At 39.6% G+C, this 124,201-nt stretch overlaps 2 protein-coding genes and 1 long non-coding RNA gene across 10 annotated transcripts in view; all 3 read left to right on the forward strand.

The window, feature by feature from the left end:
- Nucleotides 1-4,901, forward strand: part of LOC136791452 (uncharacterized) — a 10,049-nt gene extending 5,148 nt beyond the window's left edge. The window contains exon 3 of the long non-coding RNA XR_010833565.1: nt 3,635-4,901. This is a non-coding gene — a long non-coding RNA (uncharacterized lncRNA). The remainder of the gene's footprint in view (nt 1-3,634) is intronic.
- A 16,762-nt stretch (nt 4,902-21,663) lies between these two features.
- PLSCR5 (phospholipid scramblase family member 5) lies at nt 21,664-86,184 on the forward strand. 2 transcript variants are annotated; one of them, XM_067002398.1, is made up of 10 exons: nt 21,664-22,911; nt 73,933-74,159; nt 74,903-74,970; nt 77,507-77,658; nt 81,582-81,624; nt 82,440-82,660; nt 83,742-83,903; nt 84,746-84,907; nt 85,881-85,959; nt 86,046-86,184. In XM_067002398.1, exons 3-9 carry the CDS (start codon nt 74,958-74,960, stop codon nt 85,917-85,919), a joined length of 792 nt encoding a protein of 263 aa, XP_066858499.1. In that variant the 5' UTR covers nt 21,664-22,911; nt 73,933-74,159; nt 74,903-74,957; the 3' UTR covers nt 85,920-85,959; nt 86,046-86,184. The 2 variants fall into 2 exon arrangements, with proteins under 2 accessions (XP_066858499.1, XP_013037020.1); XM_013181566.3 differs by lacking the exons at nt 21,664-22,911; nt 73,933-74,159 and having other exon boundaries at nt 74,675-74,970.
- Nucleotides 86,185-105,601: 19,417 nt separating this feature from the next.
- LOC106036243 (phospholipid scramblase 1) lies at nt 105,602-118,714 on the forward strand. 7 transcript variants are annotated; one of them, XM_013181560.3, is made up of 9 exons: nt 105,602-105,685; nt 110,192-110,223; nt 111,018-111,119; nt 112,975-113,144; nt 114,179-114,221; nt 115,321-115,541; nt 115,999-116,160; nt 117,180-117,341; nt 118,282-118,714. In XM_013181560.3, exons 2-9 carry the CDS (start codon nt 110,217-110,219, stop codon nt 118,339-118,341), a joined length of 927 nt encoding a protein of 308 aa, XP_013037014.1. In that variant the 5' UTR covers nt 105,602-105,685; nt 110,192-110,216; the 3' UTR covers nt 118,342-118,714. The 7 variants fall into 7 exon arrangements, with proteins under 7 accessions (XP_013037014.1, XP_013037012.1, XP_013037011.1 ...); XM_013181558.3 differs by lacking the exon at nt 105,602-105,685 and adding an exon at nt 105,736-105,962; XM_013181557.2 differs by lacking the exon at nt 105,602-105,685 and adding an exon at nt 105,747-105,885.
- Nucleotides 118,715-124,201: the final 5,487 nt, after the last annotated feature.

Genomic DNA, 124,201 nt, shown 5'->3' on the forward strand with positions numbered 1-124,201 from the left:
ACTGCAAACAAAAGATACCCTCTTTCTCCTAAAAAACTGAAGTGGGCTGCTTCTGTCTTCTCTGTAGTCTCTACATTCCCATCAGGCGGGTCACGGTGGCTCAGAAATACTGGTGTAAAGCAATAGAAGTGCCTCCCATTTGTATGCCTATGAAAAACATGACAACCTATTCTACCTATCCAAGGAGCAGAAAATTCCATCTTTTGGACTGAAGGATGTCAGCAGTAAGCATATTAACACTTACTCACACATACAGTGTTATTCTTATGGTGTTTTGATATTAACTACCCTGGGAAAAATTCCTGCGGTATTCCTAGTGAAATGGCACTAAATAAACCTAATTTTAATGAAAGCTTAGATCTCACCCGAGCCCTTTTTTCATCATGAGGTTTTAGCCATGCAGGATGGAGCCCATTAAACAGAAGAGCATTGAAACAATACTGCAGAACTGCGCAGTTTTACTCATTACTGAGAAGTTCTGGTATAAAGCTGGACATTTCTTGCAGGGTGGAATCTTTTCATTCTTGGTTTTGAAGTGGGGAAGAAGACAGCAGAAAGGGAGGAGGGGGAATCCTTTAATTGTTAGTGCAGGTTTTAAACTGACAAGCCTCAAAGGCAGAATACCAACTCTTTGATCTTAAAAGGGTTGTAAAAGGATGGTCTCACTTGTGTTTATTCAAATATTTGCAGGTAAACGCTGATAATCTAAACTGAGTCAAAGCTGCAGAATTTAGCATAAGTGATTTGCATATCAAGAGCCTCAAAATAAATACAAATTCAGAGATCGTAAATGTTGTCAAAAACTAATCATGACTTGAAATTAAGTTGGGACTTGCTTATGTATGGAAGTCTGTGCTCAGGAAATGAAAAAATTCATTGGCAGCCAATGGTCTAATTGACACGCGTAATCACCTTGAAGAGGGCTGTGTGGTAGCTGCAGGTATCTGCAGTCACATACCTGGTGCTTTGGGACACACCAAAAGCAAAAGGGCATCCTTGCAGGGCAGAGAAGAGCTGAGCAGATACATGGTGCACCCGTGCTGCCAGACACTATCCACTACTGGAGACATCCTTTGGAGAGAGTCTGTAGCTGATTCTTGTTAATTACAAAAAGAACTGCTTCTAGGGAGTGCTCTTGTAGATGACTTGCATTTCTTTGTTTCTGCGCAGAATTGTTAATTCTTGAAATATAGATTATTGACAAGTTGATTTTACTATTTTGGTAATTATTTGTGTTTCAAGTAAGGGTATCACAGTTTCTGAATTACTTGATTGTCTTCACAATCTATTTTTAGAACCTGATTCCTGCTACTTATTTTATAGCTAATGACTTCTTGGCATAATTTTGTGTCTGTTATTTGACTGAAGGAATGTACATCCTGCATTAGCACTGAGACCCATTTGGAAGTACAGATCCTTCACACTTCCTCTCCAAACATGAGCAAAACTTGTCTGTGTTTTGGAAGTCTTCTGTGTATGCAAATGCTTAAACTGATGAAAGGAGACACTAATAATTAGCATTTATCAAGTCAGATCACCCATACTGCCCAACTTAATGACCTAACATAAAAGTTTCAGCCTCTTGATTCCCTTGGGGGGAGCGTTTATGGCATCAAAAAGTACAGAAGAGACTAGGAAATAATCTCAATTTCTTCAAAAAATTGCAGACTGCTTCTTTTGGTCTGAGCTGATATTGCAGTACTTGGAAGAGAAGATGATTAGAATCTTACAGAATTAAATCAACACATCAGTTCTATTCCTTCTGGGATTCTGTACTGGATTTTGCACAGACAGCAAAGCTCTGTAAGACTAAGACCAGTTTTGGGCATTAAAAATATATTAATGACATGCTCCTGCACAAGGAAAACTTCAATTTGACTTTTTCAGCTAGTCATTGCTTACTCAGATCCCTTTTCAAGTGTTGGTCAATATAAGTTTTTTCTATTGTGATTGACACAAGGTGGTGTGCCCAAAATTTGAGCTGGTATTCTTCAGGGAATAAAAGTGATATATTACCAGTCAATGCAGTGACTTACTAAATCATAGAAGGTGAGTGTATGTTTCAGTTCTCTAGAACCCAGTCTCCATGAAAAGTGAATTAATATCTACTGAATCCAATGTGTCTTGGGCTGAGATTTTCATAGGAAATTGCACATTGCCACACTGAGCAGAGTGTAAATTAGATACCTATTTTAAAGATATAAGTCTGAAGGAGCGAAATGAGAGTTTCTCTTTTTAGCAGTAATGTCCTGAGTTAGTTTGTTGTTAGTACAGTTACATCAAGACATAATTGTATTTCAGATTCTTTAGAATAAGAAGAGTTTTGAGAGATAAGTAGCTCTTTTAAAATTCAACAATTAAAATTATAATTGCTGGACAACATTTTTTGAGAGTTTGTGGAAATTGTGTTTAATTTTTTTGTTTGGAAGGGAAGACTAAAATCCTTTGGCTCCCTGGTAGGAAGCTCTGCCAGCACAGGGGAAAAGTAGGAGTGCTAACAGAAGCACTCAGCACCTACCTTACGCCAGCCCTGCACTTTGATGATGGTACTAAATTCTGACATTCAGAAAAACTTCTCTGCTGGTGTTGCCATAGTTCCCTGAGCTCAGCACCTGCAATCCAGCTGCCTCCCCACTGCGATGACTCATTGACATTTCAACACTAGACTTCGTCCACCTTATTGACTCTCTAACTTCCTGCCGTACTGCTTTATTCTTTGGCTCTCTGCACACTTTTCCCAGTCCGCTTCCACCAATTTTTTATTAGTCAGATGTCCACAACTCATCCAACTCTGAAATTTTCATTTTCCTTTAGGATATCTTACTAGTGGTTTTACACCACTCTCCCCACACCTTCCCATCCCTTGTCCACAGAGCACACTTAGTGTGGTTTGAATATCTGGATGCCAAGAAATTTGATTTGGAGAACAAAATAATCAACCAACAAGCAGTTACGCTTCCTAGTCATTAGTATTAGTCAGTATAACCCTGTTGCTGTCTGTGCATTGTTCTATTTACTGAGGTACCCAAGTCTTTATTTTTAATGTACATTTTTAATTTTAAAAGTGTATATGCTACAGTATTTTATTAAAAGTGTGCAGTTCTTAGGTTCAGCTACTCTGTGTGCAGCTGGCCATTGTACACAAAAAAAGACCGTAGAAGTTGTTTTCACTTCATTTGAGCTAAATAATTTTAGCACACTGTGCGTCATTTCATTGTATTTCTTCAAGTTTTTTGACAATGTAAATTTAGTATTTTCTTCTTGCAAAGCTAAAGCACACTTCCAAAGTGTAGGCTGAAGATGACTGAAACTTTCACACTGTCACACACCCCTTCCTTTTTTTTTTTTTTTTTTTTTTTAATAAGATAGCAAGTTAGGATTTGAAAAGTAGAATGGGATTGGAGAATGCTTTAAGTAAGATCAGATACTGGATAGACATGTCTGCACGGCAGTTGAAAGGCCATTAGTCATTACATGGACTTCATTTATATTACTGAGGGTGATTAGCTATGATGCAGTAGCTTGTCAATTTTCTTGCTAGTAAGGAAATGCAGGCTCAACACAAGCCTCTAGAAGAATATGATCTTTTGACAGGTTTATTTTACATAAAATAGCACTGTGAATTTTATTTCAGATGCAGTCTGATCTTGTATGGCACCAAACCCCTTCTGTGAAATGACAAGAATCTCAAATTCTGATGCATGAAGAATTCTGAACACCACAAGAAATTCTCCTCATGGGCCTTAATGATGCTTTTTGGACTAAAATCAAATGTGGGAAGAATATGAACAACTAATTGCTGGCTGTTCAATCTCACTGAATATAAGCAAATTTATAGTGTTCTGGACCTCTGGAGATTTAGTCCCATGTACTTGGGGGATTTCAACAACAAAATCTTGATAGTACACGCTTATCTTAAATATATGAGTAATTCAACTGACTTATGAGGGACTGCTCAAACCCCTAAAATTGATAGTACATTTCAGGATCATGGCCTTAATGTGTGTGTGTGTGGAAATATTTTTGTGGGGATTTCTTATTTCAGTTCTGGGGCATTGTACTTAAAAGTCCTTGTGGGTGAAACTGACTGTATTACCAAGTTTATAGCACTGCTTCGCTTTACTGTCACTGTCATAAAAACCAACCAAACAAACAAAAAAACAAACAGTTTAATATTGTTCCATTGTGTACGTTTTACAAATTATTTTATAAGAAAGAGTTAGTGATAAGCCATTTTCTCTCTTTTTCCCATAACGGTTGTTGTGACATGACTTCCAAATTTTAATGCCTAATATGATCTCTGAAAAGCTATAAACTTTTAACAGACTTTAAACATAAAGTGAGTGAATAAATTGCCAGGGAGTCTGTGGTTTGATCCCAGGAAATCCTGATTAATAGCCTTTAGTTTTAGTTAGACCACCCTGAATACATTGTGAAAAACAGTTGACTCATTTTATGGCCATTTAGATTGCAATTCAACATACTAAATCTATAAAAAAAATTTAAAAACACTAAATGAAGACATAAGAATTTATATTTCTTCATATAAGACCATATGCTGAACACATTTCTTGGTCTATTTAATTCAATCTTATAAATGTATAATTCTGTATATTTGCTAACCACATAAAATCTATTTTTAATATGAAAAGGGCTTAATCCGAAACCAGTGCAGTTAATGTAAAAGTAATTGTATTCAGAATATTTCTAGTGATTTTCATTGATTAGGACTCCCGCATTTAAAAGTGAAACTATGTTGCACATGTGTATTTGAAACCCTCCTAATAATATTTTTGGTAGGCGTTTTAAAAAGTAAAATAATTTTGTAAGATAATTTGATAGATAATCTTTTTTTTTTTCCCTTTATTTAATGTGTAGTTTATATAACGAGTATCTTAAGAACATGGTAATCATATTTTATTATTTGTTAGTATTAATTAAAAAAAATACCTTGCACTTACTGTTGGTCTAAATCTTGACTTTGCTAGTCAAGGTCAAGGCATAGTGATAAATATGCTCATTTTGTTTAAATGTCATGGTTATCTTCAGTGTGCATCACCTTACAGAAACTTAATTCCTTCATAGGCTAGGTTTCCAGAAACTTGACTGGGTATTGACCCCAGAATGAGCATGAGCAAAGGTGGCAAAATATGACTCATGGTATGCAATTGCTGCATAAAAAGGCTCTCTCCATACAAAGAACATGTTTCATGTTCTTCTGCCGTTTTCATGTGTACATACAGAAAGAACTTGATTTTTTCTTATTGAAAATGGGATTCTTTTGGGGAGGTCACAGTATTAGCAATAATAACATAAGATGCAAAAGAAAAGAAGTAATATTCTACAATGCTACTGCAGCAGGCTGATTACTGAAAAAATAATTTGCATATTGTACACAATTTAACAAATCACATTGAGTAAAAAAGTAAACAAAACATCTATATAAAAACCTCTGATAGTTAAGTAGCAATAAATAGAGGGTATTTGCATTGTGTCTTTTCAATATGCTTGGATTTTCTTTTTCTTTTCAAGAAAAAAATAAAGGATTTTCCACATAATAGAAAATTGAGTTTACTATTTCTAAAATGCTCTTAACATAGAAAAAGGAAACATTTTAATATTAGTGCTTATCACAGCATTTAAAGCATCACCATCCCCCTCTCAAGCTTTCTACTCTTAAATTAAAAAGGAAAAATCCTATTGTTTTTCCTAGCTTCACTTTGCTTGTAGTGATTGATGTAGAATTTTACTGCCATCCAATGGCAAGGACCTATTATAACCTAAGTAAATGTCTAATGCTTTTCGATCAAATTGCAGTCTAGGGAATTTAACTTATGTAGTACACTTAGAACTTACATCAATACATCTCTGTTCGTTACACAGTGAGAAAGAAATATGACTACAGTTTCAATTTATTCTGTGTTTCCTAATTCAATTTAACTCCAAATTACTAATATTGTGGTACATAATTACCTAAATGAATAAATCAACCTAAACTACTTACTAAAAATAACAGTAGCTAATAATATTTTTTCATGTACCTTATCATGTTAGTTTAAAAGATTCCTTTCTCTACAATTAAGAGTGTTTTCTTAGTCAGCAAAATATGCTTGTACTAATATACTCTTCTCCATTTTACTTATTTTGTCTAGAGACTTTACAGTTGTTATTGTACACTAAATAATTGCTTTATGACTCTCAAAAGTGTCCAATTTTTTTTAGTGTTTTTTTTTTTCTTTTTGGTGTTTACTCACACACACACACAAACCTCTTAGAAGGACAATTGCTGAAAACTATAATCTGCAATGTCTGGATTTTGGTATACTTTTTTTCCTTTATGCTTTTCAGATTCAGCTTCAACTGGCAGTCCAACCTAATGTTTACTTTATACAGTTCTAAAAAGCAATTTAGTATTCTAACAATGCAGATACATCTGAGTGAAATAACTTCAGTTTGAGGCAAGAATATAAAATAAAGCCTCAATCTATTAGTGCTAAGAAATATTTAAATTAAGTAGTGACTCTTACAGGGAAAAAACAAACAAACAATCAAACAAAAAAAAAAAACACAAAAAAAAACCCTACCAGAATGGGGAAAAATATAAGTATAGAGTAAAAAACAAAAAGCTAAATAATGCAGAAAAAGGATAGATTCCTTTATTTCTGTTTAATTCTAGTTGGAAGACTCCTCATGTACCGTCACTCCATTGGCATTCTCTCCATTGCCTGCTAAAGCCAATAGACACATTTCAAGTGACATAAAGGAGAACTGAAACATATCCCTCTGAACTATTCCTATCTCCTGGTATGGATGACTACCTGTTGTCCCACAAGTATATTTCAATTCAGACATTTGTAAGAACCTTTTTGGTTTCTCATGAAGATGTAACCAGTGGATAACTAGTTAAACATCACACCATTTAGGAACACTTTGTCAGACGTTCTGTTGATGTCTTGCTGCTATTTTAACTCTAATAATTCTTTGGCCACAGTCTTTGACTACTACCACAGCTGTACAGAAAGAATAATCTTAGATTAAATTACATCATTAAGCTGGAGCACGCTACAGAGTGTAAGGTTATTGGAGGTGAAGCAAGAAATAGAATATAGAAGAAAGTCCCAGAAGCCTCAGAAATATGCCTTGTTTGTCCATGCCTTAGTCAAATACTACACTGTAGAAAACAATTACAAAATTAGAACTTTCCTGCTATAACTGAAATACATTGGTTTTAACCTGCACAAACTCTCTGGAGTGTGTGTTCATGGAAAAGAGTGCCTTGGTTAAAAAATAAATATTAAAATAGGCATGCATCTGCTGTCTGACACTTTAGTGCTTTAAGAGGATGAATATAATAGAAAAGTATGAAGAGAAAATGAGGATCATTAGAAATATATGATTTGTATTATTGTACTTATTTTGCAATTAATATCAGGGCACCACAACTGTACTTGGAAAACAAAGCTTGCTTTTCTCAGTATTGTCGTATGAACAATTAATTGCAAAACAAATTAAAATTTTCTCTCCAGTTTTTAGTTTAAATTTTTTTGAAAATTAAATGTTTCGTGTAATGTTAATGTTCATGAGCTTAGAACTGGTTGAAACAAGTGGATTGCTATGATATCATGACATACAGATGTAGCTTCTTTTTCCCTTCATAATTTAGATTAATTTCAAAGAGGACTAATCTCAGAAAAGCAATGTATGTGAGTCCAGCACATATGTTCTTCCTAGGAAATAGCCATTTATTGCTAGGTAAGTTCCTAATTTATTTTCTAATATGTTCTTATTGCCATAGTTCTCAATGTTTTTGCAACATATGCTTATGCAAATTTATCCAGTGAATTCAGTTTTAGTTTGTTCAAGACAAAACACTGCTACACTTTAGGTATTAATGCTCCAAGTCAATACACTTTTCACAGAGCAGGTATATTCCCACATTCCTCAAAATCCACTTGATCAATTTCTAGAAATGGATGGGAGGAAAAATTAATTTCAACCACTTCCTTCATGTTTTGAATAACAGTTTCCCTCCCACCCTGGTCTTTGAAGGAAAGGTCTGTGTGACAGCTAACAAAGCTGCCCTGCCTTTGTAGCCCTCATTTTATGAGACGTGAGATAAGATGCTCTCTGCATGGGTCTTGGCGAGTTCAGCTGGTTGCAGCACATGGGCATCCTTCGGGAAACGAAACCTTCACCCCTGTTTCTGCACACAGATGTGTGACGGGAGTCTCTGTGTTGGTGTGAGGCACAAAAAGGAGCCTGGGAGCCAGGCAAGGTGTTCTTGGGCAGGTTTGGGGCTTTACCATTGCTCCAGTGCCCCTGAAGCACAGAGCTGGTAGAATGAAGACTATGGAGAATACAGAGTGTAGCATTTGTAAAGGGCTACAGTTGCCTCTGCTCAGATCCTTCCCTCACTGCAGGAAATATCAGTGGTTTAACCTCTGAGGAGCAGAGGCTGTGTGGTGACGTGAGGCAGCACACATGGCTTGGCCACCAGCCTTGCCTGGGAGATCTTTCTGTGTGTTACAGCCCTCCTTTCACTCTCTCCACCCATTTGTGCATATTCAGATAATGCATCAAAATAACTGGAAGGCAAACATCCCCAGAATCACCATCTCCAATTCCTGAATAAGAAACTCACAGTTGATTGCCTTTTTTCCAGTTTAATTTTCCTTGAGCGCATTGCAACGCTCTGTATGTTCAACGATGATCACTTTTGTGAAGCTGCATTTCATTTCCTCTGACCACTAAAACTGGCTTTTCTCACCTGAAACACATATCATGCACAGATTTTAATTATTTAGTCATGATTTAGCATGCATGATGTATGGGTATCATTATCAATGGCTGCAAACCCTCTTCTTCTCTTTTGGCTACTTAACATGAGGAAGATGCTCTTTGCTATTAACATCTGTTCATTGAGGACGCAGGCCTTCTCAGCATTGCTAGTACCTTCTGTTTTTGTCAGGAAAAGAGAAAGTGATCAAGAGCTTCATCAGAGCCTAATTTGGCACTGATGTGTTTTCTTTTCTCTTAGCATAGCCTAGATCTAAATTGTTCCTTAAAATTGCAGTAGCTTTTAAAATACTACTCAATAATTAGATCTGACTAGGCAGAGATGAAGATGGTTCAGATACAAATGTAACATTATTTAAATGTTATGGTTATATACGGGCTACAAGATGAAAAATGAGTTAACAAAAGATGTGGCAGAATTAGAAAATAAGATTAGTGAATTGCTTTAGCCGTGAAACCATCTTCTTAGTTATGAAAAAATGGCTAATCTTATTTTTCCCCACTAAGCTCATTCTAGTTTTTCTACAGCTCAGCAAAGGCCTTACAGCAGAAATGTCCCCTGTAAATAACATTTACCTTGTTATTTCAGCAGGCTTTTTATTAAGCCTTTCAAGGCTAGATCTTTGGCTCACAGTAAAACAAGGCTTTGGTTCTTCTCTGGTGACATTGCTGCGTAGGCACCGAGTCACTTGCAGACAGGTTCCTCCATGCTGCCGCTTTCCAGCCCGACTGATCCAGAGGGGACAGTTGTGCCCAGAGGGGAGACAGAGCCTGAACTTTTTTGCAGATCCCTCTCACAGAAAAGGTAAACAGAAATGGGATTTCTACTCAAGCACTCAATTCTGTGAGCTTTGCCAATACATACGAAATGTTAACAATGTTTGTGCTCCAGACCAGGATCTTATTTCTTCCTAAAAGAAAGCATCAAAATCTGATCATGTAGATAAAAGAGAAAACTTCTCATGAATATACTCTACATGATTAAAACTCAAGCTCCCTATGGTTTAGACCTGGAAGACATTTTAATTATCTATCTAACATCTTGCTATTTTTGAAATTTTGACTGCGAATGTTTCTGACATAGTGTTTCATGGAGTATCCTTTCCTCATACTGTGCTTTTTTTATACTCCAGATGTACAGTAAACAACAAAAGCTTGTTTTACCTTTTACTCTCCATCAGATGAAAGTGAAAGATAACTAAAAGGAAAAAAAAAACAACTTGTAAAGAATATATTTTAATCATAGATATCCTGCTTATAATCTAAAAGTCCTATAACAATCTCAGTTATACTTTACCAAATAGACAACTACTACACATAACTACAAATAATTGAAACATTAACTTTGCTGTAAATAAAATTAAAAAAATCAGCAAACAAAAGCCTTTACATCTTTCTCATTTTGCCATGCAAAACAATTCAGATTTTTGAATATAATTATTATTTGAATTAATTTTAGCAAATTCCAGTACCATTCTGTCAGCCAAAAACTAGCAGCACAGAAAAAATAATAATCTCACCATAATAACCATAAAAATGTTTTGTTTCTGAAAAATAACTAAGTGCAACTCAACCACCAGCCAGCCTATTAGATAATACTCCTAATAATTATCTTTGTGAGAATCTGAATACAGCATCTGAAATATAGAATTTAACTTTACAGTGGAACGCTTTTAAAGTTAATATTAGAGTGATCATATAACAGTGTTTTTAGAGTATGGTGAATGTTTTAGAGCATGTATGTATTCTGAATGAGAAAGATGAAGAAACTTGGACAGATCCAACCTGTGCCTAGTGCTTGAGTGGTTTCTAAAATTGTCTTATTACTTTTTAAAGTAGAGCGACAGACTAATGGTTTACTGAATCTAAAAAGTTGTCAAAAGTTTTCCAAAGTTTCCATTTCCTAGATTAGTCCCCAAGCTGAATTTATATCAAGAAAATGATTAGTACCTGTCAGGCCAGGTTTTGACCTGTAGGAATGCCTACGCTGTAAAAGTGCATGTAGTGGCTAGATTTGTGATTTGGCGATGGTCTTATCTCGTGAGGCAGTCCTGTGCTATGTAGCTTGCCAAACAGAGTTTAAGTTCATTACCTGAGCAGTATTCACTGCTGCACTTGGCAGCCTCTCACAGGATGTATTAGCTGAAGCACAGCAGCCTGTAAGCACGGCTGGCGCCTGAACCAGGGTCTTCATGGCAACTGGCACCTCAACCTGTGCCAGATGGGGCTGCACTTGGATGTGGGCGTACCACTGGTGTCACGGTGTCTGTTGTCTTCAGCAACATCAACAATTCAGAAGTTGCAAAGAAGTTTGTAAATGAAGTCTCTAAACTAGGGACATGGTTTCATGAGACAGGTCTACAAAAATTATCTTTCCTCATGAAGAGAAGAAAAACAAAGAAAAATGAAATAGTGAATTCTTACATATTTTGTAAGACAAGACTAAACACTTTGATGATAATCTAGTTTTTTTTAGTGCGTAAGGTGTACTTTTATAGTTTCATCTAGTGATTCCTACGTCCCTAACTTCACATTGAGAAGGAGAATATCTTTAAAAAGCCTGCTTTTTTAAAAGCAGTCATGTCAAACTAATTTTATATGGTGACCTGATCTGATATCCTGGTGCTTGGCATCAAACGCTTTCACAGAAATTATTAAATAAAACAGTATTAATGAAAGAAATAAGCTATACAGTTATTCTTTTTTTTTTTTTTTTTCATTATCAACCAATATATGCGTGTTAATAACTATGTGGGAAATTATTGCTACATCTATTGGCTGTTGCCTCTTTTCTGTTCACCTGAGTAGAAATGGTGTTTTGAAGGCTGATGTGGCCAGCTTTTAGTGAGCTGGATTGTGAATTACTTGGGCCATGGATGCAGTGACTGCTCAGGAACACTCCATGTATTAACTCAAGTGCAACAAGACAGAAGCTGCTCTCAGGAGTCAGCAAGTGCACACAAGTACCACACAGGGCCTGAGAAAATATACCTGCTCTACCCATGACAGTGGAATATATGTTCAGCCCCAGTGCTGCCTGGCAGGAGGTGGAGGAGTAGTATGCTGTCTCCAAGGCAGTCAGATCCATCAGGCATCTGCGAAGTCCACTCAGGTTATGCCCATCGAACTGCCCATATGGAAACACTCTTTTGGTAGCTACCAGATTTTAGAAGGGCTATTTCAGGCAGGTATTCAGCTGTAACAATGTATGGACATATTCAGGGCTAACACTGGCCTTTGTATAATAAAATCTTGGTACCGAGGTGCTTAGAGCATAATGTAGGCATACCAAATAGCTCTGCAGGAAACAGCTTTGATACAACCAAATTCATAATGTTTTGGAGTTAGTTAGTTAGTCTAACTAAACCAAGCCTGATTTCTTATGGAGAAGCTGTGAGATACATATGTAGTACTCTGGGTTTGAATTTTGTAACACTTTTCTTCTTTGGGCATTTGCATTAGCTATGGCCAAGTCTCTCATTCTCAGAGAATGAAGAGTTGACTGGAGAGTTGATGACACACACACACATTGCATTCAGCCTACCAGGAGCTGCTGCAGAACTACTCCAACCTACATTAACTGCTAAAGCAATGCCTCTAAGATGAGTAAATATGGAGTATCTGGAGTGACTTTTGAAAGCGCCATGTCCCACTTAAAAATACTGATTTACTGCTTCCTCCCAAAACAACATCCAAGCCTTGTTCTCCTTGGAGTATAGGAGTGTTTGAAACACATATCTGGGACAAAGTCAACTTGTAAAAATGTCTTGTACAATCAACTTGAATTTTGACCCATACTTGACAGTTCAGAAATTACCTGCAGTTACGCAAGTTTGGATATTTTGGGCAACATCAGAGTATATTCTGAGTGACCATTTCTGCTCAGTATCTCTGCACATCAGGTTGTGTATAAAAGTCATCCATGTAATGGATGACCATTAGTTCTCTGATATGATAACAAGCCATTGAGCTATCAAAACTCATTGCTCTCTCTTAGCAAGACAGCCTTAGGTCAGCAAAAGTAAATGCAGGGAGGTGAATTTGTGAAAGGTTTTCTTTCCAGTTGTAGATAAAGAGTTATGTTAATAGACAGCCAGCTATAGTAGTACCTGAAAAATTTTGAGATAACCCACAGCACACTTTATACTCTGAAACGTATTAACTTCTGAACACGGCTCAAGGAGGTTCTCAGCTCTCAATATCCCCATACTGCCCATGAAAAGTAAATGGCAGCACTCACCCAGAAAGCTGAACACCTGTGGGGCACAGCCCCACTTATGCATGGGGGCTATAACAGGCTGCATCTGGGCTTGCTTGACTGGTTACTGGAGGGGGAGGCATAGGGTAGCTCTGAGCCTTGACCAGAAAACAGCTGATTTGGAGGCTTTGCTTGTGCTGCTTTGGCTTGGAAATAGGAGGGGTTTACTGGAAGTGGTAGGTGATTTATATGGATGTCATGGTCATGAACCCATGGTGGGTAATGGGAAAATGATGCTATTTTAGAGAGGGGTGCTAATGACTGAGATCCCTTTGTGAAGGGGAAAACTTGCAATATTGGCTTAGCCTGTTGAAGCAATGATTTTGGTGTTTCTGTGTTTTGCAGAGTGAAGGAAGTGCATTCATCATGAATGTCAACAGGCAAGTGTGAATCATCAAAAGCCGGATGGTTCATTCCCCAGAACAGGAATATCCAGAAGTGAATGCTATTACATTATCTAATGGCAGCCAGCCAGTCAAGAAAAACTATTGTAAAATGTTCTGTGATGACAGTAAGTGTAGCAGTGGTATGGAAGCGTAGGCTTAGTTTTTGGTAAGAGATTGTCTTGGCTAGGGTAGGAATAGCGAGTATGACATCAGTTCCTGCTTTTTGGTGCCACTATGTATAACTGTTACACGGTGTTTCAGATTAGGTGGACTGATTGAATTCCTGTGATGGAAGGCTTATTTTCTGGTGTTGGTAAATGGATCTTGGTTGACATTTTTGTTATTTAATTTTAGTTGTGAAGAATGCCAGAGTAACAGTGAGGGGGGAAAAAATGTTTGTAAGTGCAGGCAGTGGTAGGCAAAATGTCTAGATATTGTCTTTTGTGTTTTATCTCTCTGCTCTAGAAGCTGCTTTAGAGCTTGAAAGATAGTGCAGTCTCCATAATCATTGCTAATCCAAGAATACAATATGCAGAAAAATGTTATTTATGCCATGAAATTTTTCCAAAGATTAAAATGTCTTATGTGCCAGTGTGGCAATTTTCCCTCGAGGTTCAGTCAGGACTGAATTTAAATGGCTTTGAGTCCAGCTAATTGCAGGCCAGTTAGCTTCAACCACACTGAACCTGGAAAATTGCCTCTTTCAGGAAGTGGCCAGATTCATGCCTAGAAAACCCTACTTGTATTCTGATCCAGGGGGTGGGTATAAATCTTTAGTATTCTCATTAATCTTTTAAGCTGGTGAACATAAACATCTGGAAGCTTGCACTTTCAGAGTTCTGTAACAACATCTCCAACTGGTTATTTCACTTCTTTTGTTTATAATATTGCCCTTTTCACTCCCTATGTATTATTCATATATACCTTAAATTTAATCACCAACCCACTAAAGTTAAAATCACACTACACCTGAAATATAAACACCATCACACTGGAGCTGAGAACACGTTATGCGTTATACATAATTACCATTATGCTGAGGTAAGATTCCCACCTTTTTTGGTGAAGCCATAAAAGCTTTTTCTGGTTATCGGTGCCTTTTCATACCTGTGTAACAAATGCAACCTTTTGCAGTTCTTTTTCTTGTGCCCTTTCATCTCCACACAGGGAGAGTTTTCACATTTCCTGCTCAGTCTTCATGGCATAAGCCAGCTAGAGCTGTGCTGCCTCCAACTGCTAAAATCACTCTGGGTGTCCTTCACATTCCCCAGCAGAAGCACTGCTCTGCATTCTTATGTTAGGCAGGGAACATCTCCAGCAATGAACCAATACAGTGTCCTCTTTTTCTTGAGCCAGCTCATCCTGGCTGGCAGCTCTTTTCTGCCTTTGCTCCCCAGGCAATTTGGTGATTTCAGTGGTGAACAAAGACTCTACTATAGGTTGTTGGCTGAGTATTTCTACAGAGAGCTCTTCTGTATTGTTGGGGTGCATGTTATAACAGAGTTCCCAAGTGATGGAACAGTGTACAGTGGCAGAGTGGCAGTGTTTGCATGAAAAAGGATTGAAGCATCCTTGTTAGAGGGGCAATGTGTCAATAAAGCTGGTCTAGTAGTTTGGGCTTTTTGTTTAATTGCTTGATCTTACCTGAAAGTCTGTAGACCAATTGAACTCTTACTTATTCTAAGTTTCAGATTTCCGCAGATATTTGCTGTTGGTTACCCATCTTTTCTGTATGTTTTCTGAGCAGCATCATTCTTTTTTTGCTCTTGGTTCTCAGGTCTGCTCAAGCCACTAGCTGAGCATCACCTTTGCTTCAGGATGTCTGTGAATGGTGTAATTTATTACTGACATATGTTACCCGACTATCTTGAGTTCTGATGTTGCCTCCCTACATTTCTTTCAAAGCAATGAATTTTGGGAGGACAAAGATTGCAGGATCATGCTTCTTGTATATTTTGTCACACCACATAACAAAACCCTGGTTCTGAGGGGAAAAATGACTTAAAACTTCAGACACATAGTAATCACATTTAAGGGTCCTAAAAGGTACTTATTTGCAATATTTACTCAGTGTATATCTAATCAGTATCAAACGTCTTCAAATGAAAAGTAACGGAATTTTGTACTTTGAATATTTTTTAATTTAAACTTTTTCATGGAAAGCAGAAATAAGTTACACAATGCAAAAATTAAAGTGAACTTGTGTCTGTTAAACATTAAAATGTTTATGCTTTGTTCAGCTTCCCAGTATTTTCTCATGCTTTATATGAAGGTAATATGTACACTTAGTGCTTTTTACAGAAAGCTGAACTCTTCTCTGAACTTTGCAGTACCTGGGGTCAACAGTGCATAAATGGAGTGAGAAAAATTTATTTGATTTTGTTGTCTGGCTATAAGTAAAACCACTAATGTTGTTCTAATGCTGCCTTTGTTACAGGAATCACAGCAGTGAGTGTTACATCTCACCTTATGTTATCTTCAAGAAGCCTTTCATGCTTATGTATTTAATTATCTAGCTTTCTTTTAATGTATTTGTCAAGCAATCTTAAATATATTATTGCAATACCATATCTGCAATAGTATCTTCACATAAACAAATGTGCTTTTTAACTACAGCATTGAGAACTCCCTCTGGTAGGATTCCCAAACTGCTCTGCAGGTTGCTGGCTACAGCAGACTACCAAAACAAATTTCTTACCATGATCAAGGTCAGAACCAGGTCAGTCATTCGCAGAATATTACATCTCTGTTTGGAAGCAGGAAGCATTTGATATTTGATTTCCCTATGCACCATTCTTTGATGGATTTTCCTTTTCTTTCCTGCAGAGGGAAGGATCTGTTATGTTAAAACTGTTATGTGTATTTACATATAATGACTGATATATATTTAATACTGATAGTGTCCTGGAAAACCATTAAGGAAATGCATCTTCTGGATCTGCAAAAGCATGTAGTAGGCATTCTGCTGGAGTCTAAGGTAATTCTTTATTGAAAAGTGTGTTCACATGAGGACAATGGTCGTAGTGATTTACTTTGACATCAGGTATTTCAGTAAAGTCTGAATCCCTAAATAGACCTCTGCAATGATTTATGAGTGATCAAGGAGAGGAACACTGCTATCACTATAGCTGGCCAAGTTACTTGTCTAATTTTGCTAGGATCATTTGTCAGGGTAAGTCAAAGCTTTCCATTGTCTGTATATGTATGTATTTACAGCTATGGAAAGTGAGCTGCCTAATACTGGGGATTAAAACTGAGTAATGTGTATGCAACTCTCAGTCCTTGGGTTCTAGAGTTTTGATAGCACAAATAACAAAGTTTACTGAGCCTCTAGGATTTGTATTTTTCATTTCACAGTCTTCTCACTTTGTTTTTTATTTTTTATTTTTTATTTTATAGTTGATAAAATGTTTATTTTGTATAGTTCTGTGATTTGGGATTTGTTTTGCATGGGTTCTACTATTTGCTTCAATTCCTCCATCCCCGGCTCTTTAATACTAGGGTGGTCAGGGACTTCTGATGTAAGGAAAGACTGAAAATCTGAATAGGTTGCATATATACTGCATTTTCAGTATGAAAGGGGGTACTTGTTGGTATTCTGAGAGTGGTGTTGTGCTGAAATGAAGAAAAACTTTTGGTTTTAGGAGCTCAGAATAGAGTAAAAACCCACTTAACTGAAATTGAATAACTTCCCTCATCTTGTCACATATAGCAATGTGCTGTAGAAAACCAAAGATGATGTGATTGGTAGCAAAACATTTCACTGAACTTAGCAATGATAAACACAAACCTGTGATAGGTCACATTCCTACTGTAGTGCAAGAGCCCTCCCTCATGCGGTCATGGAGGGACCTCCACACATGACCAATGATCAAAGGAGACTAAGACCAAAGCACATGGAATTTTATCATGTGTATAAATGCTTAATTTTACTTGCAGACCTGTATGTTGCTCAGACATACCTGATGCACTAAGTGCCTGAATACATAGGAAGGATTCAATTTGAGGTACTTAGGACCCATCCTCAGCAGCTCTTCAAGCTCTGTAACTGTAGCAATGGAGTATATTCACTTGAAAACAACTGTTGAAAATTTTCTGTATGATAAAGATGCATCCCCAAAGTAGACTAAAAGTGTCAGTTTTTTCAGTGTAAAGCTAAGGAAGTTTAGGTATCTTATCTGGTTTGCAAGCACCACAGAGTAGTACAAAGTTTGCAAGGATGGATAACTGTTTACAGTTACTCTATGTGTAAGTAGAAGTTAAAGTATAATGAGAAGTTTCCATAACCACACACATTTTCACCTCACACGAGGGTAGGCACTGCTCAATTCTGTATTAGTATGCCCTATATGTAATGTAATACCTGTTCATGTGTACTCAATAAGAAAAAAATAGTTTTCTTGTCATTCCTGATCCAGACATTTAAAATGAAATAAAATAATATAGATACCCCTGATAATGAGCATATCATTGCACTGTTTTTAAACTTCTTTGCCTTCAAGTGTGTAAAACTTTAGATTTCTTCTCAGGATTCAGTTTAAGAATTTGCAGTCACTTAAAGCAGCAAAACCAAAACCAAAAGAAAACACAGAGAAGGTTGCAGAAATGTGTATTTGAATCAAAGTTTCCTATTCTGTACTAATTTGATCTGTTACTTCTGATGAAAGATGGTGCATAGCAGTGTCTGGATAAGTGGAAAGTAGGGGAACTTATATTTTCCAAGCTATCTTGCTAAAGTGTTATTGCTAGTGGGGTGAGGAAATGCATACAGATTCCATGCAGGAAAGGGGAGTGTGTAGGCAGGACATGGCAGGGAAATAGTGGCTGGGTAATTCTGTGACTACGTCTGTAAGGGCCTCAGAGGGAAGGCAACCTCACCTCCATAAGTTACTCTGCAAGTGTTTTTATGTGCATGTTCACAAGGACATCTTAAATCCAAAAGCTTCCAAAATAACAAGATTTCTTGACAATTTTTGGTTTAGACCTGGCTCAAAGCAAAGGGTAGTCAGGGTAGTCTGCAAGTTGCATATACTCAAGAGAAGCTGTAGCACACTGGTGCTTCAGACTTAGTTTCATGTTTCCCTGGACTGTACTAGGAATGAACCAGATGGTACCCAAGCTACTGTAAGTCATGTCATACTTGATGTATTAGAGAGTAGCCAAATATGTCCCTGTTGCTTGTTCTTTCTGATCTGGCTTTGTTGTTCTCAGTTATGTGAGTAGAAATACCAAAAATTCTTCTACTAGCTTGATGAACTATGTAATCCAATGGTAAATTGTACTTATTTTGGTATTTGTCTTGTTATTCAAGAGAGATGAAAACTAAAATGTGAAGTAAATCCTAATATAAAGTGCCTGTGATGGACGGTTGGCTTTCTTTTATCGTTGCTTATAGTCCTTTAACTGCTTGTCATTAAGGACTAAGATGGTAGAAGAGTGAAAATGCCTTGGAAGTTTTTAGGGCTCATTACCTTCATACTTTCTTAGCTTCCAGTGTCTGGGAAGATGCTAAAAATCTTTGTTCTTGGAAAAGTTAAAAACCTAATTTTAAGTAATTTCTTTGCAATCAGTTTTGCAGTTTACTAAGTGACCAAGAAGCTGAGGTTGAATTCAGGGGTGCCAGACAGTGTCCATGGTTATTTCTGGACAGTGAGTCTAACATTCACTTCTGCAAGTCTTTCTCTAGAATGGTGACTGTCATTCTCACAGTTATGGCTGTGATTAGCATCACTTGCATTAAATCGAAGTCTGAGAAGGTAGAGACTTAGTTCTATCGAGGAAACCTGTAGGTGCTGGATTAGTGCAATAAATACAGTGGTCTTTCATCCAAACAGCCTCACTTACTGAAAAAAGAAACACATAGATGCACATAATGCACCTTTTTGGTTTCTTCTCTCCAATTATGCTAACAAGCTTCTTGCTGAGAGAGGATTAGGGCTGGTGGACAATTGAAGACAATGCTTTCTTCTTGGTAAAAAGGTGTGAAAAGATATAGGCACTAGAGCTGGAGTTATTAGTCGTACCTGCAGGAGGCCATATGACTAAGTTAGGCCACGAGAGACTGAACTACAGAAAATGCTTAGTCACTAGTCTAAGCTCTTCAATGACATCTTTAACACCTTTTGATTTGAAAGGAAAAGCCACAATGCAAATATTCCCCTGGCAGGTTCTGCTTAGTGTTTGTGGCTCAGCGGGGCTGTGTGACACCTGGCTGAGTAAAATTCCCAGCGGGAGACCTGCACTTGCCCTGCCAGCGGGGCACGGGCACCTGCAGGAGCTCAGAAGGCAAAGCTGAAGATTAAAGAGGCAGGAAGGTCCTATGGAATAAGCCCGCTACCAATTTTATTCTGTATTCCATAGTGTAAGAGGAGTGAATTAAAAGGAAAAATCAAAAGAAATGTGTAAGCCCCTCTAATACTTCTATTAACAGTACTGTTGCTTCTTTGGAGCATTTCAAATAGCCAAAGAAAGATGGTCAGAAAAGACAAAATTTCTTGTTCAATTGCATTACCAATCAATTATGAATTTTTAAAAGGAAATGTATATATGCTCTGGCTGCCATGGTCTTTTATTTGGCCTTTCCTGAAAATATTTTGCTCTAATTTCAATAAGTGAAATTTAAAAATTGGATCATTTTTATTTCTGCTTTGTAGCTGGCTGTTTATTATCCCTTTTAAATGTATTCCTAACTTATGTGTGCAGTTCTTCTGGAAAACCTGAATTATATCTCGACTGCTCTGTGACTATATGCAGTATTGATGCTAGCCTGTGAAACCCACTGGTCGCCAATTGAACTAATCATAAAATACTAAGTCAACATCTCCCTGCATCACAGATATGTATTAAGTTACTTTCCACACAGACAACATGAAATGCAAATAATGTAACTTAGAAATGGGTATCTAACACAAATGTTATTAATGTACCTCCCAAAGACTGCTCAGAGGCAAAGGTGACCACAGGGGCGGAGGTAGCTGGTTACAGGCTGCCTTCTCTAACATCTGTGTAAATAGTGGAGTGGTGGCCCCTTGAAGTTACAAGGGCTGCAGTTTCAAATATTAAACTACAAAAAAAAAAAGTCTGCTTGTGACTGTACCAAAGAAATTGCCTCTAGTATCTTTTCTTTTTTTCTTTTTGGCTGCTGCTATTAAGAAAAATATCAGAAGACCACCAAGGAAGAAAGGGGCAGGAAAAGGACAAGCATAACGAATGCCAAGATTTAATTGATAGAGTAGCAGCTCGTACTGCCTGTTCTCTTTGTGGAGATGTTATCCTTCACATGTTGATAACACTAATCTAAAGAACGGTATTGAACTGACTCATACCCCTCCCCCCAGTATTCCAGAAATAAAATTTTTCTTTAAAAAAAAAAAAAACACTTTTCCCTAAAGTCGAATATCCTGAATCTTCAAACACCTAAGCAGAGTGTTTAGAATAAATTTTGATCTCTAGGGGGGAGAGTTGTCATTTAAGGCTATTTAAGTTATTCCTAACTTTTTAGGTATGTACACTTAAGTAGTCTACAGAAGGATAGATAGGTGCTTTAAAATGAAAAACTAAGACACTGAAATCCTATGTTTCATTTGATCTCTTCTGATTTTCTTCTAAGGCTTTCCTGAAAGATTTTTTTTACTTCAACTGTGCCTGATCTTTTTCAACCCCCTACTTCAGCTTCTGTTTGAAAACAGGTACCAAGGTACCCATGTGAGAATGCAAGTATGAGGCTGTGTTAAAATTTCTCTTGTTCTAGTGCTTGAAGGATGAATGCAAAGAAAATATGATTGTGTATAGATGCAGTCTGCCATGTATATACAAAGATAAGGTAATAGGTTGGAAATCACCAGTTCTAAGTTTCAATATTTCCATTTTATTTTCGGTAGATAGAAATGCCTGCAAAGTATGTGGTCTTATGACCAGTCCAAATCCACAAATATCAGTAGTAACAAAATTAGAAAGCTTAAGAATTGTTTTCCACTGCAGTCGGTCACATCAGCTTAATATCAATGCCAACTTCTGGTTATAATTAATCTAGGAGAAAACTGCATTTTACAGCACAAATGTTAATGAATTTGGATAATGTGATATAAGAAAACATTTGATTGTATTGGAACTTGTTTGCTGCTCATCAGAAGTATTGCAGCATTATTTTAGAAGCTCCCTTAAGTGAGGAGGCTCCATGGTACACTGGAAATTTCTGTAAGGCAATTGTTCTTTCTAATAATGTTCTAGAGTTTTTTCCTGGACTCTTTATCATTGTGATGAAAGTCCTCTGCAAGTAGTTTAAGTTCACAGAGAGTATTTTGAACATTTACCCCTTTCATTCCTAGAGTTTTCACTTTTTTCCTAAAATCTTATATTTCAGGGCAAGCTGTGTTTAAGTTCCAGTCTCATCTGAAGCCTAGATTTTCCCATCGGAGGTGGGGAGTGGGAGGGAAGGAACACAGGGACAGGAGAGGAGGTAGGGTACAGAATTGCTAATACCTCAGGGGTATGGTAATTTACCTGGTTAGTGAAGAAGTTGTGTTGAGTTTTAACAATGGGAGCTAGAAAGGCAAAAAATAAGAAAGGTCAAAACCAAGCAGATACAGGTATTTTATGCTCAGCATACAGTTCTTCTCTATAGAGTTCCTGTAAGTCTTATAGGTGATGGTCTTCCCTGTGACAATGTCAATGTTACAATTTGTGTAAACAAACAAAACCCTAAAACCCAAAAGGTCTATTTTTTGATCTTTAATCTTGTCTTTCGGCAAATGAGGTTCAATGAGGCTAACTACTTAATCTCAAGAATGTAGTTTCCAAAATAAATCCAATGCTTTTCTTTAAGAAATATCTATATTCCATATATTCTTTAATGTGGCCTCTCAGAGGAGGCCCATGTGGTGCAGTACAGTGAAGATGTGTGTGAGGAAGCTCTGAGCAGACATGTGGGATGACTTAAGTATGTCTTCTGTATGGCAATATTGCCTCTGGATCCTGAACCAGATCATTTAACACCTGCACCAAGAGGACATGCTGTCCTCTTTCTATTTCCTCGGGAAAAACATTTGAATCAAACCTCACTGTAACTGGAAGAGTTGAGAGGTACATATGCAACTGGAAGAATGTCAGCAACAATGTATGCATATGTCCTGGTTTCAGTTAGGACAGAGTTAATTTTCCTCCTAGTAGCTGGTAGGGTGCTATGTTTTGGATTAGGATGAGAAGAGCGCTGATAACATGCTGATGTTTTAATTGTTGCAGAGCAGTGCTTACACCAAGCCAAGGACTTTTCAGCTTCTCGCTCTGTCCTGCCAGCGAGCAGGCTGGGGGTGCAGCAGGAGCTGGGAGGGGACAGACCCAGGACAGCTGACCCAAACTGGCCAAAGGGGTATTCCATACCATCTGACGTCATGCTAAACAATATATAGGGGTGGCTGGCCGGGGTGGGGGGGCCGGCTGCTCGGGGATAGGCTGGGCATCGGTCAGCGGGTGGTGAGCAATTGCGTTGTGCATCACTTGTTTCGTATATATTGTTATTATTAATACTATTATTATTATTGTTGTTGTTGTTATTATTATTATTTTCCTGTCTTAATAAACTGTCTTTATCTCAACTCACAGGCTTCACTTTCCCGTTTCTCTCCCCCATCCAAGAGAGGGAGGGGGGAGGGTGAGCGAACGGCTGTGTGGTGTTTAGCTGCCAGCCGGGTTAAACCACAACAGCACACTTGAAGATTTTGATTGACAAGCTGGCAGAAGATTGGTCAGAAAAATATAACTGAATTTTACTGGCATATGTTTAAGACAGTGTAGGTGTGGACTTAATGTTGGAAATGACTTATTGCTTAGCATTAGCAGGACAGCTCTGCTTTTTGTTTGGTTGTTTGGTAGCTCTGATTTCAGTGAAGCAGCTCCTGATTAGGTGATGTTTATCAGATGAAGGTTTTCAGGCCAAACTCAGAATGCTTCAAGTACACAGCTCAGATGTAGACATTCAAGGGAAGCAGTGTAAGATGTGAAATGAAATCCCTTTGTACTCAGGAGGGAGTTAGTCTAACCACTGGACTATTAAATAAAAACTGGATGACTTTTTTTTTGGAGGATACTGCTACTAGAAATGTAATAGTGATTGCTGTGGTATGTGCTGGGCTCAGTGGTCTGCTGATGTGGTTCAGGACACAGGACGAGGAACACCAACCTGGACACCAAATGGGAGTGGAGATGCCTACTGGCCAGTTCTGGGTGCTTTAACACAAAAGTATGTGCAAACCCAGGCAGAAAAGTTGTGTGGGTGTCCCAAAATACCAGAGTAGGCTGTGGAATAGGCTGCTGGCTGAACTGCTGGCTTGAGCTGAGCCAGTACAGGGACCTGGCAGCTGGTTTGTGCTCCCATCTCAGAGGACTGGGGACACAGCACGGAAGTGCTGTGCCACTATTGTATGCCTCTTCCCAATGGCTTCCCGACATGTAAGAGGATTTCTTCCTCCTCACTCATGGAGCAGCTGCAGAAAGCTTGTACTAGATGAACTGCCTGCTTTCAGCTGAAGTTAGCGCAATATTTTCACAGTGGTACACTACTTTATTGGCAAGAACATATGTATATTTTTTATTGTATCAGCATTTACAATTTCCCAACTTTATTTTAATTGGAAGTTAATGGTGTATGGCTCTTCTAGTAACTAAATGAATATTTGAACTACTGCAAGTTGCTTTAATAATTGTTCAGCTAATCATTTAAATTATCAAAAATCTTAACTTGTGCAATGTCATATAAATGGTAAGAATTAAAAATTAATCAACTTGATTTACGTAACTAAAAGCTGCAATCTAATGGATATTTTTCAATAAGAAGACAGCAGTAATTATGCCAAAAAAAAAATATTCATTCCTGTAGTTTGAACGATTGTAGCAATTTCCACCAGGGGATTTTGCAGTCAGGTTCCAGTTCTGGGCAACAGTGATTAATATAATGGTTATTAATGAGAATCCATTTTTGTACATGGAAGGGTGTTTGGGTGTCAGTGTTTCAAAAGCAATGTGGTTAGCGTATTAATTATAAAAGATAGCATTGGACTGGTGACTAAGTAACTATATTGATTTTTTTCCTCATTTTCTGTGATGTGAAAGGTCAATTAGGCTTATAGAAACAATGGAGCCTTTTCACAGCAGGAACCATCGTTTCTCTGTGCTGACATCTTTTTAACCATGTACAAAGTTCATTAAATGTGCAAAGGTAGTAATGTTAAAAGGAAGAAAGTGATTGGGTCAGAGGTCACAAACAGTGGCAAGCTGACAGCCTCTTGTGGATTACGCCACGGGAGCTAAGTAATAGTGAGAATTGCTTTTCAGGTTGCCCACTGGGACCGAGGGGAATGAAGTCATAAGCAGCTAATACTATTGGGTTAATTAAAAGGAATATTGACAGCAGCTTTTTTTGTCTTGCGCTGAATGGGATGCTGTTAACCAAGTATTTTATTGGGTTACATAACATTAGTGAATTTGTCTTGAATAACAGATTACCAAATCTTAAAATCTACCGTGTCCCAGTAAGCAAGTATTGAACAGAGCATGTCTGACACTTGTACAGCCTTCTATTTCACTGTCTCCCTCTATATGATATGTTGTCAGATGTAACCCATTCAAGTCATTTTCCTTTCCATTGAAGCTGGCTCTCCCAGGTGTTAATGTCCAGATGTTTTCACAGGAGGGTTACAAGCAGCTAAAGCTCTGCTTCCTGAGATATCGTGGCTTGCTAAATATAACTGGAGTGCCCACTGTCCTCCTGTTCATTTACTCAAGCATTTATAACACTTTTAAATTGTAGCCACTGTCTCATTTAAAACCATAAGAATCAAAGCATGGAAGGTAAAACAAATTCCAGTGTTGAGGACAACAGGTATTTAAATTTAGAACTTGATTTGTTATTGTTCTAATGCTGACAGAAGAGCTGAGCAAAGCATTCTTGATCATCTTGGTGAAATTAATAACTTTAACAGCACATCTGCTGAGATTTCAAAATTGTCACTGCTGCATGAAAATGACAGGCTTTCATACTTATACATTCAAGAAAATAATCCTCTATTTTTAGAAGTTTTTAAAGTGTTTTTCTACACTGAAATGCTGAAAACATTAATTATATCCTAGATGTAACTAATTTGCTTGTAGTCTCCATCTCAACACATCAGGGTTTTTACTTTTCCATGCTAAAAAGAAAAGTTGATGTGAAGTCTCCATGTAGCAATGCGTCTGATTGCTTCGAATTTTTTATGATCATTCTTTGATTTCAAAATGAGCTCAGAGCTGGCAGTGCAGTGAAGATGTACAGGTAGACTTCAAAGCTGACTTTCTTCTTCCGTTTTCTGTTCTGACACTACCGTCCCTTTGGTTTGTTTTGCAGAAGCCTACAGTAACACAGCCTGAATTATCTGACAATGCTAGCAAAAAATGGAAGCAGAAATATAATTACTCACTTCTCCTTTCATATCTTGGTTGATAAACAGTGAAGATGAAATCATTCCTTGCATGTACAAGAGAAGCACTTATCAACTGTATTTACATCAGAAAATTGTAAAAGCATGTACTATTGTGATATAACCAGATTGCTATGAAATAGGGATTTCTACCTTTTAAAAATTGCTATGACTGCAAGAGAGCTGGGAGTGTAGGAGACTCTTGAAGGAATTGTACATCCACAGATTATTAGAACATCCTGTTTATGCTTTTTAAGGGTTGGATGGCTTAAGTTCAAGAAGGAACAAATTTGACACCTGACAGAAGCTAGCCTTCTAATAAAGAAAATGATCTTGCCTTTCTGTGCTTCTTCAATTAAATAGCTATGCAGTTGTAGACATCTGTTTTGGTACATTTATACTGTAGGGAGGGTGCACATTCTGCACATAAAGCTCAATTCATTAATGAGAGTCATCTTACTTCTTGCAGTTACTCTTCTCCAATACCTTTTTGTAGCAGTGTATAGATTAAATTCTTCACTGCACTGCAGATCAGATCATGCATCAGATAACCATTGTCTTGCATGCTTTGAATGGATGGAATCTTACAGGAATGCCCTGCAATAACTGTTTTGTGCTGTTTGTATTTGTAGGAAGTTAAACCCCTCATCTCGGAGGAAGTGTCCAAGCTTTTCAGAGTTAAGGCTTACTGCACAGCACCCTGTCAGGTACAGAAGTTCTACCATTCAGTCTCTCATGCAGGGATTTGGGCAGAGTCTTGCCCAATGTTTCACAGTGGTATCGTACAATAGATAATCTCAGGGCAGGGCCTGCTGTTTAGTATCCTAATTGCTAATTCACCTGTTCTTTTATGAGGTGTGGGTGCTATTTTGGTTGAGGTAGGACCATCAAGCAATAACACTTCCTGCTTCTATAAAAGCTAAATAGTAATAGCTCAGCAGAGAGCTCGGCAGATATAAAGAAGGTGAGATGGAAAAGCAGCTTCTGTTCGCATATACTGTCTCTGAGGTAAAGCAATATACGCAAGTACAGTCGAGGAGCACTGTACACTAGAGAGAGAACTTGACACTTGTATTCACATCTTTCACAGTTCTTTTCTGCAAGTGATAACTTTTGACACCACTACCTGTGTGTGAAGGGTACTGATGGCCAGAGTAATACACAGTTACTGCCTAGTAGTGTAAGGCTGGCACCTGAAGCATGTATAACCCCTCTAATGAAATAGCTCCATGGGTTTGCACTCCAAGCTTACGTGATCTAATTTGAAGGCAAGTAAGTGGATCATATCTAGTACCTAAGCATGAGCCCTCATCATTAGTGTGCCTTTTATCCAGTGTTGTGTAGCATATCTGCAGGGGTGCAATCTTGCCTCCGGGTGTCCCTGATATTTGTGGTTACTGATTAGTTGCTGCCACAGGTTCTTCCTGATAAATTCCACATATAGAGGCTAGAGCCTGCAGTAGTCTGTCGTGATGCACTGGAAGTGTATAACCTGTAGTTTCATCAGCATTACTGATTTGTATGCTTTCCTATGCTACTTTTTAAAGTTATATATCTTATTTGTTGACTGAGATTTATGTACAAAAGCAGCATTGCCCAAACTCTACCTGCAGCACGGGTTATACTTAAAAGCTGCTGCTGTTTACAAAGCATGCTTTTGTCTCTACAGTGGATTTACACCTGAATATCAAGTTGGCTGAAAGAGCAATAGGGTGCAAAAGATTATAAAGCTAATCAGATTAATTCATCTCCTCTTGTACTGATCACAAATGAAGTACATTCTCATACTTTTATTCTGAAATGATCAAAAGGTTTTGCCCTAATGCATGTTAATTTGCTACAAAAAGGGTGGACTTATGAGCTTGGTTGAGCACAGACCTCTTCAAGTTAGCACCACATGTATTCCTGACATATAAGCCAGTTCCAAACCATAAGCTATAGTTGAGCTGCCAGACAGATGTCCCAGTGTGCCTGTGCAGCGCTCTTACTTCCAAAAAAGCTTTGGGCTCACAAGTCATCCTCCTGAGCCATGGGGATCTCTGTGCTCTGTGCTAGCACTTCAGTGGAGATCAGGAGTGAGGATCTGAAGCAACTCTCCCAGTTGTCCAGTTGTGTTGGAGCACATCAGCTGGGTTCCTGGCAGGTGAAATGCTTAAATATAAGTCATGTTTAAGTCTGATAAATGTCTATCTGTCAGGGAGACCACTTTGACATCCCATGGCAGCCTGTCTTTCAAATAGTTTGCAGATTTATAGCCTTCAGTGACTATGTGGATTCTGTGAGGGGATGTAGAGCTCCTATGCCCTGTTTGTTCTTCCCTGCCATATTTTTGAAGTTCCTTGTGAACAGCAGCTTTTACTCCTTTCACCTCTGCAAAGACTTCTTGATCATGTAAGCTGAAGTTATCACCATTTTTCTGGAGGCTGTCTGCTTTATATCTCATATTTTATTCTATTTTTAAGAGTGTTTTTGGAGCAAGTGCCTCTTGAGTAGAAAGCTCTGTTATTGAGAACACGCTTCAATGGTAAGGTGCAAAAATTTAGACAATCTTAATACAATCTTTTGGTATGTCAGATGTTTGCTTCCCTATGCATCTTTCTGTTGTCATTCAGGCTGATGTCACAGTTTCTTCACCCACAACTAACTGCCTTATTTCAATGTTATATGAGAAATGAAGCAATTATGCAAACCTCCTACCCACTCTATTACAATGTCATGTGCTTGAGGACAAATGAACTCATTTATTTGGGAGAGATGATATCCCAACAGATGTGCATGGCTGGTTGTTACCTTTTCAATAAAAGATAATGGTGTAAGAATGAAAGAAAACTTAGTAAGTATTGTTTCTTTAAACTTCTGTTTGAGAGATGCTTTCCTGAGTACAGACCTTAGTGCAGAATGCCATTTCATCATCCAGACTTTCTTATTGGAGGTGGAAGGATTAAAGAATGTGTTTGAAGTTATTCCTGTGCCTGATGGTCACAGGCCTCTCCACTACCTTCAGTAAGCTATTTGGTGCCAACTATTCACAGTGTTCAGTTATACCTGCTGGGTTTTATTACTCTCAGACTTCTCTTGGTTCTTAATTGTTCAATAGAATATGAACTAAAGTGTGTTGTTTCTTTGACAAGCAGACTGTTTATTTTCCTATGCTCCAGAAAAGAAAAAAAAAGTTGTTACATAAGTTATGTCTATTTTTTATTTCATTTCAAAAAGAAATTTGAACCGTCTGCAATGGTGAATCAAAGTCCTGATTTCTAATCAGAGAGAAATTGACCTGCTGAATGTCTATATTCAAGCTTACTCTACTAGTTTGTATGGCTGTGTATTAGAGTCGTAAAAGTTACAAAGTCAAGTAACAAAAGTGCATGCAGTGATAACCCAAAAATGCCAGAAACACCCTTTATCCACCATTATGAAAAACAATACCAAAAACTGGTGATTATGAGCTTCTAGAATGCCAGATTTAATTGTAAATTTTTAGGAATTTTAGCTTCTATCTTTAAATCTGAAAGTTAGAACACTATGAATTACTTCCAGATAATTAGACCTACATACCAAGGCAAACTCCCAGGCCATTCCCCTTGATTCAGTATCCTGACTATGAGCAAGGCTGGTATTTAGAAGAAATGGCTGACTTCTGGACTAAACTGCGCACAGGACAGTTTTTCCCTAACACCCATTATTTAGGGTTGGCTTATATTCCACAGCATGATGTTAAGCAACTAAGATATATCATCAACGGCAGGAACATCCCAGACCTGAAAAGCAAATTATTTAGGTATGTTTTCCAAAACTTATCAATTTGCACTTAAATGAAAAAAAAATAAATTCTGCAACAAGTTCCTTTCAAATGTATATAGTACTGCAGCATAACAATTCTATGGGAATTATCTTACTCTTATTAAAGTCAGGCTTCATCTAATAGCTTTGACATACTTTAGCTAGGAAAAAAGGTTATATACAAATGTCCTCAGTCTTTTGGAAAGGCTGTGACCTGCATGATATTTAAAAGTCCACAGGAGTATATAGGAATGAACACAGCAGTTGTTCCCTCATACTATGTTATTACAAAGAGAACTGGGGGTCAAATTGCATGAATGATAAATGGAAGGTGCTTGAAATGAGTTGGTTCTTTTTTGAACATTATACATTGACCTTGGCAGTTTTGACAATTACATCCATCATTTCTAAGAATCCATTCCAGAACACCCGTCTGCTCTCTAATGTGGCCAAGTAAACAGGATTTGTGAATATACGAATCAAAGACTGATCTCCTGTGCCTATACACTGATTAACAGTTGGTTTCTTGGTGCAACTTTTTCATTCTATGAATTATGCGAAGATCATAATTCAACATGGCACACCTGTAGACAAGCATGTTGGAATGCTTTAATCTTTACTCACAAGATCTCAGTAGGATCGATAGTTGGCTTATGAGTTCGATAAGCAAAATGGAATAAAACCATTAAGAAGCACATTGTACAGAGTAAAAATGATGTTTCAAAGCCTTGGTGTTCCCCGTAGCAACAGAACTTGCTGAAGATAAAAGATGGGACAAACTGGGATGGAAAAACTTAGCTGCCCTTGAACATCAACATTCCCAGACTTGTAAAGTGAAAATAAGCTTTTCTGTTAGGAATTTATAGCTTATCCATCTCAGACTGACTGTGCGAACAGATTCAGTAATCTTAAAACAAGTAACAAGGCATGCTTATAAGAGCACTGTTTAATATTCCTGAGTAATGTTTTTGTTTTTTTCAGATCACTTCTATTCATATGAAAGTCACTAAGCTGAATCAATGAAGCTGGCATGCAGCTTAGCACTACCATAACAGACAAAATCATCTCTTATGCTTGCTGTATGTCTTTCAGTGTATTACTCCATTTCTTTAACAAAAACATGGAAAGTGATGCAAGCCTTCCCTGAAGAGATGAAGGCTGAGATGACAGAACTTGCTCAGAGTAGAAATGGATGCAGATTAAGATTGAAGTCCCCACAGCAGTAACAACCAAGGCTTTGTCTGCTTGGAAAGGAACCAAGTAGGAGCTGTCTACACACAAAACAGTAATAATGTCAAAATCTGCATCCACAGAGTTTATATAAGTGATTCAGTTATGGTGTTAACTGTAAAAGTAGAGCTTTATCTTAACTTTTAATTCTTCTTTTTCAGAGTACATGGCAAATCTGATACTAAGGAGAGCACTAAGAAATAGGTGGATTGTTTGAAAGGGGTCTAAGGTTTAAGCTTTGCTAAAAAGTTTTAACTTCTGTAATCTTTGGGTAATTATGTAAAAATTAATATTTATTCTATACAAAACGATTCAGAATTGGAATGTATTAAGAGAATAGAATCTTCACTCTGTGAAAACTCATTCTTAATTTTACCTGCTGTTCTTTCCCATTTATTTCAGTAGGATTGTCTGTACTTCTGTAAAGCACATTTGTGAGTCTACAAAAGAACCAGGCTTAAAATGTTCTTGTTGGGGATACAAACCATAGAAATTAAGAATGTAAACAGTATGATGCCAATAAAACAACTTTTTACCACTGTTATCTTTGATTTGTGCTCATCCAAGTTATCTGTAGGTGTGTATTACATTTAAAAATAGAAAATTTTGCTTTTTTAAAACAAAACAATTTTCCAAGTTGATTCTTATTTTAGAGGTGGAAGGTGCACTCAAAAGAGTATTTAACTTCCTTCAGGGACACAATCTGACATAAAACTTAGTGACTCAAGTCAAATAAATTAAAGCATTTGGAATTGCCCTAATTAAAGTCAATTCTGAGCTTTCTTCCACACTCATGGTACCAGCACAGAACTCTGTGAGATCTCAGAGCTGAGCATCTGCTGTGAGTGGCTCTTTATGAACCACTCATATCTCAGATTCAGTAAGAGGTGTTTCCAATCTCCATTTTTTCTTTGTATTTCTGTTCTCTTTTCATGTTGCTGTGAGAATGTCTTAGCTCACACAAAGATGTGGTATTTCAAATTGAGTCACTTGTTAGCCCATGTAATCTCTTAATAGCTATGAATAGCAACATAATATTTCCTGGCCTACAGTTTAGGCTGGCTAATACAGATGCTGCCATTGGTACATGTACCTATCTCGGTTTTTGTTTCCCTATCTATCCTTGTGTATTACAATACTCTTTTTTTCCACACTTGTATGATGTGCCCTGAAGAAAAAAAAAAAACAAAAAAAAACGCTACACATAAGCACCCATGGGAGCAAGTTCTGGTATTAATTTCATGTATAAGAAATGACAATCTACTGCAATTAAGGTAAATGTCACAGTGCAGTAAACATTATCTTTAACCAAGTCCCCCAAGCTGCCCACCAGTTTGGTGCTTAATATATCATTATGAGGAAAAAATGGATTTCAGCTACACTTCAACAAAGGCTGCACTGTATTCCTGCTTTTTCAGTTTGTTTTAAATCGGTTCTGTACATTGAACTTCTTATGACTTCAAATATGTCTGGCTCACGTTTCTAGAGAGAAGCATTACAGAGCAAGTTACTTGAAATATTATTTATCAGTTTTCCAGAATCATGTTTCCTTATGGTGGCCAGCCCTCTCGCCCTCCTTCATTTTTCTTTTCCTTTTCTTTTTTCTTCCGTTTTTGTTTCAACAACAAAAAAACACCACCAAAACAACCCACCCCTACCTTGGTCATGTGAAATGCAAGTCCTCACTTAAATCAATAGGATTTGATAATGTCCATATTTTCCTGCATATTTTGTCTTATGATATAAATATATTTGAAACAGTTCTTCTCCAGTGGTTTGTCTGACACTTGGTCTCTTTAACCTCGAGTTACCAGTGACTGCATGAAAGCATTTTTTTTAATTGCACATGTTCTGCTATGGGATGTTGAACTATCATGCACTCTTTCCATTCCTCTCTTGAGAAGTAACTTGTAACATCTTAAATCATGAACAGTTTAACATCGCTGCATATGGAAAAACCAGCTTGCATGGTGTGTCCCTGCAAATCACAGGACAGGTTTGAAGAGTCAGAATTTTCCACGCTACTCTGTATCGTGAACAGAACTTTCCAGTTATATATTGCCTTGGGGCAACTTGAAGGAAGTATGCAAGAAGAGTGACTTTCTACATAAAATTGTCTCCTCTACCTCTTGCGGAAGAGAACTAGAAAAGAAGAAAGGTTATTAAAATGTTTTAAGGGCCTTTTGTTATTTTTTTCCTGTGGGGGGAGGGAAGGGGCAAGAATAAAGATAAGGATTAGTGAACTGCTCTTCTGTTGGAGCAGAAGGCTGCCTCTCATATAATCTAATCAGGTAGAGCTCTTTCATGCTGGGCCGTGACCCAGGAATTTTCTTTTTCACACGTGGTTCCCAATGTCTTTAACTGTTGCAGTTTCAAAACAAAATTGGTAATGTTTATACTCAGAGGGCTAAAGTATATCACTTTGGCTCTTGAGTATATCAACAATTGATACAGCACATATAGTTTACTATAACGTAGAACCAAAGGTGAGTAGGAAGATACACAGACCAAGAAAAAAAAAATCTTCCTGACCTGACTGGTAATCCCATGAGCTGTAAGGGTACCTTCATACCTTGCAGATGGTAGGAAGTAGCAATGGTTTCCCTCCCAACTCCTCCTGTGGCACTAAATGAACTATAAAATGACCCAAGTGGTTATGTGACACAGAATTAGAGATTGCAGCAGGTGGTATCACAGGTGTCTGCTTAATTCCTGTTGACGCAGTCTGTAGCTCAGAGATGGAGGGATGAAGATTCCCTGACTGCTGGTTAGAATAAGGGCAGGAGGAGTCAGATTAGTGGCTCTTGCTCAAGACATGAGCCTATTATAGGGGATTATTATTAGTGGAATTAGGCATCTTGTAAGAGACCATGGATACATCCACTTGAGTATTGTCTGACATGAGGGGGCATCTCCTGATGCGTTAAATGAAGGTCTGTGGTGTTCCCTTTCACCCCTCTCGATAAATGCAAAATGGTCAAATCTGTGTTGTGTCCCTCCCTCTCCCTGGACCAATAGAAGGATTGCTTCAACAATCTGCTTACAGCTGGCTAATGCAAGCGCAAAAATGTTCAAGCTGTGATGAGCTCTGTATTGTTGATGCTGTTGGTCAGAAAGTGAACTCCTCTCCAACCTACTGACAGAGCTGCTGAATTTGGATTGTAAGGCTCCTGATTAGGAGCATCAGATGTTGGTGCATGAAGGACATGCATGGAGTCCTCCTACCAGATGGGGTGCTTTGCTAATCAGTTAAATCTACTTTAGCTGATCTTTTCATAGCATGGACAGAAAACAGATTTTTGAGTTCATTTGAGTGGGATGGGAATATCTAGCAGCCGAATGCAGGCTCCCCTTTAGACTGCAATGCTATAACTGCAAAGAGATATAAATTAATTTCCCATATTAAGGCAAATGTACCTGTTTAATACAAGTGTATGTATCTTTTTTGTAAGGATTGTTCTCACATGTCTGCCTAGGTGAGCAACAACCAGATATAAATTCATTGTAGTTAGGTGTAAATAACTCTCACCTCTGTATGTTAATCTCTTAGTGATGGCTTCCAGGAAAATCTAAGTTTTTGAAGGACTACAATAATGCCCTGGTTTCAGTTGGGGTACTGTTAATTTTCATCCAGGTAGCTGGCATGGTGCTGTGTTTTGGATTTAGGATGAGAGTAGTGCTGATGACACACTGATGGTTTAGTTGTCATAGAATCATAGAATATTCTGAGTTGGAAGGGACCCATAAGGATCATCAAGTCCAACTCCTGGCACTGCAGAGGTCTGCCCAAAAGTTTAGACCATGTGACTAAGTGCACAGAGCACTAAGTCAGAGCAGTAACAACAACCAGTAACTACATTTGCAGAGGATACTAATATCATACAAGACAGGAAAGGTAGCTCTGTTTTGTACAAGTCAACTTTCAGTGGTGTAATGAAAGCAAGAGGAGAATAGCTCCCATGTGAATGACAGAAGTGTCAGAATTATGCCCCAAATAAAGAAGGAGGTACGTAACTGTGGCTGAGGAAGAAGTCAGGTGAGCAAAAGACACATGTGAAGGCCAGCCCCTAAAAGCTCAATTGTGATGAAGTTCAAGTACAAAAGGATGGAGAAACATGAATTTCCTGTATCTATCAAAGGGAAAATCTGCTGTGAAAAAGAAGGGTTTTAAATCTGCAGGCAGTTTTGGATAAGGAATGGTGAAGGTCTGTTTCTCTTCTGTGGTCACCTATAGCTTCTGCACTGCTTCTGTTCAGTGTGCCTGCCTGTGCACAGGGCTGTACGAGGCTCTTGGGGTTGGGGTGAGCTGTGGCACAGCTGAGCTCCTGGAAAGTCCTGCAGTTTAGTGACTGCTGAGGTACTGCACAGGGTACTAGGTACTTAGCTACTTCTTGGCTGGGGCTGGGGATGTCATCCTCACCTCCTCTGTGTGCTTACCCCATACTGCGTGGATGCAAAAAGAATGGAGAAAATGCTTGAAAACATATGTTAAAAATGTTTTAGGATTGAAATTTAAGTAGAGTCTGGCCATTTTAATCTCTAGGTCTGAGTGCTTGTAGCTTTACCTAGAGCCTGATTTATATAGATAAGCAATATGTGCTTATAAGTAGTCTGTTTTAAATGGATTGTGCTTTATTGAATGATGTAGTCTAGATCTATGCAGAAAAGAAACCTAATAATAGGTAGAAACGTTATGCACTTTAATCCAGTCTGCATAAATTGGGTCACATGAATGACTTTCCGTGCATTGAACACAGTGCATCAGAGGGTGTTACAGTAGTCACAACCAACCTCCAGAGGATGAATTTTAAACCCTGAACATCTGCATGAGCTTTATTAACATTAGTACCTCTTCACTGATAATGAAGAATGGTAGTATCTCTTAAAAGTTGGATAATGTATCTTGATTTAAGGGCAACTCTGTACAACGGTGTCCTGGTTCCAGTTAGGACAGAGTTAATTTTCCTCCTAGTAGCTGGTGGGGTGCTATGTTTTGGATTAGGATGAGAAGAGCGCTGATAACATGCTGATGTTGTGATTGTCGCAGAGCAGTGTTTACACCAGGCCAAGGACTTTTCGGCTTCTCGCTCTGTCCTGCCAGCGAGCAGGCTGGGGGTGCAGCAGGAGCTGGGAGGGGACAGACCCAGGACAGCTGACCCAAACTGGCCAAAGGGGTATTCCATACCATCTGACGTCATGCTAAACAATATATAGGGGTGGCTGGCCGGGGTGGGGGGCCGGCTGCTCGGGGATAGGCTGGGCATCGGTCAGCAAGTGGTGAGCAATTGCATTGTGCATCACTTGTTTTCTTACACATTATTATTATTAATACTATTATCATTATCACTATTATTATTATTATTGTTATTATTATATTCCTGTCTTAATAAACTGTCTTTACCTCAACTCACCGGCTTCACTTTCCCGTTTCTCTCCCCCATCCAAGAGAGGGAGGGGGGAGGGTGAGCGAACGGCTGTGTGGTGTTTAGCTGCCAGCCGGGTTAAACCACAACAAATGGGCACGTATGTAAGTGCAGAAGGGCACGATTTTTTTGTTTGTTTCCTGAACTGGATGCAGATCTGTTCCAGCTTGAGGACATCTTGTCATGCTGGTATGGCATAATGCTGAAGCATGCCAACTTAAAAACAGCAATTATTGAGTTTGGTGCAGCCTGGTGATAATGTGGTTACTTGGCCCTGGACAGGTGCAGACTGCGGGCATAGCTTGCAGAAGCTGAGCTCTGCCTCTACGTCATGGTGTTCTGATTTTACATCAACACTTGCAGAGCCTTTTCCCTCTGCTTATAAAGAAGCACTTAATAAAAGTGGTACTTTTATTTTTGCTCTTTTTTTATCTCTTTTCTTCTCAAACTATGTAGTTTTTAAAAGATACAGTTCAGGTCAAAAGTTGGGAAAAGATGTTTCTTGTAATTTGTTTGATTATAGATGATCCACTTGTGATGGTGTATTTTTTAGTGAATAAAATAAAGGGACCTGCAAGTCATAGTCTCTCTTTAAATGGGTTTGAATTTTATTCCTCTTTAGTTACTAAGGTCAAATTACTCTGCTCAGTTGTCCTGATTTGTATAGTGGATGTTGTGAGGAAATGAACTAAAGAGGAAATGTGAATAGTAGTCTATTTTTGTTTGTTTGTTTTTTTGGTAGCACTTTATATCCTTCAAGGGAGTATGTAAGTATTTATTAATGAGTAGCAATTTTTCTAATTAAAAATGATCAATTTGTTGCTTCCTAATCAATGGGAATTGGGTTTGCAGACAAGAACAGGAAGAGTTTTAAATATAGGGGATCTTAAAAAAAAAAAAAAAAAAAAGGGCAGATTCAGTAGAGCTGTCTTGACATTCTTGCTTTTATCTAATGCTGGTAACATAGTTAAAATCATGTCTATGCTGAAGTGTTCATATATACATGACTAAAGTAATATTGGATCAACTCCTGATTGCCACTAGCCAAATATCTTTGGTATTAGGCTCGATATAGATCAACAGTTTTGGTATTTGGTGTCTCAGACTGGGTTTCATATTAGCAGTTACCATCCTGGTACTTTCAGAACTGCATAGGTAAAAACTACCTTATCCCTATGTGAGCTACAGCCACAGTAGTGTCAATGGACCTGAAAAACATCAGCTGATTTTGATGAAACCTTGGGTGAAATTTTGCCTGTGTACACTCCAGCCCCAGGTCAGTCGCTGGGTAGACATCTGAATTAAGCTAACATGTATATAACTCTTGTTTTCTTAAGAAAGAACAAATGTTTTTGTGTAAAAGGGGCAGGCCTGATTTCCCATTCAATTTATGCATATACAGTCTGCTTTTTAATGTCTATTTTGTTTGTGTGCCTATATGATAATGGCTCAATACAACATATGGGTGCTACTTTTTTCTTGAATATATATTACTTGCATATGCATAGGGTTGGATTGTGCTAAAGCCAATGCATAAAAGACCACTTCATAACTTTCACATCCCTTGGTAAGAGGCATAAAAACGAATTTGAAGTGGATTATTATTTTTTTTGGAAATGTCTAGGGGCTTAATGTGTGGAGACGATTTACTGTCATATGTACAGCTACTGCAACATAAAGAAAATTCTTTGCCTAGTAAATGGCACACCTTACATTAACAGAATAGTTTTCATACTTTTATGATGATACCTAACAACACAGAGTGTGAAGGGAGGCATAAACCATTACTTTTTTTCTATTAACTCATTTTAAATGTTAGAGTAGCTGGAGCATTAAAACACACAAGGGACATCTCCCTGCACAAGGATTTTCTAAAATTTGCAGGAAGAGGCAGGTTTTATCTGTGCCAGTCTGGATTTGGTCAATGTTGGACATGGTTTTCCATGTTACCTGAGGCACAGTAGTACTGACAGCAGGAAACCAAATTTTAGACTGCCTGAGCTGGATTTTAGATGTAGCACCTTCTGTAGATGAGTTTAAAAACACATTGGTCCAAGCCCCTGCAGTGCCACTGGTCAGGGATTAGTACTGTGATGTGTTAAGCATTCTCTTGCCAACATAGCCCTGATAATTTGATATTCCTCATCTTTCCCTTTTGAAAAGAACAGCTCTTGGTCACTTTAGACTTTCTGTACCCACTAGGTAGTGCTGTGTTTGTGTTTTTTTTTTTTTTTTACTTGGCCTCTATATATGATTTAACTATTGATTTCCAAATATATAGCATATCTAGAGCGTAAGTATATTTGAACAGTCTGTTTGCATAGTAAGCAATAATTGTATAAGCAATATTTTCCAATGAGCTGCATGCCTAAACTTTAAATGGCAACTTTCAGAAGTGGTCTTGCTATTGCTCATAGTACAAGATATAAGAATCTGTGTAAAGTTACCTTAGATTAATAGCATATTTTACTGCGATACTTAATCCCTTCAGTTTAAAATAGTGATTTGCTTTCAACCTGTGTGCACTAAAGACATTTTTGTCAGGGGTTAGCTACTCAGCTGCTGCAATTTTGCATACCTTTTCTAAGCTAGATGATGACATGAAATTAATAATTTAGTCAGAAACCACTGTTGTAACAGTACATGCATGACTCAAAAACAAATTCCAGGCAGGTTTCCTCTTTCAGTGCAGCAGTCAGTTACCATGGTGATGGGAAGTGTATAAGAACTAGAAGAGAGAGAACAATGCATGACTTCAAAGTACTCCCCTTCCCACCAAAAATGTCACTGCTCCCCGTTCCCTGGCAATTCCTATATATTGAATAGTATGTGCAAGGACACTGAACAAGTCCTGAAAAAGTTTATGCAAAAGCACAGAGACTAGCCCTATTTTCTATTAAGCCAAATTTTGGTGTCGTTTGTGTTTTCTAAAATCTTCCAGTGCCTTGGAAAGTCTTCTGCCAGAAACAACTATCTTTATTCAGAAATCAGAATTACTGTAATCCAGTGCTTGCTGAATTATATTACATTGCTCAGAACAATAGGATAATTAATATACAGACAGAAAAGCACATGCCAAAAAGAAACAATCTAGTTTTTGTTTTGGTACTGTATTGTTCCAACTCTGTGATCCAAGCATTAGCTAAATAGTAGAGTTAATGATAAAACTATGAAGAGTTAATATTTAATCTTAAATTTTATGCTAAAATGTATTATTTGAAGGCCAATTTCTGTCCTGACTTTCATCTGCAATGATGTCAGAGGGGTAGCAACATGATGCAAGTCAAGGTAGAGATTGCCCCCAAGAGAGAGGCTTTCAACAAAAAAGCCAAGGATGCCTGGAGCCCCACAAGAAACAGAGAAATGTCTGTGGACAAACAGTGGTGCCTGTAGGCAATGGTAGGCATGCAATTTCATTCAAATCTAGAAAATAAGCCATGGGCTCTTGGAAAGGTGGTATAAGGATAGAGTACTTATGCTCTCTTCTGCTTTGATTACTACCACTACTGGGAACAGATGGTGCATTACACCTCCTCCCCAAAACAAACTATCATCTGCACTCCCACCCACCAATTTCAGCACTGCAAAAGAGGCAGGGACCTTGGAACAGATCTCTTTCATGCTGATTTTGTGTTGGTTTATTACCACTGAAATGATTTGCATAACGCTAATGGAAGATAGTTGGTGCTAGAAAATAATCATGTTGTCTTAAAGAGAAGGAAGGAGAAGTCTCAAGGGATGTTTGGAAGAGCATATTAAAGATGGATCCAATTCTAGAAAATGAAATAGTCAAGAAGGCTAAGTTCAAAACTGTCTTGAAGTCTTGCTGGAGCAGATATCACTAAGTAACCTACCTAGGGGAAAACACATCTTTATAAATCAAGCAATTTCCCCTGAGGACACTGTTTAAAGACATGCATACAAGAACACCAAAGAAGTCAAAACCATTCACCCACTCCTCCATATAGAGGTATCTCAGACTTTAAAAGAAATACTAAACTGAACAGATATGCACTCCTTTCAAACTCATGAAATTATACTGACCGCAACCACGCTGGCTAGGTTAGAAGTCAACTGAATCAAAGCTCATTAAAATTGATGTGCATATACCAAAATGAACTTATGAAACTTTGGTATGACCCCAAGTGAACACCTAGACTTCAGTGTAAACAAAGATATTATACATACATTGCAGCATCTGGGCAAACAAAAATGTTTTTTAAGAATATCTTTCATGTTCTGTTATGCCTAGAGTTGGAATTTTTTACTTCAGAAGTCTTTATTGCCCAGAACTGTTTAGTTTTAAGGAATTTCTCACGGTTTATGTTCTTTCCATGTATATCAATGTTTTCTGGTCAATTTGTCCTCTATATTTCTGGTTTTGTATGTGTTTGTGTGACACCAGGTGACAAGAAGTGCAATAGTAGATGATTCATAAAGTAATATTACAGGAAATGCCTAGCAAATAATTATCAAGTTAGTGTTTTTTTTTTTTTTTTTTTTTTGACTTTATGCAGCTGCAAAGTTAAAATAAACATCAGAGGAACACTTGTCCTGTGTATGACAATAAGGTGCAGATTAGCAACTGGCTACTTATCAAGAAGAAAGCAAACTAATCATCCTCCTTGTTAATGCTTTCATATTGTTTTGTTTAGTGAAGCTGGTTTAGCTGGATGTAAAAGATACCTGCGTTACGTTGCACAGTTCTGGGTTGTACAACGGGTGTAGAGCACCCTCTACTTTCTTTTGATCAAATAACACTACTGGGCTTGAAGAAGAGGGTGTGTGGGGGGAACATAGATGCTGTTTTTCTGCAGATTTTTGTACTGAAATCAGAAGAAAGAATTTGCCTATAAGGTTCGTTAACTGTTGGCCTCTGCTGGCAGTAACCCATGTTATATAGGCCACCATTGTGACATCCTCAAAAGAACTCCCTGAAGGAGGCAAAATCTAGAAGGAGAATATCTACTCTGAGGTTTCCCACCTTCCCTGAACTATATCCGCAGAGCCACCCCAGGAGGGGAGAATGTGGCTTTGAAAAATAACACCTTTGTTATTCCAAGTGTTAGAGATGAAGCAGAGTTTTCAGATGGCCCCAAGGTTTTTGCACCCTTCACCAAACACAGATGGAAACTGGACTCTTTGAAATGCTTTGAAAATCTGTTACCATGCATTGCTGTGGGGCCTGTGAAGCAGCCATTGCTAACTTCTGTCTGCCTGCAATTTTTATGGCCATGTGATGACAAGGGATTAAATAGCTTCATTTTAGCAGCAGACAGCTTTTAAATGTAAAAATGAAAAATAAAATAAAACAAAAAGCCCAATAATTCTTTGCTCAAGGCAAAACCTAAATAGACATTGAGGTAACATTTCAACGAATGAGGTGAATTCTGAAGTTAAAATGCAAGCAGTTTAGAATTCAGAATTTTATCTTAGGCAATAGTTGCAAAACCTTTATAACATTATGATCTTAGTACATTGGAATCCAGAAAATAAAGATTATCCCTTATTTCTCTATTTAGAAATCTATTGGAATTACAGTATATAGTACCATGACTGTTCCTTGTGATGTTTTATATTTAGTACCTGTAATTTACATGGAATTATTATAAAGGTGCTGAAAAAAAAAAGTCAGTTGTCAATTCATATAATGAAAACTTCTTTGACTCATCTGAATTAATTGTTGTTGATGGTGAATAGCATAGTTTTCTATAAGAAAACATGTTCTCTAAGATTTCTGTTCCATCTTATTCACTATTCAGACCATCAGAAATGTATGTGTTTATTTCAACTGCTCTTGGTTTATTAGAAAAGCTAGAGCTTTTTTTTTTCCCCATCATTATTCAATATATTGAATTTAACTAGCAATAGATTGTCTTGTATTTTCATCTTTTTTATTCCAGCAGTATTTTGTTTGCATGTTAGTGAATAAAAACAATCTATTTTTCATAGATATAAAGCAATTATCTCACTTTTCCAATTTGTATAGCATAACTGATCTCAGATGTATGAATCAGGAGATGCACCATTCTATAAACTTCATCCACTTTTCATGAGCATAACTACTTTGGGCAAATTCAACAGCATGCAGTACAGCTGAATTAACTGACCGTCAGAGAGACACAAACCTGTGCTATAGACAGCTGTATTCTTATCCATTATAGATATAAAACTTATCTGCATCAGCTTTGCTAGTGGAGTAGCTAGGAAAAGGAGACAAAAGTGTGCTGTTTTCTACATGTTCTGCCTTTGTTGCCTGGGCAGAGGTCTTGGGCACTGCAGTGGGCACAGGATCGTCTAGGCTGCACTTCTTCCTCCTTCAGGCTAAGGTCTCTCATCTCTTCATTAAGGCATGAGGATCAGCTTTCCATGAGCCGCGATCCTCTCTGAAAGTTGATTTAATGATCTGATCTTCTGTCTGGAAGGTGAATCTACCCAGAAAGAGAGACTACTGGTTTGCGGATTCTCTGTAAATTCCTCATCCCAGAGATGACCAAGGCTTTCCCATCTCTCCACCAAAGGCTCCCACCTGATGCTCCTTCCCCAGGAACTGGTACTTACTCTGGCCAGTAAGAGAGGCCAGTTTGGGTCTGCTACATTTCTGGGTGGCATTGTTTATTTTGAAATAAAATGGTAGTGATGGCAAGTGCTGGAAGGCACAAAGGAATATAGTGCAGCCTCCAAGAGCTGAGGATGGTGCAGCAGTCCTGTGGCTAATTTCCAACTCATCACTGAAGTGACAGAATAGATCTACCTGTTACCATAGCGAGGCAGTAGAGTTCACTACAAATTTCCTCTGCTCTGTGTAACTAATATATATTATATTATAATATATATATATATCTAACAGAACAAAAGTGTGTTCTGCATATATTGCCATTGCATAAACATCACTCATGAAACGAAATTTTATTCCAACTCAGGGAATTTTAATTACAAGCCTCATTGTCATAGTTGCATCTTACATGGAAAACACCTTACAACAGGCATGTCATGTTTTAGAATTCTCCTATTAGGATTATTTTTTTTCTTCTTTAATTTATGTGATACTATACAAAAAAAAAATTTTGTGATGAGATGAAAAATAATTAACATGCAAGTGTATTCTCTTTCACTTGCTGACAGGAAGAGTTTAAGATGAAGTGGGACAGCTGGTAACATGAGGTGTGGAGACACTGGGTCAGTGTGGGCAATTATAAGCTTGTAGCAAATCTATAGTACTTGCTTACCATTAGTCTTGCTGAAATTTCTTTATCCACTAATTGAAATATTTTTTCTACTTCAGTGAGTTTTGAACATTAGCACAAGTCATTTTAACTCTGAAGAAAACTCAGTATTTCAATGTTTAATCATAAATTTAAGCTAATACTGGAAACATAAGGGATCATACTTCCTTTATTAGAGGTGCTAAAAAACAATATAAATTTTCTGTACATTTTAATAGAGACATATAATCCTCAGCAGAATTCTGATTACTAATTTAAAAAGCTGTATTATCTAAGATGTATTCAAAGAAAATTTTCTGGCTCACTTTTTTTTTTAATCATTTCCTTAAAGAGTAAGGGTCACTAACTGTCACTAAAATCAATAAAGCTATGTTAACAATATTTGGAATGAGAACAAATACACAGGCAATTACATCAACCCTTTCTTTTTTCTGTATTTTTTTTTTGTACGCGTTTTTAAGTCTTATAGGAAATATTCTTAAGAGCTTGTTCATCAAGCGTGAGGTAGATTTTGATCAGAAACTGGATCTCAGTCCTGAGACCTTCCCAGAGAGAGCCTCTCAAAAGCAACAAAAGATTGAATAAATTTTCATTATACTACTTGTATAGTAAAGTATTTGGAGTTCCTCTAGTCTGGCTAGACTCAGATGTTCAAGATCAGTGGAAAGCTGAGTCCAATAGGAGGAAAACAGTGAACAGAGAGGGAATGTTAGCAGGACTGTTGCTGAGTTTGCAACTGGGTGAAATTTTCATAGGCTTCAAATGCAATCCTTGTAGGTGTAGTGGGGAGGGGTGGAGGTTCACAAGGTAGAATCCTGTGCAAGGGAGTGTGCACCGGTGGGCTATCTTATTATGAAGTGTGGCCTTGCCAAGTTTTGGAGATGTATGTCCCCCCCATCACTGGCTGTATTGAGAGAGATCTGAGTCTCAGCGCTCAGTTACCCCTGTACTTCCTACAGCTGACGTAGGCTGTCTGCAAATCCTGCTACAGGTACAGATCCCTCTTATGTTATAAATACAGTCAAATTATCTGCTCAGAGAAAAGAGATATTATACTGGAGATATTCAGTCTTCTTTCTATGGCCAAAGCCCTTTGTAGCAATGAAAGATCAGTTCATAAGCTTTTCCTTCTCTGAACTGCATGCATGCTAGTCCTGCTCGCCTTTGCTGTATAACTACATTGGTCATGTCTAAATGCTAGATCAATTGATCTTTTCTTTCAGCAAACTACGCTCCTATCCTTCAAGCAGGAAAAGAGACCTGACATTTTGCACTTTGGGTCTGTAAACATCACAGCATACTCTGTGACAGGGGCAGACCCATCTTCTTCTTCAGCTCAGCTTGCCAGCCTATTTTTTTCTCTCTCATAGCAAAGAATTATCTATGATACTTTGAAAGAGATTTTTGGGCTAATAAAAGGTCACATTAAGGCAACTTGGCTAGTATTAAGTGCAAGCTGCTGAGCTGGATGGCTTGACTACAAAGGGACAATTGGGGGAGGCTTAGTTTAATAAGCTAGAAGTATCTTATTAATGCACATAACTGCAATCCCTTTTCGCTTGTGAATACCTTATTCAGAGTAAGTTGATCTTGGTTACTGTAGCTTTGTTCTCCTCTTGGGCCCCAACACAGAAATTGGATCATACAAAGTGTAATATCCTTCAGACTCTATGCACTGACCCTTGGTTGACTTGTGAACTTCTGGTGTCTTCCTGTATATGGGCCATGGTGCCTGCCCAAACCAGACTGCTGTGCAGAAGACCATTGCCTTCCACCTCCTCCTTCACCCCAGAGGCAGGGATGGATTCTTCCCTTTGGACTGTCTGCAAAGTGGCCCCAATTCTTAGTTGTAGCAAGAAGTCTGTGATGTGGGATGTCTTGTGGGATGTCTTCATTCATTGTCAGGAGTGGTGCTCATGCATCAGCCTGGCACTGTGTCAACCACTGGGCAAGAGCAGGCTCCACTAATCATTTTTCTTGAGTAGTTTGAAAGTATTTGGTATTTCTGCATTTGTATGTACCAAAAATATTTGGTACCGACTGCTGCTGTTAAAAGCTTACAGCTAAATGCTACTCATGTAACATTTTACTGGTCTGTAGGTATGTAATATGCCTATGCAGGCACATAATGTGACATACACTTCAGATACATCCTAAATATATGCCTGAGGGGAGACAGGAAATAACTGGAGGGCAGCAGGTAGGGTTTTTTGGACTCCTTCAGCTTTAAATGCAATGGAAATGAAATGACACTTTTTCAAAGTGATGAAATACTGTGTTCTATATAGTTATTTTCATGGAGAAACATTTATTTTGCATCGATAGATGATGAATAGTGACACTTGCCTCTTGGAGGTTTTCTGACACATAAGAGACAGTAGAATTGGTGGAAGCAGACTCAAGTCTTTTCTAACACTTTCTAACCAGTGAGCAAAATTTCCTGCAGTAAACAGCCAGCAGTGCAACGTTTTGGGTAAAACTCTTTAGTATGTCGCTGTGCAACATTTGGACATGGTCAAGAAATACGTTTCAGTACATGGATGACAACTCCCCATTTTATGGTTTATCAACTTGTGCTGAACATGGCACAGCTGTTTGCATATAAAACACATTCTGTACTTGCAGATGTCTGTGCTTTGGCCTCTCACCACTGAGTTAATCAGTTATTAACAAGTTAAAAGACCAGAATAAATGTTAGATCCTGATGCCTTATATAATCAGTCATGTAAATATAAATTCTCTGGGATTTTGCCCCGTATAGGGATGGGAAAGACATGAGAGCCTTGGCAACAATGAACTTGCTGGCTCCTTAGTAATCTACAGTGCTGTGTATGTAGAAGGTAATGAAAATTGTATTGATGCAATTTAAGAAAACACAAGCTATATGTAATTTTTAAAGAAGAGGGTTATACCATTCTGAAAAGAAGTGTTTGTGAAACAAGTTTCTAAAAGGAACTCTGGTATTATAAGTAAAACTCCTAAACTACTAAGCAACTTATTTTAGTAATCATAAAGAAAAAAAAAAGAAAAACAAACAAAAAAACTCACCTAATTAAATTTAGTCAGCACACTGATCAACAAAAGTCATCAGGGAAGAGCAATAAGACAATTCTTGTGAGCAGCTGTAATCAATCTGTACAGCCTAACCTGAATGTTTGTGAGGGGAAACAATGCAGAAATTACATATATGAAAGAAATTAAGATTTATTTCACATCTCTTAAAATGAAGGAAATCTCCTCGCTCATAAGGTTTTTCAATGAGGAATGTTGGGTGAATAGAAGCTGAATCTATTGTGTGTCCTTGTGTGGCCTTACAGTCTTTACTTCCTATTTTTTCCATTTTTTTGCATAGTGCAATTGTAGTTCAGCATCTCATTTTTCATAATTTTGATATTGAATACTTTAGTTATTCCTTTGATACACTCTTCTCTTGGAACATGTCGGAGTGCTACATCCTTAGCTGGTTGGTGCTGCTTAGCTCCCTGTTGTTCCATCATATTCAGCTTTATTTATTCACATCAGCATAGGATCAGGGCCTGGAGTCATCTTTTTTTAAATATGAAATTAATATGTAAATGTTCTGGCATATATTAATGCTAAAGGTCACCTGGCTGATTTTGTTATTTCTTTGGATTGCAACAACCCTTTGAAGAGTGTTAATTGATTGTAATTGTTTTAGTTAATAAATTTCAGGGGATCAGGAGCCTATTTTACATGCAGGAGTTGTTTGCTTTCAGGCAGTTCATTGAAAAAGTGAAAACTACCTTAGGTTAATCGTTTCTTTATTGCAAGAGATTAAGTGTTTTGTATGTATGACACTGGCTTTGTATGACTGGAGCTATGGTGTGAGTACGGCTTCCTGATACACAAGTTGGAGAAAAATGTTCTCTAACAACAATTGCCGAAATGGTTTAACATTTTAGAAGGGTTAAAGTTTCCTCCCAGAACAAAAATTCAAAGATATGGAGAGTATGGATGGGACTTTTATGGATTCAACTTTTCTAAAACCTCTTTATTCCTTTTTTTTTTTTTTAATTGAAGAAAAAATTAAATTGGAAAACAGGAACCTTGATTTTTCTAACATTCAAGGCTGCTTCACTTGTGCAACATACTACCCTTCCTATCCATGTAGTAACTTTCAAAATTGGTAGATGTTCAGATGTATTAAACACTGAAATTCTGAGGGGAAACAGAAAAGGCTCCTGATAGAAGTATTGCTGACTCACTAAGGGGCATGCTATTAGTGGAAAATGAGAGGGAAGGTAGTTAATGTGAATCCCAGATTTCTGGTAGAAAGACAAAAACAGAAGTATCAATAAAATGAAATTACCCGGGCAAAAAAAAATCTTCACTTGTGGGTGAAATAGGATAAATACTGTGAGAGGGGGGACTGCAAATTAAAGGCAGCTGAGCATAAATTTGACCAGATAATTGGAAACTCCACAGATGGAAGCAGGGGAATGGGGAGAGAGGAGCAGCATTCACTTCAAAAAATGAGTAGAAATAAAGAGTACACGCTGCCATGGAGGCAAGGAGGTATGGTTACAGGGGGTGCATTTTCTGGGACTCCTGCACCTCCTCATGCACCTGGGACTGCTGCAAAGGGGCAGTGTGGCTGCTAGGCCCACCGGCTGGCAGAAGCTGGGCACAGAGGCCTGTGCCCTCTGCTCCACCTGCATGTTCCCGCTTTGAGGCATGGGGGTTGTTTGGCTTCCAATTCAACACTACTTGTATGTGAGGTTTGTAATGGTTGAGAGGAGTGAAAGCAGCAGTGATTAGGCTGGTGAAGGTCATGTCGAGCCTTCAATGTTGTCCTTCCCTGCATGAGGTTTGGAGAGGGGAATGGCTGTACCTGGGACTCATCCTGGTCCATTTTCTATTTGGCCAAGCACCACTTCAGTCCCTTGGTCCGTAAGGGGACATATGTGGAGCAGGATTTGCAGGGAAAAAAATAAAAATTGTGCTCTGTGGAAAAAAATTAAACTGTTTTCAGTCTGCTAACTTCCAGAAAGAAACAGGAGTTACAGCAAACTATAGCATGTTCCTTCTGAATTTGTCTGCCTCAAAAAGCCTCAGGTGCCTGACTCATTTTATATACCTTTCCGTTGTTAAGACAGGCAAGAAGTTTGAGAACAATATAATTCTCAGTATGATAAATGGGAAGGCAAAATACTGTTGAGCAGTAGAGGACACCGGGTGTTATTAAGGCCTATTGTTGCTATGAATAGAACCACCCAGACACCAATTAACATCTCATTGCTATGATTACTTGCTACAGTATCTATTCCACTAATCAAACTTGTACCTTTTTAGTCCATATTTTGATTTCAAAAAGTTATACTAAGAACAGATTACATTTGTCTCACATGCAAATAAATGTGAAGCTTAAGAAACTAATTAAGTTTATAACCACTGAGAATAACATTAAAAAGAAAATTAAATTGCTTGGTTTGGAGGAAAACCTTTTAGGAAACATTTGTTGAATAAACATAAAAGAAATTCTCTTAATGTACTCTTATGCAAATAGTGTTCTCTTTATATTTTTCCATATGCCAATCACATATAACTCTTATAATTTTTCCTTCACTGAACGTTCTTCTTTATAGGAATATTTACTGTCAAGTATACAATATGTATTAAGTGTAAGAGCTATATGATAGCAATCTGCTATAGCTTCCTAAACTTTCTGAGAACAGTTTCACCTTTATATAAATAATGCCATCAGAAATATTTAGCAAATAATTGCTCCAGGAGAGGAGACAGAAATAAAGTTGAAAGCACATGAGATACTCCTTCCCTCTCTCTCTCTCTCTTTTTTTTTTTTTTTTAGGAAGTTTCTGCTTATGCATAGCACAAGCAGCAATAATGCAGATTTTTATGGGCTGGGCTCCATCTTCCAGTGTGCTGTGTGGCATTGCTAGTGTAATTTTCTAACGCGCCTGCTAAGGCGCATCCATCATCTATCGAAAGTCAATGAGAAATAAAGGTAGTTAAGCAGACTGGTAAGTGTTTTGGTGGGTCATGTTGCTTAGTGCTTTGAAAGGCTGAGCCCATACCGCAGTGCCTCAGCTGCAGGACTTCCTGCGGGAGCAGTCCTGGCTGGTGCAAGTGTCCTCTGTGCAAGTAATTCCAGAGAGGAAGCTGGGGGAAAACCTCCCTTCTTGGTCCCTACATACTGGTTTAAGATTTGTAAGCAACAGAGTTGTTTGCAGGGTGTCATGGCAATACAACTGTAGCTCTGACTTGTCCTGTAGGGTCTGGGTGTCCCAGATGAGCTGCGTGGTGGTACTACACTCCCCGCCCCTCCCCTCTGCTGGCAAGAGCTTAATTCCTATGAGCTGGACACGATGAATATAGGAAGGAGAATGTTGTGATGGAAGTGGTGGATATGATGACATTACCAAGGCCTTGAAATTATTATTTTATTAATCCTTAACGCTTTAGCCTGCTGGTGTTCAGATAGCATCACTTTCACTTCAAGGGTTTCAATTACAACTACAATATTTTGAATTTTGAAATGTGCCCCTGATGATCCATCACATTTTTTTTTAAAGCTTTGGACATGGAAGAGCAGTGCTGAACTTGGAGCTTGGATTTAGATACATTTTTTTTTATAAAGCAGCTGACAGGTTTGCTGGATTAGTGTTTATAATACTTATTGACATCCCATGATACCTTTCCATAGCTGAGCAGAGTTTGGATTGACTCTGGAGTATTAGTACTTGATGAAGGTAATCTGTTTTCTTGGCTGAAGCTCACAAACAAAGCAGTTAAATCCCCATTACAAATGGCTAAACAGGGACCCATTAAACTTCTTATAGGCCTGTCTCATTTCTATAGCCCCTGAAACATTTATAAAGGGCACTGTTAAAAATTCACAGAACCTTGAGATAGTTTCTTAAGCAAAGCTACTCTGTGTATATTACCTGAAATATACAGTCTTCCTTTAAAGAATAAAATAAAAGTCATTATTTTTTTTCTGTACCCTTTGACCTACAGTAGCTGTTTAGACTTTTCATTCTTTATTTTCAAAGTTTCATAGGAAAATAAATATTACAGGTAGGAAAGATCAATTCATACTGAAGCTATCATAAGAAGCATTGGGATTGGGTATTAATAATCAAACTGTCTTTGTTAATGTCTATTTCAATTATTACTTCTCCAATCACCCTTTTTATGTGGAAGTCACTCTGGAAATTGTTGGCACCAAATTTATGATGAATATGGTAATAGTGGATGTATCATGTTAATGAGAATTCTCATATTAAGAAATATAAGACATTATTTTAATGATTCTACTGGCATCAAACCATGGAAGCTACAAAGTTATTTTTTAATGAATCAATCCCCACAGGCCTAAAATAATTGTGTGAAAACTGTTTTTTTATTATTATTATTATTTTATTATTTTTTTATTCCAGTAAAAAACAGCCCCAAACTGAAATTATACTTTTCACTGTTTTAGCTGATGTTTTGCAATGATAATACCAGGTATTTTGCAAACCTCAAAAAAAAGAAAACGTTTAGCACAGTGCTGGATTGGGGAGGGTGAATCAGGCTTCCCAATGCATGGCAATAAAGAGGTGATAATTAGAGAGAAAAAAGAAAGCAAAGCCTTCATTAGGCCACAGATTATCTGAGTTGCATGGGCAAACTGTCAAATTGAGCTCACCAGGGATGACAGTATCTTGTGAGACAGCCTGTACCTTAGTGCATGGGGATAGTGGCATTTGTTAGCATAATGGGAACATGGGACTGGGAAGGGGGAGGGGATGGCCAAGAACTGAAAACCACTGTTGTCTGGTTTGATTCATTATATTCTTACTCTGGTCATCCTTTCTAAGAGATTAATCTTCTGCTCAATATTTAAAAAAAAAATGAGAGAGAGAGATTCTGTCTTCCTAAATATAGGTGATGCAGAAGGGTAGGAAATAATGAAACCACTCTGTGTATATATTTTCTAGTTCCTGTGAATTTTGATAATTTCCAGATGGTGACTTGTAAGCTTATTCATCAAATGTGAAGGATGGTTTTATAGACCACAATATATATTCTAAGACACCTCTAAAATGTCCAGAAAATCGGAATCTTTAGAAACTGTTTTTCTCCTTCACTGACCACTGTTGTTGCAAGGAACAATAATAAAGAAGTTAATATGATAGTGTGCTTTCTATTTACATGGATTCTGAAAATATATGCTAAGCCATCTATACCATCTGCTTCACTAGGGTCAAAGCCCCAGCTGTGCGAGCTTTAGGAGTAAGTGCTGTAGAATTCATATTTTATGTGGGATGAATTTGGTGTTTAAAGTAGTTTCAAGCAAGCCTTTCACAAAATTCAGGGATGCAACTGATACTTGTGAGCATATTCCTTCTTGTGAGTTCTTAGTTGAAAAATAACAGACCTCTTTGTCAGGTGTCTTAAGCAAGTTATTAAAAAGTCCACATCGGATCCCAGATGAGATGTTAAAGTGGCTTGTTCCCTTTTACAGTATGTAAGGGAACTAGTGGTCCAAATATCCAACTAAATATCCATCATCACTTAATAAGGCAATCTTCCATTTGAACAATTTCTACCTGCCCAGCTCCAGAATATAGATCAACTAAAAACACAACCCTGTGCTGGATTCCTTTCTCCTCTTTTTGTGCTGATCTCTGTTAGTTTCTTGTTAGCCAAGTACAAGACATTAAGGAATTATACAAGCCCTTATGGTGCTTGTATGTGTTCCAGGTACTTTTTTCAGCCCTGTGTCCTTTTCAAGTGGGGAAGTCAGACAAATTCATCAAAGGACAAGAAGTGTAGGAAATCAGAAGCAGCAGCAAAAAAGATCCCTTTTGGTTACCCTTGTCCCAGGATAGTTAGGATGTCCCTAGGATGTCCTGAAAGAATCATCCCTGTTGCTAAACAGCTTGTTTTGAATCTTGGCTGTTTTGAATCTTTGTAGATAAAATGTGGCACAAGTTAAAGATTGCAGAACTTCACACAAATGTTTGGTCTTTGTTAATACTGTCTTGGCTGGCTAGTTTCCTAGAAGATTCCATTCTCATGTTGCATTTACTTTCACAACCTTATTGATCCCAAATGCTTTTTTACTAGAAGTAATTTTAACTATGAGTATTTATGATCCTGTGCATCACAGCTGTATGATGCCATATGATCAAAAAAGCACATCTTCAGAATATGACACAGTTACATGTAAAATTACCAGGGATAATCTTCCACTTTCCCACAGACTTTGTAGCCTCTTCACTCCTAGATATCACCAAGTACGTCAGTAGTTACATATGACAGCCTATCCTTGAAGACAATCATGAAAACAGGACTGAAAATACATATAAAATTCAGGAATACTGCTGAAGGAGAACAGGGAAAAAGAAACCTCACATACCACAGTCCTACTGTTCTGTCTGTTTAGCAGTTATGCCAAGTGCCAGTATGACATGCCAGAATGTTTCAATCATCAATTTATTATTGTTATTACCAAATAAAGAATTTTAAATCCATGGCTAGCACCACTTCTTGAAATGCTGTCTTACTAGCATATCTGATGAAGTGCTATTTGTTTGATACTTGCAGATCATGCTTAGACGAACTCTTCTGGGAGCTGAGGTTGCCTGTTGGAGCATTATATTGGTGCTGGTAATAGTTTGGAATAAGCAATTCAAGTCCTCTATGCATTCTTCTGCAAATCAAATTATCTACTACCTAACTGGGAGAGCAATAGCAGGCAAAAAACACTTGTCTGAAGAAAGAAAGTCATAAAGAAGGGTAGTAGTAAGAACTCCAGTTGTGGCATTTCATACATCAGTGGAAGAGAGGAATGCAAATCTGGAGTCTGACCACAAACACTGTTTAGTCCAAATGCAGTTGTAATCACTTGCTACAGGTCTGTCCTACTCTGTTCCTCTTTGCTGAAAGTCTGACTCCAAGAGGTGCTCCAGAGCAATCTTCTTATGAGAAGTTATTTAAGGGCCACAGGAGGCCTGCTGTAAAAACCCTCAGTTACTGGGAGGTGGTATTTTCTCCAAACGCAAGTATGTCTCTGGTCCGGTGCCAATGAAGTAATGAAGATGTGTGAATTTAGGCGTTAAAAGCTGAGGATGTTCTATGGAGTCTGCACTACTGCATTCTTATCTGGATAGACTTTGTGACTGTGAGATCCCAATTTATCTATGTATGTTGATCAAGGAATTATTTTTATACCTTTCCATGCATTTTTACCAATGGAGCTTCATAATATGTGATATTTTGGCCAAATTTGGCTATGCAATTCAGACTGCGTTTCATCTAAGCTTTAACAGTGCATATTCATGTGACATCATAAGGAGGTTGCCGCTTTAGTCTGCTACTCAAATTAATGCTCACATAGCCAGAATAAATGATTTTGATAGAAAGAAACTCCCAGTGAACAATGTCTTCCCCACTATTATTGAGAATGATCATGAGACACTTTTCCAATTTTTGCTTCATGTGCAAGGCAGTTTTGTTTCAGAGTTCAATCCATTTTTTAAATGTCATGTCAAAAATTAGTTTTTAAAAACCAGTTATTTGCAGGAATATGGTACAGTTACACCAACACTTTTCGGAAAACTTTTGTACCTCTACAATGGAATTTCCCAAGAATGGACAATGCTGTCCCAGAAGGTCATTTAGTGGTTTTGCCTTCCTGCTTGGGAGGAGGAGACAGCAGCTCAAATACTTCTTTTCCTATTTAGGTTAGGGGCTAAACTGATAGTTCTTAATGTTTATTGTGTTGCAACCTCTGAGTGGACAAAAATGGGTGTAATTTCTTTCTCTCCCGTAGGATAACAAAATCCTTGGCCTATTTCAGAGTAGGAATATCTCTGGGATGTCATGGCCTTGGATATGCCCATGGAATGGTTGGGATTCCTTCTTTGCCTGTTTGGCAAAGATGTTGCTCTTCAACCTCCTTACAAGGCAAGAAAATTGTTTCCTACTAGTTCTCATTTCATTCACGTTGCTCTTTTTCAATAGGAAAACATTGACAAGCGAGTTTCTACAAAATAGTTCTGATTAATGTGCTCATCTACTTGGGGAAAGGACAGAACAGAGTTACTTAGCGGCCACCTTGCTTAACTTGTTATTGGAAGTTGCTCAAAGGTAGCATTGTGCGAATACTTGTATAAAGTATTGTGCAGGTTATCCTGAATTCCTTGGTCATGCCTGCAGTCTTCCAGAATATATCTCAAGTATCTTAAACTGTTTATTTTCACTTCTGTACCTTGATGATATTGTTAGATACCGTGGGAGTTTTGTGGGGGTTGTGGGTTCATCTTGCTGTGAATTCGGAGAAGCCGCACCAAGCCTGATATGGGTGCTGAGTGAGTTGGGCCGGCTGTCCACCTCTGCCAAGGCCTCCAGGGAACGTGGTGGGCAGGTGCAAGATACCTTGTTTTTTCGTGAGCCAGTGTCAAGGGCTAGTGTGTGCTGAGTGAGGTTTAACACGTGCTTGCCCAACCTCGAGTGTCCTCAGCATTTATTTCCCTGTTTTTTCCTGTAACTCAGAGTATCCCTGCTTACCATTACCCCAGATAATGGACAAGTGTTTCATTTTTGTGGATACGATTGACTATTTCCTTTCCATTCTCTTGAGCTCTCTAAATATTTCAGAAGCTCTCAGAAGTAGGAGCAGGCTTCCCATTTCCAAAATCATGACTGCAGGTTCTGTGAAGAAGTAGTGGCTCTTTTTGGTCATAAGATATCTACTTGTATGAGAAATGTGCGTTTTTGGCAGACTGCTAAATATTACTGCTTAAATCTATTACAAGGAAGCACAATTTTCTGTAACTTAATTTCCTAAGCCTAATGAACCTAGTAAATTTCCTCTGATGTCTTCCCAAGTTAATATGTTAAATCTAATTTATTTGGCAAAAAAATGGACAAATTTCCTCTTAATTGGATTAAACTAGAAGAAAAAAATATATTGTTATGCAAATCTGTGACTAATAATTTCTGGGTTTAGTTCCATTCATTTACTAGCCTACAATTGCTACTTTTGTTTGCTGTAATTTAACTAGAAAGAGTTGACTGTTGCATATATGTATTTGAAAATCATAGATGACACTGAATTACTTTCTTGTAATTCAATGTTGCAGAAGATTTTCTGTCCTACATGATTATTTGCATACTTTCTGGGTATTATATTCACCCATTGATTTTCATGACATGTTACTAGTATTTTGTGAACAACACTAATGAGTGGATGATGCATTTTCATAAGCAATAATATGTTCCTAGTAATTTTGATTGCTAGATCTCAAAGTGGTGCAAAAGGAATTCCCACTGTTTGTCTTAATGTTTGGAAAACTGAAGCACTGAGAAGTTCCATCAAAATCTAAAACAAAACGATGACTGGGAGCAGGTCCTGGAAAAGTTCAGTTGCAAGACCAAAACATGAGTTTGTCTATGTATCCTACTTTTATATTTTGTGAATAGGGTATAAGAGAGGTATATAGATAAGAGGGACCCGATTATGTTTTGTTCTGGAATGCAATTCACATTCTTCATGGAAACATCTATGCTCCTGCTTTCCTGACGCCTGCTTCTTATATGTGGAGAGGTATGATATAAACAGTGGAACCAAACCTCTGAAAACTATATTACAAGGGCCAATAATGAGTGCAAATCCATGTATGACCTTTAGAGCATTCATGCAGCTGTCTCCACCCTCTGATGTGGCTTGCGCTGGAGGAATCCTACTGATACCTAGCATTTCAAAATGACTATGTATATCAAAAGGATAGGGCTGGATTCTTTTGTTTGTACATCTCTACTGATTTCAGAATTGCTCAGGACAGAATTTGATTTTAAAACCATAGGCCAAAGATCTTTCTAACATTCTTACATTTTTAAGTGACTGTTAGTGATATCTGATATTTGTAAACAGTCCAGAGTTTTCCTGCTATATGTTATTTTACCCTGACGTTTATATCTTTTTCAGCACAACAGCAATTGTACGAAAAATAGACAATGAGCTGCAATAGTAAGGTCAACAGTTTTAGTATTAAAATCAGTTTACAGTATGTTTGCTTGAAGTGCACATAAATTCAAAGAGGCAATAAGTATAAACAGAATAGCTGATTTCTTGGATGCACTCCAATATAATTATAGCTATTCACCCTTGTGACTATTTGTGTGTGTAGCTTAAAGCTATTTGCCTGCCCTAAGGTACAGTAGCAGTATTTTTATACATCTTTGTATCTGATTAAAATGCAAAACTCAGTAAACCTGGAAAGGAAGCTAACAAGCTTAAAGAAATGTATGAGTAAAATTAACCAACAGATTGACTGTGCATTTTTGACATTTGTTAGCAGCACCACCCAGTTCTTGGTGCAGGTACCTCTCATTCGCTTCAGTTTTGAAACTGTGAGATATCCCTAAAGGATTTGTCACCAAAATAGTGTATTTCTAATAGGCAATTATGAAAAAAAAATCATCATCAATCACATTTATTGCAAACATCTCATAAAACAGTAAAACATTTATGTGGCTATGGAAGGCAACTATGTTGCCATGTAATATACTAAGATTTGCATATAAAGAACAGCAGGCAGCAAACAAGTATCTTTCCCTTTCTTATTCCATTTATACAAATGTCTTTGCAATGTATATATTTAATTTACATCAAAATGCTATAGCTGCAACACCTGAGTGATGTTAACTGTCATTAGGTCTGGGAAGAAAGCAACATGAAGGTAGCTGATAATGCTGCTGTCTTCAGGTAGGGTCCATCAGGCATGTTGCACCTTGTCACAGCCTGTTTGTCGCCAAGGAGGCAGGGTTTTGTCTCAAGCTGATGTGCACCTGTCAGGATGGTTTTTTTATTATTATTATTTTGCTTGCTCCCTCCCCCAGTGTCTTTTTTTTTTTTTTTCACTAAGCTTCATTCACATCAGGATTTTGTTTTCAAACTAATTCCGGGGATAGTGGGACTCAGTGTTGTTTCCACGTGAGTAAGAATAAAATGTAGTTACTTTGAAAGACACAGCTCTTTTTGGGGAGGTGGGGAGAGGGGAAGTGTATGGCAGCTGACTGTCAATACCGAGATTTGCTAATCTCCCCTGTAATCATATGTCCTCATGCTCAGCAAATGCTCAGAAATCATTTTCTTGAAACTTTTTTAATAGCACAGAGTGTGTCTACTGTGGGGCTGTTTGATACGAAATGACTACTAAAATGTGAGGTTATTTGTGTGTCAGAGTTGGTAACAACCGTCTTTATCTGGGTTTTTCCACAAGCCTGAAGGTAAAATGAAGCAGGCAGCACTGCAGAGAAAAGAGAAATGAATGACATCACATTGTACAAATCTGTGGGATTTTTTGACATTTGACTTTCAACTATCATTTTAAAAAATTCTGCCTTCTATTTACTTGTCAGAACTGGATTTAATTCTTATATCCTGCAAGGAATTCGCCATGTTAAGATATTGATATAACAAATTGCTGAATGTTTTAGAGATTGATTCTTGCTGACCAAAATGGGCTTTCAGATTGGAAGTCTTTTTTTCTAGAAAACACCTGCTGAGATAGAAGTCTGACTGCTACACAAAGGAAATACATGGTTTGTTTAGTCTGCTTCTATCTAGCAATTTGCAGATGCTATCATAAATTGCATTTTTTTAATGAAAATTACCTAAGGATTTGGCAAAGACCTTTGGTTTAAATGGACTGAGTGGCCAGTGTCAGGCCAGTATTAGCATACTGATTGGTTGTTACTTCTGTCAGTCTTGCTGCAAAATTATGACAGGCCACACAGCAGGGAGCAAATGATCATTAATACTTCATCCTCTGGGACACAATAAACTGCCATTCACTTGCATACAAATAAAATACATAAAGCTTGTCAGACAAGGTGACAGAAAAAGGTGCTTTTTCAAAATGATTTTATACTACAGTGGGATGTGATCATTTAAGATTTTTTTGTATTGTGCAGTGTATGATCTTGACAGCAGAATCTTTGAGTTTCTTCCATTTTAAAACAATATTGTTTAGTTCTTTTTCCCAATGTTTATTTTAGTTCATTAGAAGATGATAAGATTTTGAGCACTGTTCTCTGCTGTACAGTGGAAAGTATAAAACTAAATCTTGCAGGCAGCAATGTTTCTGCTATTTAACCCAATCCCCCAAATTATGCGTGTGCTAGTGCATGCTCTGTGTAGGTGAATGCAAAGTCAGATTCCAAAACATACCAATTAGAACAAAGATTTCCAAACCTGAAGGAAAAAAAAAAAAAGCTGTTCTAAACTTGAATATACAGTTTCCACGTTTTCAGTAGCAGAGGAAAAAAAGCGTCATGTTGTGTTATACTTTTGGTAAGGTCAGAAAGAGGCTAGAATTTGAGGTATTTGCTTAGCCAGTGCTTCCAGTAATGCTTTTTCTGTTCTAGGAAGTGCACTGAGAAAGATGATTACTGATTTATGAGGAGATTTTGCATGTTCTGCCTATAGCATTTTCTGTTTTGTTGTTTTTTGACACATCTAGCAATGAATTATTAGGTGGTTACTGCACTGGAAGGTCTGTGTAGGGAAAGGGGCATAGGATTGCTTAACCAGGCAGTGTGGAGCCTGATAATCTCACAATGTTGGCAAGGAATTCCTTCCACATTTACTATAAAAACAAGTTTTCTGACAAACTCTTAGTGTTTTAACCCATTTTACTACTTCAGTCTCCCATGGGAGATTTATGGGATACACTGAATATCACTTCGTGCAAGCATTTGGTTGAAATATTTCAATTTCATTAAAAATACATTTTTTAAGGAAGCAAAAGATGTTTTATCAAATATTTTGACTGAATTCTGCAGGTACAGTGCTTTGTATCATACCAGTGGATCCCATCTACAGAACTTCAAAGTCATACTTCCTTTCTTACTTCAGTTCCAAGGCCTGTTAAGAAATTTGGATTTCTCCTTTGTCAAAATTGATTCTGAATTAATACTTTCAGAGTTTGGCTTGGATTTTTTCTTCTCCTGGCCTTGACGACAAGAAAGAGGATTACTAATGAATGTTCTCTCTTGACAGAGCTAGAAGGAAGAATCACTGGGAGTTTCACAAGAAAGCTTAGCAGATCCATCAATGTTCTCTTCTTGGGTTTCTGCCACTTCTATGTCCCTGTTAGTGTTATAATGTCACCTACTTTAAAGACCCAATATGGCAAAGCATTGATGAATGACAATGAATGTTAGTAACTGAGAAACAAGCATAGGTGCCACTGAAAGTGTTGGTGAGGAATTTGCCAGTATAGTGCAGGAAGAAAAAATATAAATGTTGAATACACAGCACTGGTGTTCTTGCATGTATGGTTGGGCAGAGAAGGAAAAGAAAAACAAAAAAATGCTTCTTAAAAATACTTGTGCAACTTCTCTAAACCTTGCTCTTGGATTAAATTCTGATAACGGAGCAGCAAAACTAAACAACATTCTGGAAATATAGGTGGAGGAGACTGGCTGTGATTGAATTTTTTTTTTTTTGTTTTTTCCCTTTAATGCAGATGCATTAAGCACTTGTGGTTTATTGTATTTCTGTTATTTAGGAAATGCCTACTGATTTCAGGCCCGAATAGGAAAGTAAACCTCTTGTTTTGGCAGAAGATTATCTTTAATAAGGACTTAAAAATATAATTATAGTTTTTTTTGGTTGGTTGGTTTGGTTTTAATATATCCAAGCCTATCTTTACATTAAAGGGAATACTCCACAGGACAAACCATGAGACTGAGAGCAGACTGGATACAGTAACGGCTACCTTAAATTCTGTATGATATATTGTTAAATATTGTGGTTCACATCACTTGGGGATTGTGAAATCCAGTGATGAAATAATTTTTTTTTTTTTTGGCATAGTACTTTCCCTTCACCTTCCTTCTGGTCCTATCCATTCTGGTTTGTGCATGCAGAAGCATGAAAGTTAGGACTGATTAGCTGGCACTGGCATTGCAAAATCACAAGAAAAATACTACTGTTAATGAGAATTGTGCGCATAACCCCCTGCTTACTGCAATGACAATTCACTCCTCTGACTCTGTCAAACATTACAAAAAATAAATAAACCTGATAGCTCAATAATAAATAACTGTTCAAGACATGTTTTAAAAACTTTAAAATGCAATAACCTAAATCCTCAGCTAGATTGAATCCAACTCTCTCCGCTGAGTTCAGGGCAGCTAAACTGATTTACGGTGGCTGGGGAATTAGCCTGTTGTGTCTCAAACTGCAAAGTGTGCAAAGGAAAGAAATTCAGTTAGAACACAGGCGGAAATGAATATGGGGGTTTCAAATGTTAAAACAAAGCATCGGTTAATAAAAAAAAATACAAAATACTTAAACTACTGCTTGAAAATCCTCAACTTACCACTGCATATGTTCCAGTAATTTGTTCAGCCATGCATTGTGCTGTATTCACTGAATGAAGGAAACTTCTCATGAGAATGTTTAAAATGTCACTGAGGTTCAGTGTGGATCAGGGTGCAGGTGGCTCTACAAAGGCTTTGCTGAGGGGATGTGTTTATACAGTTGCTGCTGACGGATGGTATTGATTGGTTAGGCAACTAATAAAACAAGCCACCTCACTTTCATCTTTGTGGTTTCTGTTCCTTCAGTACATAGAAAAGTGGTTTTAATTATTCACATCATCCATTTTGATGTTTTATTTTTTTTTAATTCTCATCCACCCACTGTCTTATAAGCATGTCATATTCATATTTTCTGATTATTGAACAAAACTTGCAAAGGGGCATAGGAGGGAGCAGACAGATAACAAATTTTTGAGAACAGGAAAATTGGTGCTGCATTGCTGGTAAGGTGAGCAGACGTCTCCATGCAATGAGACCATTTGTGTCAGCTTCAGGATGACAACACTTGACAGTGCTGTCATGGCCTCAGCAAGGAGAGCACAACCTGTAAACACCATGGTTTGAAAGGCAGCACATGCCCATGCCTGTGAACCGAGCATTCCAGGGTATCCAAGGATCCATGCTGAAAGCAAGTACCATGCAGAGCGTGCCCTACCCCTGCACAATTGTGCTGTGAATGGAAGCAGATTTGGGATTGCTTGGCATCAGGAAAGTCAGAGCTGCCTTTTGAGCACCTTGGACTTTAAGTCCTATTTTCCCACTAATTACTTTTTGCCTGAAAATTGGAGTGCTAGGATAAGTCTTTTTGTTTACCATGCTCTTGCCAAGCTTCTGTTTACATCAGTGTTGTAAGTTTTTGTAATAATCTACCTCAAAAGGAGGGCATATGGATCACAACAACTACAAGTATTTGTTTTTAGATGTAAAAACCATGATGCTCTAAAAATACAAGTCACAAAGAAGTACAAGCAAAGCATTTGGTGGCAATACCTAAATCTGAGGTGCTGTCAAATGTTGCCACCCTAAAGCTGACCCAAACAGTCAGAAGAAAGTAAGAATATGACTTGGTTATAAGACAGAGGGTGGATGAGATTAAAAATAAAATGAAATAAGATAAAATAAAATAGATTATGTGAATAATTAAAACTACTTTTCTATGTACTTGCACAGCAAGTAAAATGAGAAAGTATAGATGGGAGAGTTCCTCAGCCAACTGTTAGAAGAGATTGTTTGGAGAACGAGCTGTAGTGAAGAGACCTTTTTTTTTTCTTTCTTTTTGAGATGTTCCATTTTCCTTCAAGCTAATTTTAACTTTAAAACATCTGTGATTATTTTCTTTTTAAATCAAGTTGGGCTGTATGGGGAAGGGAGGCAGAGAAACGAGCCCAAAGGCTGTGAGGTGGGATCCCTCCCACTGCACAGGCTGCTGGTGTGCACGGTTCTTGAGGGAATCACTGATGGATGGCAGCAAAAGCTGCCTCACCATCCCTGTGACAAATATGGAAGTAAAAGAATAAGAGTACAGCTTTTCAAAACCTTATTTTATGTTTCCTTCATATTTAGCAGTCCAATCTTGAATGCAAGTACCAGTTTAGTGTATTCCTTTTATGCTTTTGTTTCCTCTAACATCAGCCTGTCTCTCAGAAGCAATAATTTGAGTGTGGAAGAAAAAGTTGAGCTGATTGCAGGGGATGCATATTCCCCATCCACAGTAAAATAAACTAGGAATCCATGTAAATGAGGCATACAGTTTATAATGAATTGGGCTGATCGCGATGATGTGTTTGAGTGTCTCTCTCAAAGTTCATTAACTTAATGTAATATACAGTGGCAAGAATGATACCTATGATTACTCCAATTAAAATGACAGTTTTGTGCTTTTCTGTGCTGCAAGTTAGTGCTGTGAGAACGTGAAACACCTCATAAATGCCACCCAGCTGCAAAAGTGACAGTGAGTCTGCCAGTTTTTCCTTAGCAGCATTGGGAATAACAGGCATGGCGGTGGCTGGATTCTGTCATTGCTGAAAACTCTCAGTTCACCAAGCATGGTAAAACCAAGGGGATACGTCTGTGATAACATTGCTCAACAAGTCATTAAAATATACTAAGGAAAATGTGAAAACATATACTTTTAAATGGAAATAAAAAATAAATAGAATTAAAAGCATGGTGTGTGGATACCACTAAGAGGGGGCTGTAAGCAAGGCTCACCGTCCTGCTCAAAAGAAGTGCAGGATTAAAGCTGTGCTCTGTTTTGAGCTCACTGCTTATTAATAAAGAGTGGATGGTAACTGAAGAGATGAAGAGACTATATTGTGAGACACCACAGAGCTCTGCATGTGTGATGTTCCTTCTGAAGCCATAATAACCATTTGATTTCTGACCCTGAGGTGAATTTTGTATACTCATATGCATGAAGGAGGTGAAAGTATATTCACTGAGATATGCCCTTCTTTCCACACTGTGTTTTTAAAAGTGACATAATTGAGGTATAAATAAAATAACAAAGAAAGCTTTTTCATATATACATTATTATTTCAAACTGCCAACAGTTGTCTTCCCACTTGCTGGTATTTTAGAGTATTTTATAGGTATTTCAGAATTTTAAATGGCAGAGCTCTCCTTTACCATCTCCTGTAAAATACACTCAACAGAGAATGCATCTTAAGGGAAATCAGGTCTATAATCAGGTCCTAGGAACTTTGCTGGTGTTTCCTGCTCATCTCCTATTTGTCCTGTGACATCTCTGACAATAAAGAATACAGAGCCCTAAAATTGGCACTTAGCAATAGACGAGGCTATATCCTTTCCCCAAAATTAAAATGGGGACCTCGTGCATGGTAGTTGCTTAAAGTGTCTGCCATTATGTGGAATGCCAAGATGCCACCCCCTGCTGTTTTCTATTCAGATGAATGGAAAACCTATGGATAAATTACCACCTGCAGTGTGTGATAGCGGACATTGTAAGCAGCTGTCACTGTAGCTCTGTAATTATGCAAGTATTTTTCCAATATTATACAATTAGATGGCCCCATCTCTCTTTTTTTTCTCTTGGTAATGTTTTTGTAGGTGTCAAGAGCACTGAACTCTCTCCTTGTTCTATCAGTTACGTCTCAGTGCAGTAAAGCCAGCACTTTGCTGATGGTCCTGGAGCTGGCACTCTTCTTATACCAGAGGTTGTCTTCTGCTGCATTTGCAGTACTATCTCACTTTTTTCTTTTTTTTTTTCTCATTGTGAGATAGTGAAAATCATCTGTCAGTAAGCAGTCACACCTTACCTTTGTTATGGGTATCAGGCAGTGTTGGTTGTTAGAAAGATGCAGCTGGCTTGGAGCATTTGGTGGCCTAAATGTGGTGTGGGAGATGGACCAGAAAGTGGCAGTACCTCCTGTAAGACTCTGAGGGGGCTTTGTGCTACAAGGATGGGAGAGAAACTGGATGGTATGACACTAAGCCAGCTTTCTCAAAAGTAAAAAATAGAGTTCAGTTTTTAGCTGGGGGTGCTATCTTAGCAAATTGTTAGTTTGTTCCTCGAAGTTGTTCAGGAAGGTATGTTTACTACAGAATGCTTCTACCTCTTTCATTATCATCTCTTGTTCCTTTCCTTAGAATGCCTATAATTAATAGTGAGATTATGAATACTAAAAAAATGCATTTTCCCAAAGATTGTTAGTAAAAATGGCTATTTTATTTTTTTGCCACCTTGATTGTTATTTTACAATTTAGTACTTTTGATTTTGCCCATTTCTCCTGTATGGTGTTTCTGCAACTATATTTGAACAAGAAACTGTGGAGATCTGAGGCCACACAGCGTATCAAATCTCATCCTCAACAGGTGGCCTTCTTTCTGAAGGGGTCTAAATATTTATTGTTAAATCAGCCTACTAAATCTGCAGATTTTATTTTCATTCTATATCTTTTAACCTAAAGAAAGTCTGTTACATCAGAAGGGGATTTGTTCTTTGGGGCAATCAACCTTTTTCTATTAGACTAAAGTTTAATTTTAGATTCAACACCAAGGTTGCTAATTAGTGCCTGTTTTTTTTTGTTTTTGTTTTTGTTTTTTTTTTACCTAAATTTGGGCTAAGTCACAATGAATATTTCATTTGAAAGTCTTCCTTCTTGCTGCCTTAAAGAAAATTCCCATAAACAAAAATTGTGAGCCAATTTTGAAATTGCCTTTAATTCTGCTGTTTACAAGATCCTCAAACCCTGTCTCTGCAGTAAGCATGCAAAGATTATTAAGTCGGGCTCCTGAAGCAGCTGTACCGATTAACACGTTAACCCTCTCCGCACACCAACATGGCACCCGGCTGTGTGCTGTACTAGTCAGCCCGAGTGCAGGCTCACAAGGGTTTTACTGAAACCACCACTTTTACTGACCTGTGCTCATGGTGCCAGTTGCACAGCCATATGAGAAGCAAACAGGGATACTGATGTTCTAAATCACTGCACTTACAGGGACAAATGTGTGCTTCTGCCCAAAGTCTCCCAGGCAGTGGAACCCATGGCATGTCCTGCACCGAGTCTGTGGGACTTCTGCTGGCTGTGGTGGGTATCACAGGAGCCAGGAGGCTGGCTGCAGTGTGGTGGCAAAGCCAAATTAATGTGGCTTGGCATTGCAGACTGCAGGTTCTCCCACTTGGGTTTGATATGCTGTGCGAAGGCACAGGTGGATCAGGGCCATCCTGCCCTCTCCCAGCACTGCTGCAGGTGCATTTCTTCTTAAGTCAACAGCGAGTGAGGGAATGCTGTCATGCTATCTTTCTCATCTCTTTCCATAGGTTAATCCCTTGCTAACTTTGTACATTTACACAACAACTCATTTTTTGGGGGCACATTACAGATTAATCTACATATTTCAGGGTACATAAATGGATCTAAAATAAGTTGCAGGTTATAACACAGGATATGCACCCTTTCTTTTGGATGTCCGGAAACATTTGACAAGGCAGAGTATGTAGAATATCATTTTCTGCCTTTATTTCTTGAGCTTGTGCAAATATAGGACTTTTGAGAGCCTGATGAATCTTGATAACAGAGCATCATTCTAAATTGATAAATTAGAAGTATGAACCATGGTAACATAATGCCCCCTATGGTTTGCAAGGGAGTATGTACAACAGCATTATGAGGAGTACTTCCCTACATACTTTTCTTCAGTTGAATCAGAATTACGTTATGCTCCTCAGCTACAGAGGGAAAAATAGCTGGCTGGATTTTCTTAATAAAGAGGTCAGATGCTGCTAATTTAGATGCTCTGAATCTCCTCCTCCTTTTTGGAGATTCAAAGCAATTGGGATCAAAAGTGTTTTTAAGTACTGTAATTGCAGAGCCAGTAGCAGCTGGGTGAATACATTTATGTACTGGACTGGGGTCTGATGGAGGAGGTCGCCTAAAGAAAGCCAAGCACCTGCCCCAGAGGGGAGAGGGTGCTCTGTAGTTGAGTAAATGGCCACTTGATGGCAACATTTTACCACACATAAGTAAAGCCAGCAGAATTTGACAGTAGAAACTACAAACCTGGAGGGGAAAAAAAAAAAAAAGGCAAACAACAACAAAAAGCCTGTATGTTTCCTCGGGACCCAGTTAAAAAAAAACTCCATATATTAATTCAGCACTGTTTTCCCACAGCCTTTGCAAATAATAGCTTTTTATCCACCATATCTTGTACATGTCATGACTGTAAGTCCATTTAGGTGTTCCCTTGTTAGAAAATTTCATTTAGCAAGTTAGTGTTTCCTTCAGCATGAAAACCCTTTTAAACAGAAGAGGGCATAACATATTCTTAAGTTTGCAGAATAGTAAGTTGCCTCAGCAGCAAGAGACACAGAAGATAATGAATAAACAATGATAGGACATTTTGCTGGTAAATTAGCTGTTTTCCGTTCAGAGTTCTTTTCCTCTGCCTCCCCACATCCAGTCTAAATGCAGGTCTTCCCCCTTTGACCTGTCAGTTTCTTTGATTTCCTGGTCACAATAAGAGCAAAAGCAATGCTGCACTTGCGGGGGGGGGGGGGGGAGCAGACATATCATCTGTTGTGATCTGAAAGTATGGGCAAAGCGGTCCGACCTGCGAGAAACACGTACAGCAGCCTGCCATGGAACCGTGAAGGCAATGAGCAGGGACAACCAGGTCATCCAAGACCTGCAGATCATCAGTTCCCTTGGATGGCCACAAAGTTCCTTTTGAACCTTCCCAGAGTACAAATGAAACTGATCCTTGTACAGTGGTGAACCAGCAGCAACTGGAGCACACCCACCAGTATAAATGGATGCACAGATATAATACGAACATAAACTGGCCACTTCAGGTCCCTAGGGGGCTGAAGAGCACGTGTGTGCAAGTGGATTATTCACCTAGGGTAGAAGTAATGTGGTTGAGCAGATGAGATGTCTCCTAAACCCAAAGTTTTGGGATTATGTCATGGATCAGTTGGTGTTTCCAGACTTAATTCTTATAATGCCATTCCTCTGTTGCAATAGCTACTGGAGACATCATGTTTTTTCAAATATTTGTCTTTGGAATCTGGGTATTGGGTAGGAAAGAAGGATAAAGAACAAAGAGGGAATGACTTGTTCTGTTTCGCATTTTGTCAAAATGTAATGAAAATTATTTTGGACCTCTGCTTTTAAGTTGAAATTCAGGTAGCAAACTGTAGGGCAGTAAATACTTAGCAGTAAGTATATTTAGAACTAAAATAAATAAATAAATGTCACCAACAGTTTATGGTATTAATCCTCTTGCTACCTCTCAGTTCCAGAGTATGTCTGGAGTGGGGAGTGCCTCCTCTCCCTCCCTCCTCTTGCAACAGCCAGTGTATTTGTTGAACTGGGACTGAAACACAATTCACTGCTAAATTTGCCACAGCTAAGTTTAAGCACGTGGTAATTGTTATTCCAGCTACTGGTCCACGGGCATATGTACAGTTAATATTTAAAATTCTCGAAAAGATGTATTCAGAAGGTTTGTGAAAAATGAGGCAGTTTTCCTTCCCATAATGTCCAGGATCTCAAATGAGTTATGTTGTCAATGGGAGCTCAAGAGGTTATATAGTTTTCCATAATCTATAAAGCTTCTTCAGAATCATGTCATTAGCTTTCCTGTGGTAGCGCACAGCAGAGCTAATAATGCAATTATGGTTCATGTAGTTAAACTATGCTATTGATTTTTTTTTTCCCAGGAAGCCTTCATTTCTAGCAATTCTAATCATCTTCATTGTACAGCTGTATGGATTCCACGTTTCACTATGAGGGAAATAAAATCGCAAATAAATGCCATCTTTTCTAATGTCTCTGTAAATGCCAGATTTAGTAACCATTAACCAAATGTTGGAGTCTATAAAATGTATAATTCTTTGTCTAAAAAAAAATATAGAAGAGACCACATTCACGTCCCAGTCACTAGAATAAACTGTTATGCTGGAGTAAATGAGAGCAGAATTTCATCCAATATTTGATTAATTCTCATTTGCTGCAAGTATAATTCATTACATTTCCAGGTCATGATATCCAACTTTTCCCATATCCACTGTATTTAAAATGTAAGTATTAGAGTAAATTAGTATGGTTACCACATGAAAATGGCATGTGTAAAAAGCTGTCTTTTAAATTCCAGTTCTTTGGAACAAATCTGGAGAATGGAGTTCTGTACTTTTACCAGATATGCAATAACTGTGAGACCCGGCACTTATGGAAATGTGTTTGTTATTATTACTATTATTATTATTTTAGAGAAGGAATGGTGCCATCTGTGCCAATCCCACCATAGCAAAAATCTCAGTCCTGAGAAATTGGAACCCTCATTCAAAACTACAGCAAGTAGTGAAGAAGTTCACTTCCTCCATGGTCTCTGTCTTCCATGTTTAAGGTTGTTACAGGAAGATAAAACAATAGGAGTAAACTATCAAAGGCGTTACAAAGCCTTTAGAAAAGGACAATGATCATAGGGTGTTAATCATTTTTTTCTGAGGAAAGAATTCCTTTAATGTACCTGGGACACAAATGTGTTGAAAATAAACGCAAACAATGCTTGCTGTGAGGTGGCTGAGGAAAAACTCCAGATACAAGAGGAACCTGCAAACTAGGCTTCCTCAGGGGACCGTGTGGAGATGGAAGGGAGCTGAAAATGCCATCACAAAAATAAAGTAAACATAGCTAAGGGCTTTAGCCATTCTTTCAAAAAGTTGTTGTCTGTGATAATGAGCACTCCATGCTCTGACTGCCTTCAGAGAGACTCTCCGTCATTCCCCTATGTGCGGCAGCAGCAGTGCAGCACCAGGTTGTCAATGGGGATCCCATGAAGGGGATGTAGGAAATGCGGCAGCCCAAGACAAACCCAAGGCAACTGAGACAGAGGAAGAGCAGGAACAACTTTAAGGGTCCAAGCACCTTGTTATGGGCATGGAGCTATTCCTGCCACGATGGCTGGAAGAGAGGAACTCTGTGCAGTGACAGAGCTGGCAACTGTACTAGTGAAGTTCACGTATTTTCCCTTATTTTTCAATTGCTCAACTTTTTCTACGTGTTCTATTAATGTTATTTTTCTCTTTTATTCAGTAACTATTGTGACTTTTGTTCTTCAGTGAAGTACAGAAAATACTCAACCTGTCAGTTTGAAATCTTTAAAGCCAAATTGTGCATGCATATCTTCCTACTGGCCTCTCACTCTGGTTTGCTTGCAGATGGTGCTAGGTCAAAGAAACAGGCTGTGTCTGTATAGGACAAATGGTTCTGAAACAATGAGCATCAATTTCATCTATGTAGAAGTTTTCTCCTTAGCTTATTTTGCTAACCTAAACCTTTGGCAGCTTGCTAATATTTTATTCTCTCTTCTTGTTTTACATAATGGGGAATCTGCAAAATGCTTGGCAATTATTTAAAGTACAAATCTGTCACTTCTAGCAACTGTAGAACAAATTCAAAAATTTTTCTGTGATTTTTCACCAGTGAATGAACTGTGATACAAGGAGAGAGGAACAGGAAACAAATTTGGGAAAAAAAGATTCAGCTCTCCAGATCTAGTGCTGCGTTGAGCAGACTAGAAAAATGTGACTTGACCAGTAGCGTATCAGGCACTTGGTGACCACTGAATAGTTCAGGTAAGCCAAGGTGCACAACACCTTCTGAGAAGCTTGTGTTCCAGATACATCCCTAGATTTTGATTTGTCACAATGGGATGCTCATGAGTTAAGTACTGTTTTGCAGGTTTGTTGGAAAACCAGCAGTGCATAAGGATGTTTAAAAATCCGTGTGTTATCCCATGGGTTGTCAGTTTTAATACTAGTAAATAGTATGGAAAATAAAATTAGCCGGTATCCTCTAAGAATTATTTTTCTTGGTAAGCAGGCCACTGTCATCCATTCAATAAGTAGCGTGTCTGAAACACAATAAATGCAAAACCCAAATGTTTTCAAATTTTAAAATATGTGTAATAGTTCTGCTGTAGCATTGGGGAAAATTTCTAAATCTTGTTGCTAAATGGAGAAAACAAATTGGAATGAGATCCTTAATTCCTTTTATTTTATTTTACTTATTTTATGGGTTGAAAAGCTTTATTAGAGTTAAGCTCATCTGAAACTTATTATTCTTTCAGTATGCTAATTAATAGAGCAGGATCGTGGATTTGTTAATTAAAATAAGATACCTCGGGGAAACCAAAATTAATTTTGATGTCCTAATAGAGTTACCATTATATCATTAAATCGTGTGGTTATCTTATCCACTTCTCTTCTCTCCTCCCCCCCCCCCCCCCCCCCCCCAACATTTATTTAGTTTGAAGTTGGAATTAGAATATTGAATGGTGACTTCCAAAAATGCAGAGGAGATCAACTGATAATTTTGATTTGACCTTCATGTGGGTGCCAGGACTGTTCACCTAACAAACACCTAATGTGCTCTAAAGGAGCACAAAACTGTTCACCTCTATGTCACTGGGTCTGTGCTTCCAGAGGTTAATTTTTGTACAATCACTCCAGCAGCCTGCCAGAGTAATGAAGCAATGCTGGTTTGTATGACAAATGGAACTAGAAAACCCAACCATCAGGCAATCATCTTAATGACTGCCAAAATTTACTGCACCTTAATGAACTGTCTTTCATTGCTGGAAAGAGTCATATGATGGCAAATACTGTGGTCAGCTGGGGGTGGCTATGTTAGTGATGTAGCTCAGTCAGTGTTTTTAAGGCAATCTCCTGGTCATCCCCACACAAAAGCATCCAAAATATACAGTGTTTTCTGATAACAACAACTCTGATTTTACCTAATGAATTTTCAAAGCCGGTGAAGAAACTAAGAGCGATTAGGCTGTAGAAAAGCAGCATCTACATTAAGCCATACGGTATCTTTTCCCTATGGACCCACCTGGTTGACTGAGACTCTACACTTTCAGGAGGGACATGTGTGTTTTGGCTCTGCGCTGTCTGAGACAATATCTTAGTCCGTGGACATGTTTCCTACAGGCTGCAGTACTTTGTGTAATATATACCCATTAATTGTAAAGGTGGTTGTGTCAGCTTATGACACAAACATAGGAATGGATCTCTGCGTTTCTGGAGAAGAGGTGGTTATAGAAAAGAGTTGTCTGTTTTACATCAAATACTGATAACGAGTGCAAGGAAGACAATTGTTGAAATATTCAATATAAGCAAGTGGTTGGCCTGAAATGCACAGTGTCACAACTACAATAGCGTAAATGTGTGGCAGTCTAATGAACTGAAAGCTTCTGAAAGTTTCTTATTAATATGGGATGCAGTATGAAAGCAACATTTTTTTGTACAACAGAAACAATTACTTTGTGATAAATACCATATATACCTGTGCTAACTGCAGGACAGAAACAGGTAAATAATGATCTAAGGGGAACCATTACCTGATCCAACACCTCTTCTAGTAAAATCAAACAAAAATAATTAGATATTAAGGCATTAAAAGCTAAATATACTTTATTTCCTTCTTGATCAGCAAATTTTAAAGAAAAAAAAATAGGAAGGTGTCTAGACATATAAATTCCTCCAGCCAAGCATTGCTTGCCCTGATCTCAAAGCCTTTTTGATTTTAATAGATCTACCAAGGTGCTAACTTGCAACTTCCAATGATTTGTTCATCAATCTTTATAAACTTCACAGCATGGGATGGAGCAAATTTATATTTCAGTTAAAGGCAATGCACATACGCACACTCAGTTTCTGTTACACACCAATTATTAATACCTGCAAACATGTTACAGGTGTCCAGCACCTTAATACAGAGGAAGGGAGCAGGCTCAGTGTTAGTGTTCCGTCCTAGTAATGAAGCAAATGTAGGCAGTGAGCCCTGAAGCCTTCAACAGGGGGCAAAGGTTCCCAGCTCAGTGTCTTGGCAGAATTTGGGTGCTGCCATTCTGCTTGTCCTTAAAAGTTGTCTAGAAATAGTTATATATAATTCTTTAAATGTTCCTCCCTTGTTTGTAGTTTTTCTCTATGTATTTTTAAATAGCACCAAAGGATGCTTGTGTTTGTGGATAAATATGATAAATAAGTCTTCTGTTGCTGCAGTCCTTAGTGAGGCTGCCTTTAATCACAGCTGGAGCAGTTTTTGAACAATATGTGAGTACTTAATAAAAAGACAAATTGAGATGAAATAAACTATTAAATACAAAATTTTAATTGTAAAAACCTATCTCAATGCAAAACTTGTTTTCAATTCCTGCAGAAATCCCTTGACGTAATCTACTAAAATGATTGTTTCAACAAAAAAAAAAAAAAAAAAAAAAAAAAGAAACACCAATGTGGTAAGAGGGGACATTGTGAAAGATATGGAAATCTGTGAAAGAAATGGAAAAACATAAAACGCACTTTGAGCCACACTTTGTATCTTTCTATTACCTGTTTACTGCAATTTTGTAAATAATGCCAGGAAATTAGTTCTTTGGGGCAGAACTGCTTCAGGGAAATGTTCATTTCATGAGCAGCAGAATAACGAAGCCTGGTCCCTGCCAGCGCGTGGACCTGCCTGTGCCACCACGGCGGCTCCAGCTCCTAGAGGGAGCCCGTGCTCTGGAAGGAGCCTCGGCAGCTCCTCCCTGTGCCCGTGCTGGGGCAGCCCAGCCACCCTGCTGCCCTCCTGCCCGCGGGCTGCTACTGGCTGCAGTGGGCAAAGCAGAGGGCTCCCACGGCTGGGCTGGGCTGCCCCAGGCCCCTACAACCACGGGTTGGGGATGGCAAGGACTAGCCAGAGAGCTGGTTGGAGTTCTCACAAAAGACTCTGCAAATGTTTGAAAGCTTTTCCTTCAGCATATATCTCTAAGTGTGTGTTTTGTCTGTTTTAGGCACGTTTTTCTTACTGCACCACACTTGCTTTATGTGTTGACAGAAGTATTGGTTTTTTTTTGGTTTGGTTTTCTGGGAGGTAAAGCAAGTCTTTTTTCATTTTCAAAGCTGGGTTAGTGCCGTACCTGAGTTGCTTTTTGAAATTTTCTATCCATTGTTTTCAAAGTTATGTTTACGATATTTTCCCAGAGCTTTCCCTCTTCCTTTCTTCTTCAGGAAGCTTGTTTAAGCTTTGTGTCTGCTCCCCAGGTTAGATCCTTGCTCTGAAGAAGCACATCTTTGACAAGGAGAAAGGAAGCAAAAAACTTTTAGTCATTCCTAATCTTTCTTTCCAGTGATGTCAAACTTCTTCCCAGTCTGGAGGGATTTGTTTAGCGTGGCATTTTTCAGTAGCCAAAGTTCCTTTGTCTGTGGGCTGCCTTCTCCCTCCATGCTGTGTTTCCAAGGGTGAGCCCAGCCAGGATCAGCTGGGTAGGGCTGCACTGCCCAGTGACTTCCCAAGTGTGCAACGACAAAGTGCGGGGAGGTTTTGCACAGCCAGATTTTCACGTTTCACTGGGAGACCTGTGGGATTTGAATTTACTAATACAGTCAATAAAAAATGGGTTCCGTGTTTGTATTATTATTATTATTATTATTATTATTATTATTAGGGTTTCTCTGTATTCTTCCTTCATGGATTCTTCCTTGTCCGTATCTTCCTCAGCTGTACCCTCTGGAGTTAAATCTGCTCGGATGTGCCCCTACAGACCGTTTCAAACTGATAGGACCTGCAGTAACAGGATAGAAAATGGTCCCCAGCACCTCACCCTGATCCTCCGCGCCCTCTGCTCAGGCTCTGCCGTTTTTGCAGCCATGCATCATATCTGTCTGCGGCTCACACGTGCGTGATCTCCATGGCGACTTGGGCACTTGAGGTAGAAATATGAGCTGGTAAGTCAAGGTTACTCTCCCTCCTTCTCCCTTCTGCTCGGTGCAATGCGGGTAATTACGTGTGGTACTTTTTGGACTGGACTGTGCTCACCCAGAGCAGAGCACAGACAGTGAGTTTTAATTCATCCATGCAGTTTGAACACCTCACAGGGATCAGCAGCAGAGCCCCTCATGTCAAGGGGCTGTGGAGGGGCTGGCACAGGGTCCTTTTCTGGGGCTCAGTGATGTCCCTTGCAGGGGACAGTGATGCCCCACCATTGGAGTGCAGAGAGAAAGCCCAGGTAGCTCCCCCTGCTCTAAGCACATGGTTTGTTGACTGAGGGCCAGCAGTAGGGAACTGCAGGTAATTAGCTCCTCTGTCCTTGCTGGATACCTGCAGAAACAGAAACATAAATATTGAATTATAAAGACAGAATTTGTATAGTCACGGAATATATACATACATTATAAAGTGGAATTTTAGGTCTAAAGCATTCTGTTACCTGGTGGTTACGTTGAAGTTTTGTCTCTTTGTATGCACAAAACACTTCATCTTTCCATTGGTGCAAATGACTTTAAATGAATAATATTTTCCTTGTTTGTTAGCATCATCTCCCCCTGTTGTCCATCGACATAAAATGCAGTGTTCTGGAACATGAAAAAGGCAATACATTTCCTCCAGTTCTTTGTAAGCTGATATGAAGTAGACAGACACCTTCTGAAGTTTTGTGCATGCTGTGCTCTTTTTTTCTTTGCTGCAACAGGAAAAGCCTTTTCTTTTAACCTGCCTTCCTTTGAAGAAGTAACTCAGGAAGCTTCATGGCCTCTCAAGGTAAGTGCATCTATAGTCTGTATTTTTAGATCATGTTTACAGAAAACTACAGTCTCATACGTTTCCAGCAATCAGCAGTCTGATGAAATGAGAGTTTCAGGCTAAAACCACAGCAGCCAAAGCACGGTTGTTTTGGCTTCCTTTAATTTTTCAGCATTCAAGAGGCTCCTGAGGAGACTAAAATCTATACTGGAATGTTATTTGAATAATATATGTTACAAAATGTTAGCATGTGCATTCAGTCAGAAAATGGTGTGTTTGTATGTTTGTGTTTAAACCTGTCAGTATAGGCTGTATGGAAAGACATGTACTGATCCAAGATTAACACAGATTTTTGCACTATTCTTTCCTATTCCACTTTGAAAATACAAAATCAGCAAATGCTTTTCACTTTCAAAACTGCCCAGAGTAATATAGGAAAATAAATATCTGAAGGAGAACTGAATTTAACTAGGTTACTTCTATCTGGGTTCATTTTTGTCATGTATTGTCTTTGAGCTGGAGCCCATTGGGTATTCAGGGCTACAGATAACCACTATACGATCAGATATATAGTAGTATGCTGATCTAACAAGCCATCAAAATTCATTTTTTCTATTCTGACAAATACTAAAACTAAGCAGAAAGACACAAATCTGTTTTTTCTTAATGTGAATGCAACCCCATAGAGGTCACCCTGGTGTTATGTATGGAGGCAGATGCGGGCCCAGGGAGCTCCAGCAATGTCTGTGTGTTTGCCAAATGTTTACCATCCTCATTCCCCCCCACAACATACTTAAGACATTCAGAATTTTCAGTGTTTGAATTTATACAGCAGCAGACAGATTTAAGGGCATTGTTGTACTATTGGAATATATGTTTTTCCCTGAGGAGTATACATTTTGCTTGTTTTTAGCCATATAAAAGATCTGGTTATGTGTATTTTAATGTATAGCAACTAACAGAAGCAACAAAATATTCACGTTGTGTAAAATAGTTTCATAATGAAGGAAGTTGATAATATGCTTCTGTTAGGAGCCAGTAGCTCCCTACATTATGATTGTACGGAATGCTCACTGTATCATGCGGTAACTTTTAAGTTCTCCCATACCGTAAATGAAATAGGAAAGAACCACAAAAAATAGACAGAGCCTCAGAGTACCTTAGGTTGTCATCAATATTTAATATATTTACTGCTTGATTTTTGTATAGCTTAAAATTTGACAGGTAGAACTGCAATTTGTTGTCTTTTTTCTCTTTATTATCCAAGAATAACACAGACACTCGACCACTTCATGGCATTTCATGTAACAACAAGAGTTATGGCAGTAACAGAACCCTGTGAGGTAAAATGATGCAGAAGAGCATATAAAATATTTATCACCCAGTTATACATTTTTAAAAGCCAGCTACAAATTCAAAAGGTTGCTTCTTCTTCCTGTGGTCTCAGACTTTGAAGGAAAGCAGTGGCTGCAAAGGCAAATTAAGATCAAAATATGATTAAATGATGAATCAGCCACACTGGGTTCAAATAAAGCTAAAGGATCTCATTTAAACCCACACCTGCAAAACAGATCTTCAGACCTAGAGCCCAAATTCCTTCTGGAGCTCAGGCCTCATTGTGCCCAAGTATTGTTATGCAGGAGATAAAAATGATCAGTCTGGAGACTGCTTTCTTGCTGAGTCACGGGGGATCAGTTTAATACAAGGACTTGCAATATACATGCTGAGAGCTTCAGCTGGCTCTTGCTTGTTCCAGCAGAGTTAGTGTTACTGAAGTCTGTGGAAAGATGCTGATAGTGAAACCGATGGGAGTGTAGAATCAAATGGCCAAGGAGCTTGCTGCACGGAGAGAGAAGATGCCTGTGTATATGAGTAGATTGATGCACAGGGGTGCCAGTAACAGTAAATGCTCACGTTACCTCCAGCAGCACTAGTCAGGGTAACCAGCATTGTGTCCTAAAAGAAGGGTTTGCAACAGCAGACCAGAAAATGCAGCTTACTCTTATCTGATCTCCTGTTAAGATTAATGAATAATGCACTGGAAGAAGCTGTAGACTTTTCATACCACAGCTGTAACATGTAGCATGGGGAATCTGAGATCCCTGGAAAGTATCTCTAATTAAAGAGAAAACATGCATGCCCTTAAGATGCTGGAAGGGAAGCCAGCCCTGACAAGTAGCTGGGTGGACATCAGCACAGCGGGACCAGTGCTGAGCAGCCCATGCTCAGGAGCCCACGGCCACTCCATGTGTGAGCTTGGCTCAGCTCCAGCCTTGTCCCATGGATGAGCTGTCCCAGCATCTCTAGGTTTAGTTTCATCTGAAGGGATCTCAGTTTGCAAGCTCCAAGACAGCTTTGTAGGGTGAACCGGAGTGCTGGAAGTGAGGGAGCATCAGGAGATTCACTTCAGATCCTTGCTCTTCATCTGAACTAAAATGCTGACATAGTCCCAGGCAGAATGTGACACTAGTGTCCCAGTTTGGATCCGAGCAGCTAGCTGCTGTTCGACGCTGTTCATTTCTGATTTTTTTTAATTTATTTTCTCCTCCTGCAGAATCTCAACAACAAACAAACCCAGTCTTTAAGGATTACCTCCCTGGTTCTTCTGGCCTTCCTGAACAAGATAATCCTGTTGAACCCATAAGCCTCTGGAAGCAAACATCACATGCTCATAACTTGCCACCTGGTCTGGAGTACCTGAATCAGGTCTTGAATATTTCCAAATGCTAGAGCTGTTCTGTTTTCATCGTAGACAGATAAATTTGGGGGGTGGGGGAGTGTTCTTTTTTTTTTTTCTTGTGGAGGGGGAGTTGGAGAAGGGGAAGCTTTTTGGTTGTCTGATATTACAATGAAATAAGGAGCATAGGACTCTTCCCTCATTGCTGCCATTCATTTTTATGGAAAACCATTTGTTTTGTGTGCAGTTCTCCTTGTCCCCCAAACATGATTTTCCTGTCTCTAGGACTTGTTTTTTCCTGATCATAACTTTTATCCCTCTCATTGTCCCGCCCAGTTTCCTTCCAGCCCCTTAAGAGCTCACTCCCAGGGAAACCACTGCCAAACTCCGGTTGACCTCAAAACTAGTCTGGTTGATGAAAACAAGCAGTGTGCAAAAGGAACTGTCACATTCCATCCTTTTGGGAACATGCAGGTCTTCTGAGCAAATTCCTTGTGCCCACCAGGACAGTGCCCTCAAGGTTAGAGGGAGGGTCCTGGGAAAGCCAGCTCCCAAGGGGATGACTCGGTGAGTGAAAGCCTGGGCAGCTGCAGACCCCCACCCACTCTGTTTTGGGCTGTGGGGCAGGAAAGGGCTAGTGCCAAAGGCAGAGAACTGCATGGAAATGGAAGCTAAAGTCACAGGCAGGGGAGGGAAAGGGAATGGTAAAGACATTTTAGTCCTGGTGCTAAATGTACACCTGTTCACCTTGCTCTGTGAAACCACACAGCTCCTGGAGCTCCGATCAGTGGTGGTCTGCAGCTCCATAGCTTCTGCAGGTCAGTTCCAAAAGTTTCATCTTTTCCTGACTTTTTTTTTTTTTTTTGGAGGTCCACCCCTGGCTACTGCTTTGACACTGTCTCCAGTTTGCATTTCACAAATGGCCGGATACTGTCACTCTTACATACACTGAGTAACACTTCATGCATCCCAGCTGGTGTGGCAGGGGGCAGAATCAGGCTCACCGTGTAGTCAGATGACGGTGATTCCGATGCACACGCTTCTGCTGTGTTTGTGCTTTGGTAGTGCTGAGAAATGCTTGTTTCACTTGAGGGCTCTATTTCAAATATGCTTGTCTGTAGCTTGGTTTAGAAGCAGAAACTGAATGCATTTTATATTTGGAACCTAAGCCACTTAGATAGCTAACAAAACCAGGAGACCCTTCAGAAATTATCTTTCATGTGGAGTTACGATTTTCATTTCATGGTGCCTGTGCACAAAATGATATGTGTTGTCAATTACAGAAGCATTTGTTCACAGACCGTCGAGCTACATTTTTTAGTCAAAAAGTGATTGTGATAGTAAATACTTGCCAGGTTACATATTCAGTCTTCTGCATGAACATGAATTACACCTCATCTTTAGCCGTACAATGTGGGCAAGCACATTCTATTTCTCCATTTTACAGAAGCTTTACATCTGACACAAAGACAAAAGAGCAAGGAGCTGTCAGAACTATAACTAGAACTCAAGACTTCATTCACGCTTGTTCTCAGCCTAATAACCATGTGCCTGTGCTGCAGCCCTTCCTAATTATTCTCAATTTGCTCTGCTGTCTGAAGAGAGTAAAGAGGGTATGCAATGCTGAGCCAGCCTGGCTTCCTGACACAATCATGTTGCCCTTGAACAACCCACTGCAGATTTTCTGTTAAGGATTTTCATTGTGTAAGATAAAAAAAAAAACACATCTGCTTGCTGGAGAGTGGCTGAAGAGTGTTAAGCAATCTTCACCGAGGTTCAGCTTCTCCAAGGTCAGGTCTGGCTGTTAATGTGGTCTGACAGCATCCCCTGGAGTAAGGGCTAGGGGACAGTAACAACAAAATGGCGATTGCACCTCTTAGTGTTGCATTGAAGATTTCTGCTCACTAGGATTTTTGTTACTGATTCAAGCTTTGAATCCAGTCTGCTGGAATAAGGGAGGTCCAAGGATGACTCGTGGGTCCATGTCTACTGTGTCACTGCCCATGATGCTGCATTTGTGAGAGGATGTGGTCAGCCTGGCCCTCACTGTCGCTCCTGCTGGCCAGGGAAGCTGTGGAAGGAGAACAACTCTCCCTTCTCCCTCATTCTATTGATTCTACTTTTCTAGATGAATTTTTTTGAAGTAATCCAGTCCTCTGCTCTCTTGTATTTAGATCTATTTAGAGATTCAAACCTCCCCTCCTCTGGATTATTGGCGTATACCACAGCTAATGTTTCCATGCGTTGCAGAATGTTTTGGTGCGGGATGCTACTTGTACTTGCTGTGAGATCCCCGCAGTCTTATACAAAACAGGAACTCAGGGGCCCAGCATATAGTGATGGGTGAGAGGAAAAGAAAATACCTGTCTTGTTAAAGCCAGAAAGAAGTATTTCCCTCTGGAAATACACACCTGAAGCCAGCCAGGCTGTGGAGCAATGCACTTGGCTGTTCAAAGCGCTTCAGAGACTGGCAATATACCGCTTCTGCCCTGGTACACTGATACCATGCTTTCTGTAACTACCACAAAAGTGACACTCTAAACACTTTTCTACAAGACAGGTTACCCAAAAAGCATGATTAACTTCCAGATCACAGCCATAGTTCTTGGAATTGTGCAGTGTCTATCCCAAAGGTCAAGGAAACCTTTGCCCAGAGCAGGAATAGATGGAAGAGACCTGAGATGAATTTTCCAAGAAGCTCAACATTGTGTTGTGCCACTATCCAGGCTTAACCAATTTTGTAAGAAGTTTCTTTGTTTAGATTTTTTTAGACTGATCAGATGTAAATTTAATACTGACAAAGCTAAGTTCTGACAATTAGCTGTGTATAAGGAATTTAAACACATCTGAGCTCAAGAGGACCGAGACCCATGTAAACCAAAGGGCTTTGGATGCTTTCAAATGCAGTGCAGAATTCCCTTAATCCACAAGTGTCCCAATAAAAGATGCATCAGAACGGCTGTCTTGCAGAAACAAGGCAAAACAAACAAGCCTAACAAGTGGTTCTGCTGTGTTGTCTAAATATTGCCTCTGCCTGGGACACAACAAACTAATACACGGAGCAAAATCACTCAAAGTTTTAACAATACAGGCTCATTATTTTTCTTTTCCCTGTGAAAATCTATGTGGAGGAAAGGAATCCATATTAAATCAATACTAAAATTTTAAAATAGCCCTGCCATCTTTAACCTGTTTATTCATTTTTCATCAGCAGAGCTCTGTACCAACTTCCCATGAGCTCCAAGGCTTCTCATATCTCATGAAATCTAAATGACAAACAGCAAATATTCTTGGGAGAAGATTTTTAAGTCCAAATATTTTTTATTATTTCTGGCATGCACATTTCAGAGATTAATGAAAGGGATACAGAAGTTTCTCTCTTACCAGTTTTTCTTTGCTGCTTGCACTAGCTGCAGGAGATGACTGGAATTGATAAATGGCTGCAACAGTTGGAACGTGTACCGGGTAAGATTTGTCAATCGTAAAATATACAAATGCCAGAGAACTGTGACATGCTGGTCTCAGAAGTCTGCCACATGCTTTTTGACTTCAGCTGTGAGTAATGGCAAAACCCTGTGTCAGGTTTCTGATACCTACCAGGGTTTTGAGTAGAAGGAAGTAGCAATGCACAAAAACATGCACAAAAAGTCACATAAAACTGGAAGGTGGGCTGAAATCAAGGTAGACTGAAATTAAGGCTTTGTAATACTGGTGATTGTTTTCTAAAGCAGAGTATGGCAGAGGGACAATAAGCACAGAGGAGCTGGATGTCATGGCAAAGAGTTTTTCTCCTACATTTGTAACCAGTTCATAGATGAGGACAGTTTCAGGCAGTGAGGACTTCTCTGAGGAACTCTGAAGGGAAAGAAATATAAATGGGCAGGTGATCACTGGCAGCTGTAGGCCCTTCCAACACTCACTACCTTGTTTTTTGTTTTTTGTTTTTAAACAGCTGGACCGGATAATTATTCATCAGCAGGTGGAGCTCCTTGAAGGTATGGTGCGATCCTTATCATGCTCTAACGGTGCTGGTACACAGATATCTCCAAAGGGCTTTCAAGTCTTCTCCCCATCTTGCCGGAGTCATTGCAAAGCCTTCTGCTGACCTTGCGTCAGGCCTCTAATGTGGTGGTAGTATGGTGAAATGAGGAAAGGAGGATTACAAAGAGCCTCTGCTTCAGCCCTAAAACCCCTCTCTCAAAGTTATTAGAGATTAATTTTTTCCATGGATTGGAAAGATGGTTGTTGTCCTTAACAGCAACTAACATACTACAAGTGAATAGAGAAAGAAAGGTCAGAAAACAAAATGAAGCATAATTTTATTTACATAGTTCCTCAAAATTTTGAAGTTTCAAATTCTACAAGTAAACCATTTTTAAATGCGTTTCTCCCACTTGAAATGTTTTTGGCCTGATTCTTGGGTACCTCTCTGAGTGCAAGTTGTCAATGAAGAGGGATAGCCTCATATCATTATTCCTCACAGGTTACAAAGAAGAATCCAAAACCAAAACTCAGGACATGAATTCTATTTTGTGATCTATACTTCAGTGTACAGCAAACCAAAGTCTTTGAACTAAATGTTCTTTCAAAATACAGAGCTGACATTATTATTTCATTATTATTGTACTTTGTGTAATTTCAAAACATTTTTTTTTAAATAGTCTCTGTTCATAGAATTTAGAATATATACTGCAGAGAAGACTGAAGCTGTAAACTTGTATGCAAAGCTGAGTTTGGTGAGTCTTGGCAGAGGCTACCTCTAATTCTAACATTACGTTACGGTAACATCCGACTTGTTTTGCTTTATTAGCCATACTTGGCACAGAGACCTGCAGCAAATATGAGATAAAAAACCATTTGGGACAAAGAGTTTACTTTGCAGTGGAAGAAAATGGTTGCTTTGATCGTAACTTGTGTTCGCCTATAAGGTCTTTCACCATAAGGATCGCTGATAACTCAGGCCGAGAAGTGATTACAGTGAATAGACCCTTGAGATGCAACAGCTGCTGGTTCCCCTGCTTCCTGCAAGAGGTGAGTGCTGCCTAATTGCCTTTTGTCCGAGCATCTCACTGCATGTGCTCAGCATTAATTAAGCTTTGTGCGACCTCAGTGAGGATGGCAGAAAGGAATTCCCAGCCGCATCCCAGCCCCAGGCTGTGCGGAGGGCGGCTTCTGTTCTCGCCTCTGCGTGTGCCCAGGCAACATTACAAGTGGGAGGAGAATAAAACCCTTATAGTGGCTACCGGGCTATGTTCTCACTTCCTTTAAAGACCATTCTTACAAATAGGCCTTCATTTAGAAGCAATTATTGGCAAACAAGATCCTTTTACATGTGATGCTCCCAGCATGCTTCTTCCCTCATGGGCATCCCAAATAGACCCTTATATCTGACAATACAGATTTCTCCGGTTAGGTAATGCCCTAAAACACTGTTTGCCCTGATCAGACTAACATCTGTTAGTGCTACAGGTGTGTGTCACTCACTGCAAGCCCAGAGTGGGAAAGATGAAAAATTCCTGGAGCCGTCAGTGCATGGGTGTGATTGGGAGGCAGATACAAGAAAGCCGATGCATTGTGCTATGGGTCTGCCTCTTTCGGGCTATATACTTCTTGGAAATTGCAGAAAAAAAAAAAAAAAAAAAAAAGCTTCTTTGAGTGAAAAACACAGAATCAGATTTTTCCATTCCATTTTTCTCTTCTACTCATGCACCTTTCTTATTTTATGAAAATGTTTTATAGGGTGACTCACCTACCTATTTTATTGGTTCTGCATCAGGATTTTAGAAAAAAAAGGTCCTTGGTAGCACAATTACTTCATAAAAAAGCCTATAGGATACTCGCTGATTACAATACTTTCGTATTACATTATATGACTTTTCTCAAATCTCACATTGATGTTAGCTTCTGGTGCAGCTTTTGAGGTTTGCATTGTTCACTGTATTTAAAAACACCATTAGACAGCCATTAGATATCCAGTTCATGGTTCAGTAAAATTATACATAATTACGTTCAGTAAATAAATATTTTGCAGTTATCTAAATGATACAGTATTATGGAAAAATACACTAATATAAAGCTAGTTTATAAGATTTTGTTTTGCTTTGTTTGATAGCTAGAAGTGCAGTCCCCACCAGGTACAATAGCTGGATACGTTGTACAGAACTGGGACCCTTTTCTGCCTAAGTTTACTATACAGAATGAAAGCAAAGAAGATGTCCTAAAAATAATTGGCCCATATGCAACCTGTGGCTGTTTTGAAGATGTTGAGTTTGAGGTATGTTACTTATGAGTGTTAAGAATTTTAAGGTTACTGCTTTGAATGAATTTCTCACTCAAAAATCCTACTATTCTACCCTTAAAAATATTAAGTACACTGAAATAATTTGGGAACAGAACTACAACGATGTGCATTGGTGTTCCTGACTTCTACGTGCAGATTCCTGCAGGTGTTTTCTGAACAGGAGTGACAATTCTGCATCCATTTAACATCATTTGTCAGGAGAAAAGTAATTCTGAAAAACCACTGAAATATTTAGAGGGAGATCTATGAGATGAGAGGGAGAATGGGAGATGATTGAAGAAACCATGGACAGAGGTTTCTAATGTGAACAAAGCTCTTTCCCTTAGTTAAAGATTCATAAGAGTACTTCTGTGTTGTTAGCCACATCAGAAGAGTTCAGTAGGAAATGTCCCAATTTTCAGTATAGTCTGAGAAACATGAAGATGGCTGCATAATCAAGAACATATCTGTCAGTTGTGGGGGACAGTGGTCCACAGCAGTGATGCTACTGTGACTTGGAGCACATCAGAAACACAAAATGGGGAATAAAATCTGTTATGAAAGAAGAATTGGTGTAAATTTTCACAATTGCCTTCCTCCACTTTTCCATCATCTCTGAAGATATCTCCAAATGTGTAAGAGAGACCCTTTCTTGTGTGCCATTCCTAAAAGTAAATCTGAAACTAATAGAGCATTTCAATGACAAGAAGAAAAGAACAGCCTGACAACTATGGCATACTCTGCATACTGGGGCAGTCATTAATTCTGTGCGGATATAATCAGTGCGTATTAGATTTATTTACATTTAGTTTTTTTCCTGTCTTTCATTGGTGCAGGTAAAAGTTCTCAATGAAATGTCAACAATTGGCAAAATTTCCAAGTACTGGTCTGGATTTGTAAACAATGTCTTTACCAACACTGCCAACTTTGGGATCCAGGTCCCAGTAGATCTTGATGTGAAAATCAAGGCAGTGATGATTGGTGCATGTTTCCTCATCGTAAGTATGAAAAATCAAGAGGTAGTCCCATGGAGCTGGGCAGTCTGTGGGAACAAAGGGGCCCTTGCTGTCAGCTGTGATTCTACAAAGGCATACATGCAGTGAAAAATCAAACCACTACCTGAAGGATAACAGTTCACTGGAAACCTTTTATTTATTTATTTTTTGTCATTCCATTTTTAGTTTTTCTATTTTTGTAATATTTTGTTCATTAAACTTTTAAAATAGTACTCTATGTGTAGTTCAATATCTTGCATGACAGGATCAAATATCAAATGTAGCAAACTCCCCCAAGCTTCTTATCTGCTGTGTTTGTACGGGTGTACGATCCATAACAAAGGTTATGGTAGCTCCGGTGGCAATTTAAAACGCTGAGTCCAGTTCTTAAGTTCCAGGGCAAAACCAACCCTCCAAAAATTAACTGTTCAAACCTGGTCCCCAGCTGGGACTCCTTGGTGGGGAGGGAGGCAGCCGCCTCTTCAATAACTCTGTTGAGTGTTTTGCATGTATAGTATTCAGGTCATATGATTTCTCCTAAAAATAAAAAAATCTCTTGTGAAATTAATTGTAAGAAAAGAATTACATACGAAAAAGAGAATACTGTAGTTTTCTTAATGCTTGCTGCTTTTGTCAACTTTAACATGTTAATAGTAGCATGCAATGGTATCAGTCATCTGCAGTAAATACATCAGAAAACACAAAAGGACAAAATTATGTAAATTATTCACTAGAAAGTATTTGCTTTAAAACAGCAACAGCTCAGATATTTAGTTTTTATTAGGTTAGAAATGTAACTCATGGTACTTAAGATTTTTGGATTGTCCTCTGAAACTCTGCCTGCTCAGTAGCAAAACAATATAAATTGATCGACTGACCTAATTACTTTATGTAATAAAAGCCTACAAACATGACTTTTGACATTAATTGTTGCATTTTTGTACCTTCCTTACATTCACAGTTTGTTTATTTGTAGGACTTAATGTTCTTTGAAAACTCTCTGGATGGATTATAACAGGATGACAGAAACAATAAAATATGCAGAATGTGTTTCAGTAAGTAAAAATGAACATAAATTGATCTTCTTGCTTTGAAGACTTATATGTTAGATACTTTCTAATTCTTTTTCATTTTCTTCCAGAAATCCCTTGAGCTTTGGACATCATTTTAAACTGCACAAATCCTTGTTCCGTACAGGAAAAGAAAGGGAGCTAATGATGTTGTTTATTAAAATATTTCTCATGTAAATAATAATTTGCCACTTACATTTCATATGCATTGTAGCTAAACATATACTTCTCCCACAGAGCACTGTTGCTTTGGAACAGTGCTATTCTCTTCTTTCCCTTTTGATGTTCCTGCATGGGAAATCATGAAAGATTAGATGAAGGCTTGCAGCGTCACTGATGAAAGTCTATGTTTAAAGAACCCTTTGATGCTCTGTGAGTGCTGGTACCAGTTACTAACCACATGAAGGTGTGTTGTGTGGGTTTTGCTTTTGCTTTTTCATAATTTTAGAAGTAATTTTCTGATTTGTTATTTAATTAATAGCAACAAACTGAGTTTGAAAGCAACAAATATAAAGACATCACCCAATGGGAACTTCAAGATGGTATCTATTTAAGTAAGTTGAAAAAAAGGGAAATATGTTTGCTAGTAATTTAATTTTATGGCAAAGACTTATTTAATGAGCAGCAGCCAGAAATTAGGCTTCCAACACTAGAGTGGGGAACACAAATTCCATTCAGAAAATCTGGATTTTCACTGCCTATACTGAAGGCAGGAAATAAGGTTTGAGAGAGAGTCATCCCCTATGTGCTAGAGGTGCACAAATCACTTAACATTTGAACTGTTTAGTGTGAAGGATTCTTGTTCCCATGAACAAAAATCTTGGTGGTTTTTTTTTTTTTTTTTTTTTTTGTCCTCTTCCTAATATCTGGTGGTAGATAACTTCTCATTCAGCCTTACCTCAGGCCACTCTAGAGCAAAACGCCTTCCAGGGACAGAATTGTTCTTTCCCTTTGGCAAAGGGAATGACAGGACTATGCAATAGCAGCTTTTTCTATTTCAGGTAAGTTTTAAATAGCTGTTCATTCCTGCAGTCACACCTCATAATATTGTTCCTAATCATTCACACCAACAGGCTTTTACTAATACAGGCTTCCTGTCTAGGAACATCCATGATACACACAAGATATACACAGAAAAGCTTTTGTTGCAAAGTATTTGCTGTGCAATGTTGCTTACATCTCTCTTAAAAACTGCAATGAGTCCTTCAAGAAGCAGAACAGCACCATAAAATACTGGTGGTAAAACCAAACGCTGCCATAATCACCAGTCAGGTTCACAAGGAGAAGATTTTACAAATCCCCTGGAATGCAGGATTTTGTAGCGTGAACTGGTAATTCAATTCTTGTAAATAACCAAACACATCAACGGAAGGGAGAGGAGATGATGAATTATTCATAAAAATGAAAAAGAGCTAAATTTATCAGGTGATTAATTCTCAACAAATATTTAGACTAATTTTAATTTAATGTTCATGGATATGAATTCAAACACAGTGAAGCCAGGAAGCAGCAACTAATGTTCCCATAGTGAAATTAGCTCAGGAACGCTTATAGATTTAAACAGTATGTTTTAGATTATATATCAGACTTGGATATTTATACAGATTTACATATGTCTTGAAAATAATTGTGGTTAACAAGCTCTGACAATCATCATTATTTGTTAACCGTTTTCTTACCAGCTCTCACTATAATTCCTAGCAGCAGATCAGGCTAGAGCCAGCTGCAGTGGTGAGCTCCAGGGAAGCACTGCTATCTCCCCTCCTGGTACGTTTCCGTGTTCTCTACCTATGGGTTTAGTGGGCAAGAAGCTCCCTCCTGTGGAAATTTATAGTTTTGCAGAGAGGTACAGTTAACACGGCAATTTGCTCTTCTCACTAGTTACACACTGGTGTAATTCTACTAAATTCAGTCCTTTTACTCCTGACTTCATCTAATGCAGACTGAGGAAAACTGCATGAAGTTCAACAAGGCCAAGTGCCGGGTCCTGCATCTGGGGCGTAACAACCCCAAGCAGCGCTACAGGCTGGGAGATGAGTGGTTGGAAAGCTGCCTGGCCGAGAGGGACCTGGGAGTACTGGTTGATAGGCAGCTGAATATGAGCCAGCAGTGTGCTCAGGTGGCCAAGAAGGCCAACAGCATCCTGGCTTGCATAAGAAGCAGTGTGGCCAGCAGGTCTAGGGAGGTGATTGTCCCCCTGTACTCGGCTCTGGTGAGGCCGCACCTCGAGTACTGTGTTCAGTTTTGGGCCCCTCGCTACAAGAAGGACATGGAGGTGCTCGAGAGAGTCCAGAGAAGGGCAACGAAGCTGGTGAGGGGTCTGGAGAACAAGTCTTATGAGGAGCGGCTGAGGGAGCTGGGGTTGTTCAGCCTGGAGAAGAGGAGGCTCAGGGGCGACCACATCGCTCTCTATAGGTACCTTAAAGGAGGCTGTAGAGAGGTGGGGGTTGGTCTATTCTCCCACGTGCCTGGTGACAGGACGAGGGGGAATGGGCGAAAGTTGCGCCAGGGGAGGTTTAAGTTGGATGTTAGGAAGAACTTCTTTACTGAAAGGGTTGTTAGGCATTGGAATGGGCTGCCCAGGGAGGTGGTTGAGTCGCCATCCCTGGAGGTCTTTAAAAGACGTTTAGATGTAGCCCTTAGTGATATGGTTTAGTGTAGGACTTGTTAGTGTTAGGGCAGAGGTTGGACTAGATGATCTTGGAGGTCTCTTCCAACCTAGATGATTCTGTGAAAAGAGCCAGATTGCTGTTTTAATTTATCCCTTTAAATCACCTTGCTACCTTATACAGAAGTAACTGTACTGTAGCAACAGTGTTGGGTCTCATGTAACACCATGTTCTTGTACTCGTGGTGTGTGTGGCTGAACTCAGGGCCTGGTGAGAGCAGCTGGTCCTGGGTTATCAGCCACTCTTCTTCCAGTTTCCAGCCCTCTGATGACCCTTAGCAGCCAAAGACATCTTTAATGCAAATGTGTTCAAACACACTGAAGTCAATACAAAACAAGGTTGTCTTTACCTGCAGGGCTGAATTTGGCCATGAGTATCCACATATGCCCTGTAGGTGAATGATGCATACTTTTATATATTTTATATATTGCAACCAGATGATGGTATTGTATTTCTTGTGCTTAGTGATTTTGTTGCTGGTTTTGTATGCTAATATACATTCTTTTTCTTTTTCTTTTTTTATTTTTTTAAAGGAAAAAAGTAACAGATGTGTAGGGATGTATGAATGCCCCTGTTTACAGCCAGGGACAGCTTCTGAGACATACAGAAACAGGCTAAGTCCCTGAATAAAACAAAGCAGAGGGGCTGGGGCAGCTCTTGCTGACTAGGAGAACTTCCTCAGCAGCCTGCTTGACTTTGGTCCTAACTTCAGCATCCTGGTATAAATCTAGTGCCAATGCCAGCAGTTTTTCAACTGGAAGTTCTTCACTTAAACTACAGTTGCCATGGGAGGGCAGGAATTTATGCTGCCAAACGATGAAATCCTAAGTGATATTACTAAAGAAAAGTTAATGTACTACAAACATTTTCTACGTAATAAGAAATTCTACTAACGTTCTTATTAACGCCAATGAATTTCATGTGATGGAAGCTACATGAACTCTTTACAAAACCCCCGTTTCACAATTCCCCAATGCCATGAGTGGCGCTCCAAAGAATTTTGTATTCCCCCAAAGGAGAACAGATACTGTCTAAAGCAGAGTCACGTCCTGAACATCTAGAAAGAAATACGTTTGTTCTAATGAAAGAGAAATTTTACTTAATTCAGCCAAGCGACTACTTTCCCATTTGATGGCTAGCTGTGGATCTGGGTAGTACATAATTCTTGTGTGCAGTAGGTGGCAGCAACAGTTCATTATTAGAATATTTAGCTTTCTACAGGTGTACCCAGGACACTGATTAAAGATCAACATGCTTTTAACCTCTAATTGATTTCTAAACTTAAATGGAGGATTTTTTCTTTGTTGCCTGATATTAAACCTTTGGCATAAGATGCTTGATTGTCTTTATTGCCCGCAATTTACAGGTGAGTCATGGTGACGTATTTTGTGAGATCTGGTAGATGCACAGGCAGAATCCAGTCTACCATAAAGAGGGTTCTTCTTTTTGTCGGTCCAAAATCTATTCTGCACCTGGAACATCTCTACAACTTCCACAGGTGGGGAGGGGAGAAGCTGCAGTCCCAAGGCATTCCCCACCTTCTGCAGAAACAAAGTGATGTGTCTAAAGGAAACTGCTTTGTGGTGGGGTCCCTAGAAGTGTGGGGAAGTTTTCTCTTAGTGAAATAGCTTTGTCCATGTGCCGTATCATCGTGGTCTATCACCATGGACGGAGATGGAAACCCCCAGTACTGCCACTACCCCAGGTGACACCAGTACCTGGGAGGGAGCTGCTTTGTCCATGGCAAGAGTAGCAACACAGCATCTCTGCAGGCTCTGAGATCTTTGGTTATCTAATAATTTGTGGTATGTGAAAGTGCTTTTCTTTGAATTACTTTGATGAGTATATTGAAAAAGATCTTTTTAATTATTTATTTTAGAATTAGACAAACCTAGAAATGATGCAAAATAATCATTTTCTAATGGAGATAAGTGGTATCTCTCTTTAGGAAAAACAAAATGCAATTTCCTCCTATTAACAGTCTTCTTACTTGTATTGCTTTCCTTTCAATTAGAATGATATATTCTCTGTTAGAATGATACATACTAGTTTAATTCAAAGATCAGCTCTAGGCTTTTAAATGTACTTTTCCCTTCCTTAAAAGTGGCTCCAGGGTAGAGGTAAGGACTTTAGATCCTTAGGAAAAGTTACCCTATATTCTGTGAAAAGAGATTTGTTATTTTTCCTGAAATCCAAGATGCTTTGCTAAACTTGATCCCTCTTAAGAATAGCTTCCTTAATGCCAAATCATTGTTGAGGTACTCTGTTAGCAATTGCTGTGAGATGGACTTGTTTATTTGCCACCATTTTATTCCTTCACTCTTCTTAAATGAAGCTAACAAAACAATTTGCTAAAGAGACTAATACCTTTTTTTTTTTTTTTTTTTTTTTTTTTTGAGAGAGAGAGAGACAGCCAGGACAGATACAATTTTCTGCTATCTTTTCCATATTTGTTAGGGTGCGTTTGTAAGCACAGTACTAACCTCTTACAAAATAAAGGTCAGATGGACAGACTGACACATGCCCAGTGACTGTACCCAAAAATGTGTCCATTCCTTTGGAATAGACGTTCAAGAGGAAACTCTTGGCACTGCGAAGAGGGCATCTGCAGGTGACTTCATTGTTGTGCATCTCCTGGGTTGCCATCGAAAATTCATCTCCATTCACAACTAGGTCTTACATTCCAGTCTCTTTGCAAAAATGGTAAAAGAGACTTCTCACCCTCATTCTCTTCCATTTTCTTCTTACAAAGGAGTACGAACACTGACATTTTAGTATTTCTGTAGGAATTTGCCTTGATACCCATGAAGTCTACCTGAATGATACAGATTTTGTACTGAACCTGCAGTGTTATTGTACCTGGGACTATCCACTGCAATGAACCTAAAAAGGTCCCAGCAAGTTTCGTATCAGAGCACTGTTTCCCATGTGGAACCACATCCCAGGACTGGCCATGGAGCAAGGCAGCACTGGTGCTGACCTGGCTACTTTGTCAGTATTGGCTTTATAATATACATATTTTATTGTATTAATCCTCAAATAACTATGTAATAAAAGACATCATCGAGACCACCTGAGTTCTCACATGACATCCTAACTGGGAGGAACGTCCCTGCTCACCTGTGGGACATTATTGACTGTGCTTGCTAGTAAACGTTGACAGGCTAGGCTTAGTGTGCAAGAAAGCACAATGGCATTATGGAAAAGCAAAGGACAGAGAAGTGCAGGGAGCCACAAGGTGGCCCCACGAGAATGTCGCTGCCACCCAGCTGGCCCCAGGCCGAGGCTTCCCTTCCCCCTGCGTTTTGGGAACACGAGGCTGGAAAATAGGGATGGCCTCACCACAAATGATCCATCGTTAACTTTCTGTCGGTCAGTCATAGCACGACTAACAGTGTTTTTATTACAGCAAATGGCAGTTATTGAAGGAAAAAAAAATATCCCACAAGTCATTTCAACAGGACATGTTAGCTTGATGCATGTTTCCACCCTGAGATATTACTGGCAGGGCCTTTTTACTCCATGCCGACCACATCAGGTAAGTGCTGTACTTACAGTACGGTTGTTTTGTGTTAAAATAAAAACCACAAGGTACCACTGGTAGCCATTGCTCCACACAGAAATACTCCTCTCTAGTCAGAAATTAACCTGGATATCTTTTTGTTTTGTTTTGTCTTTTGTTTGTTTGTTTGTTTGTTTCAGGTGAGAAAGAAAACGTTGGTGTGTATATGGTAAGTTCCAGTGTTGCTTCATAAGTATTTTCCCAGTTGTTCATGAATTGCTCACAGAAGCTTGGGGAATTTTTAGACAATTCTAATGAATGTGTTACCTTTCTACCCATGTCTCATCTCATGCCCAATGAAGAATTACATTTATTTTGCCATCAGGAATCATTTTGTGCAGCCATCTTTAATGATTATGCCCCTGATATAAGGGCCATAAAGGACTGAAATAAGAAATGCAGTCTGAGATCAGACTAAGGATCATTTCCAGAAATGCTTCATATGCTTCATGCATTTCTAGAATTCAACTGAATGTTTCGAGCATTTTTTATTGCTACTTCTGAATCCAAGAGAAGGATTCAAAGTGACAAAATACTGTTTTATTTTAGAAAGAGTAATCCTATTTCCTTTCATTTTCAGGAGGGATTTTTTTGCTATTATACAGACAGCTTCCTGAGTGTATAGGATAGAAGTGAAAAATATGTTTTTTGAGCTTTTTTTTTTTCCACCTTCTGTCCTACCTCTAGTTTCATGTAGTTGTAGATAAAGGCTTTGAGCATATGGGAACTCAGTAAGAGCCACAAGGGATGCCTTCCCTAACCTTCAGCATTGCTCAGCACCAGGGCAGCAATCCCCCACCTGGAACTGTAAGTTTTCCTCCAACATAGGGCTAGGGTTAGACAACATTAGTGTTTGTGATGCGAGGGAATTTTTAAAATGTATTTGAATCAAGAACCAGATATGCACTTTAAACTTCTCAGAGCTTGGAACTCTTTCGTTCTGATATTTATTTTGTTCTGAAACATTTCCACTTAAAATAATTGAGCCCACCATGTGGGAGTGGCATCACTCCAATGCTCTGACAGTGCAACAGGTAGATAAAGACAAGTTTAGTGGGATGCAGAACAATCAGGTTATTACTTGAATTAATAATTTAGCAAATACACTAATACATTAAATGGTTGCCTATCAGACAGCTTTGTCACAGCCCTTATCACTGCAGACTGTCAAGGGCAGCAAGATAATACACCAGAAAAGTGAAAGGCCAACAGGAACTTGTGGTGCACAGTGTCTTTCATCCTTCTGACACCTGTGCTGTGGATGTTGTCCCAGCGAAGTCAATGCGGTATCACAGTTTGATTCCTTTGCTTTCTTTATATAGCCTAATAGAAAATTAGAGACACCTTTTATTTTTGATGGTCTGCACAACACATCATTCCCAATGCCCTTCATCCACGTGGACATTTGTCATCATTGTACTATCAGACCTGTGCTCACATAATTAAAAGCACATGGGAAGTGGTACTGCGCTTCGTGTTAAGGAGACCTTGAACAGGTGTGTTTTCTTCTGGCTTTGCTAACTAACAGTAAACAGCGTGTGACAGAGAAACATTAACAATTCAGGAAAATAATGTGAGGCCAAGAGACCAGAAAAAAAACAGGGCTTGGAAAACTGACTGCAGAGAGCAGTTCTTGTGTAAACAGACAGGGTGTGTCTTCTGGCACAGGATTTGTTCAGAAACAGCAGAGAACACCAGGCTGATAAGCTGACGTTAAATGTGCTGGTAAGTGTTACACCTAAAGTTGTACGTGATCCACAAAAGCTTTTTGTAAGCTAAAATTGTTTGCTTTTAGCTGCAGTAGTTGGAACCAGTGGCACATAGTAATTTTGCCTTGATTTTTTTGTTTGTTTGTTTTCCAACACAAAAAATTATCTCTTCCTATGGTTATATTCACACGACTTCCACACTCAGACCAGCTGGGAGACTGTTAGCATAAGAAGGTGTGGCTATATGGCTGGGGGAAAAAATAGGCGTAGGTGTGACCTGACTTCATATTAACCTGCTTGCAAAAGCAGCCTCAAAATACTTTGTCTCAAGCGCTTTGAGTCCTTTGTTCGGTCTACTCTTGTAAGGACCAGGTTTGGCTCATTTTAGGAACAATGCATTTTATAGTTGAGCTGTCACCACCGTAAGACCATTGTCATGATGTCAGTGAAAGGTCAAATGATTGTGAAGTTAGGGAAGAGGAAGAACCCGACGGATATGAATCACTGCAAAACTATACGGTAACTTTCAGGAAAGAGTGAGGCTGTCATGGGAGCAGAACGGGAAGGAGGCAGAGGAGGGTGCAGGGAGAATGAAATATTCCTAGCAAGATAAATAAACTCTTTCAACTAAGTGTTCAGTTTAATTACGTGACTTGCAGAAAACGGACTCCACAATCAGTAAGATTGTAAAGTAGGTATGTTTATTCAGCACTGGGCAGAACGGGGGGTAGTCTCGCCAAAGTTGTGCGTGCCTGACGCGGCAACTTGGCTTGGTTATATGCAGTAAAGAGTTACATATGCATGAAGTTTCACAATACGCCTATACATATTCATAACCTGTCCTGTGTCCCTCTCCCCCTCCCCCCTGCTTCATATTAAAATTAGTTCCAAGGAGTCATTTCCATAAACTCCTCCCATCTGCAGTTGCGCAATGTATTCTGGTGGTGGTCGTCGGGGGTTGTGGAGATGAAGATAACCAGTAAAACCACTGTCTTGGACTTCCCGAGGGCTGACTTTGAGCTGTTCAGGACACTGGTTGGCAGAGTCCCTTGGGAGGAGGTTCTGAAGGGCAAAGGAGTCCAGGAAGGCTGGGCACTCCTCAAGAAGGAAATCTTAATGGCTCAGGAGTGGTCTGTCCCCACGTGCCCAAAGACGAGCTGACGCGGAACTAGACCGGCCTGGCTGAGCAGAGAGTTGTGGCTCGAGCTTAGGAGAAAAAGGAGGGTTTATAATCTTTGGAAAAGGGGGCAGGCTACTCAAGAGGACTATAAGGATGTTGCGAGGCTGTGCAGGGACAAAATTAGAAAGGCCAAAGCTCATCTGGAGCTCAATCTGGCTACTGCCGTTAAAGATAACAAAAAACGTTTTTACAAATACATCAACACAAAAAGGAGGACTAAGGAGAATCTCCATCCTTTACTGGATGCGGGGGGAAACTTAGTTACAAAAGATGAGGAAAAGGCTGAGGTGCTCAATGCTTTCTTTGCCTCAGTCTTTAGCGGCAAGACCGGTTGTTCTCTGGATACCTGGTACCCTGAGCTGGTGGAAGGGGATGGGGAGCAGGATGTGGCCCTCGATATCCATGAGGAAATGGTTGTCAACCTGCTACAGCACTTGGATGTACGCAAGTTGATGGGGCCAGATGGGATCCACCCGAGGGTACTGAGCGAACTGGCGGAGGAGCTGGCCAAGCTGCTTTCCATCATTTATCAGCAGTCCTGGCTATCAGGGGAGGTCCCAGTCGACTGGCGGCTAGCAAACGTGACGCCCATCTACAAGAAGGGCTGGAGGGTAGACCCAGGGAACTATAGGCCTGTTAGCTTGACCTCAGTGCCAGGGAAGCTCATGGAGCAGATTATCTTGAGTGTCATCACGCGGCACTTGCAGGGCAACCAGGCAATCAGGCCCAGTCAGCATGGGTTTATGAAAGGTAGGTCCTGCTTGACGAACCTGATCTCCTTCTATGACCAAGTGACGCGCTTGGTGGATGAGGGGAAGGCTGTGGATGTGATCTACCTTGACTTCAGTAAGGCTTTTGACACCGTTTCCCACAACATTCTCCTCAAGAAACTGGCTGCTCGTGGCTTGGACTGGCGTACGCTTTGTTGGGTTAAAAACTGGCTGGATGGCCAGGCCCAAAGAGTTGTGGTGAATGGAGCCAAATCCAGTTGGAGGCCGGTTACTAGTGGAGTCCCCCAGGGCTCAGTGCTGGGGCCGGTCTTCGTTAATATCTTTATCGATGACCTGGATGAGGGGATTGAGTGCACCCTCAGTAAGTTTGCAGATGACACCAAGTTAGGCGCGTGTGTCAATCTGCTCGAGGGAAGGAAGGCTCTGCAGGAGGATCTGGATAGGCTGGACCGATGGGCTGAGGTCAACTGCATGAAGTTCAACAAGGCCAAGTGCCGGGTCGTGCATCTGGGACGTAACAACCCCAAGCAGCGCTACAGGCTGGGAGATGAGTGGTTGGAAAGCTGCCTGGCCAAGAAGGACCTGGGAGTACTGGTTGATAGGCAGCTGAATATGAGCCAGCAGTGTGCTCAGGTGGCCAAGAAGGCCAACAGCATCCTGGCTTGCATAAGAAGCAGTGTGGCCAGCAGGTCTAGGGAGGTGATTGTCCCCCTGTACTCGGCTCTGGTGAGGCCGCACCTCGAGTACTGTGTTCAGTTTTGGGCCCCTCGCTACAAGAAGGACATGGAGGTGCTCGAGAGAGTCCAGAGAAGGGCAACGAAGCTGGTGAGGGGTCTGGAGAACAAGTCTTATGAGGAGCAGCTGAGGGAGCTGGGGTTGTTTAGCCTCGAGAAGAGGAGGCTCAGGGGCGACCACATCGCTCTCTATAGGTACCTTAAAGGAGGCTGTAGAGAGGTGGGGGTTGGTCTATTCTCCCACGTGCCTGGTGACAGGACGAGTGGGAATGGGCTAAAGTTGCGCCAGGGGAGGTTTAAGTTGGATGTTAGGAAGAACTTCTTTACTGAAAGGGTTGTTAGGCATTGGAATGGACTGCCCAGGGAGGTGGTTGAGTCACCATCCCTGGAGGTCTTTAAAAGACGTTTAGATGTAGCCCTTAGTGATATGGTTTAGTGTAGGACTTGTTAGTGTTAGGGCTGAGGTTAGACTAGATGATCTTGGAGGTCTCTTCCAGCCTAGACGATTCTGTGATTCTGTGAAGACTGATGGCTCTTCCTCTTCACCAGTAGCTGACCTCTTGTCTTTGCACAGACTCAGTTGCTCCTTGGCTCTTGTCCATCTGCAGGACCAGTTTCTCCCAGTTTCTTAAGATAGGCTCACACTTATTAGGAGACTGACCTTGGTAAGGGGCCCAAGGCTTCCTGCTTTAGTTAATTTGCACAATGCATCATAGTTAGTAAAGACACTAAGTAGCATCCTAGTTTAATGCTGTCAGCTCTCTATCTCTACTTGATAAGATTCTCCTAACTCCCTCTCTCACATGTCTGTATAAATATAAGCTCATCGGAAAAAATATGGTAAACCTTCATTACAGAATAAACATCTGCTTGGTGTAGTCACAGTTTTCTAATGCACTGTTGATCTGTTCAAGCAATAATGCTCTGTTATTTTGTACTTAAGGAATATCACTGAGAGAAGATGATGAAGGAACGAAAAAATGTCTTAAGAAAACCTGCAGAAATAGGTGGAGGCACTGGCTAAATTCCTCCAGATCTGAATTTTGAAGGTCTGCCTAAAGAGTGTATTGGTTCCAGAAACTTGTGGCCCGGCTCATCCCACTTCACTCGCAGAGACTGCAAGCCTCTGATGATGACTGCAAGATGCTGTCTCCAGCAGGAGAGAGGGCCCCTTTCCCACGTCAGGCAGCAGGGCACCAAACCTCCTCCAGCAGCACCTGCAGACCTCTTTGCAGCGGGAAGCGCTGGCAGCCTTCTGCAGGGAGCTCCCAGCAGGACCTGTCCTGGCACAGGCACGGAGGCTGTGTTCAGACATGGTTAGGAGAGGGCATCTCCTCCATCACTGGCAACCAGCAGCTCAATTATGTTCGACAGCTGAATCAGGAACTGGCTGGCAAATACAATTTATAATGCCATGTGAGAGCCCGAGCCAGGGAGAATGTCTCCAGGGCTGTGAGTAACAAATCTGGCAATTTTGGTTCAAGAACTAGTAGGGCTAAATTTGAATCCCATGAAAACTGTGCTCAGGATTTCTAACGAATGGTCCCAGCCTGAGAGTGAGTTTTCTGCTTTGATGAGCAATTTCTTCATGTGTAATTACTCCACATCCAAGGCAATCCATATGAGGTAAGAGAGTTTACTGTAACTGACATTGGTATCTAGGACTTAACAGGCTTTATGTCTGATGTAAATCTGCTCCATTTTCCTTATGTATTTTCCTTCCCAGCTTCCAGACCTCCCTGCACCTCCCAGCTTTCTGTGAGCAGCAGTGCCTGGTCCTGGGTTCTTAACTGACCTGCAAGTTCATATCATAAACCCTTTCAGATCAAGTGGCCCTTCTATCTTTACAACTTCTTAACTATCTTCTTAACAAATGAAGTCCTCAGTGACCCCAGTACATTCTTATCAGATGAATCACTTATGAAATAAATCTTTGACTTGGACTTTATTGGTTTTAATAACCTCGTGTGCTTAGCCTGGTTATGTGTTTAGGTATTGCAACATTCATCCTCAGGTTGATAAAAAGAAGCAAGTGCCAGTGTATTTTACAGAGCAATCAGAAACCAACCCCATTTGTGGTTTCACCTTCCTTTAGCATCTCCCTGACAGAGATAGGGTGCAAGGTTAAGGACAGTGATGTAAAGGGCATTATATTTTTCATAATACCAAATTCAAAAACAATGCAAGGATTCAAAAAGACTAGTAACTGTAAATGAAAGCAGGTGTGGGCTGGGTGCTTTCAGATATTCTTTGCTGTGCTGGAACAGAGGTGGGCTGGGGAGTGGACGGGATTGGCACACAGCTGCCCCTTTGTGACATTTCATGTAGCTTTCAAAAAAGGAGATAGACACCAATTCAAGGCCTCAGGTGTCCCAACATAACTGAGTGGCCACAATTCCATGCTTGTGCACCTTAGCAATGCCAGGTCTGGAGGCATTTGGCCAGCACAGCCCCTGCACGCTCCTTGCTGGTTGTGGGGTCATGCTGCAGGGAGGGCAGTGAGCAGGGATGTGGGCATTGCATCGCTTCTGTGGGGTTGGAGGTTGCCTGGGACAAGGCTTAAATGCAAGACCTTGGCTTGTGCAAAAAGCTTAAAAACAACTGTGGACAATTTAAATTGCCTGGAAATTCAGAGCGCGCGCTTTGACATGTGGAGCTGCATTGCATGCCTGCGGGGTGAGGTGTGGGGATCTGGCTGGAGCTGGCTTTCCTGATGTATTACTTAAGCTTGTATTACTTACGCTTTTTAGGAAAAAATCATGACTATGAAAACGGTGCCCCTAATATCTATTTGCAGTAAGAGTTTTGCTTTAGTGGAAAACAGGATTTACACAAGCTGCATTTTAAATTTGTGGTATCCAAGTTAATCCTAAATGTTGCAAACTGTAATGGCCTATTTCTTCGTTGAGTTGTTCTTTTCCTCCCTATACCCTGGTTTCTCACTCTAAAGCAGCTTATGCTGGTTTGTATTTCAGTGCTGACATTCAAAAACGTGTCTGACTGTCTGCAGTAAAACTTTATTATAGCTTCTTCCTCAGCATAAGAAATGGGTTTGGCACAAAAAAACATTTAGTAGAAAAATCAAGTTTGTTGTATTGGTTCTACTGCTGTTCCATTGTTGTTTTCCCCATTAACCAACTTGAGAAAAGATGGATAACAATGGCTGCCCATTCACTCTGGGAATGGCTTTTCCTGTTTAGATGATTATCTCCACTGGCAGTGCCAGCCTGAGGAAACGTGCCGCAGGTCAGCAGGCGAGGACCAGACCACTGCTTTGTGTGATTTGGAATTCTTAAGCATAAAACCCTCTTATCAGGATGCTGATTTAACAAAAATACAACAATACTAATATCATTTTCACCCATTTTGCTTCTCAAAGGAGAATGTAAAAGTAATTTGTCAGACTACAGGCGTGATGGCTAACCTGACATCGCTAAATGAAATCAGATAAGTTAATAGTCCTGTTACCACAGATACAAATCTTTAGTACAGAGATAATGTGTTAGCTGCCTCTTCTGGCTTCATGAATACAGTTTTTATTATCTTAGGGAAGGCCTAATCACATAGCCAAAAAGAGAGCACAACAGGGACTTCGGAGATGTCGGCTCATTTCTCTGCCTGTCAGCTGTTTTTGTGATGGGATCCATTTGCCCCAGTTCCACATCAAAGAAATAATAATAGTAATTTATCTATTAAAAAAAAAAAGTTTAGATTTAAACTGCCTTTTGCTACATGTGTGTCACCTCTGACACACTAGTGGTTGTTGGGTATTATTAGTCTCATCATGTTTTATCAACATGGTTGATGTCTCATCGTCATGGTTGGGTAACACAGGATCCAACAAGGTACCAGAGAGGCTGAAGTAGTAGTAAGTGATATTCTGAGTATGATGAACATATGCAACGTACATCAAAAATGGGGTCAAGAACCTGCAAATAGTGTTTCTTTTCAGTTAAGTGTGATAAACCTAAAGAATAACTTACTAGGAGCACAGTCCTTTTCTCACTTCTTTTGAAGCAATTCCAATCTCTGTCCCAAATGTTCAAGGCACTGATTAAATCTGCTCACTGGAACAAATAAAGAGGCTCTGTGTGATCACTGGCAGGCAAGCACTGACTGCCAGTTGTGACACCAGTGATTCCAGTTGGATAAGAAAACAAGTTGGGTATTATTTGATACAGCAAAGACTGATGATTTACGTTGCGTTGTATGAAACACAGCATATTTCTTCTGCCCCTGCAGGTGATTAGGTTTCTTCCTACTGAAAAATGTCTGAGAGGAAGAAGAAGGGATATACTGCTAACTCTGCTCTCCTTGACAAGACAAAGATCATCATGTAGGAAATAATGTTCATACCTACATCAAACAGCCATGTTTGCTAGGCAATAGAATTTAAATTTCTGGGTATAAGTCTGAACTGAGCTAATTGCAACTATTTCATTTCCATTAGAAAGGAATACTAGTATAATACACTACTATGGATTTATGACTTTCCAACCATGTCAACATATTTCTATACCTATTGCTTACAAAATATTTAAAACCTATATCTTGTTGTTCAGTATTAATCCTCTTAGTGGATTCAATGCAGATGTGTGGAAAAATGACAGCTCCAGATTAGATTTTTATGTACCTGAGGAAACCAGCAAAATAAAATCCCCAAATTCTTGACATGTCCAGTGTCTAAGTGAAATTTGGTGCGTGACTAGAATTTTTTGTTGAATATTGTAATAAAGACCATATTTGGGGAAGTAGAAGTTATTTCGGGAGATAGAAGAGAGAGACTGTAGAGTATATAAGGCTTCAAAGTGACCTTCATTTACTCATTTCTGTTTTCTTTAGTAGGGATTCAAATTTAATTCCCAGTCTTGGGATATATGAATGCACAAATTACTGTGATTAGATTTGTCTGTTTTAAATTAAGAAAAGCTTGCTTTACAGAGACATACATGAACACCAGCAGCCCCAGCATGGATTACATGAATGTATAGAAAAGGATGAAAAAGGTGAGTTCACCAACACTGCAATCAACACGAGCCAAATTGCTCCAAGTGCTTTTTTTCCTGAACAGTTCAGTTTTTATTTCTTCTTGTTCCCATAACTGTGGATTACGTGTGTGTGTGTGTTTATTTTCCCTCTGAGGTGGTGCCTTAAAAGCAAAGTAAAATTATTTCAAATATCATTTATTGCCCTTTTGATGTGGACACAAAGCTTGGGGTTAACACCTGTACTTATATATGTAACCATGTATTCCATGGATAAAAATGAGTGTGTAGCTAGAAGTATAGTTACCGAAAAAGTCAATTATAATTCAAATTCATCACAATTTAAATATTTATTGTACTGCTTGAATTTTGTGGTTCAAACCTTTGATGGATGGGGGGAAAATATTCTGCGTTTGGAGATAGAAAAATGTAAATATAAGGAGAAAAGCTAAGCGTTAGGGTTGGTTGTTTTTGTTTTTGTTTTCATTTTACAATCAGCTATACAATGTCCTTTCAGCCCTTTATCTCTGGGAGAGCATGTTGTGGCAGGCAGCTAAGCACCACACAGCCATTCACTCACTCTTGCATAGCGGGATGGGGGAGAGCACTGAAAAAAGGTAGAAGTGTGAGAACTTGTGAGTTGAGATAAGGACAGTTTAATAAGAAAGGGAAGAAAACTAGAATTAAACAAACAAAACCACAAGAGATGCACAACAGAATTACTCACTACCAGCCAACTGATGCCCAGCCAGTCCCCAAGCGGCAGCAGCCACCCCACCCTGGCCAACTCCCCCCATTTTATTGTTCAGCATGATGCCACATGGTGTGGGACATTGGCCAGCTTGGGTCAGCTGTCCTGATTCTGTCCCCTCCCAGCTCATGGTGCACCCCCAGCCTCCTCATTGGCATGGCTGCATGAGAAGCCAAAAGTCCTTGACATAGTGTAAGCACTGCTAAGTAGCAATTAAAACATCGTTGTTGTTGACATTATTTTCACCCTAAATCCCAAACAGCACCATATCAGCTACAGTAAAGCAAATTAACTCTATCCCAGTTGAAACCAGGACAGAGAAAAAGAAAGACTTTGAAGGAGTAGATGTTGTTAGGTTTGGGTTGTGTTTCTTTTTCTATTGAAGCAGAGTAATACATTTTGATAAAAATTTTGTTTTGTTTGTTTTGTTTTTTAAGTGAATGTTAAGTAATGTGGATCTGTAAACAACATACACTTTAATATCAACATCATCGTAATGTGACTGAGAGCTCTCTCTTCTTGGGGCTTGGCGTGACTGCAGGCAGAAGCTGAAGGCCGAATGAGCGCTCCTTGCCCCAGCACTGCTCACGTGTGGGGCTCCGGCTCAAGGAGGCAGAGCTGGGACAGGCAGAGGCTGCTCACCGAATGGATAGTGCTCCTTGCTGCTGAGTTTTACTACAAGGTTGACTTTGCTGCAATTGCTGCAATCCGAAAAAGTTCCTACAACTTTTCCAGATGTATGCAAGTTTTCAAATACTTAGCGTTGACATCCTGGGCCAGCTCTGATGGTATCAGGGAGACTGAGCAGCTCCATCAGCACTGCAGCCTGGATGTGTTTTTGTAGCAAACCACACCGTGGTGTGCGTGGCACAGCTGTCTCAGGTCACACCACGGGAGCAGCATGGACTGGATCCCTCTTGGATGAACCAAAACCAATAATCTTCTCCAGGAGCGCCATAACGCCCTCCGCCACAAAGGGGAGGTTCAGACTCTCTCAAGAGGCCCAGAGACAAGATGGTGGCTTGGCATGGAGATGTGCAAGCTGAGCAGCCTCATGTTGCTGTACTTGAGGCCTAGCTGCCAACTGCTCCATAGCCACCTAATGCCTTGGCTTGCATCTTCACACACTGCAAAAAATGCATTTGAATCATATTACAAGAGCTATGATTCAGATAATAAGACTGGAATTTAAAGCACTTTCTACTTGTTGATACATATTAAGTATTTTCTTACTGAATTATCTGTGAGTAAAGGTCTCTAAACAGAAATTTTGTGTAAAACTAACAGTCACTAAGAGGAAATGTCTGTTGTTTCAAAAACTGTGTGAAAACTAATCCGAGAAGACTGGGATTTCATGAGGTGAAATACTTTGTATTTCAGTTAAAGGTCTTCCACTATTTCACTTAATAACAAGATTGCTTCCAGGCATTCAAGGAATTAAGCAATATACTTTCTCAGCCTAATATATTTTTTTCTGACTTTTTTGACAGCTATGTTTTATAGAAATGGTTTTTATTATTATTATTATTATTATTATAATTCTGCTATCCTGAAAATAAGGCTTAGATATTGTATCTCATTATTTTTTACCTCCACCTGTACACATTATACATGTAATAATACCCAGTCTTCCGAATGACTTTCAACAATAAGAACAGAAGTTTAGAAGTCCCTAAAAGTCCTTAATACTTTTATTAAACTAATACTTAAAAAAAAAAAAAGTTCAATTTATAATGTTCACTGAATGACTTGGAAATCAAAAACATTAAAGAAACTAGTAGGATAATTCAGTATTAGATTTAAAGCTTAGGAAAATATTTTGTTATTCTCTGTAACATGTTAGAAAAAAATCTGGAATTTAAATAGTAAGATGTCATTAATATGTAAATAACAATCCATTACAGTAAAAATAGACTACACATTTGTAAACAATAGGACTTCCATGTAAATCTTAAATGGCATGTAAAGAAATGTCTCTGCAAGCTGATCCTCTGCAATATGTTTTACTAGTTTATCTGTAACACTGAAATATAACGTGATTATCGTTGACATAAATCTACTATGACCCTTATAAAACCAGGCATTTCACTTAAATATATCCATGGTTTATCTAGGTGACATTTATGTTCACTGCATCTTTTAATAATCTTTAACCTGAAAATACTTGTAATATGTTTTTTGATAACGCAGCCTTTCCAATAAAAAGCTGAGCTGTAAGTGAAGGATTTAACACTTCCCTGTCTCAGTCTGACCTCATCCACCAAATGGGACACTTTTGATGAAATATAAATGTCTTTTATACGTGTTATCTATATAAATAATATATAAAAATATAAAAATTATATATTATATATATACACATACATAGGTATGGTAGGCCTTTGGGTCCCAAACTCCATGTGCTCTTACATGAGGGACCACCAGCAGCTCTCCTGGTACTCTTTTTGGGCCTTGGCATGCTTCATCACTGATGGGCTGTTAACGGATTAAAGTCTGTGTGGCTCCACAGACTTTACATGGAAACAGGAAAGTACAGTAAATTTTGGTCCACCCACAAAATCTGTTTGTATTCAGGCAGTTTTGAAATTAAAGTGTTCTCTGTCCTGCTTGGCCTAATATAATACGGGGCCCCCTTTCCTTACCATATTTCTCGCAATCATGTTCTGCGTCTGGAGTCTGCATCATGAAGCTGCCTCTTTGTAAGACTCATTTTTGGGGGAGCTATCCAGAGGCAAATGTTCTTGAAATAAAACAGCTTGAAAAAGAGACGAGAGACTTTTTAGAAACTTTGGACCATTTCAGACTTAAAAACAGTGTTTCCTCAAGCGTTATGAATCCATGGCACTATCCAGTATTTCTCCAACTAGTGCCATTCTATTGGTAAGTACTATGATAGTGTCAGGCATTAGAATGAACCAAAGACAAGGTAATCATAAATAAAATAGAAATAAATAAATACAAATAAAATAAAATACAAGCAAAACCTATATATATAAAATATGTTTTCAGGAAATCTTTCAGAAATAGTGTTTCAGGGTAAGCACTAATCAAACCTGTTTTAGTGATTATTTTTTTCCCATTGTGATATGTATTTATGAGAAACCAGCTGTCTTTGCTGAGCATTTAGGTATTACTAGAAAATGTGTTGGCAGGACGTGATCTTGTTAACACCATGGGAAGCCTAGGATATGCTTTTTAGGCTTGTAGCTGACCGTGAGTAAGCATTTGATCCGCATGTAAAAGCCAACACCTACACGCGCAGGACCGGAGAGCCAACCCTCCTTAACGTCAGAGCACGTGTTGTTTGAGTTAAGCCCAGAGAGCTGCTGCCACCTTAAATTTCTGCCTTTGCAAGAAAACCTTCTGGAACTACAGCGGCCCTTCACTTCAGTAAATACTTGCCCTTCCGTTCCGCCGCCAGCGGACGGCTGAGGCCGGGCGGGGGCTGCCGGGGGCTGCCCCTGACGCACGAACGCGACACCGCGGCCAGGCTCCGCTCCCTCCCCGCCCCTGCCGGCCCCGGGGGCGGCGGCGTTCCCCGCCCGCTCCCGCTCCGCTCCGGGGGACTGGGTAGGGCCGAGCAAGGCCGGGTAGGGCCGGGTGCTGCGCTGCGGCGACGGGGAACGGAGCGGGGACTGGTGCGGGAGGGGTGGGGTCTCCTGGGGAGGTGAGCGTGTGCCCACCGCGTGGGGTTTGTTCTAGGGGCTCCTGTAAGGTTTCTGGGCTTCCGTCATAGGGACGGGAATGGTCAGGATGGCCACGTTTGGCTATTCGGGGATTGCGCCGTGAGTGACAAAATGCCTCTCTTTTGCGGTAGCTAGTTGTTAGAGGTGGCGAAGCACCCCTCCTGCTTGCAGATTATGGGGAGGGGGTTACGGAAACGTCTTGCTGATGGCCGCTTGGGCGAGCTGCGAGTGGCAGGCACGGCTCGGGCGGTGGTGGTCGCAGGGGCTCGGCACGGCTCGGCTCGGCTCGGCGCTGCCCCGGTGCTGGCGCTGCCGGCCCTTAGGGTTGGGGTCCGCAAGGGGCCAGGCTGATCGCTGCGCCCTGCCTTCCGGACGGGCTGTTTCGGTAACTTCAACGGGAAACAGTTTTTAATTCCATCACCCGGATGATTTTTTTAAGTATGCTGTGTTTCTAGAGTTGGGGTTAAATCCAGGGTTTGGTTAGTCGAACACGGTTATCAAAAAAGTACCATAGAGCTACCTAGGGTGAACTAACGTGTGCTTTACAGGTATTCAGCATTCTGTTTTTCAAATCGTAAACCTTCTCAGAAAGGGCCTGTTTTGGTATTTAAGTGACGCTGTGCATGACGTTAGTGCTTAGGGGCTTGTGTTAGTGTGCTCACGGCAGTCTCTTATGCAGCAGGGTAAGAAATGAAAGTGGTGGTCATGAATGAAGCCAGCATTATTTTCCAGATAAAAAGCGGAAGCTCTGCAGTTAAGTGAATTAAGATGTCTCTAAATTAGTTGCAGCCTAGCTACAGACGTGTATCAGGGTAAGTGAGCTCTGGAAAATGAGAAGCTGTGTGATGCAGTTCTTAAAACCTGAAAATGAACTATGGGTGTTCTGCCGTCCATTAAAAAGGAACAACAGCCTCAGGCTGTTGTTCCCTTTCTGTTGTTCTCTGAACTGGAACTGTTTTGTTCCAGTTTTGTTCAGAACCTGCATTTCCTTAACTGCCTTTCTAGAAGGTTTTGGCTGACCCTTAGGTACTTGGTCTCAGACCTCGTGGGGCGGGAAAGCTGCTGTGCCTCGCACCTGGGTGCTGCTGAAGGCTGCTTCTGTGCCTGTTAGAGTAACACTGCAGGAAAGCAAGGAGCTGGTTGGGTGTGTGCTGCCTTTGGGCTGTTGCAGCACTTCAGTGTGAGCTCTGAGAGCGGAAGGAAGAGCCTGAGATCTCCCCAGGGTGTGGAGGAGGACGGGCGGCACTGACCCTAGACAGCGTAGCGCTTGAGGTATCGCGAGCGAGGCCTCCTGGGCCCCTTCATCTCGCAAGCGCTGAGGCACGTGTGGGGCTTGGGGCTGGTGTCCTGGCAGTGCACTGCTGTGGGCCCCCGAAGGAGCGGTCTGTTTGTGGGGTGGCTGGGCCCTGTCACTCGTGTTTGACGCTGAGGTGGCGGTGCTGGCTGTGCTGGGAGAGGCAGCCGGCAGCCAGGTTGTCCAGAGATGGCATTTCCTAAGGGCTGCTACTGGGGCAGCTGCTTTGCGAGAAGCGCTCTTGGTTTTCCCACTACTTGCTTCCTGCCAGGGAAGTGGCTTCTGCTTTTCCCTGGGTAAAGCTGAACTGAGAAACGTAACCCCTCTGGCAGGGGGAGGATATTTATATCTCCTGTGAGGCCCGAGCTGTAAGTTACTACGGGAATCTCAGCCAAAACAGGACAAAGGTTGAGCAGAGTGGTGAGGCTTTTCCCGGCATGTGTTCCCTTCCCTAACCCTGGCCCAGAATAGCCCCAGCAGGTGGGTGCTGGAGCCCCAGCCAGGTCCCCTCCTTGCCTGCCCTCCCATGGGGATGTGTGTGAGCAACAGGTGCCTCAGGTGGTATCATGGCATTTGAAGGACCCTTATAATTGTAGCGTAATTTAGGTTGGGAATGTTTAAAGGTCATTTGGGACATCAGGTTCTTTCAGGCCTTTAGGCTTTTCAGGAAATGAACGCAAAGATACGCAGTTCCTGCTGCTGGGATGCTGGAGCCAGGCTACTGCCTCCAGTGGATCTTGCTCTGGATTTATGTCCTGAATGCAGGTTGCTGCATGTGGCCAGCACAGCATAAGGGATTCATGCAGCTACTGTTTTTGTTGGTATATTGGTATAAACCAAAATTAATTCAGTGATGGCTATCTATTTGCTGAAACTTTCTTTTAAGTCTGTGGAATTTTATCTCCATTACAAAGAACTAGCATTCTTCCTTCTCTTGTATTAGCAAAGTACTTTTACTTTTCTCTGCTCTGTAAATACGTTTCAGTGGTTGCTGCCTATATTTATTTAAAAACTGCTACTAGAGCTAGTACCACACAGCAGCATGTAAAGCTCTTTATTAAACCAAAATGAAAATGTAGGCTTTGAATCACTGATCTTACGTTGCTCTACGTAACCGAGGCAGCTAGGGACCAAGACATTTTTTTCAATGGCGCAATTGCCTTTTGCCTGTTGCTACATTTTCTTCACTAGTTGGGAATTTCCCTGTATGTAAGAAGGTGGCTGAACAATAAGTCGTGTAATATAATGGCAGAGAAAAACAAGTTTTTGTTCCTTGTTCCTTTGGTACTTCAGATTTTTTTGTTTGTTTGTTTCACAATCTTTTTAAACTAGTTGGATGAAAAGGAAGGTGTGACTGACAGTGTTGTGTTAATCTTGGTGGCTGAATCAAGAGCCGTAGAAGGAGTCAATAAAAAGCAATAGAAGAAAAGAGAATTATGTTAAAAATATCTCTTTAGCATCGTGTTGGATGAAATGGGGGTTGAACTCTGTAAAGTCTTTATTGCTTTGCTATCTGTAGAGCACATTTCAACATTTTCTGAATCATATATTGCACAGAGGAGTGTATGAATGGCTGTAAAATAAATCATATGATTCTGACCCTATTTGCCCTTTATGAAAGGGTTCAGTTGTAATTCTTAATGTTTCACTGAAATTCAAGTACATGGAACGTCTCACAGTGTAAACTGATAAACTGATCTTTTGCTAGTTAAAATAACATTTTTTTAAATCATCTTGAATTTGCATATTCCTACAAGCCAGAAGTTTTGTCACCATGTTTTAATATGGACATACATTAAACATGCCACACTAGATTATCAACAGCAAGAACAAGGTTTAAGTTACATACTTTGAATGTGTTCTTTCAGTGTTTTTTTCTTTCCTTTTTAGATTAGATGCATAATATCAAATCATTTTATATTACTATTTTTTTAAAACGTTATTCGTATGGGACTAGAATCAAAATACATAAAACAGTGTGATATTTTTGTTAGTAAGGTATGCTAGTACAGAAGATAAAGGATATTAAAAAAGAACACTTTTAAAACTAATTATTAAACAAAGAGGACGTTGTGTGAAAGCTGGCAAGTGAGCTGGGTGCCATATCATCTCACAACCATTCATCCTCCTGGATACAGCTTTTGCTGTGGGAGTCAGAAGCAGGAAGGAACTCTTTTCAGTTTCAGTTTAATTCCCAGCTTTGGATGAGCATCTTTGCTGAACTGAAATAATTGAATGAACTGTAACAGACAAAATATATTACTAGGTTTTACTGTATTTTTTTTTAACTCCTTTTGGAGACCCCGGAAGAGTAGAAAGAAAAAGACAAGCAGCTGGCCCTTTTCCTCCTGGCATTCTGCTGTGGATACCCATTTGCCTGTGCAAGCCCACCTCTTATTATGTGTGGAGACAAAAAAAAAAAATTCATATGTGATACTTGATAGTACCACTTCAGAAGTGGAATAGCATCAGCTGAGTAGGTGGCAGGTGTCACAGCTGCTTCAGGTTTTACCCAAGCAGGTTTTGTAGTCCATATCAATAATGAAAGTAGTTGCTCTGAAATTACTGTTCCATTTGTTCATATGAGTTGCCTGGTGGTTTTGCATAGTTGCACAATGTAGTCCTGCACTGCAATGAAATAACTGTACATCCTGATGCTTTCCGCTGAGTTGAGGACGATTTCAGGATACACAAAGCATGAAGGCAGCAGGCAAAGATAATTCAGATTAATTTTGTGGTAGAGGCTTGACCTAGAAGGAAGCTGAGATATTTAAAGTTATTTTAGCTTGTATTTATAATTAATCTGTCCCATATAATTTAGACATGCAAATATCTTTGATCACTAATTTAAAACTGTGTAACATCACACAAAAGTAATTCATTCAAAAAATAATAAATATATATTTTGTTTTGCAGAACAGTTATAAGCAGATCTCCAGCAATGCAAGGTGAGTAAAATATAAACCAAATGTCGTCTTTTGTCATATCAAAGATAATATGGTTTCTTCAGGGATGTTCAAGCAATATTAGCTTAGCTATAAGTTTGCCTAACTTATGGTAGATGTTTGAATGATTTAAATTTTAAAATTTAATAATTTACAAAGTATATAGCTTACATTTTAAAATCTTAATTTCTGAGGTTTAGTAAAAAATAAATTAATTAATCGTATTGAAATGCAGGCTACTTCTGCGTACAAGCTGACCTTGTTACTTAATCCATAACTCTGAGTCAGCTGGTGATGAGTTAGCATGTTACAGGCTAGAGAACTTGGGAGAAAATGTTTTATGTAGTGAAGAATGGCTCATTAACCAGTCTGTTCTGTACAGGAGTGCAGCCTGTCAGTTTGCTGCCAGTTTTTTTGCGTTAGAGCCTTCTTGTGAATATAAATGAACAAGGCCCCTCTGATCCAGACAGCAAGTGAGCTGACCCTGCTTGTCTGGGCTTTAGGTGACTTCCAGAGATCCCTTCCAGACTGAAATGGTTCTGTGATAGTGTGACATGATGACATCAAGTGTAATGCCCGTCTTTTTTCTGCACTTTAAGGGTCAGAACTCTTAAGTCATGCTATGCTTTAATACACATATTTTGCATAAAATACAAGCTTATTATATAGTTTTTGCTATTCAGAAAATAGCTTAATTTTTATACATCTACTTTGAAGAAGGCGACAGCTTGGGGATCTTTCCCCCTATGTGTAGGAGGAAATGAGCAATACTCAAAATATATGTTGCATTCTTCCAGCACATAACCCTGCACTGGCACCTGGATTTGCAAATGTTGGCTATGCACAGGGAAATCAGGTCCCCTATGGCTACCCGGAGTATGCACCTGGGAATTTCCAAGGTAGGTTGCTTGGCTACAGATCTGCTATTTCGTTAGGAGATAAGCATGGGGAGCAGGAGGTTTCACCAGAGCAACCATCTTTGATTTACTTTTCTGATATTAATTCTGTAGAGTTTCTAGTAACTTCTATTTTGCTCAAAGTCTTACTCTTTCCTTCTTGGTGTTAGTGTGTGCTGAGCAGTGCCAGCAGCGGAAGTTTAAAATGCTGGATGTTATTCCTCACTGGTCACCAGTGGGAGTTTGTTAGGGAGGTGTCACTGGTGCAAAGCAACTAATGTATGGCAGCTTCTTGCTGATTATCAGATTTTTTAAATTAAAATGTTAGTTCATTTTTCTTCAGAAATCCAGAACTGGATTTTCCTTTCACAGTTCTCCTGGTCATGTGGATCCTGTTCCTGTTTCCTACCCTTTTGCTGTACTTTGCATGTACACTTTCATTTCCTTTCCACTTTTTCTATCTTATGTTCCACGTTCAAAACACAGCACTTGTAAATAGTTTCTCATGTCCTGGCATCTAACTGTTTTCTGAAGAACCAAATCACAATGAGCAACATCTAACAGTCAAGCTCTCAAAGCGTAAGTTATGGATAAAGTGCAAAATGTTTGGCTTAGGTTTCTGTGTTGTACATAAGTTAAATCTTGCGTGTCTTGTAGCAAGGAAATCTGAGTTCTCCAAGTTCAGCTAGCCTTCAGCAAGGAAAGAGCTGGTGCTACCTGTACTACAAAGGTCAGGGGAGCATATTTTTGTTCCAAATAATTGCGCACATACACTTACACAATGGCAGTCAGTGTGTGTGCAAGGCCTGTGCTCAGATGTACGAGGGAGTGTTTCGTAAGGGTGGATCCTCACCTGGGTTGAGTGTTCCTGCTGGCTACAAGCTTTAAGCCACTGCTCTGTTCATCACCTGGCTTATGGCCACAGCATCATCTTCCACATATAACAGCCCATGTTTTATAACGTAGTATGAAACATTGGTGCTGAACTACTGGTGCTAAAGGTAAATCTATGAGTCAGCATCTCGAATTAGTTGTCTTTGTACAGCTCTGCAAAAGTGTTCTTGGTGGTTTCTACTTGTTTCTGTGTGCTTCTGAGTAAAATACAAAATTCCTCTGCATCTGATTGAAGGTCTTATCTGTCTACTGGGTAGGGAAAATCTACAGTTCCTGTTTCATAACTTCCAGTAACAGCAGCGTCAGCTGCCCCAGCTGCAGGGGATGCAGCCGCCAGGGCTGTTCCGTGCTGCGGGCGCCATCTGCGGGGCTGGGTGCTTACATGACTGGGGTCTGCTGCAGGAGCGTGGCTTGGAGAGCGCTGCCTTGGCCCTCGTATGCCCTGGGGCTTTTTCCTTCTTTGCTGTGTACCTCCTGCACGAGGGAGTTGTGGATTTCCCGAGTTTCGGGTGAGAATCCATTCAACAAGTGGAAATGTACTAGTTTTGGATCCCACTCATTTAGTTTTAAGCTGGAGGTGAATTTTGCTGAAAGGATGTTTCTTATCACGGAAGTAGAAGGTGTTATTCTAGGAAAATTCTGTCTTAAAATTCCTCTGATATTTACAAGTTGTCTATTGAGCAAATACTTTTCCTGTATTGTAATGTATTGTGTTGTCTTTACTTAGAAATAATCTTATTTATTTATTTATTTATTTTTGCATGAATAAAATTTCTTCTATATACAAGAGTAACACATTTATTTATTTAACTTGTTTTTGTCTGGAGGGATTAGAACATTCCTGTCCATCATGACTTCCTTGGATCTGAGGATCTTCATGCTTCAGAAAAGTAAACAAGTCTTTTTGAAGATCCATGGTGCAGCAAGACCTAAGTTTCCTAACTGTATCTCTCCTTACACTTAGGTGGTGCTGGAGCAGGGCCCTATGGTTTCCAGTCACAGCCCATGGGAGGCCCACCTGGTCTGGGTGGTCCACCCATCCAGAACCAGCCCACCGCCAAGGATGGGACAATCTGGATGCCCATCCCTCCTCCTCCTCCCAACTGCCCTCCTGGGCTGGAATACCTCACACAGGTACCTGCAGCCTTCCTTCTTCCCCAGGGAACAGATGGTCACCTGAGAAGCAGCCTACATCTGTGGGAAAGCTAAAGAACATACCTGCCTTTGTTGCATCTGTCTTTTGGGCTGCTAAGTAAGGCCTTTTGTAATGTGAGTGATGCACTTTTGAATATGAAGGTGCCTGTTATGGCCAGAGCACGTTATGGGGTACCTGTGCTCCTGCCAAGTGAGATGCTGAAGGGTAGGGGGCTTGGATGTATTATACATCTTTCCTGTTTCTAAAGCTACTGTTCGTGAGAAGTAATGCGATTTGGCAAGGTGTTTAGAACAGATACACATAATGTGGGTACCTGAAGCACCTTAGAGGTGCTTACTTTTCCGCGTGATGCTTTCTCAGACACTAGTCAAGCTTCACAAACTTAGAGAATGTTAGTAGCAAAATGAGAATTGCTCCCATGTTGCAGGATACATCACAGGATACACTCTCGTACTGTAAAAGCACACTTTGTCTTATTACTGGGAACTTAATACCAATATATTGCCAGTTTTGCAAATTGCTCTAAAGGGGGGAAAAAAAAAGCTTCCTGAGTTTCACTCAGAGCTGAGCAGTAGCTGAGCTTCTGCTCTAAAATTTCTGAATTTCATGCTGGTGACTCCTGCTTCTCTCTGTACAAATTCCTGACGTAGCTATCTGGGATGTGTGGTGTGCGGGGATACGTCAGCCTCTGTAGCAATACTGAGCTACACCAAGTCCTGAAAGGAACACAGGCATGTTCATCCTGTGTGCTTGTAACCAGACCAGCTTGGGTACAGCTCTTACCATTTCTGTGGTGCTCTGAAACACTGTTCTGCTCTACTGACAGAGGACAGGACAGGGAGGATGTGAGCCATGTCCATAGCTTTGCTAGTAGATGATCCGTCTTTAGGAAATGTGTTGCTCCATAAATCTACATTCTGAAAAAAACATCAACAATGCTTCTTAAAACTAGATTTCTCTTAGTTATAACTTGTTAACTGTTTATTCTCTTTCATTTTTCAACCATGAACAGATTGACCAGATACTAATTCATCAGCAAACTGAACTTCTTGAGAGTAAGTGAAAAGTGTTTATCGCAGAGGAAATATTTAAATCTAAGAGTCCCAAAAACTCTAAAGTGTAGACTTTCTTTGACGCTACTTATTTAAAATAGATCCTTTCATGGATTGCTCCGTCTCTCTTTCCTGCCTCTTACCTGTCTTAATTCCCACAGAACTTGTGGAGGAGAGGAGGGAAGAAGGAAACAGGAGGGTAGAAAAAGATTTTAAACTGGTTCTATAGCTTAAAAGATACACAGCAATGCAACTGAGTAATCTTTGTAACCAGTTATAGCTGAAATCACTAATCTCCCATTCTATTTATTCTTGATCTCAGCTTTCCTCTCTTCCCTACTTAAAGATCTTTTTATGTCTCCTCTTACCCCATGTAATCCATTGGGCTGGCATGCTGCTCCAATTGCATTTCCAGGCAATCTTGCTCTTTTAGTGAATTGAACTACTTTCCTTCTGCTCCTGTCATTCTGTTCGCTTTAAGAATATCAAAGTCGTGTTATCAGTGTCTTTCAAACAGAAGAAATGAAATGGACCTTCCGTCTCAGCTGACACCTAATGCTGCTGCTTTTGCTTTCCATAATGCTTCAAGGGTACTCTTATTTGTTGGAGAAATTAATCAAAATTTCAGCCCTGGCTCTTGCTATTTTCTATTTGTGCTGCTGTGAATCTTGACTGTGAGGCCTTTTCTTGGCTTTCTCATTCTGAACATATTCATGCCCTCTGGAGCCCTTTTCTTGCTTCACCACTAAACTTAAAAGTTTTCCTAATTTTCACACCTTCAGCTCTTCCCTAAGAACCTTCCATGCCATATGACTTAGAGTGGCAGTGCTCACTCTGGCAGTGGGGGGGGCCCATGTCTGGTAGGAGGGGAGCTGACGGACATTCCTGTGCTCTTTCTATGTTGCCGTGTTCACGGTGGCTTGTCCTCACTGAAATTCTCTGTGGGGCTGGCCTGCTTGAGGGCCCTTTGCCAGTAGCTGCCTCTGACAGACTCTGAATGAGGCCTTCCCAAACAGTAGTGTAGGAGTAGCATGGTGGCTTTTCTTACTGTTTTTCACATAGACACACCTAAGGAATTAACAGTTTTGTTATTGTTTTTCAGTTTTCCTTGGATTTGAATCAAACAACAAATACGAAATCAAGAATACGTTGGGGCAAAGGGTGTATTTTGCGGTAGAGGACACTGACTGCTGTACAAGGAACTGCTGTGGGCCATCACGACCTTTCACCATACGGATTATGGACAATCTGGGTCGTGAGGTGATAACACTGCAGAGACCCCTGAGGTGTTCGTCGTGTTGTTTCCCCTGCTGCTTACAGGAGGTGAGTTGCTCCCTCAGTATAAGGGATGATTTTGTTTTTCCTGTTAATAATTATGGGATGTTGAAACTTCTGAGGCCTCAAATCTGAGCCTACTCAGAGCTTTTACTGATGGGTTTGTAGTAGCTGCATTCTGTCAGGTATTCACTGAATGCTTTCAGGATGTCCAGAGTATTTCCTTTACTAGACTTTGATCTTTCCACTGCAGACACATAGCTTGTATGTTCTATAGCCTTAGGTGTATGCTCCTGCTTTCAGTGAGGGCAGAAGTTGCATTTGGATTTGCAGTTTTGTAGTTTTTTTAAAACACTCACAGAAAAACCCATGCAGCTTCATTGGAAAGCTGGATTGTTGTGGAAAAATAAACTGTGCTTGGTTTGCGTGTTAGTGTGGGATTTTGTCTAACAAACATATCAAAGCATGAACTGCTTCACATGGGGGTTTTCTTTCTCCTGTGAAGATAGAAATTCAGGCACCTCCAGGAACACCAGTTGGTTACGTTGTCCAGAACTGGCATCCCTGCCTACCCAAGTTCACTATTCAAGATGAGAGAAGAATGGATGTACTGAAAATTAGTGGCCCATGTGTTGTCTGCAGCTGTTGTGAGGATGTTAATTTTGAGGTATGCAGTGCAAAAATTGTTCGTATATATCTTCTTTCAAATAGTAGTTTGACAATAGTTTGTTGCTTCGCTTACTATCAGTCAGCTGTACTGTAGTATGTATTAAGTAAGGAGAACATAATATTTAATACAATAAAATCAATTCACTTCTCTAGATCATTCTAAATAAGCCAGCCAAATTTCCGGAAATGGCATCTTAAAGCCACTCATCAATGATCTGATTCCTTGTGATTGCACACAGATCTCTTAATAGATATATTTAAAGCAAAATCTTTTGAATCCATTATGTTAGTTCCTAACAAAAAAAAAAGTTATTCTCGGTTGTATCAGCTGTTTATTAAAATGACTTTCTGCAACCACTCATTCAATCATACAATAATAATTCAGTAACAAGTAAATGAACATTATTTACAGCTGAAACCTTGACTAGAATGAGTGAAGAATTACAACTTTCATTTAAAAATAAGGTATTGATGCATCAGTATTTTCATCCAGATTAACTAGTAGACACTAGTCTACTGCATTGTTTAAAGTGATGTAGCAAATCATTGCTAAAGCAAATTTAGTATGATTTTATTTTGGGGATTAGTCTTTCACGCGATTCAGAACACAGGATACAATTTCAGGAAAAGGGTTAACCTCTGCTTTGGAACAGGAGAATGTAATTTGTTTGATTTTTCACTTGAGCCATTCCTGAGGTATGGCAGGAGAAACTAATTCACTCTCGGCTAAAAGACAACATTCCCAATGGGATGTGTGCGTGCTTGCATGCAGTAGCTGTCCTCCAGTACTGTTAAAACATTGAATGTTGCAGTCAGATTTAGAATTAGATGTCTTAATTCAGACTGACTTTGTGATAGTCAGGGTTGTCTTTTTATACAAATGGCTGCATTCAGTGACTGCATTAATTTAAATAACACAATTTAAAGCTTTCAATTAGATCTATAATGAAAATAATTTGGGAATATTGTGAATGATGGAATTGTTGCAGTTTTTTTTTTAATTGTTTATTAAACTAGGTGAAGACTTTGGATGAGATTTCTACCATTGGGAAGATTTCTAAGCAGTGGACTGGGTTTTTGAAAGAAGCGTTTACAGATGCAGATAACTTTGGAGTTGCGTTCCCAATGGACCTTGATGTAAAAATGAAGGCAGTCATGATTGGCGCTTGCTTTCTTATCGTAAGTCTGTAATTTACTAATCCTTGAATATGAATTGACTTCTTCATCTCAGCGTTCAAACTGTGATTGGTAAAGAGTTTGACTCTGAGCTTCTCAAAGTGAGTGAGGGTTTGTTGTGGACTTCCTGTGCGTAAAGCTAACCCTGGAGGGAGTGCAACAAAGAAGCATTTCAGATAATAAGCTTATTTTAGACTACATGAAGTGCTAACTATTTAAGAACAGCTTCATATGTGTTGGGATTGAGAAATCCTGTAAAAGGATGACTGCTTTACAGACTTTTTAGAGACAAGCATGTTTATGTGGATGGTGAGACCAGAAAAGTGCAGATCAGCAGTAGCCAAGAGACTCAACCAAAGCCAGAATAGATCACTTCAAAAGTGCATTGTTTCCATGTTGGCAGGGCTCGAGACGGAGAGGAAAGGTACATACACAGCATCTGCGTTTGGAAAGTTCTCACCAGTTTTTACAGCCCAGCTCATGAACCAGGTTTTCTTTAGCCGTGTGTGTTCGGGTGCTATGATGTGCATGAAGAGTAGTGAGTACGAATGAGGACTCCAGGCACAGAAAATGTGCTTCTCCCCCTCCTCTTCTGTGAACTAAAGTTAATGGCAATTATGATAGATTCCAGTTTGAGGTGAAATTGAAGATACTGAGTCAGGCTGAAGGAAGACAGGATGGAAATCCTAAGGAAGTATAATTTCCATTAGTGATAATTTGAATTTTCCATCTGCAGCTTTCATCACCTCTTTTTCTCTCTGTGGATGTCCTTTTACCTCTACAAGACACCCAGGGATAGGGGCTGGAGAGGGGTACCCCCAGCTGCTTCTCATCATCTCAGGTTTCTGAGGGGAAGGTGCTTTGAATATCTTGCAAAATAACCATGAACTAAGAACCAGATTTTAAAAATACTGTTTTTGTTTGCTTTTTGTTTTCTTCTTAGGATTTCATGTTTTTTGAGCGTATTGGTGATAACCCACAGCGAACAGGAGTGTGGCAGTGAAATCTAGAACTTTTTATTTAGAAGGAAGAAAATAAACCACCCAGCTTTCCAGCGGAGTGCAGAGCTCCCGTGAGAATATGAAAAATGTATATCTTGTGCTTTTAATTATATTTCTGTAAACTAAGAGCTTTATTGTCTAGCTTCTGTTTTTGTAATCTAATTATATTATTTGTAGTATTAAAATAAGCATCCTTTGCCTGTACAGATAAATACTGTAGTGTATAACAATATATAGCAACCTTTTTCCAAGAAATTTGGAATTGTTTATTAAAAATTCTTATTGTAATTCCTAAAAAAAAAAAAAAAAAGAGGACTACTTTTTTTGTTCAATATTAATATAAGCAGTCAGCCTAATAAAGAGGTCCTGATCTTTTCCTGTGTATCCTTCTTTGATAGTTTTGGCTTGGTGTTTATATTGTTGTTTCCAGCTTATCAAGTATATCCAGTCAAAACAAAGTATTCAAAATCAACAGAGCTATCAGAAATCATTGCAGAATTGTATTAATCTTGTGATGAATCAGCTGTCAAATATGACTCATTTAGTGTAACAGTTCCCTAATTTTCCTGCGCTGTTTTAAAACTTAAGGTTTTGATTTTCAACAACAGAAGTTAGAGGAGACTGGAAACATAAATGCCTGTGGTTGCTTCTATTTAATAATCCTCTAGTAATTGCCTTGTTTGTGTTTTGTTTTTTTTTTTCCTGAGTCAAGGAAAAAGTAGTTTTTCTTTTCAGTTTCTTCAGTCACTTAGTCCATAGTTTTCACAGTTTGCAAGTCTGTAGATATGATGGTGCAGGAGTAATAAACAGAACAATCCCACTTCAAAAGCAGATGCATGAAATGGCACATCTATATCTTGTCATTTATAACTTTATTTAAAAGTGCAGGCAATGGAGAAGCCGCTGCTTCTTACCGCAACTTCACACAAGAATGTGCGCATAGCGGTTCTTGGGATCTAACTACAAGGAGAGGTTCTTGCCAGTATTTTGAGTTGTATTCTAATTTTGTTAAAGATTTCTTTTGTTCATGATTTTCAATTTATTGATGGCTCCTGGCCAGTCAAAGAGCAGAGGAGTGTCATTGCTGCTATGTACTGTGACTCTTAGATGTTCTAAGAATAGCATAAACCCATGATAACAATGTATACTGTTACAAAATTCTTTAAAATTGTCTATTATGCCACATTGAGGTTAACTTCTGCTGCTAACAACAAAATTCCTTGAATATAGTGGTCTTTGAAGATTGTTGGAGATAGGCTTTGGTTAATCAGTGCTGTTCTTAGGGAACAGTTGTGCTGTTCCATGAGGCCTGAAAGCACCATCAGCTCAGCCTGCATGCAAAATTAGAAACATTCACATACATCTCTGTAGAGCAGTAAGAGAAGAATTTGAGAATGGAAATAGTTGTGAATGTCCAGCTTCACATCGAGATGCAGGAAAAATATGTATTGTAAGTAAGAAAGAAATACGAGCTAAGCCTCTTAGGTTTGCCAGAATTGCTATAAGAACAGGGGAGAAATTCCATAATCTTGAGTCTTGAAGGCATGCAGAGACCCCTGGACTAGGGGAGCTTTCCATCACCTGAATAGTTCTGATACTAGGTTCCACAGCTCTGAAGTTTTCGCCTTGTTTCAATGTCTCATGACGCTGAAAATATTGCATGAGAAATCCTAACTAAAGCTACCATAGGATAACTCTTTAGTTAACCAAATGGTATCTTACCACTGTCATAGTCATTTACCTTTTCCTAATATATTTAATTGAAAAACTATTACTCCTTAAATTTTTCAAGAGCTGCTGGAAGCATCTATATTCACTTGTGCATTTCTGAAAGTGGTTGTGCTAAGTGCAAAACAGATCATTCTTTGAGCAGTCTTTCTTCATTCTGGAGAACCCATAACAGCTTCCATACTTAGTAAATAACCAGGCTCTAGAAATTCCCACTTTTCATCCATCGGGCTGTAAGCAATACAATGATTTATCCCCCTAGTCATAAATCCAGGCTTTGGAAAGCATGAGAAGTCCTTTAGCGTGCTGCCTGTTACTCAATTCCACCTCAGTTAGATAAAACTGTTACATAAAACCTTTATAGAGTTGAGATTTGCAGATGGATTTCTCTAGTGCTGTTAATGACCTATCCATCTGTATCATCCCTGTAAGATTTTCATCTCCAGCTGTACAAGAGATACAGTCACTTAATGAAACCCTAGGGTATATAGGGCAGAGAAAGGCATAATTTACACAATGTTTCTCGGTAAAAAATGTGTGGTTAATTTCAGTTTCCCAGAAACCAAAATTATAAGCAAGAAAAGAAAAAAAAAAATCCCTACCCTTTCCTTAGTACCAAAGCAAAATTGCAAAACTGTTTTTCTGCTAATTGACGAGAGAGAATAATACTGCGAACTGGAGATGAGGAGTACCATCGTTTTAAAGTATATTATGTTCCAGCTGGTCTCCTAAAGTTGTCTGTATTCCTAACAGAGAAGTTTTTAAAAAGTGTCCTTTTGTAGACCCAAGGCCAGCCCATAAGTGCCTTACATACCTTGTATTGGTTTTCTTAATGAGAATAACTTTCACCAAAGCTGAAAAGCTGACAGCAGGAGCAGGGACTGAACAATAAAGGTGATTCAGGAGAGGGGAAAGCAGTTGGTTTTCCTGAGCTTGTCCTCTTTTCTAGAGGAACTTAGATTGTTTACTGTTAAGTGCAGGTGTGCAGTTCATTGGAAATGGGCATTGATAAAAATCAAGTCTGTTCAAGGGAATGTATTATAGAATTGTATGGCTTAAGTGTTTGGCTACTAATGGGCATTGTATGAATATGAATGTTAATGCTTTGTGACAGAAATACTTATGAAATTGTTGAATGCTAAAGATAAGTGGATGATGCCAGGGTGGAAGTTGTAGAGCCAGGGGCTCACACATAAAGGAAGCTCTCATGATCAGGAGAAGGAAACAGAGACTTCCTGCATGGAGGGGAAACTATGCGACAAGATGAAGAAGCCACTTCAGTCAAAAAAAGCAATCATGTAATGAGACCTGATCTTGGAATTAGTGATACATTAGAGTGAGAGGTATTAAAGCAAAACAAAATAACAACTGGCCAGTGAAATAAAGAAAAAGCTGCAGCCCTTCTGGGGTGGAGGGAAGAGGCCAGCTATTAGAGAGATCTGTTGTCTTAGATCAGTCTGTATAAGGGCATGCTTTCATGATGCATGCTCGTACAGTCTATGCTTATATACTGGATCAGAACGCTCTGGATTCAGATGCATTACTCCACATGGTTCCATTTTTTACATTCCACCTCCAAAACTATGGAAATAGTATTGTGGTAGAAGGCAGGCAGCTAAGTCTTTGCGTGGCCCTAAGCTTCAAGAGGCTGCTTCTGGACTTATGTGCTACTTGTATATCTTCTGGATGGCCACAGCTAATTTTTGTTGTATCCTGTTTGTGCAAGTCACAAACAAATAGACTGAGCACCTGAAGTTTTTGTTGGGTTATTTGGCTATAAAGCTTCTTTTGGAAAGAAGCTTCTTTTCTTCTCCTTATGGCTTATCCCTCTTTTTCCCCTCCCATTCTCTCTTGTTTTCTTCTGTTACATTGTTTACTGCCAGTGATATTGAAGTAAAACAAAGCAAAGCTCTCTCCTAGGAGCCTCCTGCCTCCCCAGCACGCAGAAAAATGATGGTGAATCTTTGGGCCGGTGGATCTGTTGTTTCCAAGTGTTTGGTTCTGAGTAGAAGAGAAGGTGAGGAAAAAAAAAAAAAGTGAAGAAACCCCAAACCTCCATGTAATATATAAAATGTAAGGTATCTTGATTTTTATATTTATTTATTTATTTCCTCAGGATTGCTCCTATCCCTGTTTCTATGATCATTTTGAAGAAACCTGTGTGTCATCTGCACGAAAGACACCCATACAGGTTTTGTTCTGGAGATCCTGTACCCTGTGTTCAACAGAGATACTTGACAGATCACTTGGTTTAGGTTCGTTACCATATTTTTTCTGCATTTTATTTTTAGCACGGTGTTTTAAAGACAGCAAGGAGGGGGAAGTACACAGAGGACATTGCAGGAGCAGCCACCGTGGTGCTGAGGCCTGTGCCCGGCTCCTCAGGCGCCATGCGGGGGTCTGCGGGCGGTAGGTGGCACTGCGAGCGCGGGGATGGCGCCTGTGCTGCTGCGGCCTGCGCTCCTCGCTTCCCTCGGCTGTCGCTAGCTGTCGTCCTGCTGTTCTCGGTGGAAGAACCGCAGATTACGCTGTCTCCAAAGTATGTTTTCCCTACATGCGTGTGGAAAGCTGGATGGGCTTTCCCACCAAAGCTGCAAAATCCTGAGCCTCGATGCGGCTACGTACCGCTAGGCGAATTAAAAGGTGAATGTGGAAGTATGCTAAACCATGATTGATTAAGGAAATCCAGCCAAATACAGTGTAGTGCACTTGAAGTTGCATTAGACTTAGTAAATGAAAGAATTTGGAATTGGATTATGATTTCTGACATAATTTACTGCAGAACGAGAAAGTTATTAATGTATCACAGGAACAACCATGAAAGTACACAGGCTGGTTTCATTGCTGGTTTATTGTCACTGATTTACCTCCGAGGTGAATTTGACCCTGTAGACATGAGGTGGCTTCAGTGTGCGTGGCCATGACGGGGACCGAGCAGCCCCAGGACTGCAAGTGCACAGGGCAGCAGGCAAGGGAGAGGTGAGCCAGGCTGGGGCTGCCCTCCCGCCCCAAGGCTCTGGATGTCACAGAATCGAATCACAGAATCACAGAATCGTCTAGGTTGGAAGAGACCTCCAAGATCATCTAGTCCAACCTCAGCCCTAACACTAACAAGTCCTACACTAAACCGTATCACTAAGGGCTACATCTAAACGTCTTTTAAAGACCTCCAGGGATGGTGACTCAACCACTTCCCTGGGCAGCCCATTCCAATGCCTAACAACCCTTTCAGTAAAGAAGTTCTTCCTAACATCCAACTTAAACCTCCCCTGGCGCAACTTTAGCCCATTCCCCCTCGTCCTGTCACCAGGCACGTGGGAGAATAGACCAACCCCCACCTCTCTACAGCCTCCTTTAAGGTACCTATAGAGAGCGATGAGGTCTCCCCTGAGCCTCCTCTTCTCGAGGCTGAACAATCCCAGCTCCCTCAGCCGCTCCTCATAAGACTTGTTCTCCAGACCCCTCACCAGCTTCGTTGCCCTTCTCTGGACTCTCTCGAGCACCTCCATGTCCTTCTTGTAGCGAGGGGCCCAAAACTGAACACAGTACTCGAGGTGCGGCCTCACCAGAGCCGAGTACAGGGGGACAATCACCTCCCTAGACCTGCTGGCCACACTGCTTCTTATGCAAGCCAGGATGCTGTTGGCCTTCTTGGCCACCTGAGCACACTGCTGGCTCATATTCAGCTGCCTATCAACCAGTATTCCCAGGTCCTTCTTGGCCAGGCAGCTTTCCAACCACTCATCTTCCAGCCTGTAGCACTGCTTGGGGTTGTTACGTCCCAGATGCACGACCCGGCACTTGGCCTTGTTGAACTTCATGCAGTTGACCTCAGCCCATCGGTCCAGCCTATCCAGATCCTCCTGCAGAGCCTTCCTTCCCTCGAGCAGATCGACACACGCGCCTAACTTGGTGTCATCTGCAAACTTACTGAGGGTGCACTCGATCCCCTCATCCAGGTCATCGATAAAGATATTAAAGAAGACCAGCCCCAGCACTGAGCCCTGGGGGACTCCACTAGTAACCGGCCTCCAACTGGATTTGGCTCCATTCACCACAACTCTTTGGGCCCAGCCATCCAGCCAGTTTTTAACCCAACAAAGCGTACGCCAGTCCAAGCCATGAGCAGCCAGT

The sequence above is a fragment of the Anser cygnoides genome, chromosome 9 (assembly GCF_040182565.1).
Source record: "Anser cygnoides isolate HZ-2024a breed goose chromosome 9, Taihu_goose_T2T_genome, whole genome shotgun sequence".
NCBI classification, from domain to species: domain Eukaryota; kingdom Metazoa; phylum Chordata; class Aves; order Anseriformes; family Anatidae; genus Anser; species Anser cygnoides.

Bases quoted from the DNA above. Each gene is read 5' to 3' on its own strand.
- PLSCR5 (XM_067002398.1), top strand. The intron at 81,625-82,439 runs GTATGGTGCGAT...TTGCTTTATTAG, and splicing joins GCAGGTGGAGCTCCTTGAAG to CCATACTTGGCACAGAGACC. The intron at 84,908-85,880 runs GTAAGTATGAAA...GTTTATTTGTAG, and splicing joins TTGGTGCATGTTTCCTCATC to GACTTAATGTTCTTTGAAAA.
- LOC106036243 (XM_013181556.2), top strand. From the start codon at position 106,040: ATGGTCAGGATGGCCACGTTTGGCTATTCGGGGATTGCGCC. The intron at 110,224-111,017 runs GTGAGTAAAATA...GCATTCTTCCAG, and splicing joins CAGATCTCCAGCAATGCAAG to CACATAACCCTGCACTGGCA. The intron at 117,342-118,281 runs GTAAGTCTGTAA...TTTTCTTCTTAG, and splicing joins TTGGCGCTTGCTTTCTTATC to GATTTCATGTTTTTTGAGCG.